The sequence below is a fragment of the Hippopotamus amphibius genome, chromosome 6 (assembly GCF_030028045.1).
Source record: "Hippopotamus amphibius kiboko isolate mHipAmp2 chromosome 6, mHipAmp2.hap2, whole genome shotgun sequence".
NCBI lineage: Eukaryota > Metazoa > Chordata > Mammalia > Artiodactyla > Hippopotamidae > Hippopotamus > Hippopotamus amphibius.
In genome coordinates, this window is record NC_080191.1 from 25504809 (window position 1) to 25607158 (window position 102350).

Consider the following 102350-nt stretch of genomic DNA (forward strand, 5'->3'; position numbering starts at 1 on the left):
AAAGGACCATATATTTAGCAAAATAGTACTAGCAAAATAGCAATTCTCAAAAAAAAAATCCTGTTTATTGCATCATATAATCAAGTGATTAATGTAAAGAGACTAACAAATGTGTTTGTATCTGAAACTACAAAATAGAAAGAGCTATCTGATCACTCTCCTTTTGATGTACACTACCTAGAATATATATTACATTACATATATCATATATATGTATATATGTTATTATATTAAAATCCACAATATATTAGAACTGAAAAGACCCTTAGAGATCTTCTACACCAGAGGTTCTCAGATTGGAGTCACCTGCAGAGCTTTAAACTTGCTTAGAGTGAGCATCCTGTAACAAATCGAAATTTCTGGGATTGAGCCCCAGGCATCAAAGGTTTAAAAATTCCCCAGGTGATTCAATGTGCAGCCTAGTGTAAGAACAAGCCGTCTAGGCCAGCAATAACTCACTGTGCATAAGAACCACCTGTAGAGTTTGTTAAAACATGGATTCCTGGTCCTTACTCCCAGAATCCGGGCTTGGAGCGGACATTTAAAAAAATCCCATGGTCACCGAGGGGGAAAGAGTTGGGGGGAAGAAATAAATTGGAAGATTGGGATTGACACATACACACTACTATATATAAAGTGGATAACTAATAAGGACTTACTGTATAGCACAGGGAAATCTACTCAATACTCTGCAATGGCCTATATGGGAAAAGAATGTAAAAGAGAGTGGATATATGTACATTTATAACAGATTCACTTTGCTGTACACCTGAAACTAACACATTAAAAAGCACCTATACCTCAATAAAATAATAAAAAAAAATTTTAATCCCAAGTTCTATGTACTGAATTGTGTCTCCCCACCCCCCACCCCCCGCTAATTTATATCTTGAAGTCCTAACTCCCAGTATGACTGTATTTGGAGATAGGGCTTTTAGGGGGTAAAGTTATGTGAAGTTCTAGGAGTGGGGTGATAATCCGATAGGACTGGTGGTCTTAAAAGAAGAGGAAGAGAGAAAAACATCTGTTTCTCTTTCTACGTGTGCATGCACCAAGCAAAGGCTATGTGAGATTACAGCAAGAAGACAGGAAGAGAGCTCTCACCAGAAATCAAATCAACTGGCACCTTGCTCTTGGACTCTCCTGCCTTCAGAACTGTGAGAAATAAATTTCTGTTGTTTAAGCCACCCAGTCTCTGGTATTTTGTTGTGGCAGCCCAAGCTGACTAATATACCAAGAAATGCTGATGCTAGCAGTCCATGGACCACATTTTGAGTACCACTAGCCTAGGCCACATCCCCCAGAAACTGTTTTCATTTGTCTGAGGGTAGAGCAGGGCGTCATTATTTTTAACGTTTCCTGGGTGATTCTAGTGTATAGATAGGATTGAAAACCACAGATCAAGGCCAGTTTATTCAGCTTATAGCTAAGGATGCTGAGACTCAAAGAGGTTAAGTGATTTGCCCAAGTTATCATGTACGGTATTGCTGAGTCTTTCAAATTTATAGGAGAAAAAAAGAAACAATTTTTTCTGGGGTCACACTGCTGGTATCTGAAACACTTAATCCTAGAACCCAGCACTCTCAGTTTCCAGTATTAACCCATTCATTTTTCCCCAAACAATATTAAAATTTGTTTAATTCAGGCAGATTTATTTTGTGTCTTTTCCATTATAGTACAATACAAGAATGTTGCAGTCTGTGCTCTATGTCTGCTTCATAACAGTTGTTATTTGTTGCAACATGCTTAAAGACTGAATAGAAAATGAGACTTTGTAATATATACATATACATGTATATGAGTATACATGTGGCTGAACTTCACACCATAATACTTTCTCACCATGAACAGAAATACTGCTATCTAGCATTATCCTTCTTGTATAATAGCAGGAAACTTAGAGAATTGATTCATGTAATAAAAAGATGAAAATATAAAACTTTTGAATGCCTTAAAAGTCCCAGGTATAAGTGAGGATAAGTGACAAAGATGGGTAGAAGTTTACTGAAATTTCACCTCAAGCACAGGAGCTTGGTTTGGTAGTGATTGTAAGTATGTGGTGCTGAGCTTACTTTGCCCAAATCTCAGTGGAAAATTATATCACAAGTAACATACCATCAAGTTTAATAACGATAAAAGAAACATGCTATCCCATGTACATTTTTTGTAGGCATTTGATTTTCCCTAAAATAAGGCTTATTTCTCCTTATCCATTGACATTTTGTTAATGGAAAAAAAATGCATCCTGACATTTTAAAATAAATTGCCACAGATCGTGTAAAATGTGAGAACCTCAAAAGGAGAAGTTAGTTGTAGTTTCTTGGCAAATGATGCAGTATAGTGAAGTGGAAGAAAGGAGCCTTGGCTAGGAACCAGGAGGACTGACTTCTCTTTCCATCTCTACTAGTAATTAGCAGCAGGAACTGTCAGTCACCACCTATGTTAACCTCGATTTCTTTGTAAAAAGAAAGGGTTGGTATTATTCCCTTTTTACCTTTCTTTTTACCTTTCTTCATAGATCATGAGTGCCTTTAAGGAATGCTGTTTTTCTGTTAGACTGTATTTGGGCTTTTAAATTTTGTTTTCATTTGTCCACAAAGAGTAAAAATGGCCTGCACCATTTTAAAAAGTCATAAAAATTAAAACACAGAAGAAGAAACAATCTGTATTCTTTAGAGTTAGGTTAGAAAAAGACATTGGAAAGTGTTATTGGATCACATACTTAGTTTTAACATCAGCAAACTGTCAATTATTCCTCATCTAAAAGACACTATAAATGCAAAGCAGACAAGATTTTCATTGCTTGATACAGTTAATCTCACAAGTAGAAGAAAAAGCCTGAATACCCTGGCTTTTGGAATTCATTATTTATAATACTTGGGCAGCAGAAATGTGAAATGAAACATTATAGTCTGAAAGCAACTTCAGTAGTTCAGCCATTACTGAAATCAAGTATTACTTCCCCAAACTGCATATCCAAGAGAAGTATTTAGAAAGAAATATATTACTGAACTGATATAAATGAAAACCAATCTTCACACTATTTTATGTAATTATTAAACCAGTACAAGCGTGGCAAATAAACCTATTGTCTAAATCTAATGCTTCATTTGATTCAAGTGCCCATTTAGTAACATTTCTGTAGAACAGTGGTTCCCAAGCTTTCTCTATATTGGAATCACAGAGCTTTAAATACCCTGTTATTATGCCTTGATTGGTACAGGCTAGAGCCTAGGCATCAGAAGTTCTTAAAGCCCCCCAGGTTGTTCTAAAGTACAGCAAAGTTTGGCAACCACTGCTATGGAGTATTGGTTCTAACTTTGGCTGCATACTGAAACCATCTGGCATCTTGAAAAGAATATGGGATGTCTGGACTTCATCCTAGAAAGAATTAAATCAGAATTTCTGAGAGTAAACCTTACCATTGGTGTGTTTTAGGTACTCTCCCAGGCGATGCTAATATGCAGGCTTAGGTTTAGAATTTCCACTACAGTATATTGCCTGAGCAACTCCTGATGGCCTCCTGAATACGTGAGCATAAAGTCTCATAAGGTTTGGCTTCCAAACTAGTGCAAACCTGGCATAAACTCAACTATTTTCAGCAGGGCTGTGAGTGGGGTGCATGAAGAGAGAAGTTGGGCTATTTCTTGAAATAACAGACCATAACAACACATGGACATTGGGCAATCAGATTCCTAGGCCATGACCTGTCCCCAGAACCTTCTTAACACAATTCTTCCCTAATTGTGCTTTTCTAGAAAAAGCCAGAGTTTGGTAAAAAGAGGAGAATTAAGTACCACCCAAGCACCTGAATCACCCAATTAAAAAAGCCTCAATAAATATTTATTTTCTAAACTCCTCAGTGATGTCCACATTTCTTTACAATTCTCAAAAGCCATGTTTAAGAAAAATACTAAATGCTTAAACTTTTGAGCCATTCCATAACTCTGAGTAAAGAACAAACTTCTAATTTCATCCATTCATGTGGCAAAAATTAATAATCATTTTTGTGGGACTTCACTGGTGGTGCAGTGGTTAAGAATCCGCCTGCCAATGCAGGAGACACGAGTTCGAGTCCTGGTCTGGGAGGATCCCACATGCTGTGGAGCAACTGAGCCCGTGTACCACAACTACTGAGCCTATGCTCTAGAGCCCATGAGCCACAACTACTAGAGCCCGTGCTCCACAACAAGAGAGGCCACCACAATGAGAAGCCTGCACACAGCAATGAAGAGGAGCCCCTGCTCACCACAACTAGAGAAAGCCCGTGCGCAGCAACAAAGACCCAATGCAGCCAATAAATAAATAAATTTATTTATTTAAAAAATAATAATCATTTTGTAATTTCAGAGAATAGTGCTATAATTTGGTAGTTGTAAGGGACACCTTGGGTAGTTGTATGCTTAGGCCATTCAAAGTGGCTGTTCTCGCCACTATGGAAAACAATTTGGAGGTTCCTTAAAAAACTACAAATAGAACTACCGTATGATCCAGTAATCCCACTACTGGGCATATACCCAAAGAAAACCATAATCCCAAAAGAAACATGCACCATAATGTTTATTGCAGCACTATTTACAATAGCCAGGACATGGAAGCAACCGAAATGCCCATCAACAAATGAATGGATAAAGAAGATGTGGCATACATATACAATGGAATATTACTCAGCTATAAAAAGGGATGAGATGGAGCTATATGTAATGAGGTGGATAGACCTAGAGTCTGTCATACAGAGTGAAGTAAGTCAGAGAAAGACAAATATTGTATGCTAACTCACATATACGGAATCTAAAAATGGTACTGATGAACTCAGTGACAAGACAAGAACAAGGATGCAGATGCAGAGAATGGACTGGAGAACTCGAGGTTTGGGGGGGGCAGGGGTGAAGGGGAATCTGGGACGAAGTGAGAGAGTAGCATAGACATATATATACTACCAACTGTACAATAGATAGCCAGTGGAAAGTTGCTGTATAACAAAGGAAGTTCAACTCAAGGATGGATGATGCCTTAGAGGACGGGGACGGGGAGGGTTGGGGGGAGTCGAGGAAGGGAGGGAATATGGGGATATGTGTATAAAAACAGATGATTGAACTTGGTGTACCCCCAAAAAAATAATAAATAAATAAAATTAAAAAAAAAAAAGTGGCTGTTCTCTTGCTCTCTCTACATCCCCTGCTGGACCAGTCCCTGCTTCTCTCACATAACTATCCACCCTCCTAATTGTAAGGCTTACTTACTCCCTTGTAACTGATGAGCCTACCTGACATCAATTCCACCCATAAATGATAGCCTCCTTCTCCCCTGACTAGAGAAGATTGTTGCCATGTTGTCTGCTGTAGGCAGTGGGGTGTCAATCCAGGACCCTTGCTTAAGATCCCCTGTCCAATAAACCATTGATGTCTCTGTCACTGTTTCCAAGCTCTTTTTTCGGTCTTGAGACCGGGCAACTACAAGGCTTGCAGGCCTGCGGGGTGCAGCCCAACAGTAGTTTAAAATAAGTCAGGGGTATATAAAAATCATCAATTTCAAAAGTCAATGGAGCATGAATGGAGGATAGCTTTCATCTGAGACCAGGACAACTCAAACTGTAAGTGGGGCTTTAAATATGAAAAGTTAGTACGGGTCAAGTAGTTTAGTGGAAAGAGCCTGGATTTTACATCACAAAACTTAATCATATGTGGTCTGAGCCATTACATCTTGGGAAATTCACTTCAACTTTCTGAGCCTGTTTCCTCATCAGTCAATGAACATAGTACTACTGACATCAGTGCCTATGAGGATAAAATGAGACACAGATGGAAGTGACTGACACACTTAATGGTCTGTTAAAAGATTGTGAGGCCAGAAAATACTAATCTGAAGAAGAATTATATGTAAACGCCTCAAACTGAGGGTGGAGGGTTGCAACTCAACTATGATTTAGAATGTAGGTAAATGTTTCCTTTTGTATTAATGACGAGAGCTAAGTTCAAGAAGCTTGAATCATCTGGAGATGTAGCAGTAGCACCAGAAGAGTCTAGGTAATGGCCAGGAGCAGGTCAGCGCTGGAAAAGTCATGGAGGTGACAGGCCTGAGAAAGGGAGGTTGGAGAAGTCAGTGGGGGGGTGCCTGGCCAGGGCTGAATGCTTGGAGATAGAAGGGGAAGCTGAAGGATATTATCACTGAGGAAGTTAGCACAAGTATAGGGCAATAGGGTTTGAGCAAACCAAAATGATCACACTTCTTCAGTGACTCAAGGATGAATCTTTTAGATGTAGGGTAATGCGGTTTTATGAATAGACTAATTTGGTCTGAGGGAGAAAAAGGGGGAGAAAAGGCGTTTCAGGGATTGAAGCAGTTATACAGTCATGGACCAGCTGGCTGGTTAGTAAAACCTAAAGGGCAAATTTGAGTTTAATGAATTAAACTAAACAAGAGAACAGAAACCATATACTTGTGACAGCCCTGTAAGATTGGGGTTCATTAGGCTAGAGCCAAAAATAAACTAAGGACAACAACAATAAAAATACATTGTCTTTTGTTTAGACAAGAAGATCATAGGAAGGATGTCCCCTACTTGAGGTAAATGGGTGATAAACCAGAACTAACTCCTATTCTCTTCTCTATCATGGAAAAAACAACCCTTCAACTGAAAGAGTAAAATGTACTTTACAATAGTTAATTGAAAACTAAGATAGGTGAAGAACTTATAAGAAAACCTAGCTCTCTAACGCTTAACTTCTCTTGCTTAGACAAATTACATCTCAGCAAGGAAAGTTTACAAGTAAGGACTTTCATCTAGAATCAGCACAGAGACGAACACTGAAAGACTGGAGATAGACAAACAGAGTTCCAGTTTTCAAAAAAGAGGCAGCTTGATTCCTGAAACCAAGACAAGGAGCATGTCACAGATCCTGAGCAAAAGGAATAAACCTGTGATTACGGTAATATCTGGGCTTAGAAAAGGAAGAAATTCAGAAGTTAACAAGAATTCACAAGTAGTCATTTCCATTTTGGGACTATGTTGTAACACCAATATAGCAAGGACATCTAATAGACAAAGCACATCTGTTGTTTGGGGCTGTATCTGGGGGAAGAGGTCACTTTTCATTAACCCCTCAGCCTGGGAGATGATGGATGGTGTACTTTCTTTTAATTTCTACAAAGATGTCATGTACCCATTGCACATTAGCTGCTCTGGGACAAGGGCAAAAAATATGACTAAGTAACATGAGGTTCCTCAACTGTTGAGAATACTCATCAACAGCATGTTAATTCAGTGTCAGCAATGGAAGGCATCCGAGAATGAGAACTTGAACGTTGACATGGCGTACACACTGAATTTGCAGAACATATGAAGTTAGGAGGTAGAATTACTCACTTATATCAATGATATCTAACATGTCAATAAGCTAAAAGAAGAGGCCTAACTTAACATGTGATTCCATTAAATTTTATTGTGCTAAATGCTGAACAACCTACGAGGGTGAGTCAAAAATTATCCGCACTTCAGTTATATTAAAACTTCTGTTGGCCGCACTGTCTTATCGGTGCTTTCCATTCAAGGCTACTGTCCCCCCAGTCACTACTGTGCAGGTGTGATATCACTTCATTTGTAATTGCAGTGTGAGCAAAAATGGATGCCCCACTTGTGATCTTCGCAAAAGAAGAGCATTGTGCAGTGATTCGTTTTTTGTGGTCTGAGGGTGTACTTGGTGCCATTATTTATGGAAGACTTTGTGGCAGCACGGAGAAAGTGTTTTGTCACAAAGAAGTGTGTATGAATGGATAGAGAAGTTCAAGGAAGGTTGCACAAGTGTTAGCCATCAAGAAGGAGCCAGACACCCGTCCATGTCCACGGCTGACAACAACATTGAGCATACGCATGAAATGATTCTGTCGAATAGAGGAGTGACAGTGGATTATGTGGCAAATCATTTGCAAATCAGCCACGGCTCAAAGGTTCAACAATCAACAGTGTCATTATAATGAGATGCTTATTGAAGAGCTGAAGCCTAAACTTCGGATTAAACACAGAGGACTGCTATCCAAGGGCATTGTGATCTCGCATGACAGTGCACATCCGTACACTTCTGCCCACACTGTCGACACTCTGCAAAAACTTCGTTTTGAGGTGTTAAAGCATCCTGCGTATAGTCCTGATCTTGCTCCATCAGACTTTCACCTGTTTGATCCCCTGAAAGCAACCCTACGAGGATGAAAATTCACTTCTGAGGAAGAAGTGAAGACTGCAGCGCATTTGTGGCTCACAGCTCAGCCTAAAACAATTTTTTAATGAGGAAACACAAAAGCTGTTGACAGATGGACAAAGTGTATTGAAAAGCAAGGAGATTGTGTCGAAAAATGATGTATTTGTCTTTTCTAAAAGTTAATTAAATTCTACAGCCAGAGTGGGGATAATTTTTGACTCACTCTCGTATAATGGGTGCAGGTTGGGAGGAAGTATTTTGGAGCAGATGTGAAAAAGAGTTTACTACTTCAGGGTTTTAGTAGGTTGTAACATAGGTGTCAATAGGGTAATATTACTGCCATAATAGTTTGTAGGATTTACTTGGGGAAATACCATAATTAGAACAAAGCCTCTAAATATCTGTGTTACTTGAATGAAACCTTGAATTCAATTTTTAGGATCAGATTTTGAGAGGAACAATGGCAAAGTAAACCACCTTGCAAGGGCTTTCAGAAAAGCTGAGGAAAAGCCGATGGAGTTGGTAAGTATCCAGGCAAAAGCCGATGGAGTTGGTAGGTATCCAGGCAAATTGAAGCCCTCTCCTGTGGAATTAAGACTAACTACATCCTAGAAGACCCCAGGATGCAGGACTGCAGATCTCTGTAGTCCTACTATATGGGGGGCCATTTGCAACAGATGGATGTTATTCAGAAGCAGATTTCCAGGTCAATTTATGGCAAAACTGGGGGCAAGGGGGAATAAATGACAGTGGGTACTGTCTCCTTTGAAGATTTCTTAATCCTGGTTGCACATTCTGATCACCTGGGAGGAGATTTTAAAATGCTGATGCTTACATGTTAAGCCCTAGAGATTTTGATTTATTGGTCTGGTGTGGGGCCCCCATTAAAAAGTATTTTATCAAAGCTCCCCTGCTGATTTAATGTTCTAGGTTGGAGAACCACTGAGTTAGATGATTACTTATCGGGAGGTTAAATAAATCAAACCAGATACTTTTTTGTAGGCTCTCTTCCAAATTTGAGAAGGTAAGTGCAAATTAACACTTATGGGTTACATACTACAGCTAGACACTTTCACAATTAATTTTCTCTAGTAATTGAATTAATACATGTACATCCCTTAGCACACTGTCTGGTAACTCTCAAATATTCAATATTTTTATTGTATCCTCTCTATAACTGTTCAATGGAGGTATATTTCCACCTTACAGATGGGAAAACCGAGGCTGTGAGGTTAGTTTTCCAAGGACCCTCGTAGTAAATTGCAAAATGAAGATTTAAACCAGATTAAACTAGTTTTAAGTTCTAGAGCCCTTTATCTTCTCCACAGTCCACCTCTAAAACCTTTGGAAGTTTATTCAAATCAGTGGTTTACTTGAGAGAACATTTAAAATATTTAACAAAACCACTTCCTCTTGACCATTTTGTAAGGAATTTCTCTTCAAATGCAATTTCTGAAGAAAAGTATAAAAGTCGACACCCACATTTTTTGTTAATGTGGCCTGAGGGAAACTACTCTATAGGTCTAGAGAGGACTGGAGGACAGGAAAATGAATGGAGGTGGTCCTTTAGAACTCAGAGCAACGGAGAAGCAAAGGGAGGAAAGCACTGCTCTCAGGTAAAACATCTCTAGTGCTAATGAATGGATGACCATCTGTCATTTCCCTACCGTCTAGCTCTGGTAGGTTAATTCCATGCTAACACTGAGGGAGGCAAAGTTATTAGCCCTGAGGTGATGGCCTTTGTCTTATCTGACACATTCCTGAGGCCAGATTGGACCAGGTTATGTGCAATAGCTGCTGTAAGAGAATGCAGGAACTTCTCCAAAGGGGCTGTGACTACTAAGGTTGCAGATCCTCCACCTGAAAAACTCAGATGGATGAGGGGGTCTCTCTCTCTTTCTCGTCAACCCAGATTTAGGAGATAAGGTAAACTAAATTTCCTCTCCTGAACTGCATATTTCAGATGTTCTGTTCCCGACCCTTCACCTTTGATTAAAATCCGTTCAGTTTGCAGGGTTCAGTGCTTTTGGATTTACTGTATTTTGTTCGTACGGTTAAGGCGAGAACTGCTTCTAAATAGGTGATTTCCTTCCTTCTCTCTGACAAGAGTAAAACCGAATTCGGGAGAAACGGAGGAGGAACAATTTTGGAAAAGGCGAGGGGAGTGGGTAACAGCCTCGGTAGTAAAGTTCTCTACGTTTTCCTCTCCCGGAGCGGTACGGAAGTGTCAGCTCCTCCCCTCGGGCCTCCAAAAGTATCCTTCGGTTAGGGGCGATTCTGGAGTTGAACCTGAAGCGTACGGGGTCATTAGAAACTAGAGCAAACGGAAGCCAAAGACGTCTGCCAGGTCGGGGTGCGTGGAGTCGGGGCCCGCGTGGAGGGGAAGGCCGAGAGCCGCGAGTCCCGGGAGAGGAGCAGGAGGAGAAGGCGGGGCGGGCCGGAGGTCGGGGTCCGGCTGCGGGAAGGGGTCCCCGTCTCCCCCTCCCCATCCTCGCCTCCCGCGGCTCTGGTGACGTTGCGGTTTCCTCCTCCCTCCAGCCGAGCCTCGGCGCCCGCCGCGTCCCGCCCTCCTCCTCCTCTTTTCGCCCACACCCCGCCCGCCCGCGCCGGCCCGGCTCGCAGTAGCGCCGCCTGAGGCTGCAGCGGCGCATCCTGTGGCGCGGCGCCCACCCGCACCCATGGCGCGGCGTGCGCGCTGAGGGCTCGGCTCCGAGGGCGCCGGGGGCCCGGGCGCCCTGGAGTAAGAGGGGCCGGGAAGGGGTTCCGGAGCCTGGGCCCAAGCTGGGAGGCGACGCCCGAGAGGACGAAGCCGCAGCGGGGAGCGGTAAGCGGAGGGGCGCGCGAATGGTGGGCAGGGGCGCGCAGCGGGCGCCGCTCTGGGCCCCGCGCGGCGCAACTTTCTTCCGGACTCTCGGGCGGGTCGCCGGCCGGCCTCGCCGGGCGCGGGCGGGAGGCGGGCGGGAGGCAGGCGGAGAGCCACGTCCCCCGCCGAGCGCCGCGAGCTGCGCGCCCGAGCCCGGCTCTGCTGGGCTCCCGGAGGGCTCGCGAGGCGCGAAGCCCGAGCCGTGGGGCAACCTTTAGTCCCTTCCCAGCCCTTGCGAGCCCAGCGCAGAGCCGGGCGCACCGTAAAGACTCGAAGATCACTCTCGGTGCGTCGGGTCCGGCCGGCCCAGCCTTGATTTCCTGGACGGCCGGGGGGCTCCGGCTTCCCTCCGCCCCGTAGCGTGGGCACAGCTTCGCGCCCGCCTTGCCCTGCGTCTCCCCGTTAGTTGGGGTGGTCGTGGTCGTGGTCGTGTGTGCAGATCCTGGCGCTGGCAGCCCGCCTCTGCGACTGTGGAAGCCGGGCAGGCACGTCCCGAGCCTCCCCCAGACGCTGGATTCCAGAGCCGCCTGGCTCCACCGACACTTGGAGAAATTGTTGGTAAACCTCACTCCCAGGCAGCCCCTGGCGGTGGGGTGGGGTGGGGTGGGGGTGGGGCGTGCTTGACTCACAGGCTGGGAAGCTCTGTGAGCAGTGCCACATGGGCTCAAGATCTGTCGCGGCTGGAATCTGAGCTGAGTTTGTGACCCGAGAACTTTCTCATTTTCATCGCTTATTTGAGGCATCACCCTCCGCTTAGGCTGGAGAGCATTAAAGTCTGAAACCGAATGCATTACTTCAAAGTAGGAGGTGAACCTTATTTACCTGGAATTCCTTAGATCAGGAAATGACACTTTTAGTTTCTAGGGATCTCCGTGTTATAAAGTTCATTTAAACATTTTTTCATTAGTCATGGTTTGGAGAGTCATGGTTTAGTTCATGTTACATTAAATTTGAGAATGGATGTTCTCACTGAGAAGTAGTTTCAAAACAGTTTTTTTTGTTAAGTATTTTATTTTTCACATTATAGACCTTAACCTTTAAGGAATTTACTTTTCTTCAGTTTTTAAAAATTTCTTAATAAATGATAACCTGTATGAAATGAAATATGGTATGCAATATTTTATAGAATATTCTGACAGTACTTCTAAAATGGGACCCCCAAATTGATAGTAATGTGCCTGGAAGAATTAAAATACAGGATTACCTGAGTATTTGTGTATCATGTACTGCAAGGTCACCATACAGGTATGTGTCCTTTTATGAAGTGTGCAGGTAAGATGTGTTCTAGTAAAAATGGAGAAGAGGAAATACTGAATTTGATGTCTCCATCATCTAGTGACTCCTCTGTGTGGGTTCAGCAATAAGTGCAAGACAGTGCTGGTGACTTAGGAGACATACAGAGGAATATAAGAAACTACCCTGGCTCACCCCAGGCTGTTAATGTACAAAGGGAGAAACCATAAATAAGCAGCACCTGAGGGTTTGAGCTTGGGCGCATCATTTTTCATTAATTGGTATATGATGTCAATATCAGTGTTGTCAAGTTTTTGTTATATAAAGACAGTGGCCTACATAGTACATTTTTACATTCAGGTTAAAAAAATATCGATAGTACTGTTACCAAGTAAAATGGAATTCTCAAAGAAAAGAAAAAAAAGAACATGAATAAAGAGGGAAATTTGCAACAGAACACAGTATAGGCCTTTGTCACTGAGGGGATTATTAACTCCTTCCTGGTTCTGCTGGGTAGAAGCTGTTTAAAGTTCCTCCCTCTGAGATTAGGGGCCTAGCTGTGGAAAGACACCGGGTAAGAAGTTAGCTAGGTTTGCCACATGTGGTCAGGACCATCATACCTAATGTTTGTCTGTTCATCTACTTTAGTGTTCATAAAATTAGTCCACAAATTAGCTAATAACAGGTTTTCAGTGAGATTTGTCGTCCAGTACAATATCCCACAGAGCTGCCATGAGAGAACCTGGTGGTCATTCAGGAGGGAAAGTTCTTAACTTCATAGATGTTGCCCCGCCCTTACCAATACCTCATTATAAAGACTTTTTTTAATCTTTGGAAAAATGTTTTAAGATCATAGATGAAAATGCATTCTGCAATTAAATAATAAGATATTTGTTTACACATTTTATTTGTAGTAGAATATTTTGGTATTTATTTCTACTTGCCTTGGATTACACTGTGTTGCGTGAAAGAAATTACATGATTTCCATTCAATATTATGATTTCAACAAATGATTGGAGAGGAATAAATGAAGATACAGCATTTAAATTTGGGTTTTAATATGTCAGTTAATGCTTGTTTTCCAAAGGGATAAAGACACTAGTAAAATACTAGCATTTTGTAGTTGCGGCATGTGTTAAATATTACTTGTAATCATTAGCATGTACTATGTAATCATATTACATGTTCTTATCCTTTTTCACCCTCCTCCCCCATAATAAAAAGAAAGAAATGCTGTTATTGTCCTGGGATATGTTTGTGGCAGGCCTTTGAGGAGATCAAAAACCTCTGGTAGAGGGAATATCATCATTGTAGTGGATACTTTATTCCACTAACTGAGAGGGGTTGGATCTTTACTATTATGAAAGAGGGGGTAAGGCAGAGCTTCCATGTCCAGCAAACATTCTAATAGAATGGGTCCAAGCAGAGGACAGGACAGTTCTTATCACTGTATTATAAAATGCCTTAGGGGTTTCTCATCTTGGAATTACTTTATCTTCACCTACAGTGATTTGTAGAATAAAACTCTTTGGTAGTGACCAAATTACCAGTAGGTGTTTGCATGATACAATGCAGTGCTCTAAATCTGGAGCCAGTGTCCAACATGGGAATTAGGCAAGTGTGTAAGTCCAGAGTACAAGAGAAATTATTTTCCAGTGAAATTCATATGATGCATTGAGGGCAGAATGGAAGTAGAGATTAAAGCCCTAGATTCCAGAGGCATTGATCCATGCTTCTATTTGGTGGTAGCAATAATTAGAAATGGATAAATTTCAAAAAAGTCTTGCCAACTCTAATAGGAAATCATATTTTAAAAATTAAACATCGCATTAAGTGGATAATATTTTTAATTGAAGTAGTTTTTCTTTAAAGAAAATCTATATATGTTAGTATATAAAAGTAGTCCCAAGTTACGACCCATCTAACTTTACCTTTTATTTATTTATTTATTTTTTTGGCACACGGGCTTAGTTGCTCCGTGGCATGTGGAATCTTCCTGGAGCAGGGATCGAAACTGTGTCTCCTGCATTGGCAGGCAGATTCTTAACCACTGCGCCACCTAGGAAGTCCACGACCCATCTAACTTTAGTGTTTCACAACTTATAGTTGCATAGAGAAGAGTAGTTTGGTTAGGGGATGGTGGAGAGATGTTGCAGGAAGGAAACATGCAAGAAAGAAAAGTAGAAAGAATTGTGGACTGGATAAAGAGGCGCCATTAGGGTTAATAAACTTTTGCTTAGAAAACTGAAGGAAAGGAAGAGTCCCTGATAGATCATACAGCTATGTGAATGCTTGCACTTTAAAACTGCCTAGTAAGTGAATATTTTTCAAATAATTCTAATGTTTTCATATTAGAATTGGAGAGTGATGTAGAGCAGGTGTCTTATCCTCATTTTAGAGGTGGAGAAATGGAAATACCGTGAAAGTAAGAGACTTACCTATCATTTGCAAGTAATTAGTGGCCTACCTTAAATATGAGATTAACCTAAATGGCATATTTAATTCTACTTTTCTCCTCTATGACTCCACATTCATGTTATGAAAGACTCTTACATGTCATTTTCCTACAGATCTAATTTATTATCCCATTTACAACACATTACTGTCCATGAACTGTCAGCTCCCTGGAATGTTTATGTGCTTTCCAGGCTTCTGTAAACTGGCTATTTACACAGTTCCCTCTCTTCCCACAGTTCCCTCCTCTCACTCTGCCTGTCTCTTCTCCTCCTCATAAGGATTCCATCCTGGGGCCCCTTCTAATTCCAACAGAGCCCTAGGCTCATCGCTGAGCTCTCACTAGCTGGCTTCAGGTATTTGGGTGTTTTACCAACTGTGTGGCTTCCTTCTGCATGTCTCGGCAAGCTCCAGCCTGTTGAGGGTATGGATTTTAGATCCTCTGTCAGATGCTCAGAAGAGTATAAACCTGCAGGGAGGCAGAATATTCAGAGTCTGTTGAATATCACAGAAAATAAAAGGGAATGATTTTACTTTGGAAAGAGAAGAAAAGATTGTTGAGGCCGTCTGTTTATTTCTTGAATGGAGTTCAATCCTAAATTCCGAATAACACTATGAATTTTAATGTGCTTTAAGATTACCACTGAATTTCCTTCTGTTTGTTTCGACTCCCTTGGGGTATTCCATAAACATGATCTTGGTAAGTGTTGTCATCAACTGTTAGTAAATAATTTCTGAAAGAACAGAAGTTGCCTCTTTAGTAATAGGTAGAAGCTATAAACATCCTAATAATAAGCCTGATTTGTTTTGGCATTTTATACTTGAGAATAGTTATATTAGGTAAGTGTAGTTCTGTTCTTAAAAATATAACAGAAGACACGTAAGCAGTTAACTCTCAAGTACACATATGTGACATCTCCCTTGTAGGCTGTGTCCATCTGCTTTGTCCTAGACAGAGAGAGTTTGCAGCTAAGTGCATGTATGTGTCTGCATGCCAAAAACATTTTTTGGTCTTATTATGGAATTAATAGTGCCTCTCTTCTCCCCAGTTAATGTGACGTATAGTAGGATAATCATAGTAAAATTCCTTGTGTGTGTTTAAATTAGTGTACATGATCTTTCAGTAGAAATTGAGTAGGTCCACAGTCATTTCAAAAGCTGTCATTTAAATCTTTGCATTTTAAATATTCATTGCATAAGATGCCATAGGGTTGTAAATTTGTTAAGTCAAGGTTTTTGCATTTTTCTCATGTGTAACAAACTTAGCTACCAAGCAATAGGCATTTAATACATGCAGATGTTATACCACAACAAAGTTGAGTCAGCATTTCATAACTCTTAAAAGGAATTTGTAAAGGAAATGGACTCACCAAGCTTGTGAGTCTATAATATTTTTATTGATGCAGTACACAGGCAATATAGTGGCTTTACTGTGGGAGTCTAATGGCTATTGCAAGAAAAATGGGGATATTTGTTAGCAATTCCTGAAGTGGGAGGTACCAACATTAGGTTGGTTATATAAATTTTAGTCTAAAATGTAGTGATCTGCAGATTATGTTGTGAATCAAGTAGACATTGCTCATTTAAAGAAATAACAGACTACAAATTGACACCTTCGTGTAGAGACGTCCTTTACATCGAAGTATTGAAAAAGTTATTGCATTTCTAAAGTAAGCTTACATCCAGAAAGTTTCGTCAGTGACAAGGAACTCAAGAACTGCAAGATAAAAATCATCAAGTAGTTTTAAAATGTTTCATGCCAAGGTGCACTCAACCCCCTGACACCGGGTGGAGCGGTATGCAGGCGGCCTGGCTGCAGGATCACACTGCTCACCTTCTTTACAGCTGTGACTATCAGCTTTTCTTCTTGACACAGCGCTGTTTTTGTTGTTTGGCTATATCTGAGAACAGACTGTAAGTAATGGATTTCTGGAATTCCACAAATTCTGGTAAAGCTCTCTTCTTGGGGCCTTGGCAGTTGAATGGTATCATCCTAGGAGGTATGGATGGGGCCGGGCTCACCAGCCCCGTGGATAATCGGGCAGGGCCCAGCTGGATTTGGGAATCACCTGCAGTGTTTACACTGCTCCCACGGGGGGAATGGGCCTGGCAGGAAGGAAAAAGGAGCCTGAAAGCGAATGTTGAACAGCTGTTTTCCATCTTCCCTGAAGAAAAAGAAGAGGAAATCGACTTACAACAGGCATCAAGAGGGATTTAGGCTAAATACAGGGAAGTTTTTCTGAATGTTTTAACCTTTAGAATGGATTTATAAAGGAGGCCTTTGAGTTCTTCTCTGTTTAGAAAGGTTTAAGTGAGGTTGTCCAGAAGGGCTGTAAGCATTTATCTTCTGGGGTTCTAATTTTATGACTTCTGCTCATCTGGATTTGCAAATCTTAGAAGTTAAAAATGACTTAATTACATGAATGTGGAAGAAATGGTCAGTTTTAGTGTTTGAAATGCAAATTGTCTTTATGTTTCTACTTAGCATTTTTATTTATTAAAGTATTTGCTAACTGGTTAGTGATCATATGTAAGATTGCTTCAGCCTTTCATTCAGGTACACATTACAGTGTCTGAAAACTCCTCTCCTCTATGCTTAATCTATTTTCTCCCCAAACAAGTCACTTTTCTGCACATTTCTTTTTTATTTTAGAAAATCTTTTAAAAGGTCTTGGCACCAGACTGTGGTGTTCCATTTGGATTTTCAGTAATATCTTTTACATTTCTCTGCCCCATTTTTTATAGTAGAACTAGACTGGCAACAGTGGTCACATGAATGTATGGGGCATTCATTAGCCATGTGGTCAAAACATAGAGGTTGCCCATGTCAGAGAAAGTCTGGAAACTGCTCTCATATTCCAAACTTCTTATAGCAATATTTTTGGTTAAAAATAATAATAACATTTATAGGAACAATATGAACTTTGTTTCATTTTTGTTCAGAAAGATAGACTCTCTAGCAGAATTAATTCGTGGTTTCAGGCCAGTGGTTGTGTTTTTTCTCAGTAATAAAATTAGGCAGGACTTAAGATGTAATCATCTTAAAAGCAGGTTCATATTGATGCTGCAGAAGGTGTTGGAAAATGCACACTCAGCCAGTATTGGGTCAGTGGGTTTGGGGATGCCAAGAAGTAGAGCCTAGCAATGTCATCGTCTTTGGCAACTGGAATTATATGTTTCTACTTAGTTTTACAGCCCGTAGTTTTAAAGCAATTTTGAAATGCTTTTCACAATTACCTTTCTCAAAGGAAACTGATTCTTGGAGTCACTGAAAAGCCTGCAGAGTTGACTTAGGTAAAAGTGTCTTTTGGTGTCTGCCTTAGTTGTGAGGTTAATTTCTTCTTTTCTTCCTCTATCTTTAAGGTAGGTCTTTTACAAGTTAGAGCCTATTGGTTGTAATGAGAACCTGGGAGAAGTAGAGAGCAAAATAAGAATCGATCTGTTACTTTTATGCAATAGTTCAGTTTATCCTTTCTTAAACTCTAGTGTGAAACTTTAAGATCCACCTTTTTTCCCCAAGGAAACCAGTATTGTCCAGATTAGATTCGTCCTGTAAACCACATCCTCTGTTAGGGTTCTAAGATTTTTGCCATTATAATTTTTAGATTTACTGTGACTTGCATAGTTATTCTATATAAAATTCAAATTAACAAATTGTATTTGAGCATCTGCTGTGGGAACTTTAAAAATTCAGCTTCATCTCCACTTGTTAAACTTAATCTGGCAAGTTTTAGGATAAGTAGGACTACTTTCAGTATCTCTTTCTTAGGGAAGAAATGTGTTGGCAGTGTGTATACCACTAAATTGCCATAAAATGATAAATCCTGTGCCTAAGAAAGTTGAATGGAGCTGGAAGTGTTAGGGTGGTTATGTAACAGACCCTTCTTTGTGTGCTTACAACTTTTTTTCATGTTGGTGAAGCCTCTGAAGTTTGGTTTAGTGATCGCAAGTTTTAGAAAAGATAAATCTGTATTGCCAGGAATGAATGCTTTGATATATAACTTTTTCCAGTGTACTTTTGAACCTGGAGAGTCAGATGAAAGAACCTTCTACTTTAGTGATAGAAATACTGAAAGGATTTAGTCATTCAGCAAATACTTGCCAGGTACTTCTGTGTTTAAGGGGACGTCTGTCTGGGTGGAGGTGAAAAGGGGCGGCATGCAAAAGAAATATGACATGGTTTCCAGCCTTCGGGAGCTATAAAATCTGGTTGGAGAAGGATAACTGAGTATGAAACTTTATGAGAACAATTAAGTGTTGAACAGAGACAAATGCATACAGCAGGATTGCAGGAAGGAAGACGTCTGTGAGGGTTACATGGGCAGAGAATACTCAGCGAGGAGGGGAGAATTGAATTGGGCCTCAGAGAATTTTTATGCCGAAAAGGGGAGGAGAGAAAGCGTTGCAAGCAGAGCCGCCAGCTAAGCAAAGGCACAGGAAGAGGAGTGAGCAAAGGAATGGGGGGTGGCTGCCAGGTCAAGGAGAACTTAGAAAAATCAGGGGAATTCACTTATCTCCTTTTATGACTTTCTCCTATCTCCCTTACCTTCTTCATATTTTCTTTCATTGTTTTCCACAAATATTTTTGAAGACCTGTGTTGCATGTAATCATTGGTGCATGACACCATAGGGAAGGCAAAGAAGACTAAGACCCCTGCCTCCCAGCAGCTTATACCTCAGCAGGTGAGATCTGCCTCAAATCCCTTTTGGATCCAGAGAGGACTGAAACGATAAATGTGAGAAAAAAAGATGACAAGTACCTTCAAGTAACTCAGTGTGCATGCTGACCCCTTTTTTAGGGCCTAATCCAGAAACCAGCTCCTCAGTGCATCCTTCCTTCTTCAGCTCAGCCAGAAGTATTAACTTCTGTAAGTTTCAGTACTACTTTGTAATTCGCATCCAAACTTACTTCCTCTTTCTTTTCTTTTTGGCTTGTGGGATCTTAGTTCTTGGACCAGGGATCAAACCTGTGCCCTCTGCAATGCAAGCGTGAAGTCCTAACCACTGGACCACCAGGAAATTCCCTCACTTCCTTTTTCTTTAGTAGTTTGTATTTTAATATTTTCTTGTTTAGTATTTTCTTTCTTTTGCCATTTTATAAGATGGTATAAGCACTTTCTTGTTTGGCATCATCCCTGAATTCCCAAAGAGTATGAGCAGTGCATATATGGGGCCACAGGGGAGACCACTTACAGATGGAGTTGCTAGGGAAGGCTTCATAGATAACACTGTGTTTTTTGAGAAAGGTATGAGGTTGATGTGGAGCAGGTAGAGGGAACCCCCAGAGAGAGTAACAGTGGGAATCAAGGACAGAAATTTGAGTTGTGCGTAAGCAAGGATGAGCAGGTAAGTGTGAAGGGAGAGTTTGCGTAGGGGGGATATGAATGATAATGGTGCAAAGGGAGGCCAGAGCTAGACTGTGGAAGCTCTTGGAAGGGAAAATTGTTCATTGTGCTGTGGGAAATAGAGGCTCTTGAGTAGGAAAGTGATATGACGATGGTGATTTATTTAATTTGGAAGGAACTATATAGTTTACAAAGATAGTTTTTCATGGGTAATATTGTCAGATTGCGTGGGTTTATATCTTGGCTCCTTTACTTTCTGTGTGACCTTACTTATTCTGTCTGTGCCTCAGTTTCCTCAGTTGTGGAAAGAGGATGATATTAGTATATACATGATGGCGTTGTGGTGAAGATTAGATGAGTTAACCTATGTGAAGTACTTAGCATAGATCCTAGCACTTGGTAAGCACTATATATGTTTGTTGTTTATAGCAGCCTTTGGTGTAGATATAATAAGAATTATGACCCCTACTTTAGAAATGAGAAAATTGTAGAGCTAGGGACTGTATTGTATATAGTTTGTTAGGGCTGCTGTAACAGACTGCCTCAGACTGGATGGCTTAAACAACACAGATTTATTGTCTTACAGTCCTGGAGGCTAGAAGTCCGAAAGCAAGGTGTCAGCAGGATTGGTTCCTTCAGTTCCATGCCTCTCTCCCAGCTCCTGGTGGTTTCTGTCAGTCTCTGGTATTCCTTGGCTTGTAGATGTTTCACCCTGATCTCTAGCTTTATCTTGACACGGCATTCTCCTTGTTTATGTGTTTCTGTCTCCAAATTTCCCCTTTTTATAAAGATAACAGTTGTATTGGATTAGGAGTCCACTCTACTCCAATAAGACTTCATCTTAATTATAATTATTATATCTTAATTATATCTGCAATGACCCTGTTTCTAAATAAGATCACATTTTGAGGTTTTGAATATTGTAACTCCAACATGTGAATTTCTGTAGGACCTTTTTCAACCCATTACAGATTTCAAGTTAGGTCTTTTGAGTCTACACACACTATGCCATGGTGTGCCAAAAGGATTGTAGAAAAGAGGAGGCATCTGTGGGTTAATATGAAAAATAATTAATGAGCTGTCCTTGGCTCTTCTGTCTCCTCTTTGCCTGGACCTGCACCTTTCCCTGAACAGCCACAGCAGTGGACACATCCTGGTTGGCCTGGTTGGCTCCCTGTGTCCTGAAAGGATCTTCTCCCTTTCTTCTTTCTTTCCAGCATGGCACTCTCTGTGACTTCTTTCCTTTTGGAATGGGGGATAAAGATATTAAGATAAGTTTAGGGACATTATACTTGCCCTGGATAATTTCAGTTTTCTCTATAAATTTGGATGATATGTCACCGTCCCAAAGTACAGGTGATAAAGGAAGAATCGAATGCTTTTGGAAGGAGGCAAAAATCTAAAGTATTCCGGGAAGAATTTTACTGAGGAGTTAACTGGAAATGAGTAAGTGGGTAGATGTGCAGCTGTGGGGTAAGATAGAAGTTGATGCCTCCCAGGTTTATAGTAGGGATTGAGGTAGAATGGGCAAATATGATTGAGGTTCCCGAATCACTGAGGGAGTTAGACATATCCCCAAACAATAGAAATGACCTGTGCAGCTTAAAAAGAGTACAGAGACAGATGGTGATTGCAAGTGATGCAAGTGCCAGGAGAGTCAACCCGGGCGAGTCACTGAGAGAAATAGGGTGGCCCCAGGGTTGGAAGAGGCTGGCTCCCATCCTGCTTGTGCCTTGGGGAGGATGGCATTCAGTCTCCATGGGAGAGCACAGCAGAAGATGTATCACTGAAAGAGTCAGAGTTACTTCACAAAATCTTTAATGTGGAAGCATCTTAAGTGACATCTGTGGCCTCTCCCTTGCCCCATTTAACTCAGGAATCACCTGACAGGTAGTCATCTTGTCTCCACGTTCTTTTAGAACAAGACATGAGAGGAAAGTCTAGGAAATAAGATTAATACAAAAGGGATTTTCTCCAGCATGGATGAAGACAGTTCCATCAGGTTTGACCAAAAGAAATAGCTGGGTAGAATCTGGCCATGAGCAGATGTGGGGTGAGATGGGTAGGGTAGATTTGGGAGGTATATTCCTAGATTAGGAGGTGCAAAGAATGGGGCTGACACTTCCAGAGGAGGATGCTAAAGACAGAAAAAAACATAGTTAACTCATGAATACGAGGATATAGACACCAAGTTAAACGTTCATGACCTTGAACATACACACAGACACAAACGTTAAAATATCTGGCGTGTTACAGGCTCTGAGTGGGGGTATTTCTGGCAGGAGCGTGTTTTCTGGCCTGTGGATCTATGACCATAAATTCAGAAATTGTCTTGTTCTGCACAGCATACGTGGTCTCCAGCAGTCTAGTAAAGCTTTTCCTCAGAAATGGTTTCTCGACTAGTAACATTTTATAGACAGATCTATAAAAACTCATCCTAAGAAGTTTTTAGCACAAAATAATAGGAATAATGTAGGTGTGAAAGGAAGAATAATTCATAAGAAAGCATCCTTATTCTTCTGACATCTCTACATGAAAGAAATGTTGGCAGTACAGAGAATTTTTTTTTTAAATTTCCAAATAATATCACTAATAAAACGCTTATACCAAACCATTAAATAATGATGATAATCTTTGGGAATGTGGTTGAAGTGGGGACAGGAAGGGAACCCCTTTAAATTTCAAAACAGAAGAACCCCAGTAAAAGTTTTCGCAGAAACAGTCATCCCGCAGAAAGGGAGGCCTGCCCTGTCTGGGCTTGAGGAGAGGGGGAGGGGCAGGATGTCAAAAGGGGCTGAAAGTTTTGAGGTAGCATTGAGGAAAAGACCCTGAGAAAACCCGTGAAAACCACTCATAGAATGTTGGGAAACAGCAAGGGGACCTCAGGGAGTAGACCGTGGTCAGAGACGGGCCAAACACGTCGACAAGGGCATGGCGGGCCTGGGGCTACAGGAGCCACGAGGGTGGACGTGGAGCTTTGTGCCTAAGGGAGGGGTGGGCGGGTGCTGGACAGGGGGGCAGCTCTCAGTAAACTCTGTAATAATCACCCTCAGCAGCCTTCAGAGGTTTAAGCCTTGCAGTACATTTTACCTCCAAAAGCCTTATTTTGGTACACAAAAAATTTTTATTGCTTCTTTTTATGTAGTTATATAGCTAACTATATGTATAGTTTATCTCTGCGTATTTACAGGTTTACATCTTAACACATTCGTTAAATTCATCTATTCAATAAATACTCTCTGTTTCTTAAGTGCTGGGTACTCTTAGATGTTGGGGATATGCAGAAAGCAAAGTGCCCTCGTGGAGCTTACAGTCTAGAAAAGGGAGCCAGCATACAAAAGAAATAAATAAGTTGTATAGTAGACTAGAGGGTTTTAAGTGCCATGAAGAAAAATAAAACCCAGGAGGGAGTTAGGGAATGGTGGTGTTGTGTGTGGTCAGGATGTAACTCCAATAAGATAGTCATGTCCAGCCTCCCTGAGAAAGTGCCATTTGAGCAAATACTTAAAGGAGGTGAGGGAGCAAGCCATGTGGATGTCTGGGGGAAGCATTCTAGGCAGAAAGAACAGCACCCAGGCGCTGAGGAAGGAGCACACCCCATGTGTATGAATAGCAAGGAGGCCACTGGCTAGAATGGGGAGAGAGTGGGGAGAGTTTCAGGATGTGAAGGCAGAGGTAGCATAGCCAGGCAATGTCATGACTTGAGAGCTATTGTCAGTACTTTGGTGCAGGCTCTGAATGAGATGGGAAACCATTGGAGGGTTTTAAACAGAGTGGTGACATAATCTGAGTTATGGTTGAACAGGATGGCTCTGGCTCCTGTGTTGAGGATGACCCCTGGAGGTGAGGGTGAAGGCAGGGAGACGAGTTTGGAAGCGATTGCAATTATTTGGGCAAGACATGATGTGGCTTAGGCTGTTACGGTGGTGGCGAAAGTGGCTGGATTCTGGCTGTATTTTGAGAACGGAGCCAGCAGAATTTGCTGATGGTTTGAATATGGAGACAGAGGGGGGACGGGAAGGAGGGGGAATTTGGGCCTGAATTGCTGGCAGGATTGGTTGCCAGCAAGTGAGACTGAGGTGGGGAAGTCTGAGATCGCAGTGCCTACGTCTTTGGGTTAATTACATCTCTGTGTCATTGTCTTACAAACCAAGTCTGTGGTATTCTGAGTTTTGATTATGATTCATAGTAGGACATTTGGAAAATACTCAGATTTTGATGCCAAGGAACTATGATCTGTGAGGCAAAAATGAGAATCAACAAAAGTACACATAAAAATGTTTGAGAATGTGAAAGGGAGCAAAAAAAAAAAGTAAAATTTATCATTGGTGTATTTTTAAAGATTAAAAAATAGAAGCATGCTTAAATATAAGTAAGAAATGAAAAGGAGCTTGTGTATAGTGATAAAAACGTCCCTCCATAGGTACTAATCCAATAAATGAAATTTTAATCAAATGAACTGGAATTGTATGTTTAATGCCAGCAAATTACTTTTCAATGAAAGTTTTAAGCGTTTTGTCTAACATCTATGTATTTCATTTTTAGACAATATCTAAAGCTTTTAAGCAGTTTCTAAGTCCAGTGTACGCTGCTGTGTCCTTTGCTTCAACAGCAGCATCCTTGGACAGAATCATTTTTCTGGGTTTAAGATGGAAGAATATCAGAAGTTGAGTAAAGAGAAAGATTTGGTGAAAAGTGTCACAACATTTTCTCGTGTAATCGGACAAAGCGTTATTGCAAGACTGTCAGAATTCTAACAGGAATTTAGATGATTGAACTAAAAAGGAGGTCGGAGAGTCCCCAAGACCGCTGTTGGGCTCAGTGATTCACTAGGTCTTAAGAAACTGTTAAAATCCAGTTGTAGTTTAATACAGCAAAAGGATAGAGATTGAAATTAGAAAAGGGAAAAGGTGCATGGGGCTAAGTCTGGGAGAAACTGGGCACAGGCTTCCAGTTAACCTCTGCTGATGAAGTTCCACTCCCGGAAACAATATGTGACAACACATGCAAAGTGTTGCCAACCAGGGAAGCTAACCCGAGCCAGGGCTTTGAATCGGGTTCAGTCGTGTAAACATGCAGCGCCTATATGAATGACTTCAGCTATTCAGATTCTAGCACCCCAGAGCAAACACAGGAGTTCATCACGAGTCGCATTGTCAGTATAAACTATCTGATCATACTGGTACCACATGGCCCAAGGCCTCAGGCATGCAAAAAACCTCTTATCACATAGAATATTACAGGGGCTCAGATCTCACCTTCCGTGAGCCAGACAGGGGCCAGTCCTGAAGACAGGCCTTTCTTGGAAATGTGTAGGGTTTGAGTTAACCCTTTCCTGCATAGCGTGGTAAGGGTTTGAACATGGTATCAGTGCTTCTTAGATGCACTGTCATTAGAGGGTAAATTTACAGGACCTGATGCTGGAGGAGATGATATAAGGACATACCCAAAATATACATAGTTTTAGTTAATTTGTAAATGAGTGAATCAGAATAGATTATACGTGAGAGGTTAAACCTGTTTTGTGGTACTTTGCCTGAACATGAATCATTGATGTCATGACACATCCCACAGAAGTTTGCAGCTATTGGGCTTGGAGAATAGAGCAACTGACCTGCAATTATGTGGTATTGATTAGAATCAGGAAAGAGGTGGAAAGGAGAAAAGGTAGCCTGGAAGTTGATGCTGAGGCAGAGGAATTGACTCATGCAACTGTGGAGGCCCATCTACTGTCTGCAAGCTGGAACCCAGGAAAGCTTGTGGTGTAAGTCCCAGTCTAAGGGTAGGAGGAGACAATGTCCCAGCTCATCAGTCAGGCAAAGGGGGGGGGGGGAGGCGGGTTCTCTCTTCTTCTGCCTTTTTGTTTTATTCAGACCCTCAGTGGATTGAATGAGGTCACCCATATCAGAGACAGCAGTCTGCTTTACTCAGTCTACCGCTTCTAGTGCTAACCTCTTCAGGAAGCACGACCAGAAATAACGTTAACCAAGTATGTGGGCACTCCTTGGCCAGTCAGGTTGACACATAAGATTAACTATCACAACTGGTAAGAAAAGAAGTCAACATATCTCAGAATCAAAGGGGGAGATTTGGTTACAGAATTAAAGTCACTTATATCCACAAATTCAAAGAATTACATTACCAACTGAAAACTAGTGTATAATGTCATTTATGGGAAGTAGAAAATATATTTCAGTCAAATGTAAGATTTTTAGAGTTTTAAGTTCAGAAGTAATTTTTTCATCTTCAGATTTCACCAAGACTGTTGTTTCTATGTTTAAGATATTTTTCTGATTGTGTAAGCACATGTATATCAGTATGGTGTATCAGTAAGCTTTCTCTCTACATATAAAATTTGGTTGGTGAAGAAATAGTGTTAAATGTGGAAACTTCTTTTCTCCTCAGATGTGTTCAGTTACTTGGAATGTGTAGCCTGAAAGTTATAAACGTGCAGTTGGGCAGGAAGAAGGACCAACTTCTTGGCATCAGATGCTTTATATCTGTCAAAATATTTGATATTTTTAGGCTCTTAAAGAATCTGCAAGGTTGTGACTACACAGTGCATTGTACCTGTTTTAAAAATGACCTTCTGTGAGTGACAGTTTGTGATCCCTTCCTCCTGGCTTCGTGGCACACTTCCCCTCCTGTACCCTGACCTTGGTGTTCTCAAGATGACAACTGCTAGCGTTGTAGAACTCTTTCTAAATCCCAGGGACCCGTTTAATGCTTGAAGCTAATTTAAGATCACAGAAACCCTGTGAGGGAGGTATTATTTTATCCATGTCGCAGAGGAGGAAACAGGAACAGAGCAAAGGATGTGGTGGTACTGGGATTCAAACTCTGGAAATCTGGCTCCAGCTTTTGCCCTCAACCACGAATCAGGTTCTGAGGTGAATAATGAAAACTAGCATTTTGGGGGAACACTTGCCAGAAAGTGTTAAGTACTTTAAAGGTGTTGTGTCATTTATTCTCCCAACCAGTCTGTGAGACAGATACCATTTTTGTCGTCATTTTAAGTAAGGGAGAGGTTTTTGAGTGTTAGCTTGTCCAAAGTCATACAGTGGTGAGAAAAGTCGCTCTGACCCCTGTGCCAGCCTTCATAGCCACCTCACCCGTCTGTCCTCATGAATCTATGGCAGGAAGAAAAATTTTACTTTAGTCTTCATGGGCATTTCGTGGTTTAGTTTAACTGTTCTTTGTAACTGTGTAAAGTTATATTTAGTTCTTGGCTTCCTTATCTTTATGCATCTTCTTTTCGTGCTTATATTTTTAGTCAGTAATGACAGAAAAGAGTGTTTTCATAGTTAAAGCTATTGCTGAGAAAGCCAAAGCTGATTTTTTTAGACTCTTCCAGAAAATCTTTGATTAGTTATGATTTAGAAAAATTGGGGGGAAAAACGATTGCTGATTGTCTTTTGGGGCCAGGTACAATAAGTTAAATAAATTGCTTTGGACTGGAGGAATGTTTATTTTGTATCCTCGCAGCTAATAGAGTTCCTGGATTTAATGTCTGCTCGATACGTAGCTGAATTAATTAATACAAGAAAGTCTTACCCCCAATGTGGATAGGGAACTGATATTCCAATTCTGGAAAACAATGCAGTGGAGAACTTAGTACACGTAAGTTAGTACTTTTTAAAAGATTCAGAATACCAAAAAAAGAAATACACTTAATTATACTCAATGTTGTTATTCTGCAAGTGAGTAAAAAATTCTGAAAATAGGGTATTATCGTCCAATGTCATCATTAAGAAAATCGATTAAAATTGTAACATAGGAGTATCATTCAGAAGATATCCAGTTGTTAGACTGCTAGATAAACTAGTATTTACTCATTGCTTGTCTAAGAAAGTATAGCCATTTCATTTTCCCTTTGAGCCTTTTTGCAAGCAAAATTCAGTACTCCAGTGGTCTCATTAGTGACTTTATAGACCCCTCCACCTCTACCCTGCTCTCTCTTTGCCTCCATGAAAATGATACGGATTTTATTTCCTGTCTGCTTTCTATAAAGGACTACCACTCTCTCTAAAGCTGAATCTTCATGGTTTTTAGTTTTGTAGGAATGTGCACCGGGCAAAACTCTCCTTCTAAATTATGCCTTCAGTTTGATAGCCACTAAATTATTCACTCAAATAGTGACAGTTTCTGGAGTGTGGGAGATGGAGCCTTCAGACTTGATACCAGAAAATATCCATTACCATGGAAAACATCATTTAGATTATTCTCATATAAAGAAGTTATACTGCTATCATTGTTGTAGGAAAGAAGTGATCTTCAGATTATTTTATGAGAAAATGTAGTATCTTCACAACACTTTTCCTGGGGACAATGTAGAAAGCTCTTTGACTACACAGAGCTGCACTTAACTTACAAACCTAACCTACAGTTTCTCCAGTGTTGAGTGTGAAGGTGGTGAACACCATTATTATTATACATAGTGTGGTTTTGCTGTGTGGGTTCAGGGTTATGATTACTCCTGCAGTAGTGTGTGTAAATTCTTTGGGGTTCCATATGTTATAATTTCATACTGTGGATGTTTGTTTGGAAATGACTTTTTGGGGGAGATAAATTTCATTTCACCCTTAAATAAGGAAACAATAAGCCTTCAGTAAAAAGAACTTTCATTTTGATTAAGAGCCCTTGGTTTTTAAAATTTTCTTTTCTGGCTGAGTCCGCAGGCTTTACACATCAGGGAGTATAATTTTAGGGAATGATTGCATAGTACCAAAACCATATGTTTTCTTAACATTTGACATATTTAAGAATAATGTTAGATTTATTTCACTACAAAAATTTACCAAGGACGTATAAGGCTTTATTTTGATATTGAGGAAAAATAATTAAAAAACATTATCCTAATGATACATTTATTAAAATTGAAATAGAAAAGTGAGGAGACCTTTAAATACATGTATATTCCATTACTTAAAACATATGGAAACAGTGAAGTAGTGTGTGTGAGACCACGGCAAGATGTTTCTCAAATACTTACAATTAAGTTTCTTTGAGAACTAAATCCTAAAATAGATCAGAGAAGGAAATATGTAGCTCTGCTGGTATATGCTAGTGCTCTCAGGCCATTGGTTTGCCTAAAACCTGATTGGAGGCCTATAGAGGGAGGGCACTTGGGTTTCAATGGAAGTATGAAGGAGGAGTTGTAGTTGCTAACTTCTCCAGGATCGACACACATTTTCCAGGACAGAGGGTACAGTGTCAGGGGCATTCAGTTGCCTGGTCTGCTGGACTGTTTTAGCCCTTCATGGATAAGGGCGCATCCAGTTCCAGTGTGGGAGGGTTAGCTGTCCTAGTGATATTATTAACTACTGGGCCTATCCATTGGGTTGGGCAAACTAGAACAGGTACTGTTGGGCCGAGCTTGGTGGAGGTGGTGGCAGGAGCTGTGGGGGATGTGCATTTTGCTTTTCTTTCCTAAATATCACTACAATTCACTGTTTAAAATTTTATTTTTTTAATGATGTCCCAGGGGCATTTGTGACATGCTGACAACACAGACTCCTTTCAGGTGCAGTTATGGTGGTAATCTTGACTGGTTGAGTTGCTCCAAGCCCAGGGCCCTTCCCACTGCCTTTGTCCTGATTCCTTGTACACCAGGCATTTATCTAATAATTTTGCTTCCTGTGTGTTTTTCTGATGAAGTCAGAAAATATTTCCCAATCTGCTTGATAGTTGTATTTCTCATAAATGAGTGCACTGACATTCTGGTTTTATATATGTTGGGGGAGGAGGGTTTTAGTTTTATTAACATCAGATGCCATTTCCTAGGATAATCAGCTGAGGTGCTGATGACATAGACTGAGCCAAGACCAGACCGGGGACTGAGGTTATATCATCATCTCTGGCAACGGCAGCAGATACCCTCCAAGTACTCATGTACTCCTTCCATAATATAAGCTTGTTACTAGGAAACAACTCCCCAGCCAGAGATTGCTTTTCCCACCTCTTACTGTATCCCTGGGACTTTCTCTCCAAAGAATACAGTAAGAAGCAGTCACATTTTGTACACTGGCCTTGGAAAACAATCAAACTCAGATAATAGTTTATTTAATAGTTTATTTATGCTTTTCTTTGGGGGCAAAACCCCCAACAAATTCTTGAAAAATTTCCAAGGGTCATATGCTTTCCTTTCCAGGGAGTGTTGAGCTTACTATGAATGATGCCTTAAAGAGTCAGGAGCCTTGTGTTCAAGTTTCAGCTAAGTCTCTAATACTTAGAGACTAATATTCATCTAACAGGGCATGACCTTGCCCTAGTCAGTTGACATCTTTAGTTCTCATTCTTTTACTGATAATATTTAGTTTCTTTCAAGTGAAATAGTCTGTGGGTAGGTAACTATAATCTTGCATGTCTGAAACATCTTCCTTTTATTAAAAATAACAAATATTTATGGAGCTCTTACTTCATGTCAGGTTCTATGCTAAGTGCATCACATAATATTTATTTGCCCCAGGAATTTGGGACCATTTTATGGATGAGAGAATGGGGATTCTGAGATCAGAAGTCAGTTGATCAAAACTAGTAGACAGCAGAGCTGGGACTTATGTCTGCCCAACTCCACGCCCATAATGTTAGTCATAATGCTATGCTCTTTAGACTTGGCACATATTATAAGGGGTCTTTTAATCCATCTTAATTTGGGACATGGTTTACTTTCTATAGGGTGATTTCTTACTTCCATCCTTATACTTTCTATATTTCTAAAGCCAGAGGAATGGAAAGAACTTTTGTACTACTGTGTGTTCCATTTATAAATCGCTCCACACTATTTGGAAAAACCACTTCATCTTTGAAACTCGATGTACTTGTATAGTTTTCAATTATTTTCCTTCTCGGCATACTCTTTTTGTGCTTTCTTTGTGTAAGGATGACAAAAATGGAACCTTTAATGTTGTTGCACGTTAAAAATTTGGCTAAAGGAAAGAACCGTGGTTTAGGATATTCAGGTTGTATTTCTGCCTCTGAAGTTACACTAAGATATTGTTAGAGTAACTCTTATTACCATTTTGCCACATTAAGTTATTATGAAGGAAAAGATCAAATATGTGAAGAGCATTTCACACAAAATTTCTGTGTATCAGCAATCATGATAGCTTCAGTGGATTGTTGGAACCAGAATTAAAGCAAAACAACTTTAGGCTTATTGTTGCTTTGCGAGGACCTACTTAAGATAACTGGAAATCAGCCAGTTTGTTAAATCCTTTCTACATTGTTTGACTTGGCCTTAGCATGATGCCAGTTGAACCGCTGCAGGTATATGTAGGGCATATAAGCAGAGAAATGATTAAATTGCTATCTGAATTATCTTGACTATACCGTGTTCATTGATTAGGTCAAAATTCAGTAATGTTTTGCTTTCTGAGCTGTGTAGAGTGAGACCAAAGAATGGGAAGGAAAACTGGATTAGGAAAGCTAGTGGAGAAGAGAAAAGAAAGACTGTTAAGGGAAATGAGGCTTAACAGGGTCATTTAGAACCATCCTGAGAATTGAATTATATGTAAACTGTGTACTCCTAGGCAGCTGCTGAGGGGGGTTCACGATTTTGCCATATTGAGGATGCCATGCTCTTGAACTGGGCCAGGGGCAGCTTAAAGACTTAAGGGAGCTGGCAGCGCTCTTCTGTGTTTGTGGCACAACAAACTAGGGGGAGAATGGCTTGAAAGATCATCCGCAGACATCTGAAAGTACAGATTTAATTTGTGCAAGGTGTGTGTGTGTGTTTTTTGGTAGGGGGAGCCTCAGAGTCAGGGTTGGTCATTTTGGTAAACTCACTAGCCTTTCAGGGACATGGTTTCACTCAGCATTTTCAGCATTTTCCCAGACGTTAGTCGTTCAGGCACCACCTTCAATAGTTTTTGCTTTATCCATTTACTTTTCTTTTTAATTTTTAAATATATTTTAAACAGGAACTTTATTTATCTGTTGAAATCTCAGGCTTGATGTGATAGTCATATTTTTTCCTAATGTACATGTAAATAAGTACACAAAATTAGCATAAAACCGGTCCATGTGTATCCACCTAAAATTATCTTGAGAAATGCTCCCTTCGTCTAATTTTAGCTCTTCTCTTTACAGAGAGGGTACACAGAATGCCAAAGGTAGAAGTTTAAAGGGGAAACCCAAAGGCCGGATATAGGGGCTTTTCGATGAAATTTCCTAGACAGATTTAAGATGATAGATGGGAATTAGGGCTCCCTTTGGGTTATCCTAAAGCAAGTTTTGGTTAGACTTTAGTTAAGTTTCATTTCTTTACCTCTCTCTTTTTTTTTTTTTAAACTTACTGAATATTTTTTAGGCTACAGAAGTTTCTAGGCCTTGTGAGTGTTTTTCTCCATTCATTTCCTGGCAGAAACTTTTTCTTGAAAATTCTGAACTTAGTTTGGCTTCAAATAAGGGGGAATAAGGTTTCTCCTTGCTCGTTTTAGTGATGAAATCCACTCTGTCAGCTCCTAGGCCCACAAGTTCAGCTGGCATCTGTGAGCTGCCTTTTATATGCCAGGTACATCCTGCTAATCCCTGTGATGCAAAGAGGAAGCTGTGGTCCCCTCTTCTGTGAGGTTTGGCATCAACAGCTGAAACCATCTGATGTGATACAGGCACCTGCCAAATACAGGAGATATTATTTCTTCGGGTAGATCAGCAAAGCCCTTAATAGCTGGTAGAGGGTGGGGGCTGGGCTTCTTGCATGTGTGCTATAAGGAAAACACAATCTTTGCCACTGTGAGTGCCATGGTCTTTTCTTCTCATTCTTCATAGATGATTGTTCAGCAGAATTTCTATGGGTTCTGCACTGGCCCACATGTATTCCAACAAGAATGTTTTAAATGTGCGGTAACTCAAGCCTTGCTGCCCTGTCACCCTTACGTGAGTTTGAAGCAATAACTAGGGAACCTTCAGTAATGGTTGGCATGTTGAGATGGCATCGTTCCCAAAACAACATCTTAATGAGATCTGTGCTTCAGGAGCAATGCTTCTTGTTTAAATACGCTCAGGCACGTCCTGTGTAACTGGAAGCAATGTGGCAGAAGTGGCTGCGATCGTAGCTTGAGTCAGTCCTGCACTGGGAGGGTCTCTCTGGAGCAACCCTCTCTATCTCAGTGACTCCAGACCTGGGTAGGAGGGTGGTATGCATAAGGTGGGAGAAAGAGAATAAAACAAATCAGGCTTAGCCCCTTTTAGGGTATATGTATACAGAATCTGAGATGGAGATTCTAGTCTCCACATAGCTTCGAACCCATCCCTCCATAACCCAGGCCACCTACTTACCCACCTAGAACTCGAGTTACACATTTAAAAACCAGCACTTGATATGGATCCATGAGGGTAAGAGATGAATAGGCAGAACACAGAGGATTTTTAGGGCAGAGAAAATATTCTGCATGATATAATGATGGATATATGTCTTTATGAGTGAACCATAATACATACTAGGAACCTTGGATGATGATGACGTGCCAGTGTGGTTTCATCCTTGGTAAAAAAAAAAAAAAAATGTACCATTTTGATGAATGATATTGATAATGGAGGGAGGTGTGCATGTGTCGGGGCAGGGGTATATGGGAAATCTCTTTACCATCCTCTCAATTTTGTTGTAAACATAAAACTGCTCTAAAGAATTGTCTTTTTTAAAAAAGTAAATAAATAAATAAATAATAAATAAATAAATAAAAACCGGTAGTTGAGAGATCTTCAGTTCTATGCATGTAGAGATCAGTTAAAGGAGAAACTTCCAAGCCATCCTTACCGTGGGTGCCTAAAATCCCCACAGTGCTAATTGCATTGCTGGCTGCACCCAGTCTTAGACCTTTGGGGATTTAATATATGCAGGCTTTAAATAAACATGAACACACTTGTTCTCTGAAAAGAGCAAAAAATAAACCTTGGGGTGGGGGTGGTGGGGACTGAGCATGACTTCAGACCCAGCCACGTCTCTGTGTTGCCAGAGACCACACCCCTCCTCAGACATAACCACAGAAGACTATTTCTTTTGGCCAGCTCTCTGACCTTGAAGGATCCAGCCAGCTGCCTTGAAGATTTGGGTGCTAGACATAATATGGATAGAGTCCAAGAGTTATTTCTATTTTATATATTTTATTTAGCATGGCTATATTAATTTTTTTTATTCATTACAAGTTCTACTCTCAACGTAAATCTAAAATGCTTCACAAAATCACTGCCAGTGAGTTATATATATATATGTATATATAGTCTAAAGCACATTCAGAAATATAAAGAATACTAGAATTTATGACCGCATCCATAAGTGATGGCATGTTGCCTTTCTCTTGGAGATACACCAGGTTGAGGATATGGGTTGTTCTCCAATGTGTGTTAAATCCTTAGTTTTCTTTCTTCTGAATATGATGAGGCAGATTTTCCTTGGAAAAATAGTTTGTGTTCAGCTGGGGAGGTTGATTTTTCTCCATCAGTTTCTCCCTTTAATAATTGTAAACTACTGTTCATTATTTACATAAAACTGTCTTTTTCTGGTCTGCTTTCTATAACCTTTCCCCTCTGAGGAATTTTAAGAATTCCCTGACTTTCCTCTGGGGGATTTTATGCCTGCTTTATCCCAGATGTGGGACATAGACCAGGCTGAGGGTTTTCGTTCTCTTTTTCCCTTTCTTTCTTTCTCTTTCTTTCCCTTTCTTTCTTTCTTTCTTTCTTTCTTTCTTTCTTTCTTTCTTTCTTTCTTTCTTTCTTTCTTTCTTTCTTTTTCTTTCTTTCTTTCTTTCCTTCTTTCTTCCTTCCTTCCTTCCTTCCTTCCTTCCTTCCTTCCTTCCTTTTCCCTTCCTTCCTTCCTTTCTTTCTTTTTCTTTCTTTCTCTCTCTCTCTCTCTCTTTAATGTTCCTACTTTGAAAGATGTTCTTTTAACCTGTGAGCAAAGCTGCTACTGAAAAAAAGGATTTTCAAGAAAGTTAAGCAGTTAGGAAAGTATGTGAGTTTGGTTTAAATGTCTGACTTACTGAATGACATCTAAATCCCCAATGTGAAATGAAAAAGTAGACAATAGTTTCAAATAATAAGAGGAAAATGCACACGTGCTCTTTCAGCCTTTTAATTATGGAATTTTATTTTCTGAATGAAGGCATGTCTGTAGTGCCAGCAGCCCCGTGTCTGATCTTGCCCTGCACGCCTGCTGATGTCAGCCCAGGGAACGTATGGGCTTAGCAGATGTTTACCCTGCTTCTCTTGTCACAGTCTCCTGACAAAAAGAGGATATTTAGCTTTACTCATGATATTTTGTCTGCTCACATTCATATAGATGTATTGATCCTAATCCGTGGTTCAGAATGCAGAATGTTAGGAAGAGGGGAGAACTTAGAGTGAAGGAGGCTATATTAAGAAAGACCGGATTTTCTTATTTTTTCCCAAATGTCCATTCAGATTCCCAGACGACATTTCACCACCAGCTTTTGGTTATGGTGGTTTTCATATTAATGTCCAAAAATACCATAAAATCGAACCTTTTTTTGTTCTATGAAATGTGAGAAAAATGCCAACGAGAGTTTTTCTTCTCTACTTGAGCAGATATTATACTGTTTTCCCGAGTCCAAAGTTCTGTTTTCCACAATGAATACATCTGTTGTATCATGTGTACTTAATTAATAAGGTAATTAAGTGATTAGGTTTTAGTTTCTTCCTAGTTCAAATATTTGTTATATTTTTGAAAAGTACAAGAATTCATAAGCTTAATTTTCATAGTGAGCAAGGCCGCTACCTACCATGTATTCCTACTTCACCGTGGTCCCCTGGCTGACATATCCTTCTCTTTTCCCTCCTGTAGGATCTTTCGAAGATGGTTTGGCTGCCCTGGAGATTTGGAGATCTGATGCCACGATGAGGACTCACACACGGGGGGCTCCCAGTGTGTTTTTCATATATTTGTTTTGCTTTGTGTCAGCCTACATCACCGACGAGAACCCAGAAGTCATGATTCCCTTCACCAATGCCAACTATGACAGCCACCCGATGCTGTACTTCTCCAGAGCGGAGGTGGCCAAGCTCCAGCTCAGGGCTGCCAGCTCACACGAGCACATTGCCGCCCGGCTCACCGAGGCCGTGCACACCATGCTATCCAGCCCCTTGGAGTACCTCCCTCCCTGGGATCCCAAGGAGTACAGCGCACGCTGGAATGAAATTTACGGCAACAACCTGGGGGCCTTGGCAATGTTCTGTGTGCTGTATCCTGAGAACATTGAAGCCCGAGATATGGCCAGAGACTACATGGAGAGGATGGCAGCTCAGCCTAGTTGGTAGATTTTTGTCTTTTTCTTCTTACTGTATTAACTCTGCAATTTAAAGAAATGAATTCATAGTCAGATGAAATCTCAGAGGCCAGATTTTCACATACTCTGTGCACGTGCGTGTGTGTGTGTGTGAGAGAGTGAGGGGGAAAGGTTAATTGTTATTTGTGTTGTCCGTGGCTTACGAATGTCCTTAGTTTCAAAAAACCTAGTAACTTCTATGTTTAAAGTTAGAAGAAAAATATTTAGATACAACCTAACCGAAGAAAAAATAATTTGCTGCATTGAGTAAATAGTACCATCTTGATTGTTGAGATTTCTTTCCCCCTCGTTTAATAGGCTTGCATTACCATCATCTAATCGACCCCCAAGTGGTTAAAACCTTTTGCGAGCAAGAAATTTCCGCCAATTAAGATTTCTTTGCATTTTAGGATCATTAGGAGCTAAAGGTAAATGTGATAGGATTAACTGGCAATTTATAAGCAAGATCTAACCCAATAACCAGCAAATTGCCCAGACCTGTAGGAAAACTGATGTTGTAGTATAATTATGTGAGGAATTCTAATTATGTAATAATTTACTTTCAGAAGTTCAAGATTTGAGACCAAACTTCCTGCCTCTTCTGATTAGCTTAAATTTATTTTATTTGTTTATAATTAATGTGTCTACCTGCTTCCAAAAGGTATGGGATGAATTAATTAAACTAGGGATTCTGTTGGTATTCTTATTTAAATTGTGGTTTTTTTCCTTCCAGTTTTATTGAGATATAATTGACATTGTATAAATTTAAGGTGTACAGTATAACGGTTAGACTTACAAACATCATGAAATGATTAACACATTAAGTTCAGTGAACATCTATCTTGTCATATAGATACAACATTAAAGAAATAGAAAAAAATTGTGATGGAAACTCTTAGGATTTACTCTCAACAACTCGTATATAAGCACGGAAGTGTTAATTATGTATGTCATGTTGTACATTACATCCTTAGTACTTATTTATATGATAACTGGAAGTTTGTACATTTGGCTACCTTCATCCAGTTCCCTTTCCCCACCCCACCCCCAAAGCCTGCCTCTGGTAACCACAAATCTGATCTCTTTTTCATTGTTTGTTTCTTATTTTGAAGTATAATACTGTGTTTTAATACACATTCATGGTCCAGTTACGCTAAAAAAATTACAAACTATATGAAATATCCTTTTAAAATTATGTAGGCTGATACTTGTCATAGGGTTGGAGAGAGCTCATTTTTAAATGCTTAGAAAAATCAGTGAATGCATTTAATGTTGTGGTGAGTTACAGCTCACATATCATAGGGGTGAAGAATGGTAGCTTGCAAGCATTTTGAATTCTGCCAATATGGTAAATAAATTTAATTCTTCCTAAATTTCTGCTGATATGGTGAAGAATGTTGTTTGCTTATAGAGTTTAAAGGAAAAAGATTATGGAAGAGTTGGCATTAAATCCATATCAGAGCTTATTTTTTAAGGTTTATTGTTAGGCATGTATAATCATTTTGAAGCTTACCAATATTTTAGGTTGGAAGGAACCTTTGTGTTTGGTTTGTTTCAAAGCTGAGCCATGTGTGCCAAAGTTTCTGTTCTTGACTAACCTCATTCTATTCCTGACACCAAGAAAGAAAATAAAAGTTGTATGAAAATTGGACATTTGAACTATAAGCTTCTGTTGGCAAATGTTACAATTACTCTCTTGACATTGTGCAGTTAGTTTAAAAATGGCAAGCATATTTACTTTAGAAAAAAAACCTTTGTTGTCTATAAGGGTACTTTTAAAGTCCTTTTTGTTTTAGGTAGATAAGTGAAATTTGACAGATTAAGATACTGATGAAAATGTTTCAGAGAGCCATCTATTTCATATTTCACTTCATGAAAGAGTAGCAAACTGTGAAGTACCACTTTTTAGTGGAGACTTTTTTAGTACAATCACATTAAGAGAATTGCACAAGACCAGTGCAATTTTATTATTATAATATAAAACATTCAGGAACATAAATACCAACTTAAATGAATGCTGTCACTAGAGAGGATTAGATTCCTGTGATAAAAGAAGGAAAATAAATAACAAAATAAAAATGATCATTTTCGTAGTTTCTACAAGTTCAGAATTACTGGTTGTGGAGATGTGTAGAAATTTACTAGAAGAATAGTACTTTGTTTATGGCAGTATTGATAAAAATAGGTATACCTCTACGCCGTTATCCTGTAACCCAAAAGCCAGTCTGTGATTTAATAGACATGAACAGTTGACTTCTTTCCCTCAACCTCCCAGAAGATGAAGGTCAGAAATTGATAATTTACCTTTACATCTGGTTTCTAGTTCCAGAAGTGATCCTAGCATAAAAAGCCAAGCTACTGGGACATTTTTGTCTTGGCAAGTACTGACACTAGGTTGTACTTTTAAATGATTTTATGGAAATTTTAACTTTTTAAGAGCTACCACACCACAACCCCTAGACCCTTAATTTTTTTTTTTTTTCTTCAGCTAAGACAGCAAAAGAGATGATTTATTGTACACGTTACATTCAGCCACAAGTGAGAAAAGAACCAGTCCAGAGTGTCATAGGTCCAGGGCAAAGGACCAAAAGGGACCGTTTTGATATGAGCAAGGTGGGTCTCTCAGAGGTGGTCGAGGCGATTAGAATGGCCATAGATGTTTCAGATCCACTGAGACAAGTTCTAGACAGGAGGCATGCAGTCCGACAATTTGTACCAGCGTCCCTGGCCTCTGGCTTCCCTTGTTTCTGCTCCTGTGGCTTCCATGCGTGTACAAGTTTACTTGGACCTCTGCCTCATCTTTCTTCTTTTGCGCTTCAGCCTGCGCATTCGCTTCTTCCTCCACTTCGCTCTCATGGCGCGGTTTCTCAGAAGATGGCACTAAGGCCTAGGCCCTTAAATTTTTATTAATTGTAGTTGAATATGATCAGTCGCTTTTTGACAACTTAAAACGCTGCTGAATGTTTTTGTAGTTCAACTGTCCCTGTTTAAATTAACTAAATCATACGTGCCCTCTACACCCAGAGGAGTGTGCTGTGGTTGTGGTCATTGTCTTAGGATCTAGTTCACCTATATTTGGTTTCAGAGGAAAATAAAAGACTGACTCTTATTTATAAAAGAGATCAATCATTAATATTATGGAATTTTTTAAAACAGCTTCCTACAGTGGCTTCATCAGACTTAACACATTTGCTGTATTCCACGAGGATGCTTTCTACTCTTCTGAAAACCAGTGACTAAATTGTGTCCATTCACTTATCCAAGTTACAAACTTGTACTGAGCATCTGTTTTGTATCATGCACCATCCTAGGTGCTGGGGATTCAATGATGAAAAAAGTAGCCCAGTAATTTTAAAAATTTGCACCTAGGGTAAGAGCTGCAAACATTGGGTACTGGTATTTGAAACCTAAGCCAGGACTGTATTCTCTGCTCAGAATTAAGTGTAAGGATCACTTAATAGGGGGTTCATTAGTTTTTGTTTTGCTTTTTTTTGTTTTGTTTTGTTTTGTTTTCGTTTAAGCAGAATTCAAGACTGGAGTTTAAAATCTGTTTATTATTTATTTATTTTTATTATTTTTAATACTTTTATTGGAGTATTTTATTAGTTTTTATTCATGACCTAAAGATTTGAGGATTAAATAAGATAAAGTATTTAGCACAGTTCCTGTCACATAGTAAGCCTTCAATAAATAAGAATAATGACAATAATGATAATTATTGTTACTGATATTTGCTTAGTACTTAGACCCTATTTAGTTTATAATTTGGTGTATGTACACTCTAAGGAAATAGTATTTGTTTGGGATTTATTTGGAGATTTTACTTATCTTCGTTCAAATTGCTCTCAAAAATAGAACATCTGTTTCACTCATAACATATTCCTTTTGGCTTTGTTCCATTAAAACTTTCAGCCATGCTCCCCTGGGCCCTTTTTTTTTAAGCATGTAAGCATCTGATGGTAACACCAATCATGACGGCTTAGGGGAAGGTAACAATGATGTGTATTTTGTCTGGTATTAGAAAGAAGTACATCTGAGATATACATGCGTACAGATTTATTAATGTGATTCATTTCATTTGAGTATTTTGTAAATAAAGAGCTAAAAGGTCACACCTAGAGATTCACTTATTTAAAGGTCTAGGGCTGTTGGAAAAGTTAAATGGAAAATATTATCTAATTATATACTGATCTTATGTATTCATCTGATATAATGTATTACAAAGTAGAAAGGGAATCTCATAGGTTGATATTGATGATGGTGGTGACTGAAAAATAACAACATGCAAAACTTTCTTCTTTTAACATTATAATTCTGTGTGTCAGTGAGTACCCAGACAATTGGGCACCACAGGAAGATAAGACATATCTATATTACATACTGTATCTGCTTTTGCAGAGATGCCCTTATTCTCTCTCAGAAGCTCTCTCTCCGTTGTTCTTCCCCCTTGTTAATGTCATGCATTCTTCATAACATTTTTCATAACAGTAAAAGTAACAGAGTAATTTAACTTAGTTCTAAAAGTCAAATTTAAAAAGACATTATTTTAACTGATATGTAAAATGGCAAATTATTTTCAGCATCACCAATAATGTCTTTGACCTTTGAGTTAAGACTTCCTTCCTGTATAGGTCTTGTCTTCCAAGTGAGAGCTAGGATTTGAGTTACAGTTGGTTCTGTGTTATATTGGGTTCTCCAATGTTGTGGAAAAATCCGAATGAACTTTTCGGCCAGCCCAATATAGACGGGTGATTAGAACTCAATTATACAACCGCTTTAAGAAAGCTTAATGAGCTGAGGTCATAAATCTAGAGCTGGTAACAATAGAAAATACATTTTATTTACACTTAAAGTCAATTCTGCTTTTATATAATATCACCTAGTCACCGGAGCAAGATATGTCAGTTGGCACATGGAGGTATTCTCATTTATAAATGATTGCTTTCTGCATTCAATCCTTACATAATTAAAAAGAGAACACTATTGGATTCCAAATAACTAAAATTTCTCCATCAGTTTTTGTTCCTCAAGGGCTTAAACTTTAATGTGGGAAAATAATAAAAACAGTTCTTAGTCGAGATTTAAGATTCCCAGAAAGTCAATTTTTGGAGTTTTTGGAGTCAGCACATATTGCTCTACTTTCCTAAAATTTTCCTATGTATGTGTATTTTTTATTATTTTTCCTTTTTTCTACTATATCTTTCTCCCCAAATTGAGGAAACAAAAAACCATTATTGAAGCAAGAAATAGCTGAGAAAAAAAAGAGGAAAGAAAAAACAAGGGACATCAGCCAGACTAGCAATGAGGCAGTTGCTGAAAAGCATCTTACATCCTATGTGTGAGTGGGCCACAGGTGGGCCCTGAATTTTTTTAAGAGCAAAGAAAGTAGGCTCAGTTAGTTTTGAAGTACAGGGTGTCCATGGGATTAAAAATAGATCACTTAAGGATCAGGAAGAAATTTCTCCTGGAGTTTTCATGAAGAACCTGCACAGTGGTTTCATGAACATCCTTCCAGTACATGTGTGGTGAGTTGCACAGGGCTGGCTTTTTTATACTAGACTAGACTGAGGGCAGGACTGGGTCTGTTTTGCTCATACATGTATCCCTCAGCACTTAACACAGTATCAGGTAGATTTCTGCCCAACGAATGAATGTTCTTAGCATCCCTGGATAGAGGCTCTCCAAAGTGAAATTCACTGAAACCAGGGTGGAGGTAGAGGGGATGGACATACAGTTTAGCCCCTAGGTTTCTTCCCTAGTCTAGCTTAGTCCTTCAGTAGAATTTTGCATATGCAGAGAATTGAAGTGACCATATAGCTCTCAGGCAGCCTCTCTCTACATTGTGTATCTCAGCTGAGCTCATGATAGATGGGGTCTATGAACTTGGTATCACACTGCTCTGCTTGTTCTTACAGTGATCTATAGCTAAAAACAAACAAAACAAAAAAAGTCACTCAAATGATTATGGGAAAACACTACACACCTGAACCACTTAAGAAAGATATAGGTAAGTTGACCATATTTGACTTACTGTGAAGAGATGAATGCATTGGACAAAGATTTAAGATAGGATTGTAACAGAAAAGACTGGTTGTTCAAACTCTGTGGACAGCTTATAGTTATCCCGTGTGCATTTCTGAGCAATGGGCTTTTCAAGGCTTTTGTCTAAACATTGTAAAACCTGAGGAGGGGGCCTAGCATAGCAGCCCTTGGAGGCAAAGCTGCACTTGCATCTTGACTCTGCTAAAATTAGGCTTTAGCAGGTTTTTTTAACCTCTGTAAATCTCAGTTTCTTTATCTTTAAAATGTGGATGATTCTTCCCATGCAAACAGTGTTGTTCCAAGGATTAAATGAGATAGTGCATGTAAAGCTCTTAGCATTATGTTCCTGACACATAGTTTTACTAAAAAGTTTATTTTTATTACGCAGAAATAGATACGACCATGTAGCTTTATTCTTAAGTTTCTTGACACACACAGCTCCATTTCACCTACTTTCACTCTGGAGTTGTGTTTTTGAGAAGTACTCATTTTGCATCATTCTTTTCCCTTTCTTTATTGTTGCTTACTTATCAGAAAATAAATCACAGAGGAAAGAAATTATTTCGCTCGTGCGTTGGTAACCAGTCAGCTACAGGGATTCAGAGCTGGTCGGGGGCCCGGGGAGGAGGCGGCGGCGGGGGTGGCCATGGCTCTATCGCGGCCTGTGCGCTGGGCCTGGGGCTCGTGTCACCTGCGCAGCTGCGTGTGTTCCCCGTGCGCCGCGGCTCTGGCCAGCCCGCTGGGGGCGCGCACGGCAGCGGGGTCGGAACGAGTTCGAGGCCAACCCCTTCTAGGACAGCTGCCGCGACAGGATCCAGCAGCTGAGCGGGTCTGACCCAGCTGCTTTTGAGTCCCGACTGGAGAAGCGCAGTGAGTTTCAGAAGCAGCCAAGCAAGGGGACCTTATCAAATGTGTGGAACAGAAGACAGACACATTGGGGAAACATCCTATGAGCAGAGGAGTCACTAAGGACAAGGCTCTCAGTTCAATCTTTAACATTGAGTTGGTGAAAGAGAAAACTGCAGAAGAGATAAAACAGATTTGGCAGCAGTATTTTGCAGCAAAAGATACAGTCTACGCAGTTATTGTTTGATTTGATCCGGAACCGGGCTCAGCCTTGTCCAACATTTCTGTGTACATTACCAAGAAGGGAAGGTTATGACTTTTTTGTCGGCCAGTGGACAGGTACTGAACTCCACTTCACTGCACTTATAAATATTCAGGCCCGAGGGGAAGCTGGAGCCAGCCAGCGGATTTTATATCACTATCCTGAACTTAAGGAAGAAAAGGGCATCGTGCTGATGGCCGCAGAAATGGATTCCACGTTTCTGAATGTTGCTGAGGCACAGGGCATTGCCAGCCAAGTTCAGCTCTTCTATGCCACTGATCGAAAAGAGACCTACGGGTGAGTGGAGACCTTTAACGTCAGACCAAATGCGTTCAAATATATGTCTGTCATCGCTGAATTGGAGCAAAGGGAGGTGGAGCAGAACTGAAATGTTCTCAGAACCAGAATAAGACTTAGAGCAGTAAGGCTGGCTTACAGAGTCTGCGCGGCCCTGGATAGCCCTGAGCCCACCCACTCGTGAGCTCGCGGGAGCTCAGCATCTATCATGAGCCGTCTCTAAGGAGCTGCCCTGTATGCTTATTGCGAGAAGTGACATGGAGGGGAGCGCTGTAACTTCATATTCAGGAACAGAAGTACCCAGACATCCTGATCATTATCTCCCAGCGTACGTGAGGTTTCCTTTTTAAGTGTTGGAGGTCATAACCAGAGACAACCAAGGGTTCACAAGATGGTTGACTTGATGTTACACACTGTAATAGTATATTTGTTTTCTGGCCATTTTGACTGCACAGCTCCCACATGATGAGTTCCTTATCCTTATAAACTGTGACAGGATTATAAGCTTGAAGACCTGCTGTAGTTAGATGTGGGCTTTACATACGCTTCCCACTTGGCTGGCCAAAGGCATAACCCAGATATCCTGTTAGGCTCTAGAATTACCAGATATTGCCATCAGGATTAAGACTCCATCTAGTGTAGCTGGTTTGAAGTATCAATAGATTTCAGGTTTAGTTAAACCCATGGGTACAGTGCCTGCCGCCTCATACTTTTAAATCAAAGTTTGTGGCACCTGCTTCTCTAACTCTGCCTGTTGGAAGCTGTGTATTTGGAGGGGCTGAATCAGTGCAGTGTAAACAAACACTTTTGTAAAGGGAGAAAAAAAAAAACTGGTGGGGGAAACAAAGAAAGTTGAACTTTTGGAAAGAGAAGTGATTATAATTTTATTTGCAGCAGACCATGTATTAAATCCCTTGCCTGTGAACTGCAGACTTCTGGAGAGTGACATCTGAGGGCCCATTTGCAAAATAAAATATTTAAAAAATAATAAAGTCAAGAAAAAAAAGGAGGAAGAAAAGCCCCTGGCTTATCAAAATGAACCAATCCGTTTCATTCCTGTACATTCCAAAATGAAGAGTATGCCCGTCTTTCTCAGCATGGCCTGCTGGGCTCCAAATGCAGTTCCCTACAGCTGTTCCCCAGGCTTTTTATTTCTCTTAATTGCACATTAAGGCTGGGAATCAAAGTGGGGGAGGATGTAGCTGGGCCCCAACATGTGGAGCCACAACACCGTGAGTAAAAAGATCAGGTTTTCCTCTCATGACTTTACAGTGGCAAAGACGGGGAGGCGCAACCCGGAGTGCACCTGGAATCCATTGGATTCAAGGAAACAAATCCAGTGGACTCGTGAAACAACTGCAGGCTCTCAGAAAACCCGGCCACCAGTTCCCCTGGCTTTTTCTCATTCATGCTTTCCTTTCCTTCTGCCCTTCCCCCTCCTTCTCTTTCTGCCTCTCTTTTTCTCTCTGTTCCTTTCATTCTGTGATCTAAAGAAAGTTACTGCTTTTACCCTGCTTCACACCCTTGGAAGTAGAAGGCTAAAACTGATGACAGCCAGGCTTTTTATGATGATCAGATACTTTAATATTTACAGAAACACACGTGTTAGGAACCTGGCTGTTGGGAATTCCCTCCTTGTACACCACTGAATAAGCAGTTGTTGCCAGCATCATTCCAGATGAAGACACTGGGCAAGGATTGGTGTCGGGAGACCTGTGACGGGAGGAAGCAGGTGCAGAGATACTCAGGGGGAGGCCAAGTCCGGTGTGCAGGTTAGCTGAGCACCTCAGTGCGGGTTTTCATACACAACAAGCAAATTCTTCTCTGTCTGTTTCAAATGGGGTGAGGATAAGATAGTTTTAATAATGCTTCTTTCTAACAACAAGTGTGAGACATTTTATAACACCTCTGAACATACACAATTGAAAAGAAATCCAAAGTTAGTTTTCTTGTGGGGTCTGTTTGTTGTTTGAGTCTAACATTCAGGATTGGTACAACCTTCAGCTGTCTCCATGATGAGTAATGCTCTCTCCTACCTCCTCCTCTTTTAGCGTCACTTGTTGCCTTTTTAATAAAAAATGCAATGTGGGCTTTCCGAGTTGTCTGAGGGAGCTGTGCTTAAGGCCAGAGGAATCCTAATCCCCCTTCTGATGAGATTCTAAGTCTGTGCCCCTCACCCCATCTATACAACAAAGATATGAATGTGGTAAGTTCCACACTGTCTTCACAACCTGGCTGTTACATTTTTCTAATATTAAAAACTTGCTAAGCATGTTGTTTAAATTTTGTGCATTCCTTGCCCTGTCTCTTGAGGGAAGATGTTAGTTGGCAAGTGCTGCGTATATATCTGTATTCTATTTCAATAATGCTTTATAATCGTTTTTTAAAAGTTGCCTTTATCTATTAAGTGAAACGCGTATTTAGTTCGATACCATTTAAGCTGTAGGGACTTGCTGACATTATTTCTTACTAATGCTATAGAGATATTGATAACTACTGGAGAATAGTAGTGACATGAGTTTGTCCGTGGAGTATCTTGTAAAGCTGGGTAATTCTTTTTACCTTAATTATCTCCAAAATGGCTTTTTACGTCTTCATTTCCTTCTGCCACATCCATCAAGAGAACATGTTTCAGCCACGTTTAACACGGTCTCTCTCATGCATCCTTCCTTTTTCTTTCCAGTGTCAACATGCTACTTAGGACAGCAGGAGGAACTGTAGTCAGGGGCCAGATCATTGCATTTCCCACATAAGTCGGTGGTGTAGAAGCTTTGTGTGGATGGCTTGGAGGAGAGGAATCAGGAGGAGGGAAACTAGGTGGAAGATTATATTAGGCTCGGGAGGAAATGAAGACCACAGTTAAGCCAGTGAGACTGGGGAAAAGAAGGAATGAATCTGAGACACTTAGGACAGGACTTCCCTGGAGGTCCAGTGGTTAGGACTCCATGCCTCCATTGCAGGGGGCATGGATTTGATCCCTGGTCGGGGAACTAAGATTCCCGCATGGCGCACAGTCTGACCAAAAAATGAAAAAAATAAAAAATAAAAAGAGACAGACAGACATTTAGGACAGAGAATCTACAAAAAGATTGGTTAGATATAGGACACTTTCTCAAAGTATGGTCCTTTCATCAGAATCATATAGGTGTTTTTAAAAACACAGGTTCCTGGGCCTGGCCCGGACTCAGTGAATCCCCATCATTTGAGGTAGGCCGAAGAACCCGCCCTCTTAACAAGTCCCCTATGTGATTCTGAGACACCCTAAAAATTAAATAGTAAAGCGAGGGGAGGTATAAAGCATGGGGCTTGGTTTTTGTCTTGGGCAAATGGCTGCACGGTGATGCCCAGATGGGAAAGGGAATATAAAAGAGAGAGTGGGCTTGTGGGAGAGGAAAGGTAGTTCACTCTTTTTACATGACTTATCTCTCCACTTTAACTGTCGCACTTTGACTCTGTTGATATTATCAACTATGTGGACAGATGAAATTCAGCGACCTCTGCCCCTGTAATCCTTACAAGGGCTCATAGATTCCCTTGGCAAATACTTTGGTATATATTTATTAGTATAATTTTTAGGACCTCCGGGCCATATCTGTTAATTTTTACACATTCATCACCTTCCATTTTCTCTGTTGTGTGGCATTCACACTGCTACACTCCTCACCTCTGGACGTTTTTCTCCTTCCTCCCCTTTGTTCAGTGCTTCACTCTCACTATGCGTGCATTTTGCTGTTGGTGGTGGTGGTATCATAGGTGGATGTGGGTAAGCTCTTCAGGAATAAGTATCTTTAAGTGGTTAAAAAAAAAAAAAAAAAGATCAGCCTGTCATCATCCCTGTGAAACATGACCCCATCCAGAGCTTATGGATTCTTGAAGTCTTTTTATTTCCTAGAACGTTGTGATTTTAGTGTTTGAACTTTTCACCAGCAGGTGTTGATGTGCATCCTCAGTGGTCCACTTGGGCCACATGTACTAGCATTTTCAACTCTGCCCTGAGTCTGGGTGGTGATGAGTTTACAGATCTGCCTTGAGCTGAGCTTTCTGCCTGCAGGGATCCCAGACTCATCTGCCCCTTTCCTTCCTCCTTTCCTTCCAACCCTACCCAGACTTCAGGATCCTGTTTAATTTCTCCTTCCTCCATAATATTTTCTCTAGCCCCTCATCCCTCTTAATTCTCATAGGTATTATTTTTCATGTGACTTGTTGGTTTGCAGTAGTCACAGGGTTACTTATCTGATTCTCTGATGAGGACTGTATGTCTTCAAGATGCAGCCCAAAGAAACTTCTTTGTAGGAACCTTGTAGACTCCAACGTCTGTCCCTACCCTGGCCAGTGTGATTCAGGTGTGCCAAGGAACCCATGCAAAACTTTTACAGGATGTTTTGCCTGCACTATAATTCTACAGATTCTGTAATTTGTTTGCCTCTGGCACATAAGCTTGTTGAGAGTAGCACCATCATCAGATTTTACTTCTGTGTCCTGAGAGCTAATTATAATATACCGGCCACAAAGACACTAATAAATTATATTGAATGAATGAATGATCATATTTTGATTGATAGTCTAGGCTTACCAAGAGCACAGAAGTGCAGCATCTGTGTACAACTTTGAATCTGATTTGGTGCCTTCTATACTGTGACGTTCACCTTTATCTGGCCTCACTTTTACTCTGAAGACCAGCCTGTTGTCGACCTGGAATCACAGAGGCATTGCACCTTTGGCCCACTCGGAAGCGGGTAGTGGGTATATCAGGATTTGACTTTTCCGTGCTTAGTTCCCCAGAGAGTCTCAGAGTGCCTGCTCCTGGAAGCACTCCTCCTGCGCCTGGTATTCTCTCCTCCCTCATCTCTTGAATTTGGGTGTCCGTCATCTTAATTTGCATGTAGTATTGATGGGTGCTCCCTGTTGTTTTTATTCATTTTTCAGCCACCTGCTTCAATACTTCAAATGAATGGTAGTGATGTTCGGTGGGGGGAGGTGGTACTTTATTGGAATTAAGATTAAGGACTGGGAAGCCAGATTGCCATGTTCTAATCCCATTTATGAGCCGTGTAACCTGGAGCTTGTTACTTGGCTTCTCAATGACTTAGTTTCCTCATCTGTAAATTGGCGATAAATATAATATTGTACTTAGCTCATCGTGTTTAGAGGATTAAATGAAGTCATGAAACAGTAACTGGCGTAAGATGTTAGCTATTATTTTCATCTTTAACTGTTAGTTTCCTTCTATTCTGTGTTCTTATACACTGATGCCAATAAAGGCTGTTTTCTCCTATAAATAAGTGTATGCACATATTCATTTTATGTAAGTTTATTGTGTGCTTATTCAGTTCTAGGCATTGTGCTAGGTATTGGGATATAAAAACTTGAGGGCAGGTTATACATCTTGCCTAGAGTTGTTGATCTACAGAAAATATGAACTAATAGATGATATTAATGCAGATGATACAGGCTGTGACTGAGAAAGTACAGTGTGTAATGGGAAGACAGAGAGGTACTTCAGCACGCCCAATATTGGAGCATTGGGAAGGCGTTCCTCCTGGGGCCTGAAGGACAAATAGCAGTCAGCCAAGTGAAGGGGAAAGAGAGCATGTTTGATTGTTCAAAGCAGAAGTAACTGATGTTCAGAGGCTGGGACAGAAGGAAGCCGAATGCCTTTGAGAAACCAAAAATTTAATGCAGGGAGGAGACAAGAAAGCATTGAGGCTTTGCTTAGAGAGCCAGGTGCTGCAAGACCTTGCCTGCCACGTGAAGGAGTTTGGACTTTTTCTTACAAGAACCATGAGGCCAGTGAAGGGCTTTAACAGGGCAGCAACATGGTCAGATTTGTGTGTGCGTGTGTATGTGTGTGTGTGTTTAACTTTTTCATTGTAAAATAAAAGTAGACCATCATACGAACAAATGTGTGGCTTAGTAAAGTATTTTAAAGCCAACGCCCTGGTAACCACAGCACAGCGCCAGAAATTGAACGTTGCCGGCCACCCAGGGGAGCCCCTCCTCGGCCTTATCCTGATCACAGCTCCTCCTGTCCCTACAAAGGCTACCCTGACTTCTAGGATCATCAGTCACGTCCTTGTGTTTCTTTATAGTCCATTCAAGTGTGCATCCCTAGGCACAAGTTTCGTCTTGCTCATTTTTAAAATGTTTTTCAAGTCTTTTTTTATCTGCAGTTTTCCCTCCATCCCTTTATTTTTGTTACAGTTTATCTGGAAGAACCTGGGTGCTTTGACCTGCTCAGCTTCCCACAGTCTGGATGTTGTTGATTGCAGGCTCAAGGTGCATCTCAGTGCGTTCCTCCACCCTTGGTATTTCCTAGAAACTGACAGCTGGGTGCCTGAGGCTTGATCCAACTCCGTTTTCATCACTTTGACACAAGCATAGGTGGTGGCTGTTCTCTCATCAGGAGACACAAAGTGGCTGCTGGTTTCTCCATGGGACAGATTTGTGTGGTAGGAAGAATCTCTGGTCACATGTGGATAGTAGATGGCAGAGGTCAAACCAGGAAGACCTGTTAGGGCTTTTGTGTTTATCCAGGTGACAGCCTGCAATAAGGGCTCTGAAAATGGAAAGAAATGATGGGTTCCAGAAAGTTTTAAGGATTAGCATGTATAAGACTTGACAATTACATTTGAGGACAAAAATGACAAAGAACTTTGTTTATGGAATGCTGAGAGGATGCTGGGACCTTTCAGTGAGATCGCAACACTTGGAACTCTTGGAGAGTCCTAGTAAAGGGTTTGGTTTTGGATTGACTCAAGATCGACTGCGTTTGAAGTGTCTGTGGACCCTTAAAGTGTCTGTGGAGATGTTGAGTTCATGTCTCTCCAGCATTATTTTTAGCTACCTCCTGTTTGCTAGAAGTGTGACTTTAAAAAATGTCACCAGAAAAAAAAAAAAGATTTTATCCAGTATTAAAATATGCTTCCAAGTACAACATAGTTTCTGTTGATGATAGGAAAATGTAGAAGGAAAGTTGAAAGAAGGTCAGACTTAATTAAAGTAGGCTTATCACAATAAATAAATGAATAACAACAAGAAAAATGAGAAGAAAAGGCAATACGCTAAAAGAACAGTACAGCCACTGGGTGTCCTCAAATCACTTTCTGGATGTGAAGCCAAAATGAAACATCATGCAGGCAGCACTCCAGGAGGAAAGTATCAGCTTGAATGAATGGTGCTATTTCTTCTGAAGTTGAAAAAAAAAAGAAATAAAAAGAAAAAAAGATTCCTGATGAGGTGTGGATGGCAATTTGGGCTTGTAACAATTTAATGTGCAATTTTTACTTTGTTTCTGTGATTCAATTACAGGGAATTCACTGTTCCAAGAAAAAAATCTAAGGAAAGGGAGAGATAAGAATAAATCCACACATATTGCTAAAATTTTATATTAAGTTTAATATCTTCATGTGCTAAACTTTGGACCATAATTTTGAAAAACTATATGGAGTTTGCTGTTTTACCTTCTTTGGAGAACCTGTTGACATAGGAAAGATTTTATTACTCTTTTGCTCTTTGCTTTTCTATCATAGCCTGTCACTTGGTTAAAGAAGATGTAATTACATTCAGCCTTTGAGATGGGGTCAACTTTTATTCTCAGTATGACAGATAACTCTAGATCTAAAACTTGGGGAAGTATTTAATGTCCATGGTGTGTTGAAGATAGCTCACAAATTTCGCTCGTAATTTAATCTAAATTTACTTTACCCATTAATTCTGTTTTATGGCAAATAGCACATCCTCCAAATTTTTTATGATTCACAAAGAAAAATCCTAAACTGGCTGTTTCCACTTTGTTGCCAAATTACTTTTTAAGAAGTACTCTTTAAAACTGTGTCCCCAGGACATGAAATAAAATAAACATTATTGGTACAGGGTGCTGTTCATAGGTATTATTTCATTATCTCTCTTGAAAATAAATAGCTTCAAAGCCAAACAAATTGTTTTGGGGGATGAAAAGTGTTTTCTTGTTCTTTTTCTACACAGTGACAAATTATTTTTTGTTCTTGAATTGACTGTGTGGACCCATTTGGTGTTTCACATCTGCCTCCGTCATACACCATCTACTGCCCTCTTTGAACATTCTGAACGTCTCTGGTGGTCTGGGCTCCTTCCTGATGAACTCACGATGGATTTTCCCTCATGGCTGACTTCAGATCCTCTGCTGGAAAGTGCTCGGTGCAACCTGGTCTCAACCTTAGCTCCACACACTGCAGCAGGCCCTGGGCCTGGGTCCTCTCTGCCTACAGGATGCATCTGATGGGCTGCTTGTTTGGTGGCACATTTACCCTCTAATGCAGTGGCTTTCAGACCTTTGTGACCCACAGTAAGAAATAAAGTTTCCATCACAATCCAGGATACACATAACTTTAACTCTACATATATAAATGCATAAGTAGAAGTTGCACAAATCAGCCCTTGCATTTAAGTCATGCTTTGCACTGTGCTATTTTCTATTCTGTGCCATTAAATTCCACTAAAAATATGCTGGTCACCAACTCCTTATATTCATTCCACAGTCTATTAGTAGCTTGTGATTTATAATTTGAAAACTCTGCCTAATATGATAAACATATATTCCTTTTCAGAGTATCCCTTCTTAATGTTCCTCTTCTTGAATATCTCCAGTGAGAGGACTGCTTCACTTTTTGAGGTGGCTTCTTTATTCCAGAATTCTAGTGTTCAGAGTACTTGTTCCTAAAATATATTAGGAAGCGTCTTTTTTTCATTAGGAAACAGTGCAAGTCTGTGATGGATGATTACATTCCAGGTTTCCAGCGCTGCGTGGAATACATTCTGCAGCACAGTATTTCCAATTGGCACCCAGAATAAAATCAACCACAGTTCATTCACTGTTTTAAAAAGGCAACTTCAGCAAAACCTTGAAATAGCATATTGTAAAAGAGAGAAATTCTGATAAAGCATAAAAAAGTGGGAATCTTGGGTAAATAGTAACCTTACCGAGGAAACCATAATAGAAAGTAAAATACTGTTTTGTGTATCCTAGCACCTTAAGGTCAGCCTCATTTTGGTTTCGGTATTTTCCTACTGTCAGGGTGGCAGGATTTAGCAATTTGAGTACCTTTTTTGCCATTGTTAAAGTGTCTCTCATTTTTTAAACTTAATATCACAGGTAATTCTTTGCCCTTTTGCATGTGGTGGTGTCAGAATATTAGAGGATTTCTTTAAATGGGAGTCACCACGTGTTCAGGCAGCAGCAGGAAGATGGTACACACACGATGGCACTGATGGCAAGTCAGATTCTTTAAGGTCGGTGTATCATTGTTAGGGCAGCCGTGCCAAAGTACCACAGACGAGGAGGCTTACAACAAACAGAAGCTGATTCTTTCACAGTTCTGGAGGCTAGAAATCTGCAATCAAAGTGTCTGCAGGGTTGGTTCCTTCCAGAGCCTCCCAGGAAAAAACTATCTCATGCTACTCACCTAGCTTCAGGTGGTTGTAGGCAACCCTTGGCATCCCTTGGCTTGTAGCTGCATGGCTCATCTGCATCTCACACGTACATCCACCACCAACACATACAAACTTCTTGTCTCTCCAGCCTTCCAATGTAGACATGTTGTGATATTAATTGAACAGATATTGTGTTTGCATATTTTAACAAGGCAAAAGCTGTTGACAGCTGAACCATATCATATACTATGATTACTTTCAATTTGTGTATAAGTTTTGGTTTTCTCTAGGATTAATAACAGCCTTTTTGCTTTATTTGCTTACTTTCCTATACATTTATCACTAATTACGAACCAGACTTTCACTCAGTTATGTAAATCTTTTAGTCCATTCAAACAAGATGTCCTGAATGACATTCTTTTTTTTTTTTAGCTCTTTATTGGAGTATAACTGCTTTACATTGTTATGCCAGTTTCTGCTGTACCACAAAGTGAATCAGCTGTATTTATACATATATCCCCATATCCCCTCCCTCCCACGACTGCTTCCTACTCTCCCTATTCCACTCCTCTAAGTCATCACCAATCATCGAGTTGATCTCCCTGTGTTATGCAGCAGCTTCCCACTAGCTATCTATTTTACAGTTGGTAGTGTGTATGTGTCAATGCTGCTCTCTCACTTCATCCCAGCTTCCCCTTCATCCCCACCCCCATGTCTTCAAGTCCATTCTCTACATTTGCATCTTCATTCTTGCCCTACCACTGGGTTGATCAGTACCATTTTTTTTAGATTCCATGTGTATATGTTAGCATACAGTATTTGTTTTTTTCTTTCTGGCTTACTTCACTCTGTATGACAGACTCTGAGTCCTTCCACCTTACCACAAATAACTCAGTTTCATTCCTTTTTATGGGCGAGTAATATTCCATTGTATATATGTACCACATCTTCTTTATCCATTCATCTGTTGATGGGCATTTAGGTTGCTTCCATGTCCTGGCTATTGTAAATAGAGCTGCAATGAACATTGTGGTACATGTTTCTTTTTGGATTATGGTTTTCTCAGGGTATATTGCCCAGGAGTGGGATTGCTAGGTCATATGGTAGTTCTATTTTTAGTTTTTTAAGGAATCTCCAAACTGCTTTCCACAGTGGATATACCAATTTAAATTCCCACCAACAGTGCAGGAGGATTCCATTTTCTCTGCACCCTCTCCAACATTTACTGTTTTTAGATTTTTTGATGATGGCCATTCTGACTGGTGTGAGGTGATACCTCCTTGTTTCTTTGACTTGCATTTCTCTAATGTTAATAAGACATTCTTAACAATTCATCTTCTTGAAGAGGAACCTGCCAAAGCCTTTGTCTGGTTACAATCTAGATCTGCTGTATAGCCCTTCACTTACTCTTCTTTTCTCTCATCTGGTGGATCCCCTGTGCTGTGAATCTCATGTTGTCTTCTTTTTGGTCTGTATCCTAATGTGGGTGGAGAAATTCTCCACTGATTTTCAGAGGAAGTATTCATGAGCAGTAAATTTTGAAAACTTGGATGTCTTTTTACATTGTGTATCTATTAAAAATTATTGTATAGTTATTTTGTAATACTGTCTTCTTTTCACCTTTATACTGGAGTTATAAGTGATTTACCTACCACCATTACAGTATTAGAGTATTCTGCATTTAAGTGTATATTTACCTTTACCAGTGAGTTTTATACTTTCAGATGTTCTCACGTTACTAATTGGCATCGTTTCATTTCAGTTTGAAGAACTCCCGTTAACATTTCTTGTAAACTTCTTCAGCATATGTTTGTCAGGAAAACTTTCTCTCTCCTTCAATTCTGAGGGACAGTTTTACTTGGTAGATTATTCTTGATTGGCAGTTTTCTTCTTTCAACACTTCAAGTATATCATCCCACTTCTTTCTGGCCCCCAAGGTTTCTGCTGAAAAATCTTCTGGTAGTATTATGGGAGTTCCCTTGTACATAAGTTGCTTTTCTCTTTCTATTTTTAATATTCTCTGTCTTTAATTTTTGAAAATGTAATGATGTGTCTTGCTGTGGGTTTCTTTAGAGGCATCTTTGTTTGATACTCTGGGCTACCTGTATATGGGGGTCTGTTTCTTTCCACTCAGGTTAGGGAAGTTTTCGGTCATTATATCTTTGCATAAGCTTCTCTCCCTTCCTCCTCCTCCTTCTTTTGGTACCCCTATAATGTGTATATTGGTCTTCTTGATGGGGTACCATTAAGACCCTTAAGCTATCTTCATTCTTTTTCCTTTTTGCTCTTCTGAGTGGATGAATTCCACTGCCCTCTCTTTAAGTTTACTGATCCTTTTTTCCACTTGATCCAGTCTGCCGTTGAATCCTTCTATTGAATTTAGTTCAGTTATTGAATTTTTCCGTGCTCCAACGGTGCAGTGCGCAGTACTTTTTAATGTTTTCTCTTTATTGCAGTGCTTCCCTTGTTCATGCATTGCTCTCCTGACTTTGGTGAGCATCTTTATGACTATTATTTTTTGTTGTTGTTGTTGTTGTTGGAGAACTCAGGTTTATTTATTTATTTTTGGGGGGTACACCAAGTTCAATCATCTGTTTTTTTTATTTTTTGGGGGGGTACACCAGGTTCAATCATCTGTTTTTATACACATATCCCCGTATTCCCTCCCTTCCTTGACTCCCCCCCCCGTCGAGTCCCCCCCACCCTCCCCGCCCCAGTCCTCTAAGGCATCTTCCATCCTTGAGTTGGACTCCCTTTGTTATACAACAACTTCCCACTGACTATCTATTTTACAGTTGGTAGTATATATATGTCTGTGCTACTCTCTCGCTTCGTCTCAGTTTCCCCTTCACCCCCCGCCCCCTCCCATACCTCGAGTTCTCCAGTCCATTCTCTGTATCTGCATCCTTGTTCTTGTCACTGAGTTCATCCGTACCATTTTTAGATTCCGTATATGTGAGTTAGCATACAATATTTGTCCTTCTCTTTCTGACTTACTTCACCCTGTATGACAGATTGTAGTTCTATCCACCTCATGACATATAGCTCCATCTCATCCCTTTTTATAGCTGAGTAATATTCCATTGTGTATCTATGCCACATCTTCTTTATCCATTCATTTGTTGATGGGCATTTAGGTTGCTTCCATGTCCTGGCTATTGTAAATAGTGCTGCAATAAACATGATGCTACAAGTTTCTTTTGGGATTATGGTTTTCTTTGGGTATATGCCCAGTAGTGGGATGACTGGATCATATGGTAGTTCTATTTGTAGTTTTTTAAGGAACCTCCAAATTGTTTTCCATAGTGGCTGTACCAACTTACAGTCCCACCAACAGTGCAGGAGAGTTCCCTTTTCTCCACACCCTCTCCAACATTTGTGGTTTCCAGATTTTGTGAAGATGGCCATTCTGATCGGTGTGAGGTGATACCTCATTGTGGCTTTGACTTGCATTTCTCTGATGATGAGTGATGTTGAGCATCTTTTCATGTGTTTGTTGGCCATCTGTATGTCTTCTTTGGAGAAATGTCTATTTAGGTCTTCCGCCCATTTGTGGATTGGGTTATTTGCTTTTTTGGTATTAAGCTGCATGAGCTGCTTGTATATTTTGGAGGTTAATCCTTTGTCCGTTGTTTCATAGGCAATTATTTTTTCCCATTCTGAAGGTTGCCTTTTAGTCTTGTTTATGGTTTCTTTCACTGTGCAAAAGCTTTGAAGTTTCATGAGGTCCCATTTGTTTATTCTTGATTTTATTTCTATGATTCTAGGAGGTGGGTCAAAAAGGATCTTGCTTTGATGGATGTCATAGAGTGTTCTTCCTATGTTTTCCTCTAGGAGTTTTATAGTGTCTGGCCTTACATGTAGGTCTTTAATCCATTTGGAGTTTATTTTTGTGTATGGTGTTAGGAAGTGTTCTAATTTCATTCTTTTACATGTTGCTGTCCAATTTTCCCAGCACCACTTATTGAAGAGGCTGTCTTTTTTCCATTGTATACTCGTGCCTCCTTTGTCAAAGATAAGGTGCCCATATGTGTTTGGGCTTACTTCTGAGTTCTCTATTCTATTCCATTGATCTTCCTTTCTGTTTTTGTGCCAGTACCATACTGTCTTGATCACTATGGCCTTGTAGTATAGTTTGAAGTCAGGAAGCCTGATTCCACCAACTCCATTTTTCCTTCTCAAGATCACTTTAGCTATTCGGGGTCTTTTGCGTTTCCATACAAATCGTAAGATTTCTTGCTCTAGTTCTGTGAAAAATGCCATTGGAAATTTGATGGGGATTGCATTGAAGCTGTAAATTGCTTTGGGTAGTACAGTCATTTTCACGATGTTGATTCTACCAATCCAGGAACATGGTATGTCCCTCCATCTGTTTGTGTCGTCTTTGATTTCTTTCATCAATATCTTAAAGTTTTCTGCATACAGATCTTTTGCCTCCTTAGGCAGGTTTATTCCTAGGTATTTTATTCTTTTTGTTGCAATGGTGAATGGGAGAGTTTCCTTCATTTCTCTTTCTGTTCTTCTGTTGTTAGTGTATAGGAATGCAAGAGATTTCTGTGCATTAATTTTGTATCCTGCTACTTTACTAAACTCATCAATTAGTGCTAGCAGTTTTCTGGTAGAGTCTTTAGGGTTTTCTATATATAATATCATGTCATCTGCAAAGAGTGGCAATTTTACTTCTTCTTTTCCAATTTGGATTCCTTTTATTTCTTTTTCTTCTCTGATTGCTGTGGCTAAAACTTCCAAAACTATGTTGAATAATAATGGTGAGAGTGGACACCCTTGTCTTGTTCCTGTTCTTAGAGGGAATTCTTCCAGTTTTTCCCCATTGAGAATGATGTTGGCTTTTGGTTTCTCATATATGGCTTTTATGATGTTGAGGTAATTTCCTTCTATGCCCATTTTCTGGAGAGCTTTTATCATAAATGGATGTTGAACTTTGTCAAAAGCTTTTTCTGCATCTATTGAGATGATCATATGGTTTTTATCCTTCAATTTGTTGATATGATGTATCACATTGATTGATTTGCATATATTGAAGAATCCTTGCATCCCAGGGATAAACCCCACTTGATCATGGTGTATGACTTTTTTAATGTGCTGTTGGAGTCTGTTAGCTAGTATTTTGTTGAGGATTTTTGCATCTATATTCATCAGTGATATTGGTCTGTAGTTTTCTTTTTTTGTGACATCTTTGCCTGGTTTTGGTATCAGGGTGATGGTGGCCTCATAGAATGAGTTTGGGAGTGTTCCTCCTTCTGCAATATTTTGGAAGAGTTTGAGAAGGATAGGTGTTAACTCTTCTCTAAATGTTTGATAGAATTCGCCTGTGAATCCATCTGGTCCTGGGCTTTTGTGTGTTGGGAGATTTTTAATCACTGCCTCAATTTCCGTACTTGTGATTGGTCTGTTCATGGTTTCTATTTCTTCCTGGTTCAGTCTTGGAAGATTGTATTTTTCTAAGAATGTATCCATTTCTTCCAGGTTATCCAATTGATTGGCATATAGTTGCTTGTAGTAGTCTCTCATGATGTTTTGTATTTCTGAGGTGTCCGTTGTTACTTCTCCTTTTTCATTTCTAATTGTGTTGATTTGCATCTTCTCCCTTTTTTTCTTGATGAGTCTGGCTAATGGTTTATCAATTTTGTTAATCTTCTCAAAGAACCAGCTTTTAGTTGTATTTATTTTTGCAATGGTTTCCTTCCTTTCTTTTTCATTTATTTCTGCTCTGATCTTTATGATTTCTTTCCTTCTGCTCACTTTGGGGTTTCTTTGTTCTTCTTTCTCTAGTTGTTTTAGGTGTAAGGTTATGTTGTTTATTCGATCATTTTCTTGTTTCTTAAGGTAGGACTGTATTGCTATAAACTTCCCTCTTAGAACTGCTTTTGCTGCGTCCCATAGGTTTTGGGTTGTTGTGTTTTCATTGTCATTTGTTTCTAGATATTTTTTGATTTCCTCAGTGATTCCTTGGTTGTTTAAGAGTGAATTGCTTAGCCTCCATGTGTTTGTATTTTTTGCAGTTTTTTTCCTGTAATTGATATCTAGTCTCATGGCGTTGTGGTCTGAGAAGATGCTCGATATGATTTCAATTTTCTTGAATTTGCCGAGGTTTGATTTGTGACCCAAGATGTGATCTATCCTGGAAAATGTTCCATGTGCACTTGAGAAGAAAGTGTAGTCTGTCGTTTTTGGATGGAATGTCCTATAAATATCAATTAAGTCGAGGTGGTCTAATGTGTCATTTAAAGCTTGTGTGTCTTTATTTATTTTCTGTTTGGATGATCTGTCCATTGATGTAAGTGGGGTGTTCAAGTCTCCCACTATTATTGTGTTACTGTCGATGTCCCCTTTTATAGTTGTTAGCATTTGCCTTATGTATTGAGGTGCTCCTGTATTGGGGGCATAGATATTGACCATTGTGATATGTTCTTCTTGAATGGATCCCTTGATCATTATGTAGTGTCCTTCCTTGTCTCTTGTAATAGTCTTTACTTTCAAGTCTAATTGGTCTGATATGAGTATTGCTACTCCAACTTTCTTTTGACTTCCATTTGCATGGAATATCTTTTTCCATCCCTTTACTTTCAGTCTATATGTGTCCCTTGGTGTGAAGTGGGTTTCTTGTAGGCAGCATATAGAAGGCTCTTGTTTTTGTATCCATTCAGCCAGTCTGTGTCTTTTGGTTGGAGCATTTAATCCATTTACATTTAAGGTCATTATTGACATGTGTGTTTCTATTACCATTTTCTTAATTGTTTTGGGTTTGTATTTGTAAGTGTTTTCCTTTTCTTGTGTTTCCTACTTAGAGAAGTTCCTTTAGCACTTGTTGTAAGGCTGGTTTGGTGGTGCTGAATTCTCTTAACTTTTGCTTGTCTGGAAAGCTTTTGATTTCTCCCTCAAATCTGAATGAGATTCTTGCTGGGTAGAGTATTCTTGGCTGTAGGTTTCTCTCTTTCTGAACTTTCAGTATATCCTGCCATTCCCTTCTGGCCAGCAGAGTTTCTGTAGAAAGGTCAGCTGTTATCCTTATGGGTTTTCCCTTATATGTTGTTTGTTGCTTTTCTCTTGCTGCTTTTCATATTTTTTCTTTGTGTTTAGTTGTCGTTAGTTTGATTAATATGTGTCTCGGTGTATTTCTCCTTGGGTTTATTCTGTATGGGACTCTCTGTGCTTCTTGGACTTGGTGAATTATTTCCTTTCCCATGTTGGGGAAGTTTTCCACTATAACCTCTTCAAATATTTTCTCATACCCTTTTTTGTTTTCTTCTTCTGGGATGCCTATAATTCGAATGTTGGTATGCTTAATGTTATCCCTGAGGTCTCTGAGACTGTCTTCTATTCTTTTTATTCTTTTTTCTTTTTCCTGCTCTGTGGCATTTATTTCCCCCATTCTATATTCCAACTCACTTATTCGTTCTTCTGCCTCAGTCATTCTGCTGGTTATAGCATCTAGAGTATTTTTAATTTCAGTTATTTTGTTATCCATTGCTGTTTGTTTTTCTGAGTTCTTATGAACTGTTTCTTGTACTTTCTCTATTTTGTTATCGAGATTTTGTATCATTTTTACTGTCATTACTCTGAATTCTTTTTCAGGCATTTTTCCTATTTCCTCCTCATTTATTTGGTCTTGTGGGTTTTTTTCCTGCTCCTTTGCCTGCATGGTGTTTCTTTGTTTCCTCATGGTTGTGCAAACTTTTGGGGTTACTTGTCCTGGCGATAGAGGTGTTTATAGAAGACTGTCCAAGCCTCAAACTAATGTCCAAGTATTGGATTAAACAAATATTAAGTCTAGGAAACACATACATGTATAAGACACACAATTACTGAATACATTAGGACATAAGGCTCTAGAAAGAACCCCAGTGTGCTATCAGATATTCAAAGAGACACCCAACAGAAATTGACAACTGAAACAGAACAAATCAGAGACAAAAGCAAAAGCAAACAAACAAACAAATAACACCTTACACATACAAACATTAATCCAGGGAGATTTTGTAAGCTAGGATCAAATATAGAAAAGAGCCAGAGTACCACCAGAGAGAATGGAGATTCTCAGAATGAAATTAGACAACTGTACTAGGAACTAAGATAAAGACAAAAGCCTAATATTAAATACCAAGGCAGTGCGTCATCTGGAGAATAGAGCAAGGAGTCTGAGCAGACCGATAGTGTTGCTTATAAGTATGTTAAGATAAAATAAACTTAAAAAGGCTGGAAGAAAGGGGAATAGAAGAGCGTATTGTGGTTGGAAATATGCAAATAAAAAGAAAGGAATAGAAATGTATAAAAGATAGGGATGAAAGGAAAGTATGAGAGATATATTGTCCGTACTACCAAAAACTTAGCTAGATATAGAAGTATATAAAAAGGCAAAAAAAAAAAGGAAGAATAAAAAATATCTTTAAAAAATTATGTTATAAAACTTGTAGATCCCTTAGGGCTTAGATCATATTTAATAAAGAAAAAAAAAAAAAAGAGAGAGAGAGAGAAAAAGAAAAAAAAAAAAAATCCAGTACTGATCCCAGAATGGACCAGTTCAATAGGTATTGATACTACTATTTCTGTTTCCTTAGCGTCTCAGCTGTAAGTGTCCTTCTCCTTGCCTTGGGTTTTTTTGCATTATTCTGTGACCAGCAGAGGTTCCTTTATTGTTGGTCTGTAAGTGTCGGTGTGTGGGGAGGGAGAGGGTACAATAGTGGCTCCTTCTCCTGAGAGTGAGTGAGCAGTGGCGCACTGTTGTTTCAGTCGGGCTTGGAGGTGCCTGTTGCAGAGGGCGCTGGTGGCTCAGGCGTAAGCAGAAAGTCTTAGAGTTGGGCCTCTCTCGGGGTTTTTTGGTTGTTGTTGCTGTTGTTGTTTGTTTTTTTTTTCTCTTGGCAGCCTCCCTGCTGCTGGTGTTGCAAGGGGTTTTAATCGAGCCCTGCCCGAGTGCCTGCGGGTGCTTGTTATCCCTGAGTGCCTTAGGTGGCCCGCAGGGCGTCTCTCCACTGCCTGTTGCAGAGGCATCGAAAGAGAGAGAGAGGCTATGCGCGCGGCTCCTCCCCCCCCGCCCGTGAGCCTGCAGCCTCCAGCCGCCATCATGGCCGGGCAGCTCTCAGGGACGGGCACTCCTCTCCACGGATCTCCTCCCTCCTGTCCTCTCGGTCCGTCACCCTACCGGCAACAATGTTTCTCACCCTGAACCAGCTCTCAGCCGCGGATCGATGTCTCATTCTGGGAACGCTGAGCTGCGCTGCGGACCCTCCGTATGTTTGTCACTCCCTCCCGTCTACCACAGCTCCACCGCTTCACCCTCTTTGAGCCTTCGTAGATGCCTCCCTACCAGCTATGTCGGGCTCCCCGTGGTCCTTTCTGGTGTCCGAGGCCGTCTGCTGGTGTTCAGCTGGTTCTCTGTGGGAATTACTGCGTCCTTCCGTGCATTCCCAATGCATCTGTGGAGAGGGATGCACTCCACGTCTCTCTACTTCACCACCATCTTTTCTCTCCTCTATGACTGTTATTTTGAACTCTCTATCAGATAAATCACTTCTCCTCATTTTCTTAAGATTGATTTCTAGAGATTTATCTTTTTTCTTTTGTTTGGAACATATTCTCCTATTTGTTCATTTTGTATTGAATCAAATCCAAAACATATAATTTCATTTCAGTATTTATTTCTGACTTATATTTAATTTTAAATATCTGAAATATTTACATGGTTCACAATGGACTATGTCAGAATCATATTACAAATAATGCCATGGTAAATAACCTTATGCATATATGATTTTATATTTGTGGAGGTGTGTCTTTGGGGTAGATTACTATAAGTGATATTACTGGGTCCAAAGATAAAATGTTTATAAAATTTGTTAAATGTTACCAAACTCTACCCCTTAGGAGTTGTACTACTCTGCAACCCCAACAGCATTTTAACAGTGTGTCTGTTTCTCCACAGCTTTTAATAGGCTGTTTGTCATACTTGAGATTCGTACCGATTTGAATATTAGATTAGCTGTAATTTGATTTAAATTTCTTTTATAATAAGTGGAGATGAGAATTTTGAATTGGGGATATTTGCCCTTTTTTTGGCTGTCTTGTTTGTCACTTACTCATCTTTCTAATGAGATTTTGAGCTTTTTCTAAAATTTTATCAGCCTTTGGTACATTAGGATAAGTCTAACTGTATTTAGGGTATATGATACAAATATTTTTCTCCAGTTTATTCATGTTTACTTGTGGTCTTTTTTTTTCCCCTATGCAAAAGGTTTTGTTTTTTGTTTTAAGCTTTATATGGCCAAAATGATCAATCTTTTCTTCTATTGCTTCTTGTTTTTGAATCGTAGTTGGAAAGGCTTTCCCTTCTCCAGGTTACATCCATATTTTCTTTTAAGGTTTTTTATTTCATACTTTACGTTTAGGTGCCTAATTAATTCAAAGTTTATTTTCTTGTATTCTGTGAGGTTTGGATCCAATTTTCTCTTTTTTTCAAATGACTATCTAGTTGTTCCAGTATAGCTTGTTATAACGTACTTCTTTTCCCTATTGATTTTTGATGCCACCTTTATCACATACCAAGTTTCCATATGTTTTGTACCAGTTTCTGAATTTTTTGTTTTGTTCCATTGGTACGTCTATCTATTCATATGTCAGTACCATCATGTTCTGATTAGTGAAGTTTTATAGTGTGTTTTCTTATCTGGCAAAGCTAGCCACCCTCCATCACTGTTATTTTCATTGACTTCTCTGGTTCTTCTTGCATGGTTAATTTTTTCTTAAAATCAAATTGACTACTTCTAGACGTTGTTTCTCATGTGATCACTGGATGCTTGCATAGTCATTGACTGAAGTGATGACATATATGAATTGTCCAACTGAACTTTTATTTATTTATTTGGCCTCATCGCACGCCATGTGGAACTTCCGTGACCAGGGATAGAACCTGTGCCCCCTGCACTGAAAGCACGGAGTATTAACCACTGGACCACCAGGGAAGTCCTCAACTGAACTTTTAGAAGCATTTTACATATATAAATATAAAGCATGTTAAACTTATAAAATACCAAGCTATTTTTTTAAAGGGCCAAAAATCATTTGATTAAGCTTTTCTGAACAATACAGGACAATCTGGGTGGTTCTCTCCTAACACCTTTTCAAGTTTCAGAATTTCTCCATTATAACAGATTCTTTGGTAATTTATTATTAGAATTTGATAGATAAGCCTGTTTTAAACTCTAGTCCTTTGAGCTCTGCCATTCTTAGAAAACAGAGATCTTCTTATCAAATTTGAATCATCTTAATTATTGTGTTTCTCCCTCTTACCTTTTCAGGCTGGACACTAACCCAAAGCACACTTGGCCTTCAAAAAGGGATTACAATTATGAATGCTGTTTGATTCCATTTCAATAGGTTATGCTTGGATAGCATACCTGGATATTTGGATAAAAAGACTTCGTGTCAGTGAATTAAACACTGGAATAATGACATGGCAGTGCCATTTCCATTTAACAACACTACTCTACATTTTATTTACATTAGCTTTGTATATTTTGACATTCAGACTAATTCATTTTCTCTATAAACCATCTAGAGTACATTTTTAAGTAAAAAATAATATTCTTTTAAGTTTCTGCTTTTGCATAATTGCCTCTTTAATATTCTTGAGTAGGGCCAAACTGACCTAATTTTTTGTATTTTAGAATTTAATATTCAGAATGTTGAATTTGTAGCTTTAAAATGAAATTAAGAGGCTTCCTAGGTGGCACAGTGGTTAAGAATCTGCCTGCCAATGCAGGGGACACGGGTTCGATCCCTGCTCCAGGAAGATCCCACATGTCGCGGAGCAAATAAAACCGTGTGCCACAACTATTAAGCCTGTGCTTTAGAGCCCGTGAGCCACAACTATTGAGCCCATGTGCTGCAGCTACTGAAGCCCATGCGCCTAGAGCCCATGCACCACAACGAAGAGTAGCCCCCACTCACCGCAACTAAAAGAAAGCCCGCGCACAGCAAGAAAGACCCAACACAGCCAATAAAATAAATAAATAAGTTTATAAAATGAAATTAAGTGGTAGTGCTCTATGTTGAATCAGGTGATTTCATGAACACAGAAATGAAGATTGTGGAAGAAAATGATCTTTATAGTTCAGGGTTGCTAAGTCATTTTCCCTGAAGATGTCTTAATACAATCAGTTCTCATCCTACCATTTTGTTATCCTTTTAGCAATTGTTCTCTAATAGGGAGCAAAATATGTATTCAAAAAGGGAAGCTTATTGTCTATTTCTGTGTCTGTAGCCCTGGCTAGCTTCAGGGGCTGAAGGTTCTCAGCATGCAGGTTCAGACCCACCAGCCCCGGACCAAATGTACCTGGAACAGTATATTAGGAGACCGAGGCTCACCAGAGGTCTGTGGGAAGAAATATTGTTTCAGGAATGCTACATGGTTGGAATCACATGTTCCTTGGGTGGGCCCTGAGCAACCATGTGACCACAGTATCATAATCTCTCTTCTCATGTCTGCCCCCTTCCCACATCTCACGCCTTGTTTCTCTCTTGGTGTCATGAATATGGCAGGACTTTGGACCCCTGTGTTGTATTTCAGCTTAAGTGCCCTTCTGTCTGGCTCCTGGTAGGTCTGCTGACTCTAGAACTTTCTTCTGGGTGAGTTCTTATTGCAAAATTGGTGACTTTCTTTAAAAGCACAGTGCTTTCCACCAGGAAGAAGTAAAAATTCTAGATTCAGATAGTCCTGGATTCCATTCTTGGCTCCACCATTTAACTTAACTATGTCATCTTGAACGTGTAATTTTCCTATCCAAACACCACTTTTACAATCTATGAAATGCGGGTGTAACATCTAATGTGAGTTTGGAAGATTAAATGAAATAAAGTACATAAAGGGCTTGGCACACACTGCATACTTAAGTATCAATAATATGAAGTATAACTTCTCTCTTTCCTCCCTATAACTAGTTAATTTTGCTTCATGATGCAAATGCTACCCCTTAGCCACCTGACCAAACACTTGGAATATGGACTACAAGCCAGGGCAGAGCTGAGTTGACCACACCCCTTGGATAGCTCGCTACCCACTCAGAGGCCCCTAGATCAAGTTTCTCTCTATTCCGGGCTTACTCTGCTCTTCTTGGCAAATCACTGTCAGGGTCCCACTGTGCTTTGCAGGCAAGGCCACACGGGTTAGAAATCCACTTCCTTTGGCTAGATGTTATAGGAATTACTTACAAAATTTGACATATTACTGACATTTAACATTTATGGCTAGTTTTTATGTTTAACTTACAGAGAGGAAAAGAGATGAATCACAACTGCTGTTAGTCATATTTTTAAAAGCAGTGGTAATGCATGACACTCCTAACTTACTGGAGGTTGTTTCCAAGCACACAAAGGCATTTGGTTGAAAAACTGAATGACTTTCTATCAGGTTACTGTCTTCAGGACACTTTTGGAATGGATAGGTTGATTTACATTTTAAAAATAGAACTGACTTTACATTGGCATATTTTGGTGGTGTGACCAAGTACACGCTGTAGGCAGAGGTGTAGCTTATGTGCAGTAGACAAAGCTGCAGTGAAGCTGGCACGTGTGATGTTGGTGCTCCTCTGCCCTGTGACGTTGTATGTGGGAATTTCTGAACAGTTCTTTGCTGTGTTCTACATTTAAATTCTTAATTCCTTTAAAGCTTATTTCATTTCTCTTAAATTTATGTTTATACATAAACATCTAGTGTCTAAAACCAGATTTTTATTTTTATTTTATTTATTTTTTTAAAATTTATTGACTGCATTGGGTCTTTGTTGCTGCATGCAGGCTTTCTCTAGTTGTGGCAAGCAGGGGCTACTCTTCATTGTGGTGTGCGGGCTTCTCATTGCGGTGGCTTCTCTTGTTGCAGAGCACCGGTTCTAGGCTTGCGGGCTTCAGTAGTTCTGGCATGTGGGCTCAATATGGGCTCAATAGTTGTGGCTCACAGGCTGTAGAGCGCAGGCTCAGTAGTTGTGGTGCATGGGCTTAGTTGCTCTGCAGCATGTGGGATCTTCCCAGAGCAGGGATCGAACCCATGTTCCCTGCATTGACAGGTAGATTCTTAACCACTGCACCACCAGGGAAGTCCCACACCAGATTTTAAAATATGAATCTATGGGTTTACTATGTAAATATTTTATAAGGTTATAAAACTGTATGTTATCTCAAAATGAGAAAAAGAAGGATTGTTTGTGTTCTGCTTTTTGGAAAGGTTTAACAAACATTAGAGGCTCATTTAAACATACTTTTGAAAACACAGAGACTTGCTTATACCATGGATCAAATCATGGCCTTCAAAATATGAAAAACCTGGTATAAAATTGTCAAGCTGTAAAAAGTGCTCGGAAACAGGACTAATAACCATAATAACATTATAAAGGGAGTTACGAGTTGTCCCATTGTTTCTAGTATGTTTTTTTGTATTCCGTTGATTCATTTAAGTAATTATCAGTGATCTCTTGACACCTCTTAGATTTTAAATACAGAACTTCTATAATTCCAAATATCTATTTTAAAAGTATTTGTGAAAATAGTATAAAATTTTTTTAAATATTATACAGAGTATTCTGTGAACCTTGTAATAACTAAGATTAATCTTAGATACCTAAGTATTAATCTTTTCACAGATAATAATTTTCTACAATTATGTATTTACTAAGACTCCATGAAAAATTTTAAATATAGTTATTTGATCATTTAAAGCTCAAATCTAGGCAAATAAAAATGGACACCAACATTGTTATTAGACTTTTTTTTATTAGTTATTTCATCAAGTAAGCTGTCAAATTTTAAGTAACTCCTTAGATTGCCTACTTTTGTACTCTGTACATAGTAATTCAAAAGTGTTTATGATAATAGAAGCAGTCTGTCCACATAAAATTATTATAAAAATTCTGATTAATGAAGCTACTAAATTTTGGAAAGGTTTTTATGTCTCTTCCTTTTACAGTCACAACCTGATTTATGGAAACAGCACATTATGATAAACCCTCTGCCTTTCCCCACCAATACTGTGAGCCCCAGCCCAGACAACTAATAGTTCCTTTCTATAGTCACATCATTCTGTTTCATATAAATTCACTTAAATTCACCTTTGGAAATATTCTAGGCAGAAGATTTTAAACATTTTGGACTCAGAACACTTTTACACTCTTAAAAACTAAGGGCATCAAACATCAAAGAACTTTATGTGGCCTATACCTATTGAAATTTACCATACTAGAAATTAAAAAGAAATTTAAAAAATATTTATTCATTCACTTGAAAAATAAGTCCATTTCATATTAACATAGATCATGTATTTTTAAGAAAAAATAACTAGGGTTTTGGAAATAAAATATTTAGTGTGAAGGGGGTCATTGTTTACACTTTTGCAATTCTTGAATACCTGCTTCTGTATTCAGTTTGTTGCATTGTAGTGTTTAGGTTGAAATATATGAAGAAAATCCAGCTTCACATAGACTTGTGACTAAAAATGGCAGAGTATTTGAAGAGTCTTTTCAGATAATTATGGATAGTCTTCTTTGATACCATAATTTGGTACTAGAACTCGACAAGTGGTAGTTTTGTAAAAGTTAGTTTTGTATGGAATCTGGATTATAAAAGTCAGTTTCAATGTGGAATCTAAAACCATGTTAGTTAATAAACTCCTCATATATTTTAATTGGTAAAAAAAATTCCACTGGTATGTTTAGCACTTACAATGAAACTTTTATCTATGCATGGTTTCATACTATCATGCCTTTTTTATTCAAATGTTTATTTGCTGAGTTCTTCCCATCTTCCAAATGCTGACACGTTTAGTTATATAATATAAAAATAAATCTCACTTATTCATACTGACCTCATGAGAAAAGTCTTAAAGTATTGGTAAACTTGTAAGGTCATGGTAGCAATACCAGTTTTCCAAACTTCTTCTTTTTTCTTGAAAGCTCAGATTTTGTCATTGTCAACAGAACCTTTCAGTTTTCCTTGAACTGGCAAGCTTCCTTGTTTCAAGAAAACTTCCACTTAAATGCCCAAGGCTAAGGAACTGTAATTTGTCAGTTGGTCATTCTCTCATGTAAAAATGATGTTTCATGAAAAAAGAAGGAGCTAGTTCAGCTCTCAACTCAATGCACAATTTCTTCTCCTCATGACAGTTTACTTCGCTACCCATAGTGCTTTTTACATACTTCTCATTTCATCACACGCGAGTATTAGAAAAATATGAACTATAAAGGTTGAGATTTTATAAAATTAATCATTTTTGCCACTTTATCAAGGATATTCTTAAGTGAAACTGGCTATTTTTTTTTTTTTTTAAACTTAGAGTGCACAGCAGTAAGCAGACTCGTACAAGGATTACTAGAGTAGTTCAGTGCCCCTGCTTGGATTCTTGCTAAGGTGCCAGCATTTGTAACCCACTAGTGCTTTTGCACCATCAGTGCAGATATCAACATATAACATTTTTATATTATTATGAGAATAATTTTTACTCATGGATCCCCTGAAAGAGTCTCAGAGACCCCAGGGGTCCATGGACTTTAAGAGCAGCTCTCTAAGCAGGGGAAAGTATAGCTTATAAAAAGAGGGATACAGTTAAAAACTTTCCTAACTAACCTCCTCGTAACTTATTTAATTTTCTTAACTAACCGCCTCTTAACTGACTTGCCAATGAAATTAACCTCCATTCCTTGTGTAACTGGCAGCAACTCTCAGAGACTGCTGAATGTCAAGGCTGGTGGGTCACCCTCTACTGTGTCCATTCATTTCTATTGCCACCAGTAGAATTATGTGCTTAGCAAATATCAGTTGTATTTGTTCTCAAACCAGTTTATGCCACTTTCACTAATACCTGTAATTACACAATTTTAATAATATTATACAAATAGAATAAGAATTTGAAAAAAAAGAATTAATGTTTCCAAAACCAACTTAAATGCTTTGGAATGACTTGCCATAAAAAATTGCTGTCATAATTTAATGTAGATCAGTTTAGTAAGTTTAGGGAAGAACTCATAAAAATCTGGAAGGATTCTATATTCCTTCACAAGTATCTTTAATTTCTTCCTGTATTAAAGAAACCAAGACTGGAAATTGTGATGATGTGATATGTGTGTTCTTCGGAGGGAAAAACAATGACACTGATCCATAGACCCACATTCAAAGAAAAGGCTTTTAGCTCCCCATCAAAAGATTGGTGAATATGTACATATAAATATTTTAAGCTGAAATAAAATTCATAAATTAATACCTGCATCTTTTTTTGTGATTCACCACTTAACATGCTTCTTTAGTAGAATTAGTAACCACTAGTTAGGATCACATTTTATAAGATAGTTCCTTTGCTGCCATTCAAGAGCTAGAAGCAAATTTCCTTTGGTGACAGTAAAATATACTCTCATCCATAATTATTCTCTGTATCTGAAGCCGAAGATGGGTAAGAATGTATTGGTAAAGAATTTAGGTAACCTCTTAGAAATGTAGCTATTACAGGTTAGATTTCATAACGATGCAGTGATGCACCTGATGGTACCAGGAACCTTTTTTTTCCCTAACAGTGTGCTAGGATTTTGTTGAATTGGAAACAGCTTGGAGTAAACAACCGTACATGGGAGCTTGGAAATTTTCTCACAAATTGCATAGTAATATTTCCCGAAGGACAAGAATTAGATTAAATGTTCTTTTATCTATAAAAATAAGTTCATTGGAGTATCAGACGCTCAGGGTTCAGGAGATGCTAGCAGTTCATTGACATCAGCTTTATCATGGCTGCGTGTATGTGCTGTCATTTATAGATGACATTGTGCAGAGACACGGGGCTGGGAAAAAAATGCCTTGGATTCTCCGCCTGGCTCCCCAGTCACCATGAGTCACTGAAGATTGTGTTTCTGACTCCCTGGCAATGAGCTTGCAGTGTGAGTTGTTTTTTTTCCTAAAAGTGGGGAATTAATTCACACTCTTCACACTCTGTTTACAACCAGCACACACACTGGCAAGCTGACTGGCAAGGTGGCCTTGTCCGTGGACAGTTGGCTAGGAAGGTCATCAACTTTAGTCATTTTAGCACCAGGCTGTATCACTAACACAGCTAACCAAACACTGAAATTATTGTTAAATACCAAGGGATTCTTCCGAATTCCTGATTTCTTAATCATCACATATTCATTGTCAACAGTGTAGCCTAGTTTTATAGGCTTGTTCCTTCGTTTTTTTCTTTCTTCCCCAAAATATTTATTGAAAGTCTCCTGTGTGCCAGGCACTGTTGTAGGATCGGGGAATCCAATAGTAAATACAACAGAGAAGAAAAGATAACCCTGACCTTGTAGACCTCCAATTCTAGTAAGGAATACGTATACATAAACATATACATATACATGTACATGTACATATATGTATACATATACATACTTAAATGCTAAGAGGACAAAAAAGTGAGGAAGGCAAATGAAATACTGTGGGTTGGGGAGTAAGGCTGAAATTCTGACAGAGTAAGCAGAGAAGGCCTCATTAAGAAGATCAGGTCTTTAATATAAACTCCTGAAGGAGGACCACAGTCTAGAAGAGGTAACCTCTCAGAACATTTGCAGTATCGCTAACCTAAGGTCCGTGGGGTTTGTATAGGAGAAATATTGCATCTTAATTTTCACTAATTCTAACTGAAGTTCTAGCATGTCTGCTAAATCATAAACTAGATAACCAACTATAGTAATATCAGGAGAACCTGTAATGTTGTCACAGATATTTTCATATCACATACAGTTGTGGTGTACATCTCAAAACATTGTTTATGCCATCACTACTTATACGTGATCATAGTTACTGTCCCTGCCATTACATCTTGTATTTTAATGCCTTAGTAAAGAAGCACATATACCACAATTTTTAAAAATATCTGTACTGATAGTTATATTTCAAAGTAATACATTTATTTCCTTTCAATACAGAGATATTATATGTTATGAATTTTAAAACATATTAAGAGAGAGGCTGAGGCTTCACTGGTTTGCCAAAAAGAGGCTCTGGCATAGAAATGTTAAGCTTTAGTTTAATCCCTAATTGAGAGCTTTCTTCCACCTCCCACAAGTACGGCACACCCTTCATTTGTTTCCCTCTCTGTTCGAGATTACTCAGATATATCCTGAACAGATAGGGAGGGTTTTCTGGATAATTCCATAGACCTGTGATTGCAAAAGATCCTTTTATCTTCCTGTTGAATGCAGGCCACATACTATTCATGTACTTGCAGAAATATATAGCAAGTCAAGCAGAAATTTGGCTTCCTAGAAAATGAGAGTTTAATAAATTTTGGCTTCCCAGAAAATGACAGTTTAATACTGCACAGATCAGCTTTTGGACTTCCCTTAAAAGTACTTGAAGAAACTTAAAGACAGTGCAGTGCATTCTGTGAGGAAAAAATGAGATGCAGAAATTTGAGTTAGATTCAACTCATTTTACTCTGTACACCAGCTTTTTAGCCACTCTTTTCACCATGGCGTTGACCAAGTGGGTCTGTCTAGATTGAGAGGTCCTAAACGATACACCGTAGTACCTTCACCTTGACGAGCCTGTGGGAAATAAGATGGGATATACGTACATGTTTGGCTGTTTTAGCACAGCAGCCACAGAAAGGAGCTGAGAACCCTACTGCAGGTAGAAGGGGGGAGGGCGAGCACTAGTTAATGGGTACTCCAGAGAATTGTGCTCTGCCACTACATTTAGCGTGCTTTCAATCTCTCTGAATATATTCTTCTACCTCTCATCAAGAGTTAAAAAGAAAATCAAAAGTAAAAAATCTCCACATCTTGATGTTGCCAGAAGCTGGAGATAGAAAAGTGTTCACTCTGTAATTTTCACATTAGACAAACTTTATGCCTGTGTCTTACGTGGAAGGAAATCTATTTTTGTGTCATTAAACCTCTTGGATTGTATCTTCACTTGTGTCCCTTGGTTCTGAGAAATAGACACTCTGAAAGTGTGATGAGGGCTGTGCGCACTCATCTGCATGGCTTCTTTTCCTTTACAGGTTGGTGAAAGATGCTCCTTGGGATGAAGTCCCGCTTGCTCACTCCCTGGTTGGTTTTGCCACTGCCTACGACTTCTTGTACAACTACCTGAGCAAGACACAACAGGAGAGGTTTCTGGAAGTGATTGCCAACGCCTCGGGATATATGTATGAAACTTCATACCGGAGAGGATGGGGATTTCAGTACCTACACAACCATCAGCCCACCAACTGCATGGCCTTGCTCACAGGAAGCCTAGTTCTGATGAATCAAGGTGTGTACAGACACAGCCAAGGGGATGCCTGGGCTGACATCAGTCACAGTTACCATGTTGTAAGCAAAGCGTTTATATAACTAGTCTAACTACATGTTCGTACTTGGATCCTAACTAAACCCATAAGATGAAATAACACCTAGGGCACCTCTTGGAGAGTGGAGAGACCTCTCTTTCCTCATTTCTGCTTGTTATGGCGTTGGATTGTACCAGGCCATATCCTTACAGCACAGGATCAGTGGTGAATATTCCTTTTCCAAAGATTTTTGACAGTGGAGGCAGCCAGCTTGGATAGAGTTTTTAAAAGCGGAACAGGTGGTTTATTATTTGAACTGAACATTCCCCACACACAGCTGTGTATCATTACATCACTACATTTTTCCCTCTAAAGACTTTCAAACAATCAATCTAGATCATTCAGGTCAAATTTGGAATTGACTTTTGTGGATCGTATAGATGCTTTGCCTTTATTATGTAATTGCTAATATCGCATTTTCTTTGTTCTTGTAATTCTGACTTAATCACAACTCCTGTGGAAGTCTATAAATGGCTAGGTAAGACTGTGTTTAAGAAAAACAGCCCTCATATGACAGTGAGTTATTAGCATATTAAACATATACTCATAACTGGCAAATTTAAAAGAGTTTAACTCTTGACTGTATTCCCCGTAAGAATTAGTATGCATTCTGTACATTATCCAGCATCAGATTTTACCCTAGCCTAGCTTTCTTCCTTGTCAGGTCGACTATCACTTTTAATTAGATCTTAGAGGAAATGGAACTAAAATGAACTGAGCATACAGCATGTGCTAATCCTTGTGCATATTTTATTTAATTTTCACATCAACCATATAAGGTAGCTGGGATTTGGACCCACTTCTAGCCAAACTCAAACTTCACTCTTTCCACTATATGTTCTTGCTTTCAGAATAGAAATTCAATTTTAGTAACTTAAGGACAGCTTGATTAAGAGGGTAAATTTTCATGCTATCTCCCTTTGCCCCCCCATTCACAAAAAACAAACCCAATTTTAAAAGTCAAGAGGTAAGCCATGTGAACAGCTACCATCAAACCATTTATAAACCCACAGGCCTGTGGAAAGACCGCATCATGAATTGGTGGAAAGAACCCTGGAGTGAGCTGGAGCGCAGCCTGGGGCCTTGAGTTTTAGTCCAGCACAGTTTTATTTCCTTAGATAAATTTTTAGTTCTTTACCAGCAGGAGTAGAGCTTATGTCTTCATTCTTCACAGTAGATAAAATTGCTCCAGATAATAAGCAGGCACCTAAAATACTGGCTCTAATTGGATCAAAATTTGAATTTTCTTCTGGCAGGAGTTTTCACGTGCATTTGTTTTCCGAGTAATGCTGTGGGTTGCTCTGGGATGCACGTTCCCGGAGCCGTTCCATGAGCAGCACACACATTTATAAGAAGATGGGACGGAAGAAGGAGTGAAATCTCTGGTCCCTCACATCTCAGTTAATAAGCAGACTCACAGCCCCGGCTTTCTTGGCCACCTTGCTCTAACTTTAGGAGCTATCTCAGCCACACTGTGCCTGTAATTCCATGTTCTCAGAGTGGCCTTGTAGATACTGACTGAGGTAGATTAGTCAGGTACAGCTCCCACTGGACTCGCATGAAATCTCAGTGGTGGGAGAATTAGGATTTTTCCTCTGTTCTTCTAACCCTGTCTGAGGCTTGGTACATGGGGCCCGCAGGATCACACGTAGGCAGTTTACAAATCAGTTACAAAGGAGACAGACGTGAAATGTTTAAATGATAACACCATACTTATAATAGTGCCAGGGGATGAAACAATGGGGATCATGAAGTGATAATTAAATATCAAATGAGTGCATTAAGTTCGAATTCAGAGGAACAAGTTTCTTCAGGGGAGTTTGAGATGGTCCATGGAACGTTGAAGGATAGGTAGGATATGAATAATGGGTATTCCAAGCAAGATGTATGGATGATGGAAAAAAATACAGGGCAGAGCATCAGTAACAACAATATCAGTACCTCATATTGACAGATTTGAAGTTTACAAAGGTAGACATTGCCTCATCTCTCCTGAATAGGAAAAAATAAGGAAAATCATGCAATGAACTATCTGAGTAACAGTTTTGATTTTAAACATCAGTCACATTGGTATCTGATTGGAGGTGGAGGATACAGAGGGGAAAAAGGTGAGGAGAATTGAGATGTTAAACGCTAATGACTACAGAATGGAAATTGGAAACTGTCCAGAAGGCTGACATGTCAGGTGTGGAGCTGGACGGGAGAAGGAGCCAGTGTACAATTAACAGTAACTGCCCAGCAGAGCCTGAGACTGGTGCTACACTCCATGTGATGAGAGCTGGGTCTTCCTTAGCCTGGGACCTTGGATTTAGGCTGGGAGGTACCTGGTGGTACCTGGGCCTCTGGAAACCCCCATACCCAACACATCTAGTAGACTGTGGTAGAGGGTTCAGCACGGATGATCACACACACATCTATGGGAGTGATACAACGAAAGTCCACTCACATGAGGAGGCAGTGAACTTAATTTTATCCTTAAGGGTTGTGTGTTTTAAATACGAGCAAACAAAACAAACCTTAAATCTAAAGACCTAGACTCAGATCAAAGTTCTGTTCGTTTTTAGTCATGTACCAGAGGACACATCAACCTTTCTGTAATTTTGGAGTAATAATGCTTAATCGAGTTGTTAAAAGAATTAAGCAAATTTATATTCGGTGCTGCGTAAATTATAAATGTTACGAACTGTGAGGAATTGTTATTGTTGCCTACATGCTGGTCTCACAAGATTATAGAAAGATAGCATCTCTGAGTCAAAAGGATTCAAGAAAAATTTTAGACCTTTAATTTTCAGTTGGGGAAATTGAAAACTGTGGTGGCAGAGTGAAGAAGTGCTTGAACGAAGTCCTGTAGCTCATTTTGGTAAGATTTGGGGCTCCCAGTTGATTTTTGTCACCTTTCGATTGCCACTTCAGTGGTCTCTCCACCCCTCTGTGCTGCCTTTTCCGATGCTGCGGAATCCAAAAGCACATAGAGGATGACGTTGTCTTCTAAGAACGTGACAAGTTGGAGACTGTTCATTGAGCACTTATAGTATTTGCAGCTTATTACAAATTCTGTAAAATAATGGTGACAGTTTTTGTGAAACGGAAAGCTTCAAAAATATTTTCAAACAGTTATTTTTAGAAAAATTGAATAAAAGTCTCAACATGCAGATCTTTTCTTGCAGACATAAAGTATGTGCAATTTGTAATCTTAGATGTGTTGTTTCAGTTTATTAATGATTATGAAATGACTGATACTTATTTAAAGGTTTGTCTTTAATTAATAAATAACCTGTATTCAAGAACGTCTTAACTTACATCATGGACTCATCATAAACCTGGATTAGCGGAATATTATTTATAATGTTGATACGTGAGAGTGTTACAAAATGCAATTTACAGTATAAACTAGTCAGGTAACTCAGAGGGTTTTATTTGGCCATATTTTTGTTTATGCTTTGTTACAGCCTTAGTCATTGATTCCATGTGTTTTCATCCTTCAGGGTATCTCCAAGAAGCTTACTTATGGACCAAACAAGTTCTGACCATCATGGAGAAGTCTCTGGTCTTGCTCCGAGAGGTGACAGACGGCTCCCTCTATGAAGGAGTTGCGTATGGCAGCTACACCACTAGATCACTCTTCCAGTATATGTTTCTTGTTCAGAGGCACTTTGACATCAACCACTTTGGCCACCCATGGCTTAAACAACACTTTGCATTTATGTATAGAACCATCCTGCCAGGTACAGTGAGGACTTAGAAGTGGGAAAACATTAAACTACTGTAATTTTTTCTGATTATGAAGATGGGCTAGACTAAGAAAAGAAATGTGGAATTTGAGCCATATTGAGGTTAAAGGGATTTTTTTTTTTCTGATTCCAAGGCAACATTTCTTTTTTGAGGTACACAAGAGTGAATCAGCTGTATTTATACACATATCCCCATATCCCCTCCCTCCCACAACTCCCCCCCACCCTCCCCGTCCCAGCCCTCTAAGGCATCACCCATCATCGTAAAGGGATTTTTTAATCAAAGAATAATTTAAGAGTTGTGTATAGCCAGGAACATTTTGAGAGTTCATGTGAAGATTTGTGATTTAGGTATTATAAAGCTTAGAGCATAACAGATCAAATATACTTTGTAGCCCACACAGTACTTTTCTTTTTGTATGTGTACAAACTTGGGTACATATACAAACTCATTTTCATGAATCTAAACAAAATATAAAGACTTATGATAACATGTTAATTTTCCTTTATGTGTGATTCCTAATTAATCCTATTTTACTTTTTTAGTTTTAAATTTTTTCTTCCAAACTATACAGACATGATTTAAAAGAAAGATTATACCTACATATTTAAATTAGAGGTTTAGTATTCTCTTTAAATATTTCATTGAAATAAATGGTGTAAAATATAGAAAGCTAACCAGAAAGTGAATTTCCGGGACTTCCCCAGTGGTCCAATGGTTAAGACTCTGTGCTGCCACTGCCGGGGATGTGGGTTCGATCCCTGGTTGGGGAACTAAGATTCCACATGCCTTTCGACATGGCTGAAAAATTTAAAAAAAAAAAAGAAAGAAAAAGAAAAAAATGAATTTCTATGAAACTTCTAATTTCTATGTAGCCTAGCCTTTAAAGAGAATTGGCTCTCATATATATATTAAGATTTTATTCATTTCTAGGACAGCCTTTAACTCCTTATTTCTAAACAGGATTAAGGTGTTAGAAAAAGTTTAGGAGGTAAATCTTCATCAGGATGGGTTTTCCCTCAGTGAAATGCAATTTTTTTAGTTGAACAATTCTAAACCTACAGCAAACAATCCAGTTTTGTTTTGTTTTTTTTCCTTCCTCTTTTTAACAATCCAGTTTTTAAATCTTTTTGCTCTGATTATATACACATGGATTGGATAGAATCTCCATTATTGGATTAATTATCAAAAAAATACTGCAGAGCAAAAGAACCATGTTAAGATTTAGTTTAGACTCACATTCAGAACCCTATTGTTTTATTGCTTACCTCAAACATGTAAGAGAGGCCTTTTTTATCTTTAGTTTATCTTGGTAAACAAAGGCTATCTAAAGCAAGGGCCTTTAAGAGGTCTCAGTGCTTTGTAATTTGATCTGAGATCTAACAGCCGGCCACATCAGGGCTTGGGTTTGCTGTGAGCTATGTATGTGGCTACTTCCTAAGGTGGAAAAGACAATATGAGCACCTCTAAGAGGAGAATTCATGTATTTGTGTTAATTAGTAAAACAACCTTTACTGAACATTTATGTGCCCGGCACTATAATAGGTAAGGATTCAGAGTAATAAAACATACCCTCTGCTTTTAAGACGCTCACAGATTAGTGGAAGATTCAGAAAATCACATTCCATGATAAGATATACTTGAATGAGCATTTTCTAAACTGGTAGAAGCAAAAACATTAGCTGTAAATTATGTAAATATGGTCATGCAGGCGTTTTTAGAAGGGATTCTGTGTCAAGTCAGTCTGTTCTCAACATTTCTTTTTTTCTCTCTCTCTCTACAATGGCTGTTCTAGTAACAATCATTCCTGTCTGACCCAGAGTTTTCTCCCATTCTTCTTTTTCAAGAACGCCTGGAGCATATCTGGTCTTACCTGCTTTTGTTTCTCTGACCTATTCCAGTATGATCTTTACATTTTCTCTCTTTTTCTTCAACCTATAACAGTACACATGAGCAGGATCTTCTCTGGGAATTGTTTCATTTTCTTCCTGTAGAAACTCAGTTTCTCCCCTAAACCTTGTAACCTCCTGTATTGGATGCCAAATTGAAGCACCTTGTGTTATTAGCTTGGCCCCGGATGTGGGATGAGTTGGTGGGAAAGCTAGCACTCATTCCAAGTTCAGGGACTCACCATGCACAAGAGGATAGATGGCCTTTGTATCCATGCAGTTATACTTGCATATAGCATGGACATTAGGAAGTGATAAGGTGGGCAATATAGGTAAGCATTTCCGTTACCAGTGACAAGTTGCCACATAACAAACTTGCACACAAGTTTAGAAGGATTCTGAGTAATTGGCCTGCGGTAGAGCAAGTGCATCATGGTTTTGTTCCTTATTTTTATCCAAGATACACAATTGATTCTAATTTGCAATGAGGATTGAGAGTCATTGTTTGGGTCTTTTTGGAAGTAGGCAGTTTTAAACTTATCTTAATTCTGTCAAACTTCTTTCCCCAGGATTTCAAAGAACGGTGGCTATTGCAGACTCAAATTACAACTGGTTTTATGGTCCAGAAAGCCAATTAGTGTTCCTCGATAAATTTGTCCTGCGTAACGGCAGTGGTAACTGGTTGGCTGACCAGATCAGAAGGAACCGTGTGATGGAAGGTCCAGGGACACCGTCCAAAGGGCAGCGCTGGTGTACTCTTCACACAGAATTTCTCTGGTATGCTACCTTGTACTGGCTTTAAAGAGAAATTGTATCCAGGGGTACATTCTGCTAATTTTTTTTGTATTAAAAAAGAAAAACTAATCTAAAGTACTTTGTAACACTTTCTCCATGCCACCATGGCAGTACTCGCCCGGCTTCAGTGCAATTCATAGCACAGTTTTGAAACTCTGTTAGAAACATTTCCTTCCATTTAAGATATAATTACTGTTTGTAGTTTTGCTTTTCTTGTATTTGAATCCTAGGCTCACATGATTTCATAGATATGCATGTTTTAATTTACATCATTTTTGAGATCATATAAAGAGGAAAACCATGAAATTTAGACTGAGTTATTCTGATAATCACACTCCCAAAAAAAAGTAGTAAAATATTTTATTTTGTTTTGGTAAATGGAGCATTATAATCTTCTAATAGCAAAGCTGTTACTAAATTTTCAAAACTATTTAAAAGTGTTTGACAGTATTTGACAGTTTTACTTTGATAATAAAAGAACCATGTAATTTTTTTTGCCTTAATCTTTTAAGCCTAGAAGGGGAAGCCAGGGTCTTTTTTTTAAAGTACTGCCAAATACATTGTTGGCATCCAATAAATTAAAATAAAAATTACAGGGAACTGGTTAATCATTAATCCCTGATGTCTTTTCAAGCTACTGAAATTTGTATTCAGCTCCAAAGTAAGCTTCCGTGGTTTGATTGCTTCTTTTCATTTTTTTAAAAGTAAACAGGAGGGGAAAAAAGTTAGTTAAGTGGTAACTGCTGTAGTTTAACTGGCATTTTTAAAAACTGTCTTCACAGATGAACTCTATATATTAATATACAACCATTCCTGGCTCCTTTTAGGGGTTTGAAGTAATTACTTAAGTGTTTTTCACTTACTCATAAACAACAAGTTCTATAAAGCTTGCAAAGCTGATTATAGGAGTCAGATTAGTACTAAGTCTAAGTTGATTCAGAAAGTGCCTTTATGGGAATATGAAAAGTGACTAAAACTTGAGAGGAAGACAGCCAGTTCTGCTTGTTTCTGAATTTATTAAATCGTGATAATTAAGCCAACACTGTACTAGACTGAAGGAGAGAGACAATTTCTGATGTCCATAACTGAGACTCCAGAACAAAAGGCAAATCAAAGAAATGTCAATAAGATTTACTCTACCATAGGCAACTGATTCACTTTAGAGAAGTATCTAAGAGCCTTTCTTCCCTTGAGCAGCAAATCACAAGAACCTGTCAAGGCTCTTGTCTCAAATCACGAAAAGCGAACAATCACCTTCATTATTATCTTTGGAACCTCTCTGAATCAAAACCTGTGTTCTTAATCACGGTGAAATTTTAATGTGAATTATTATCTTACTTTGATAATAAACATTTATCATAAATTAAGAAATTTATCATCAAGAAAAGCATGGCATCACCTGCAGATTAAAACAAAACCAAACCTTTGGATCTGGGCGAGGCAGTGGGAGGCACAGTCATAAATCCTCCCCTATTAGATCGCTTCCTGAATTTCATCCGTTCATGTTCTTAGATGTGGTATTGGCAGTAAATTTTATCTACTAGGTGAACTTTGACCCTATTTAAATTTATTTTTTTAGAGGTGGAAAAAAAGTACTCTACCAAACTTTCAATAATATTGGTCATTTGCGGAACAATACCTCCTCACCACTCAAGGATTCCTAGAGTCCAGATCTTAATACGCGATTTCCTAGAATAGGAGCGCCTCAACTAGAGGTTTGGATGAGCCCCAGTCAGTTGGGTGGCAGTTCTGAAATCGTGAAGAGGGTCCATGTAACAGATCAGCAGCAGTCATTTCAGGCTCAAACCCTTCACAGTTGTAAAGACACACTCGTCTCCCATTCACCCTACACACGCTGATTATACGCGGGTGTTTTCAGAACTGTCCCTAATACAGCCTACACTGCCAGTGCTCTTGGTAGCATTTGTATGTTGTTTCCTCAAGCCACGTTGCCATGTGGCATCACAGTTCTGCTGTGTTCCTTTCACTTCTATCAGAAAACCATTTAACTTTTAAAAAAATTAATTCTTTCAGGTATGATGCCAGCTTGAAATCCATTCCCCCTCCAGATTTTGACACCCCGACATTGCATTATTTTGAAGACTGGGGTGTTGTGACTTACGGAAGTGCGCTGCCTGCAGAAATCAATAGATCTTTCCTTTCCTTCAAGTCAGGAAAACTTGGGGGACGTGCAATATATGACATTGTCCACAGAAACAAATACAAAGACTGGATCAAAGGCTGGAGAAATTTTAATGCAGGGCATGAACATCCTGATCAAAACTCGTTTACTTTTGCTCCCAACGGTGTGCCTTTCATCACTGAGGCTCTCTACGGACCAAAGTACACCTTCTTCAACAACGTTTTGATGTTTTCCCCAGCTGTGTCCAAGAGCTGCTTTTCTCCCTGGGAGGGTCAGGTCACAGAAGACTGTTCATCAAAATGGTCTAAATACAAGCATGACCTGGCAGCCAACTGTCAGGGGAGAGTGGTTGCCGCAGTGGAGAAAAATGGGGTGGTTTTCATCCGAGGAGAGGGTGTGGGTGCTTATAACCCGCAGCTCCATCTGAAGAACGTTCAGAGGAATCTGATCCTGCTGCACCCTCAGCTTCTCCTCCTTGTGGATCAGATACACCTGGGAGAGGGCAGCCCCTTGGAGACAGCAGCAAGCTTCTTCCACAATGTGGATTTTCCTTTTGAGGAGACAGCGGTAGAGGGGGTCCATGGGGCTCTGCTCAGGCAGCGAGACGGTCTCTATAAAATGTACTGGATGGATGATACTGGCTACAGTGAGAAAGGAACCTTTGCTTCAGTGACATACCCTCGGGGCTATCCCTACAACGGGACAAACTATGTGAATGTCACCACGCACCTCCGAAGTCCCATCACCAGGGCAGCTTACCTCTTCATAGGGCCCTCCATAGATGTTCAGAGCTTCAGCATCCATGGAGACGCTCAGCAACTGGCTGTGTTCATTGCCACCAGCGAGCATGCCTACACCACTTACCTGTGGACAGGTGAGACCACAGGACAGCCTGCCTTTGCACAGGTCATTGCCGACCGTCAGAAAATTCTCTTTGACCGGAGTTCAACCATCAAGAGCACCGTTGTCCCTGAGGTGAAGGACTATGCTGCTATCGTGGAACAGAACCTGCAGCATTTTAAGCCAGTATTCCAGCTGCTGGAGAAACAGATCCTGTCCCGAGTCCGGAACACAGCCAGCTTTAGGAAGACTGCTGAGCGCCTGCTGAGGTTTTCAGATAAGAGACAGACTGAGGAGGCCATCGACAGGATTTTTGCCATATCTCAGCAGCAGCAGCAGCAGCAAAGCAAGTCCAAGAAGAACCGAAGGGGAGGCAAGCGCTATAAATTTGTGGATGCCGTCCCTGATATTTTTGCACAGATTGAAGTCAATGAAAAAAAGATTCGACAGAAAGCTCAGATTTTGGCACAGAAAGAACTGCCCATAGATGAAGATGAAGAAATGAAAGACCTTTTAGATTTTGCAGATGTCACATATGAGAAACACAAAAATGGTGATTTGATGAAAGGCCAGTTTGGACAGGCTCGGATGGTGACGACGACGCGCGGCAGAGCCCCAGTTCTGTCTGCTTCGTATACCAGGCTGTTCCTGATTCTGAACATCGCCATTTTCTTTGTCATGTTGGCAATGCAACTGACTTATTTCCAGAGGGCCCAGAGCCTACATGGCCAAAGATGTCTTTATGCAGTCCTTCTAATAGATAGCTGTATTTTGTTATGGCTGTACTCTTCTTGTTCCCAATCCCAGTGTTAGCACTGAAGCTAGAAATTGCTCTATCATTTTGTGGTCACAAGTCTGTGCAAAAAAAATCATCACCCTTGTTTGTTGTTGGATTTTTTTCTCAGATTCTTTTAACAAATTAAGGGGAAGGTACTTTTACACAAGAAAACAGGGACATAGAAGAATCATTATGAGTCAAGGCAAAGAATTTATCAAAGGAATAAGAGTAGCTTGGTTTCTGGAAGGCTTGGCTGATTTAGCAGTCCATGTAATACTACTCTTAAAAGAACAAAAGGTCTGATTTAGGTAATATTTCTTCTGAAGAGAAAAGGACTTAGATAGAATTGGATTTTATTAATATTAATTTAATGCTATTAGTGATCTCCAGATACTATTTTATGAAAAGACTGAAGCACACGATTCCAAGAAATACAGAAAAAAATGTGTTATGATGTAGTCGTGTTGAAAATGAATGTTGATAAGTCCTGGTGTGGTGGTGTCAACTTCCTTAGTAATTCATGAGTTAAGTGAATAACAGCATCTGTATATTGGGTTACTATTCAGATAACATAGTAAAATGATGGCAGAAGATTGTTTAAAAACAAAACTTGAGATATATTTCCAGTGGAAAACATATATCTATGAATGAATATTTCCTTGATGATGTTGGTTTCAGCAGACATATAATTGACTGCTTTTACACCCATTGGTTATTCAATAAAGACAATTACAGGTAACTTCATTTTCTATTTTCCTTCTGTGGAAAACTGTTACAGACCCAATGACTAACTTCAAAACAAAATATTTTATATCCCGAATGTTGGTTTTGATACCAAAGAAGATGGAGAAGCTAAAATTTGGATATGATTCTTACTTTTTTTAGTAGAAAAGTTTCTTCAAGTTTATTTTGCTAAATAAACATCATAATTGTGATTTTTCTACAGTGTCCTTCTTTTTTCCATCACATTTAATATGTATTCAGCAAGTTTCAAATCTTTGAAGAAAAACTGTGTATTTGAACATGCGTTAATTAAACATAGAATTGGAATTGAAAGAGGTAATTTCTCTGCCTATTTGCCTTTTTGTTTTTAAACATATTTTAAACACTTAAAACAAAAGCCAAATTCTGATATTTAAGTAATACCAAACTTTTAAAACATGAAATTTTTGTATTTATTTTCAATTAAGTCCTCAGGAGGTAATAGCACAGAGTACTAGAGACACATTCCACAAATTGATATTTCAGCATAAGGAAATGATATACTTAGAAGGAACTTGAGAGTGAATTATCTTACATTTAGCATATTTGAGTCTATGTATTTTTCCCTTGAAAACAGAAAATATGTTTGGCTCAAGTTTACAATGAGAACATGTTCACTGATACAGGTCTAAGGTAATAATGGCAGTCTTTTCCTTTTGCTTGTCCTTTTGGTTTATGGAAATACTGATAAGTAACAGAAAATAAGAACATGGAGAAACTTATGAGCTTCTTTTGCAGTTCTAATTTTGAACCTTCTTACATAAAAAACACAAGTCTGACTTTTCAATGTGCTTGACTCGTTATACTGGGAATCTAGAAAGTGACTTCTGAGGAAGTATTTTTTTTTTCTTTCATGGAAGAAGTCCCTGGGGAGGATGTCATTACACACTGTTTAAAAGAATAATGTTTTCAAAAGAATAATGCTTCCGTTGGTCCTGCATGGATGCTGTTACGGGGCTTTAAACTTGTTTTATGTGACAGATTCTCCGTTTACTTAACCTCATTAGACATTCCTCTCTTCTAGTCTTTCTCATTCAGAAAAGATGAATTGTCTGAAATGATCAAAAGCAAACTTTGAAAAAAAAAAGGGTAAATTGCTCTTTGAGGCTACCGAGCAAACCTGATCTCAGACCCAAACACTCAGGCATACTTTCTCTTAAAGATGAAAATGCAAGCGCGTGCCAAATCCAGCTTTCCTTTTGTTTTCACTAGGTTAGGGCAGACAATAAATTAGTCCTCACTGCATGATGCAGTATAACACATTAGCTCATTTTCAAAGCAACTTTTAAAAATATGGTAATCACATATCTTTAAAACAAAATAATTAAAGGGTTTATTTTCCTCCTAGTAGACCTTGTATTTATTTCAATTACAAAGAATTTTCCACAGTCAGTGACTTAAGTGGTTAAGTAAGGGGGAAAAAAATACTGAGACAAATCACAGCTCTTCATAATGAGACATGTTTTATCTCAGGGATAGTGCATATTTGAATAAAACCAAGGAACTCTTTGTATCTTCCGAAAAAGCGAGCCATGTTAAATCTCTCTTGAAATTGAGTAGTTAATTATGGAATCTGTTCTGTGCTACCAACTGTGAAAGGAGTGTTTCAAGTTCATTGGATAATATGGGAGCTTTTGTTCGGGAGGTTGGCAGGACGTTAGTCCTCATCTTAAAGAAAATTTGGGAATCATTAGCAAATAGAGCCTGTCTGTGCAGTGGAAGGGGCATGTTCCCTGGTCCATAACTGATTAGCCTCTTAACAGCCACGATGACGGATGAGACCTATCATTTGCTGAAAGAACAGTATTGAGATCATCGTTACAATTGTTAATAAAGTCAAGTGGAAGACATTCTCAGACTGTTTTAATAAATAGAATCAATTATATCACCTAGAATATTGCATTTAATTCTTCCACAAAGATTTTAGTCACAGTTTTTAAGAAGTACCAAATGTTCCAAGATTGCTAGAGAATAGTTTTAACAGGATATGATGCCCACTGAATAATTTTTTAAGAAGAAAAATTTATATTACAACTTAATCTGCTTTATAAAAATTCTTGATAGTTCACAAACCATGACAAAGGAATTGGAAATTTCTCCAAATTTTTAAGAGAAATCAAGTTATGAAATGTTATATTTTTAAGTTAAAAAGTAAATGCATGTTTTTCCTTAAAAATATAAAATAAGATTAACTGGGCCCTTTTGAGAGTTAAAGGAGAAGCAAACAACAGATTCCAAGATTGTTCTAGGAAAACTAGGACATATGGTTATCTGTATCTTAGATTAATGCAGGAAATAAAAGGGGCTAGGGATGTGTTTGAAGGTCTAACTTGAAGTTTAGTGCTAAAAAATGGAACTTGAGATGATCAAGCCTCCAAAATCTGCAGGTGAAGAAACTGAGACTCAAGCAAATGGAGCTTTTATTTGCTTATTCCTGTGCTTACTTCATTTCTATTGTCAAAGCCCATTGGCTTGATTTTTCCTCTTTATGTTCACATTGAGAAGAGGTCAGTTTCTGCAGCTTATTTAGCTTACTGGCAAAGATCATCTATTTTTCCAGCAGTGTTTCAGCTAGATATGTGTTTTATGGCATGTAACATCTGAAGTACTGACAAGTTTTCAGGAAATGACAGAGAGAAATCATGCATTCCAATACATGGTCTAAATGTTTGATTTTGGTCATCTATTTTAATAGGTTTAAACTCTATTAAACGAGATGTACTCACCATGTGAAGAATAAAAGTTGAAGTTACATTATGACTTTCCTGTTCTTTTTCTTGGCTGTGCAGTTTCTATTTGTTTGCGGGGGCAGGGTGGGTTCTTTTTTGTTTCTGTTTTGTATGTTATAAACATACATGATTGGAAAAGTTAAATAGTACTCGAAAAAAAAAACAAAAACCCTGCCCTCTCCCTTTTCACTCTTGATTCATGCTTCCCAGAAGCAACAAATTTCTGAGACTACCTTAGCTGTTGGGTGCATTACATCTTTGTTTATGTTAAGGTCTAAAATTTCCTACCAGTGAAAAGAGGATTTAGCTCTTTTATCCATTTCCCTTTTCTTCATACCTGTTTCACTCACCACCTTTCTTCTAACAGAACTATCATTTTTGGCTAAGTCACTATTCAGCATTTATATGTTAAAACTATGTAAATATGTATGCATAGTTTCTTACTTCCTTTCATATACAGCTTTGGTTTCCCCAGAGTTAATGATTATTTCTTTTTTCTTTTTTTTGCTTAGTTGTCAAGCAACCTCATTTTATCCCCAAACTTTCCAATGTAAGCATGAGTCTCCTTCCTCTGTTCACTCATGTCTGTGTAATTCCGCAGTTCTTTTTGTTCTTGGGGCCACTCTTGCATGATGGCTGTCTTCAAATCTTTCTCCACCATTCCGAGGATTCTCTACACCTCTTTTCTGTGTAAATCTTTTGTTTCCTGGACCCCATGCTTTCCTTTTTCTTCATTAACGTCTTGTCTTGGAGATGCATATCCTCCCTGAGATATGTGTGGGGAGTAAAATTTTGCCTCCTTCCATTTCTGAAAAACATGTGTATTCTCTCCTTCACTTGATTGATCACTTTGCCAACAATTTTAGTGTGGAAATTAACTTTTCCTCAGAGATGTGAAGGCATGGCTCTGTGACTTTCCAATTTCTAGTGTAGCCATCGAGAAGTCTGTTACTGAGTTTTCTCTTGGACAGAAATTTTAACCAGAGAGAAAGTCTCTCATCTCCTCCCTGGTTAGTTTGGTGAAGGGATGCTGGAGGAGGGAGTTGTTTAATAGGTCTAACTGCTTGTGTTCTCAAAGTCAAGTGGAGAAAGGGGCTAAAGGTCTCACTGTTTGGTAAGTAGACACTCACCTGTCCTGTAATTACAGTGCGTCCACTCGGTTGTGCTGTCTTTAAACCAGAATCCCTCTTCTCAGTTTCTCCAGAGAGTCAAAGCCTCATTTCCCACTGGATTCCGAGTGCACTCTGCCTGCTGTGGACCCACTTTCCATTCCCATGTGTTCCCACTCGCACAAGCACCTGCTGCCACTTCCTGAGCATCCTTGCGGTTCCGCTGAGCAAACTGGCCTTTTTCTGTCAACTCCAATCCCATTTTCTTGCTGGCTTGATTTCAGCCTTCTATTTGGTTACCATTCATCCATCTACTCTCAGCTTCCACGGTCTTGTTCTATCCTCCATTCATTCATTCTGAAAATATTTTTCGAGTACCCACTAAATGCAAGGCACCATTCTAGTGCTTAGAATACTACATTAGTGAATAAAAAAATAAAGATCCTGCCCTCTTGGTGCTTACATTCTAGGGATGAGTCTGTCAAATTAGCATGATTCATAAGTAAATTATATAATCCATTAAGAGCTAATAGATGCCATGAGGGGAAGGGAAAGATGGGATAAGGAGATTGAGAAGGGGACGGTGTAATATTAAATAAGGTGGTCAGAATAGGCTCTGTTGATTTCCCCACTCCCATTCTTTTTCATTTTTAAAATCCCTTTAATGGATTTAGTAGCATTTCAGGAAGGATCAGAAATAAATTCCTATATGAATCCAATATGTTTAACTAGAAGCCCACATCAGTTTTCAGGTGAGTAGACAAATAACAAGAATGATAATAGCATGTGTTTATTGAGCACCTACTATGTGGCAGGTACTGTTTCAGGAACGGGAGCTTTGGTAGAGAACAACAACAAAGTAAAGCCTGGTCCATGTGATGTGAGTGGATGGGGGGGAGGGGCAAAGAGCAACAGCAGATACACTGTGTCAAGTGGCGGTAAGTACTGTGGGGAAGAGTCCAGGCAGCAGATAATCAGCTCCCTTGACGAAGTCTAGAGAGGGGATATTTAAGGTCCAGCTCAGAGGCAAAACATATGACCAAAGGAGTGTCTGTTTGGTGGGAGCATGTCGGTCAAAGCATCACGAATGAGGCGGCCCTCAGGATATCTGCGTCTCTGACTCTGACTTACTGTAGAAGAGCAGGTTGCCTGCCTTGGCTCTGACCCAATCACCTGACTGTCCCTTAATAAACAGAAGATTGTCCAAATCCTCCTGCCATTTCTATTTTCAGCCTCCCCGTTTCAGGGACTTCACCTAGACCAGTGTGGCTGGAGGGTAGGGTGTGTAATGGAAGGTGGTGGGAAACAAAACTGGGAGAGCAAGCGGGTGCAGAGGAGATGCTCCTTTCTTCCCCCTCCACATGATTTTTTAAAAAATAACGCCAACTGTATGAGCACGTTGAGGAATCCAGGCAGTTGGGATACCTTCGAGATGGGAAAAGTAAAAGTGCTGCTTCTTATCCACGTCTTCGTGGGAAGTCTGTGTTACAGAGGAATCATGATTTTCGTGATGACTCTCAAAGGAAACACCAGTGATTTGGGATGAGGCTTCGGTTTGAGGGAGACTTTCTTAGAGCAAGAGCTTCTAAAAACATTTCAGTTAGCCCATCACTTTCCAAATGAAACAAGGAAAAGTGATTTTAGTATATATTTAGGAATTATTTTCTGAACAAAAACGTTTTCAGTGGTTTACGTACCTTCTTTTTCTTTCAAAGAAATAATAATAACGGTACTGGAATACCTTCTGGTCTGAGGAGAACATCCTGTCAATTTTCTCTACTTGCCAATTTTTTTTCCATTTTTCAGAAGTTATTATTTACCACTTTTAAAATTTTGTCCAGGATGAGAGACAACCGGTAAAATAAAAGAAATTCCCATTTATTGCCTTCCTGTGCAGCTGCTTTGCTTTCTCTCCACTCTCCAAGGAATTTGTTTTACTGACAGAAGGGTGGATCCATGCCAGTTATTAGAGTTCTGAGAATTCTTGGAGTCCTGTACATATTTAAAGCTCTGCTCTTAATACAAAAAGAATTGAAGAGAGGAAAATATGATTATTTTGAAAGATGAATTCACAGAACTTTTTATCGAGGTTGAATATAAATTGCAGTAACAATATAAAGCATTGCTATTACTGAATACTGCCCTTGTGTAGCTACACTTCGGAGACATAGAGATCATAAAAATCGCTACTCCATCTGCCTTCCCCACTCTTTGGGGGCTGCACTCCTTGGACTACAGTCTCTTGCTCTTTGTATGTATGTGGTTAGTACACAGTAGCTGGCACACACATGGCATTCAAAAAATACTTGATGAATTGACTGGCTGAATACATGAAGGGAGCACAGAAGACTGTGGCCCCAAAAGACCTTATCATACAAAGCTTGAGCTCTTACAATGAGCTGACATCCCTAACCGCCCACACACTAGATCCTAGAGCTGTTTCAACATTGTCACCTCTGGGCTATGTGGTGACCCTAACAATCAACGTTCAGGACAGCGTACGTGAAAAAGACAGGTGTTAACAAGATACACATGCAGCTGCTACATGGCTGTTACACATGTGGTGGTCCCATGTGGAACAGTAAGCCCAGATACCATAGCACAACTTAAAATAACACGCCATTTGTGGGGGATGCTGTAAACCACCGGTCATCAACAGACTGTTGCTAAGCTTCAGCGATTACCCATGAGAATGCCTTCGGAGTGGAATCCAGCACGCCAGGCTACGCCAGCACAGCCGACTTCCTAGAGAACATAGGACAGTGTGGTGTGGGCGCGGGGGATGTGGGCAGGCAGTGTGGCTGGGAGGGCGGGTTATTCGGCGGGCCTTACAGCCACACCTACACACGTGGACAGTCACACCTTGGCACCTTGGAGTACGCCAGACTTCCTGAAAAAGACTCTGGCAAAGGGAGGATCTCATATAAATTATTGCATGTTTTCTCTATTTCGAAATAAAGTTTCTGTGTTGCCTAGTGGATGGATGTTTTAAGAGCCTTACATATGATGAGAGGACCTCTGTGAATTCTGCTGAGGAGAGGTCATTTCTTATTCTAAAAAAATAATTTAGATGCCATAGGAAGAAATAGGGAATGAATGAGTATTTGATCGTTCTGTAAAATAAATTTTGTTTTTTTAAAAAATAAGATATAAAGAGCTCACACTCTAGGCTTATTTTATAAAATATGCTAAGATTCTTGAAAACATTGCCTAGTCCATGTTTATATCACTATTATGTTGAAGCATACAGATGGCAATGCTAATAATAGCCATCTTTCCAAAGCCTACAGAGTCCAAGAACTCTGCAAGCATCTGCATACTGATTCTGTAAGGATGTAAGGAAAATACTAGCTATAGCCGTGTCTGGTTAATTAGGAAGCTAGGCCCAGAGAGGTTAAGAAATGTGACCAGAGACACACAGCTAGCAATTATTATGGGCTACTGCATGAAGTTCAAAATAAAACAGTGTTTTAATATTTGCCTTTAATTATTTAGAATGTTCAAAATGCCACATTGTAATCATTTAAACTATTAATTGAGTTATCGGCATAGTTATATCAGACCTATTTTGATATAGCAATTTTTTACATTTAATCTTATGAAACTGAAAAAAATAAGCAAATTTTGTTTTGTCAAAGTAGGTTTTTAAAATTAAGACTAAAGGACATCCCTATAATTTTTTTTATTGTTTTAAATAATAAGCTGGTTATATTTCCACATCCGATGGCATTATTACTTCATCACAATGCTCTCATTTTAGAAAAGAGAAAAATGGGACCCAAATCATCAAATAACAACAATGAAGGACATCCCTATAATTTAGACACTACTACAACTCTGTCATAGTTCAGGATCCTGCAGGATGGTTTACAGAGAATATAAGCTATACCATCGGATTTCTGTTTTTAGTTTCTAATCTCATCCTGCACTCAAACTGTGAGTTATTTTGATTCTTTCAAAGTAGAAGAGCTTCATAAATGTAAAAACAAATTATTTACTAATTTCTTCATATCCATCTTTAAGTTAGTATTGTTTTCTGGACTTTGTCCCTAGTCATAGATGTTTGTGGTTTTTTAGGTGGTTGAAATGAATATAGTCATTGTAAAACTAGTGCTTTTGGTTGACCAGTTAATACTTTCTACAAAATAATCCCACTTTACCACCCTCTCCTAAAGAAGACAAAGATTTGGCTGAAGTAATTATCAGCAGGTGTTGAGATATAAAAGAGGCTACAAAATATTTCTTTCACAAACAATACATCTTTCAGACATCCAATCGTTTGTCACTCACACTGAATTTTTAAACTCCAGCATTATATGGAAGAAAAAAATGGAACTTTTGTTTTGTCCTCCGTTTAGGCAAATTTAAAGATTTTTTTCACTTTTGATTGAATTTTGTCACTTCTTGGTTGAGTATTGGTATTTTTGGAGACCATGACTGTTTCTTTAATAAGCTAGAATTGTGTATTATAGAATGTTAGAGTTAAAAGGGACCCTAAAGATGATCTAGTCCAACCCGCCCATTTTACAGTCGAGGAAATACCTTGTTTAGTATTTCTTCACTTTAGTGCAGGCAAGGGCATCACCTAAATCATCATCGCCTGTTTTGAGTTTTCTACCACTAGTTGGACCAAACCTAGGGTGAAGAATAAGGTTTATGATGCTGTCAATCTGGCTGTTGTACTGTTCTTCCCCAAAATAATTTCAAGTGTTATAGACTTAAATTTTTGAATTATATTAATTTATTTCATTGAATAAAGATGGCTGATAGTTTGCTTACTAGACATCTGATTCTTTTGCTCTTGGTTAGATGTGCAAGTCAAGTGTTAATGCCCCGTAGAGCACCATAGCCTATTATGTGGTGAATTAGCGCCCTCTACCACATCTCTGAATCACCACTGTTAAAAAATCTTTTACAAAGTGTAATTGCGAAACTAAAATGTTCTAAGTACTGCGCTGGGTTCTTTACACTATCTCACATTTTTTTAATACAAAAATTGTATGACAAAGGTTGCGACATCTCTGTAAAGAGATAAAGCGAATATGCAGTGTGGTGAGGGCTGCTTCAGGTGTGAGAGGAGAGTTGTGGACAGGGAATGACTGACATGAATGAATGAGTGGACGAATAAGAAGAGGAATTCTGCGAGATCTCAGTGTAGTAGGGGAGACGGGACTCTGGAAAGGAATGGTGTAATAGACACATTAATTAAAAATGATTGAATGATGGGAGCAAAGAAACAGAACCACTAAACCCTTGGGGGTTTTGAAGATGGTTTCAATGAAGAGATGACATCAGGCTGAGTATTAACGAAGAAGAGTAGCTTGCCAGGTGAAGAACAAGGAAATGTCATTCAAGGCAGCAATAAGAGCCAGTAAGAAGGCAGAAGATTGAAGAAGAACTTGATATGTAAGTACAGGAATGTCTGGGAGCCGGTGCTGTTGGAAACTGAGGTGCGTGGAACGGAGCGAGGCAGAGATGGCTGGAGTAAGACTCGGAAGCGCTTTGTGCCAATGCAGGGAGTATAGAACTTGTCCTCCTGACAACTGGGAGCACTGGGGGTTTCAACTGGAAAACAGTGTAATTGGATCTCTTTCTTTTCCCGCCGTACAAGTTGAGAAATACAAGCTATAGTCAGAAGACTACTGAAACAAACATACCCTGCAAAACATAATCATAACGCAAACACTTCTGTAAGCCTCACCCTGGTACAGAAATACAACGTGGTGAACACCCTACCCCACCTCCTCACCCAAGGCATAATCCCCCAAGACCATAACCACTTTCCTTGTGATTCTTCATTTTAAATAAATAAACTTATTTATTTATTACCTATTTATTTATTTATTTATTTAATTGGCTGTATTGGATCTTCATTGCTGCACACAGGCTTTCTCTAGCTGCAGTGAGTGGGTGCTACACTTCGTTGTGGTGCGTGGGCTCCTCATTGTGGTGGCCTCTCTTGTTGTGGAGCACAGGCTCTAGGCGCATGGGCTTCAGTAGTTGTGGCACATGGGCTCAATAGTTGTGGCTCATGGACTCCAGAGCACAGGCTCAATAGTTGTGGCTCATGGGCTTAGTTGCTCCATGGCATGTGGGATCTTCCTGGAGCAGGGATGGAACCCGTGTCCCCTGCATTGGCAGGCGGGTTTTTAACCATTGCGCCACCTAGGAGGTCCCCCTTGTGATTCTTAATCACTTCTTTTTCTTCAGTTTTGTCACTTATGTATACATCCTCAGAAAGTAAACTTTAGTTTTGCCTGTTTCTAAACTTTTTATGAAAGAGCTCATACTGAATATATTCCTTGTGTTTGATTTCCATTGTTCAACATTATGTTTTTAAGATTCATCCTTGTTGTTGATTGTTGCTATAGTAGTATTTACTTACATTGCTGTACAGTATTTTCTTGTTTGAATATTTCACAGTTTATCTTGTCTGCTTTTGTTGGATATTTGTTCTTTGATTTTTTTAACCAGTTTTCACATAATATAAACAATACTACTAAGAGATTTTTTTTACCCCGTTCACATGTGTGTAACAGTTTCTAGGGTATATTCAGATTCCTTTTTCAGGAAGTTAACTCTTATAGGACTGTGTGGCAGAAACTAGAGTGGGAGGAGGTGATAAGGGACTGCCCACTTTCAGTTAGGATGGAGAGGTCCAATCTAAAAAATGGTCCTCAGGAAGAATTGAGCTGCATAGGAAATGGAGGGGCACCCACAGCTCACCCTGAGTTTTCTAGCTTGAAAGACACCAAAACTCTGGAGGAGAAATAAGTTTTAGGGAAAAGTGAGTTCTATTTTGGGCTTGAGGTGACAGCTGTACATATAAATGAAAATATCCATCAGGCAATTTGAAATGCCTATATAGAACTTAAGAAAAGGAGGGGCGGGAGATGAAGATTTGGAAATGATAACATACAGTTGGTTGTCAAAGCTAAGGCAAAGAAGAGTAAGGATAATTGACAAAACTTTTTGAGCATTTACTATGTGCCAGGCACTGTGATAAGAATGTTACTTGTAACAACTCACTTAATCTACACAACAACCTAATCAGGTAGGTAATATTATTATTTTCGTTTTGCAGATGAGAGAGGTCAATTGGTTTGCCCAAGGTCACACATGTAGTCAGTGGTGGCACCAAGGGACATTATTCAGGAAGTTTATGTGGAAAGGATTGAACTTGAGTGAGCACCAGTATTAATGGCTGGGAGATGGAGGAGCCTGGGAAGGAGACTCAGATGAAGTCACTGAGTTAGGAGGAGAGCCAGAAGAGTGTAATTAATAGTCAAACTTAATAAGAGAAGTACTGCAGGTGCCTAGCACTACTGAGGGAGGTCAGATAGTGTGCCAAAGTAGAGTCACAAATAGTCAAGCTCTGAGTCTAGGTGTCAACAAAACCTACTTAGGCTTGGTTTCTTGCCTCCAAGAAAGGAAGTGAAACCTCTTTAAGGACTCTAATAATAAAATGTAGAAAAATAGTTACTTTCCTTTGGTTGCTGTCTACAGCTAAAGTGCAAAGAAAACTCTCTCCCCTAAGTAGTTTAGTTATGTATGGGTAAGGGAAGATGGTGGAGAAATGGGGCAGATAGAGGGGAAGTTGAGGGCTACATTCCAGACGACTCTGCTGCGTAAACAAGCTGTGCTGGACAGAGGGAAGTCATGGGATAGTTCCTGTTCTGCCAGTGCCTGCAGCCCCATCACCTCCCACTATGGGTCAGTGACTCTGATGAAAGTGGGTGGGAGTGGGTGTCCAGGTGGCCCTACAGCTGTACTGGGACCTCCCCAACAGCCTTGTCATCTCCCTGATGTTTCCCTGTCCCTGTCTGGATAGACTTACCTACTGTCTGTCACAAGGTTGGCAATCCAAGAAGCTTTATGTTATTCTGAGCTTGGTGTCATGCACAGAAGGGCTCAAGTTCCGAGCTGAAGCAAGCAGGCGAGGTGCTGACTCTGCAGTAAGAGCAGAGAACATCCAAGTCTGCTTCTTGTTCATTCATTCATTCATTCATGGATTCACTCACTAGTCGCACAAATATTTATTGAATGCCTATTGGGTTGGCCAAAAAGTTTGTTCGAGTTTTTCTGTAAGATGTAAGCTGTTATGGAAAAACCCGAAATACTTTTTGGCCAACCCAATATAATGTGCTGGGTACTATGCTAAGACCTGTGTAACCAAAAAGGGGTTAAATCAAGCATGGTCCTTGCCCTCACGAAATGGATAATCTAGTTGGGGATTTGAAATGCATAGTAAGCAGCAAAAAAAAGATTATGAAACTGTCATATGTAATAAGGAAACAAATACGAGGCTAAAAAAGGTCAAAGGATGGGTAGGGGAATTAAGGAAGTCTGGTCATAGAAGACGTGGTAGATACATCCCATGTCCAGTTCTCTTTTCCTCTAAAGCCTGGGGAAGGACCATACTTCTTCTTTCTCTTGCAGTTAGCTGGAACCTTCTGACTAGTTCTGAGCAGGAACTGGTACCTGAACAGGGCATTTCCATAATAAAAATCATCTTTCGTCTTCCCCACTACTTGCCTCATTTCTCCACCATCTTCCCATACTCACACATAAGTGAATTACTTAAGGGAGGGATTTTCTTTGCACTTTAGCTGTGGGCAGCAACCAAAGGAAAGGAACTATTTTTCTATACTTTATTATTAGATTCTTTAAAGAAGCTTCACTTCCTTTCCTAAAATATGTGGCATTAGCTTAGCAGTCCAGTGGTGGGCAGACATCCTGGAAACTGATAATGGAGGCAGGAGAGATGACAATGCTTCTTATGTGGTTGCTGATAAAACTGACTCCTGCAATAACTTGGGAGAAGATTATGTAGCTTCAAAAAATGTGGCTCTAAGGGAAAAGACTGGAAAACAATGTTTCTAGGGTGTGTTGGTTGCTACTGGTATGTTTTGGCAAGGCTTTTTAAGCTCAGAAAGGAATTGGTTGATTTGTAAGCAGAAATGAACAGGAATAGAGATATTTCACAAAACTGAAGCTTGCAAAATGGAAAACCTGATGGGTTTTAGGCTCCAAACACTAAGAGAGAAATTGAGGAAACCTCGAAAGACCTAGTCCATTAAAATAAATCTGCGGAAAGGCCAAATTAAAAGTATGGTCTCCGTGCCTATTGGTAAATTTGTGATTTACCTCTCAGTAAATTAAGGACTTCAAGGCAAAGATAAAATTAAGATATTCAATTGGATAAAGAACCAGGACAAAGATGAAAGTACGATTTTTCTATAGAAAACCATAGTCTCATGTTTACTCAGGGTACCTGTAATGGCAAGAGAGAGTATATCTATATCTATATATCTATATCTATACTTATACCTGTATCTATATCTATATCTAGAGAGAGAATGGAGCAAGAAAGCAGAGGGATATAGTAGATCTGAGAACCATGTTTTGAAAACAACTGTGAGTATAGGTATTGGCAAATATAGTTTACTGAATAAAAAAGACAAGAAGCTTACAAAATTCAGAGACATTTATAGTCAAAGGAATCATAATCCCAACTGGACCTGTGGTCTTCCAATGTTGTACAAGTAGTACATGGACTAAGAAAACTACTCAGCCACCAAGAAGGGCAAATGCCCATTAAGTAACATTTAGCCAAGGAAGATAACAGAAGACCTTCCAGAGGGTCGAGTCATGAGAATCAAAGAACATCTTGCAGTCCCCAGGGTACGGACCTCTATGGTGTTTGCCCAGGAGTAATTCAGAATTGTAACAGGTCAGTCAGTGTCTGCTTGCTCACTTCCATTTTTCCCTTTCAGGGTGGAGTGTTTCCTGTGGTTGTCCTGGCCCTGTTCCTCCACTAGGCATTGTCTATGGGGAACAGATTAATCTATTACTGTTCGTTCATAGTCTGAAGACCAAGAGGGACCACATGAAGACCTGATGCAGAGACGACCACACACTACCCAGAGATTCTGGACTGTGAGTTTCATGTCATGACTGATTTGACTTTGGGTTCCTTTCTTTTGGGAAAAAGTTTAGTGAGTTTCAGCTGCTCACCCACCTCCTTTCCTGTCCACACACCTTCCCCCTCTGCCTTGTTTCTGTCGCAACAGTGGGTACACAGAAGACTACAGAGCACTGCTGGAGCCTTGTGTGAACGAGGCAGATGGCTCTTTCCATCCTGTATCCCCCAGGGCTTGGACAGATGCCACCCAATCCCATCTTTCCATCTGGTCTTTTCCTCTTATCCTCCTACTGATTTTTGACACCTTTCAGTTCTCAAACACTCAGTTCTTTATCTTCCATATTCTTTAAACACAGTCAGTTTCTCACTAGGATTTATTACTTTTGGCAACAAGAGGTGAGTTATTGGGATTCCAGGTTCACAAAGCAGCCCTTGATATGAGCCCTGTGTGCAAAGAAAGAGAAAGAGACTGAAAAACCTCTTCCTTGGAGTTGTTCCTTAGACGTACTCATTACATCAAGACATTTTATATTAGTATTTTTTAACTGTAGAAATAACATATGCATGTTAAAAAATCAAATAGTATATATCTTTAATTTTTTTTCTTTATTTTTACACAGATGGATTGTATGACTTGCATACCTTGCCTTCCTTTTTCAATCACCATGTCTACTCAGTCTTTTCAACCATACCAGCACATACAGATCGACTTCAACCACATGGATCTGCTTTGTATTCTATTGCATAGGTGCCCATAATTTTTATGTATAGTTCTCTACAACTGAACCTCATCTTGACTGTGAATGTTTTAAATATGCAGCATATTTCACGTGATTTATTCTTTTAGGGAAGATCTTTCGCAACAGTTTAACTTCTCCAATGAGTGGGTTTAAATTTTGAGATTTTGCAATAGTCACATTTATAATTTGAAGAAACACAAATTTTCTCAAGTTATTTTCACTTTCTTTATCTTAATCCTTTAATCTTATTTGTTATTCGTTATTATTATCTTTGGAAATTCAAATCTTTGGTCATAGTTCATAAACTACAAGCCAAATTTGAGGTCAGGGGAACTGGGCTTGTGACGAAGCAATGTATAAACGGCCACTGGCAGTGACACTCTATCCCATGTTAACAACACCTCTAAAATAACTATCTGCATCGATGGGAAAACACAACTTAATGTGTGCTCATCAAGATTCCTACGTAGGTCTTAAGAACCATGGGAGGAAAACTAGGACCCTCAATGGCCTTTTATGATATCAGATGATGGTGGTGGTGGTGACAACAAAGACCGGCTACATCTAGGTTCTCAGAGTTGAAATAACCAACTACCATAAGAGAAAAAAAATTGGGGGGGGGTGGGCAGGTGGAAATCACGGAATACTTAAAAATTTTGCGATAGGTTTAGGAAGTTTGTGCTAAGGAAAGGGGAAACTAATCTATTAAAAAGTTATTTGAAATATCATGGACTGCCATTTAACAAATGACACCCCCGTGCTAAGCAAAACGTCTGATCTTTCCTTCTTTCTGCTTTATACTTCCAGAGGAAGAACTTATATAAACATTCAAAAATCTTATTATAACAGGTCCCAGATTTTCAAACATAACATAAACAATATATTCCACAAATGATAACATGCAGAAAAGTATACTCTAAGATTAAGAATGTCAGATTTTCTAAATGTACTTGTCATTCTGGCATCTAAAGTGTGTCTTGCCCATTGCGGATACTTAAAAGATATATGAACCTTAATTTGATTTTACTCTCCTGGGTCTTGGGAACAGATTGACACGTTGCTGGAATCTAGCAGCTGCACTCCAAGCAGGACCATACAATTCGTCTAAGTTCTCATGAGAGCTACAGAGAATAATGTCTGAGATCCAGCTCGCTTGAGGATGACTGCAAGGAACTTTCAGATTCACAGTGTGAATGTGCATTTCTTTTCAAGAGTTTCTCTTGCTTTCTTTACCGAGAAATGTTTTGTGGTTTCTGAAACCCATTTCTGACACTGAAAATGATAGTGCTGAGAAACAAAGTACTACAGTTTAACAAAACAAAACAAGACTCATAACCATTGGTTTTCCACTGTGTTTAACATGAGAATCTCTCACTCATTTTCTTAAAAGCTAAAGTAAATTGGTGTTAAATTATAGGTTTTCTAAAGTGTAAAGAAAGGTCTTTCACATATTACTTAGTGTAGTCTCAGAGAAAATTCTTGAATCTTCTTGAATTACTGTGTTACTCTATTTGTACTAAGAGCTGAACTTCTGAGCAATGTCTTCTCAGAACAGAGCTGGGTATAAAGGGCTGGAAAATCTTCAATAGACGCAGACCTAGAACCATCCACTGCTCCAGAGGTGGTGGGGGTGGATGTCTGGGATGCTAGACTCAAATGCAGGGGCTGGGAGGAAATTCAGGCTGGCGGGCAGCAGCTGGTCTCTAATAATTCTGGAAACCTATAATAAGTACAGAATGATCATCTTATGTGGGAGATCTGTGATTGGGGGAACACAGCCGTGGCAACCGCAGGAGGTGATGTTTGGAGACACAAGCTGACAGGATAATAGGTGAGGATGCAGCTCAGTCTGTAATGAGCTTCCGGGAGCAGGATTGCAAACTGCATACTCTGGTCTATAAAGCCCCTTAACCTGACCTTCCACCTGCAGCTCTACCCTCGTGATGCGCCACCTTCCTTCTCATCCTCAATGCTCTCATCACCCTGGCTGTCTTTCTAACCGCAGAATACTAAGCTCCTCTACACGCAGAGCCTTTGTCATTCCCATTTCTGCTTAAATGTCCTCTCCTCACAGATGCTTTCTCAGGACGCTCTGTACCACGATTCCATTTTAATTATCTTGCGTAACTTGAGGACTTCCCCTCTCATTATCTATATCCTCTCCACTAGAACATAAACTCAATGAAAGCAGGGTGTCTGTTCATCTTGTTCCTTGTTGTACCCAATAATACCAGGCACTTTTATAAGTACCCAGAATATTCTGGGTGCTTATTAAACATTTAAATGAATGATTACATGAACTAATAAATTGGTTAACAAATAAATTACTCTAGGCGGATAGAGGACTGACAAGATGAAAGTTTCTGTAACTAAAAATATTTGAAACCAAATCTTTGGCAGGGGCTAGGGAGAAGAGGAAGGCTGTCATCGAGTGCAAAAGTCTTAGTAAATGAAGGGAATGAAAACAGATAGCAGGGTTGAGGTGAGGGAGGAGGTCATGCTGAATAGCTTGATTTTGATGAATAATAAACTATTAGAAGTGGTGGGGAGAGCCCAGGTTTGGATGCAGTAATGGGAGAAGGCCAGCTCTGGCTCTTGTTTTGAGAAATGCGGGAGAATAAATAAACATCATTCAAGAGGATGTAAGGGTATGTGTTAGTCAGGTTACAATTAAGGAAGATTTGGATAAAGCCATCTGCACAAAGGTTGTGCTATAGTGGGCTCTGTTCCTCATGGTATGTGGAAAGTGTGGAAGGGAGGCAACATCTCAGAGGAGTCAGGTGGCGGTGAAGAAGAGTCCAGCAGTAAGAGGAGGAGAGTCACCAAAGGGTTAAGGGAAGGAGGATTTTTTGCAGATGTCGGAGTACAGAGATGATAGTCATAGCAGATGTGATTTGCCTCAAATCTGCAACTCTGATGCAAGTTTACAGGGTTCCTGGCAGTGCCTGGTCTAATTCTAGAGAAGAGGGCCCCAACTGTCCGGCCTGATAAAAAGGACCTTGATCTGGGGACAGCCTCTTACCACTCACAGAGGGAAAAGGTATTCATCACAATGCTATGTGATGGTCGTCTTGTGCCAGGCACTGGCGGTGGGAGGTTGCTAAGAAGGCAAGTTGGAAGAAGAAAAGAATAATGTTTCTTGCCCTTTCTCTAACAATTCACTCAGCTCTGTAGGCTACTTATTTTTGCAGATAAAAAGGGGCAAACCTAGTGGATGGGCTTGAGCAGCAGCCATTTCACTCTGACCTGCCCACCCAGACTCTGCATCCAGACACCCTGCTTGAAGTGAAATGGACAGCTAAGGGCACACCGATTCTCTG

General features: G+C 39.5%; 1 protein-coding gene and 1 pseudogene across 4 annotated transcripts; both read left to right on the forward strand.

Moving 5' to 3' along the window:
* Positions 1–6826: 6826 nt before the first annotated feature.
* On the forward strand, positions 6827–84504 carry DSE (dermatan sulfate epimerase). 4 transcript variants are annotated; one of them, XM_057738579.1, is made up of 7 exons: positions 6827–6929; positions 8635–8717; positions 35894–36362; positions 73259–73512; positions 77074–77313; positions 79779–79986; positions 82039–84504. In XM_057738579.1, exons 3-7 carry the CDS (start codon positions 35947–35949, stop codon positions 83798–83800), a joined length of 2880 nt encoding a protein of 959 aa, XP_057594562.1. In that variant the 5' UTR covers positions 6827–6929; positions 8635–8717; positions 35894–35946; the 3' UTR covers positions 83801–84504. The 4 variants fall into 4 exon arrangements, with proteins under 4 accessions (XP_057594562.1, XP_057594560.1, XP_057594563.1 ...); XM_057738577.1 differs by lacking the exons at positions 6827–6929; positions 8635–8717 and adding an exon at positions 10887–11019; XM_057738580.1 differs by lacking the exons at positions 6827–6929; positions 8635–8717 and having other exon boundaries at positions 36244–36358.
* On the forward strand, positions 41227–45237 carry LOC130855261 (ATP synthase mitochondrial F1 complex assembly factor 1-like; annotated as a pseudogene).
* Positions 84505–102350: the final 17846 nt, after the last annotated feature.

Bases quoted from the DNA above. Each gene is read 5' to 3' on its own strand.
- DSE (XM_057738579.1), top strand. From the start codon at position 35,947: ATGAGGACTCACACACGGGGGGCTCCCAGTGTGTTTTTCATATATTTG. The intron at 73,513-77,073 runs GTGTGTACAGAC...TTCATCCTTCAG, and splicing joins CCTAGTTCTGATGAATCAAG to GGTATCTCCAAGAAGCTTAC. The intron at 77,314-79,778 runs GTACAGTGAGGA...TTCTTTCCCCAG, and splicing joins GTATAGAACCATCCTGCCAG to GATTTCAAAGAACGGTGGCT.